Below are 141,821 nucleotides of genomic sequence, written 5' to 3'. Positions count from 1 at the left end.
CCTTCATATTTTATTACTTTATTCAATTTCTTTAAAACACCGCGCGAGAAGAAATGAAGCAAGTATTTAAAAACGGAGGGAGTATTATGCACAATATTAAGCATGAGAGAATATTTTCAAGAAAGAACAATAATAACTTTATAAATCATTTGTGAATTTTGGGCAAGATTTATATTATGAACACTGTTATCCACGTGTTTTGAGGAATTTTTTAAAGGTGAAAAGTCTTGAGATTCAAGGTGATACATCTTAGGGTCATATAATGCCGATTAGAACTATAATGACCATTATATAATTTCATAATTGTCCGTGGTAGGCTTGAGCTCACGAAATCGATACAAGTTGTGAACGGGTAAATTGACCGATTTATGGAAAATTGGATGGTTCCACCCACCCAATTGGACTCCCGGAGGGTGTTAGAGACCATGGTAAACATCTAGTCAATTTTTATTTATAAGCGAAAAAAAAGTCAAAAAATTCCAAAATTGAAGCCTATTATCCACGTTTTTTTAGGAATTTTTAAGGTTCCGGGGCCCGGTGGCGAAAAGTCTTGAGACCCTAGAGGATACATCTTTGGGTCATATAATTCCGTTTGGAACCATATATGACCATTATATAATTGCATAAATGTCCGTGGTAGGCTTGAGCTAGCTCACGAACCGGTGCAAGTTGTGAGCGGGTAAATTGATCATTTAAGGCGAATTGGATGGTTCCACCCACCCAATTGGACTCCCGGAGGGTGTTAGGGACTATAGTAAACATCTGGGCAATTTTTATTTTCGGGCAAAAAAAGGTCAAAAAATTTCAAAATTGAAGGCTATTATCCACGCTTTTTGAGGAATTTTTGACATTACAGGGCCCGGTGGCGAAAAGTCTTGAGACCCTAGGGGATACATCTTAGGGTAATATAATGCTGTTTGGAACCATATATGACCATTATATAATGTCATAAATGTCCGTGGTAGGCTTGAGCTCACGAATCGCGGTGCAAGTTGTGAACGGATAAATTGATCATTTAAGACAAATTGGATGGTTCCACCCACCCAATTAGACCCCGGGAGGGTGTTAGGGACCATAGTAAACATCTGAGCAATTTTTATTTTCGGGCGAAAAAAGGTCAAAAATATTCCAAAATTGAAGGCTATTATCCACTCTTTTTGAGGAATTTTTGAGGTTACGGAGCCCGATGGCGAAAAGTCTTGAGATCCTAAGTGATACATCTTATGCATATAATGCCGTTTAGAACTATATACGACCATTATATAATGTTATAAATGTCCGTGATAGGCTTGAGCTCACGAAATCGGTGCAAGTTGTGAACGGGTTAATTGACCGTTTTAAAGCAAATTGGATGGTTCCACCCACCCAATTGGACTCCCGGAGGGTGTTAAGGACCATGGTAAGCATTTGGGCAATTTTGATTTCCGGGCGAAAAAAGTCAAAAATTTTCAAAATTGAAGGCTATTATTCACGTTTTATAAGGAATTTTTGAGGTTACGGGGCCCGGTGGCGAAAAGTCTTGAGACCCTAGGGGATACATCTTAGGGTCATATAATGTTGTTTGAAACCATATATGAACATTATATAATGTCATAAATGTCCGTGCTAGGGTTGAGCTAGCTCACGAATCGGTGTAAGTTGTGAACGGGTAAATTGATCATTTAAGGTAAATTAGATGGTTCCACGCACCCGATTGGTCTCTCGGAAGGTGTTAGGGACCAAGTAAACATCTGGGTAATTTTTATTTCCGGGCGAAAAAAGGTCAAAAAATTCCAAAATTGAAGGCTTTTATCCACTCTTTTTGAGGAATTTTTTAGGTTACAGGACACGGTGGCGAAAAGTATTGAGACCCTAAGTGATACATCTTAGGGTCATATAATGCCGTTTAGAATTATATACGACCATTATATAATGTTATAAATGACCGTGGTAGGCTTGAGCTCACGAAATCGGTGCTAGGTGTGAACGGGTAAACTGACTATTTTGAGGCAAATTGGATGGTTCCACCCACCCAATTGGACTCCCGGATGGTGTTAGGGACCATGGTAAACATTTGGGAAATTTTCATTTCAGGGCGAAAAAAGTCAAAAAATTCCAAAATTGAAGGCTATTATCCACGCTTTTTAAGAATTTTCGAGGTTAAGGGCTCGGTGGCGAAAAGTCATGAGACCCTAGGGAATACATCTTAGGGTAATACAATGCTGTTTGGAACTATATATGACCATTATATAATGTCATATATGTCAGTGGTAGGCTTGAGCTCACGAATCGGTGTAAGTTGTGAACGGGTAAATTGACCGTTTTAAGACAAATTGGATGGTTCCACCCACCCAATTGGACTCCTGGAGGGTGTTAAGGATCATGGTAAGCATTTGGGCAATTTTGATTTCCAGGCAAAAAAAGTCAAAAATTTTCAAAATTGAAGGCTATTATCCACGCATTTTTAGGAATTTTTGAGGTTACGAGGCCCGGTGGCGAAAAGTTTTGAGACCTTAGGAGATACATCTTAGGGTCATATAATGTTGTTTGGAACCATATATGAACATTATATAATGTCATAAATGTCCGTGCTAGGGTTGAGCTAGCTCACGAATCGGTGCAAGTTGTGAACGGGTAAATTGATCATTTAAGGAAAATTGGATGGTTCCACTCACCTAATTGGACTCCCGGAGAGTGTTAGGGACCATAGTAAACATTTGGGCAATTTTTATTTTCGGGCGAAAAAAAAGTCAAAAAATTCCAAAATTGAAGGCTATTATCCACTCAAAATCTTTTGAGGAATTTTTGAGGTTACGGGACCTGGTGGCGAAAATTCTTGAGACCCTAAGTGATACATCTTAGGGTCATATAATGCCGTTTAGAACTATATATGACCATTATATAATGTCATTAATGTCCGTGGTAGGCTTGAGCTCACGAAATCGGTGCAAGTTGTGAACGGGCAAATTGACCGTTTTATGGCAAATTGGATGGTTCCACCCACCCAATTAGACCCCCGAAGGGTGTTAGGGACCATGGCAAACATCTAGGCAATTTTTATTTCAGGGCGAAAAAAGTCAAAAAAATTCCAAAATTGAAGGCATTATTATCCACGCTTTTTGAGGTTTCGGGGTCTGGTGGCAAAAAGTCCTGAGACCCTACGGGATACATCTTAGGGTCATATATGCCGTTTGGAACCATATATGACCATTATATAATGTCATAAATGTCTGTGGTAGGCTTGAGCTCATGAAATCGGTACAAGTTGTGAACGAGTAAATTGACCGTTTTAAGGCAAATTGAATGGTTCCACCCACCCAATTGGACTCCCGGAGGATGTTAGACACCATGATAAACATATGGGCAATTTTTTATTTCCGGGCGAAAAAAGTCAAAAAATTCCAAAATTGAAGGATGTTATCCACGCTTTTTGAGGAATTTTTGAGGTTATAGGGCCCGGTGGAGAAAAGTCATGAGACCCTAGGGGATACATCTTGGGGTCATATAATGCCGTTTGGAACCATATATGACCATTATATAATATCATAAATGTACATGGTAGGCTTGAGCTTACAAAATCGGTGCAAGTTGTGAATGGGTAAATTAACTGTTTTAAGGCAAATTGGATGGTTCTACCCACCCAATTGGACTCCTGGAGGGTGTTAGGGACCATGGTAAACATCTGGGCAATTTTTATTTCCTAGCGAAAAAAGGTCAAAAAAAATTCCAAAATTGAATAATCCACGCTTTTTGAAGAATTTTTGAGGTTTTAGGGCCCGGTGGCGAAAAGTCTTGAGACCTTATGGGATACATCTTAGGGTCATATAATGCCGTTTGGAACCATATATGACCATTATATAATGTCATAATGTCCGTGTTTGGCTTGAGCTCACGAAATCGATACAAGTTGTGAACGGGTAAATTGGTCGTTTTAAGGCAAAGTGGATGGTTCTACCCACCCGATTGGACTCCCGGAGGGTGTTGGGGACCATGGTAAAGATCTGGCAATTTTTATTTCCGGGCTAAAAATAGTCCAAAAATTCCTAAATTAAAGGCTATTATGACTAAACATATTATTAGTGTAGTCCTTTATGTTCCAATTCAAGATTATACATGATTCAAAATCTTTTAATTACTATTATTCACAACTTTTTTATATCGTTAGAGACATTCTTTTGCGTTCTAACATTAAATTATAACCATATATCCATCATCACTTTTATTTTTAAAATACTTTTGTTACACACCTTAATTTTACTTGTCATGTTAGTTCATTTAAATTATACTTGCAAATTTTGGACGAATTAAATACTTTTAGAGTTGATCTTCATATAAGCAACCTCAGCTCATGAGCCAACTTGATATATATTCTATCATGTGTGCAATGAAATAATCTTCTTGTTTCTAGTATACAATGTCAAATACAAAGATGATCAACAAAAATATTAAACAGTATGAAATAAAATACAAGATATTCATCAGATTGGTTACTGGTGAAGTAAAAAAGTTCCCAATGTCCCAATTATTGGGAAAAAAAAAAAAGCTACTATCTTTGTAACTATTGATAAAGAATAAGATCGAACATAAACTACATACAAGCAAATTCTGAAGTTAGTATAAACCGCTGCTACCAAATGAACTGGCCAAGCTCGAAAGAGGGGAGATGGAAAGCTTGATCGTGTGGCTGCCCGACGATTTATGTATGTCTATACACTCCTCTAGATCAGCATCACATGTTAAAAGAACCCATTCTTTATCATCATCCAAGTACTTGATTCCCATCTTACTCAAGTCTTCTAAGTTAAATCTTTTCACGATTTCTTGTTGCAAGTCTAGGAATCCCATGTTTGGTAAGATTGAGAATCGGACTTTCTCATCCCCAAAAGTAGCTTTGGCCTTGAAAATACCTGCCTCCCTCGAAAGCAAACTTTTTGTTATAGGCAGAGGAGGCAGAGTTTCAAAAGAAGGATGCTCAGCAAGTGTTTTATTGCTCTGAGATCTTTCCAATATCTGGCTAGCTTCTTTTTTACTACTTATAAGCACTTGTAATTCTGCTTCACTTCGGGCTCTCTTGAGGGAACTGCTAGGATCTTCTGCTGTCGATGCATCCTTACTCCCCGAGGCAATGGTTGTAACAGGAGATGACATCTTTGCTCCACTTGAAAAGCAGTAACTAGAAGTCGAGGTTTGGCTGGATGAGGTGGAGGCTGGGGAGTTAGAATTTGTGCCTCCTGTAGGGTGTATGGTCCCTTCGGGTTGAGTTGTTGGTTGTTGCTTTGGTTGATTGTTTAAGTTTATCGACGATACTTGACTTTGTTTTGGCTGTGTAGTTGGGCTATTAAGTTCAGGGAATTTTGAATAGAAGGAAGATAGTTGTATGGAGCCTTCAGCCCCTTGCACTGAGTCGATGACCAGTTGAAGTTTCCTTAGAGAATGATCCACCTTCTTGATCTTTCTAGAAGGCCATCTTGCAATTCCATGTTGCCTACATATCCTTTTCAAAGTTGTGGGACAAACTGCAAAAATATAATTATAGAGGGAAAGGATTACTCATAGGTTTGAGAGTAAGACAGCATGAAGCGAAAACATAATGTATACCTTCCTGTAAAGTTAGATTATGCAAACAATGTGCACCATCGAATTCCTGCCATTTGAAACCTAGGCTTAGCTATATCTTTGGAAATTTAATGGAATACATATTTTCGGACAAGATGTTTGTGTAACAGGATCTGTCAGCTTGTTGCCAAGAATATTACAAAAATTTTCTGTTTATCAAGTTCTGCACTAGCTAACAGTAAGTATGATATTCAATCAGAATACAAAAGTATTTTCAGTTGATAGGTTTAAGTCATCTGGTTTCTTAGATATTACACCGCGATTAAGAGAGTACATCATTTCATAACATAGGAATATTTTATGAATGCAATTATAAATGGGGTCACATCATATAGTATAAGGATGTTACCTCCAATACTTCTAGCTGCATCTTTTAGACTACCAGCAAAATACTGCCTGAGTACATCCAAACTGATTGTTTTCTGAGTCTTGGTCCTCCTCTTTTCACTTCTAGCACTTAGAGGAAGTCTGCCTCCAGACGATGTACCACTTATTCCTTTAGACCCTGAATCTTGGTTGATGTTTTCACTATCAGAAAGTGCCTGTCCAAGTTGTAAACTTGGCTCGTTATCACTCCAATTCATCACCTTAAATCCTTTGCTAGGCTCATCCTCTCCAAATTCTAGCGAAACCACAACCTCCTTACCCTTTCTCTGAGGTTCCATCATCTGTGAAAACCAGGAAGTCTCTTTTGTCTCATTTTCTGCAGCCGGCTTTCCAGGGAACAAGACCTTCTGCTCAAAGTCCTTGTCTGTAATAAAATTCAGATACCGGCAATGCTGCTGTATGACCATTGATACAGACTGCCATATTCTAGAATGAAAAGCTAGACCATTTTCTTGAACATTTGATGGTAAATAAAATTCTATAACATAATCGTTCATCTCATGATAGATGCTACGGAGCCTTACTGCTACTGCACCGCGCAGCCCAATCATCCTTGCGTGGTGAGACAGAGGATATTCAACCTTACTGAACTCTGTGATATCAGTAGCATAACAAGGCTGGTTAGTGTCAAATGCTTTGCCAACTATACCCCCTTGGCTTCTTAATAAGTGCTGGTCCGAGCAAGCCTTGTGAAAATCCATAACTCGTTGATCACGCACATAGCAAGCAGAATCAATAATTGAAACACAATTAAAATTGTTATCAGAATGCCAACATCCGCCTTTTCCTTGTTGTGAACACGGAGCCCATGTTTGACCTAAAGGCAAATCGAGTGTATCACATACAGCTCTCACCACAGTTAATATCTCGGATTGTACAGCATCATCAATTCTTTTACCGGACTGAAAAAAAATAAATCAGACTAATTTAGGAAGATATTCATGTCAGAAATACAGAAGAGTAAGTTTCTTCTTCTAGTTCAGGATAAAGGCTATTTACTGAGTATTAATGTTTGTAATAGTTAGCATCAAATTACCTGTTCCGGGGGAGTGTCAAGAATTTCTGAACTCCTAAGATGAACAGTCTGCATAAAATTAAAACACAAATGAGCAAATGTTACTACTTAGAATAGCTAATTAGGACTTTAAAGACAGCACTGAACGAGACAGCTGCAACAACATTTGTTAACAGACGCGATTACCCCATTTCAAAGATGCGCAAAATCATCCAATCTATTTTAAGAATACCCCCCACATTTAGTCAACAAAACTCCCCCTTATTACCCATCCTCACCATAAGTTATGTAAAACGAAAAAACAAAAATTAACAATTATATAACAACTTTTTAAATGTTCTCAGGAAATTCAAATGCTAGTTTATAGTCAGATGAATAAATCAATATAATGTAAAGTAGCAAAGCAAGGAAAGAGAAACAGACCTCAAGTGCTTTACAAACGCTTTCAATTTCAGGACGATAGTCGAATTTATCAGTAGTCATGATAATCTCAACAACACCCAAGGAATCACCACTGCCCTTTTCGAAAACAGGAAGTGCAATCGAGCCACGAACATCAAACTGTCGTGCATAAACTCGACGTGGGTACTCCTCCGCCCTAAAATATCGAACATCAGGCGTCCATTCGGGCGCCTTGCCAAGGAAGACTCGCCCAGGCAATCCAAGTGCCTGTTTAGTATCTTCATCTGCTAGAAACTCATACTTCTCTGATACATCTCTGTAGTGGAGCAACCGCATACTCGAAGGCTGATGAAAATACGGTTGCTCCACTGTTGTTAGGAAACTCTTTAGTCCTTTTTTTATAGGCACCCATATTTGAATCAGAACATCTCTATTTCTATTCAAGTCTCTTAAACTAGTAACTGCTCTCATCAACCTTTCTCTGACAGAAGTTAAATGCCCCGAATTCGCCTTGGGTTCTATCCACAATATTCTGTTAAGCTCATTGCCTTCCCAGGAGAAACTGCGCGATTGGTTCAGCACTGCAGCTGTTGCTGCTGCTGAAGATGCTGGTGTAATCGCGCTGTCATCCTGATTTTCTGAATCCACTGCCTGTTCTGCCTTAGGACTCCACTTTTCGCGGTAGCTACTAAGCTGATGACCAGGTGAGGTCAAACTGCTGGAGACAGGCTCCAAACATGGGAAGGAAAATGAAGATGGATAACTCAAGCCGCGAGATGTGGATGGACTTATTGGACCCTGACCCTGAACCTGAACCTGACCCGGACTCGTACCTGACTGCAGAAGGTTTGATCCATCAGCTGTCTGTAACCAGCATCCATCATCTAAGAGCTGTTCCATTAAATCATAGTCAATGTTTCCAAAAACTGGTGGATTATTTGTAGGATTAAAGGAACCATCATCCATATTCAGAGAATTCTATTGTATAAAATCAACTATTTCTTTTTTCTTAGACTAATTTACAAAAAATTTATAAATACAAATTTTATTTTTATTTTTGTTATAGAAGAACCTTTGTTTGAAGTTTTAAATATTAGGAAATTTTGTTTTTTACCACCTCACAAAAACACGAAAATCTCTTTTACCACCTCCCAAAAAAAGTATTTTACTTTACCACCTCATAAAAAACACGAATATAGGTTTTACCACCACTTAACGGTTTCCATCCAAAAATTCCGTTAAGTGTGGCCCACAGTAACACGTGTCAGCATTTTATTTGTTAAAAAAAAAAGAGAAATTAAAAAAAAAAACAAAAAAAAACCTAAAACTACTCCGGCCACCACCGCGGCACCACCCCCGCGCCACCGCCGCCTTCCCCCCCAACTCACCACAGCACTCCCCGAAACCACCACCTGCGTCGCACCACCAGCCCCAACCCACCTAAACCCTCCCCCTCCCTTTCCCGCAACCGTAACACCCCCAAAAACCACCAAACCCAAAACCCTCCTTCCCTAATACGGTCACGATTTCGGCCACAAATGGCCGAAATCGGCCGGTTTTAAGGCTGAGTGGCCTTAACCGGCCGATTTCGGCCATTTGTGGCCGAAATCGTGGCTATTTTGGGGGGATTCGTGGTCATTGAGGGTTGTGGGTTGGTGGTTTTTGGGTCGATTGCGGTTGCGGGAGATGGAAGGGGGCGTTCAGGTGGGTTGGAAGAGGGAGGGGGTGGAGTTGCGCCGCCAGTGGTAGGTTCGGGGGGTAGTTGTGGGTTAGGTGGTGGCGTGGTGGTGGCGCTGTGGCGGTGGCTGGGTAGCTTTAGAGTTTTTTAATTTTTTTTTCTTTTTTTTTTATTTTTTTCTTTTTTTGGCCAATAATAGCACGACACGTGGCTTTATGGGCCCACTTAACGAATTCTTAAACGGAATCAGTTAAGTGGTGGTAAAACCTATATTCGTGTTTTTTATGAGGTGGTAAAGTAAAATACTTTTTTTGGGAGGTGGTAAAAGAGATTTTCGTGTTTTTGTGAGGTGGTAAAAAACAAAATAGCCTAAATATTATGACCCAAAACTCCAAAGTAGTCTAAATATGTAGAACAAATAACAAAACTCCCAAGAAGGATCTCTATCTTCTATCTTGAAGAACTCAATCTGTTTGAGGTGTTGAAACAGCATCTTCAATTCAAAAGTCCTCTCTCAACTGCAATTCACAACAATTCCAAATAAGTGAGAATTTGTTTGATTTTGCATTTTGTAAATTTCGAAATAAAAAGAAAAAAATCAACATTGAGTAAGGTCATATATAACTCATGACAGAATTTAAAACAACTAAATCAGTAAACAAAATCTTAATTAGATGCTTGGAATTTATCAAAGTTAACTATAAATTATGATGTCAAATTTTGCATATTCAAAAACAAAGAAAAACACTTGTCTTAAAAATAATTAAATCATACAAAATGATAGTCAAAATCAAAAACAAAACAAAACCCATTTCTCAGAACAAAAAACCCATTAAGTACAAAAATTATAAGCTACAAAAACTAACCATGAAAAGAAAGAGAGGAGAGAGAAAATTTAGAGAGAGAAAAAAAAGAAAGAGGGCACTAACTTTGTGGAGAATCCTAGGAGATTTCGAAGTGATTTGCATCTCCAAATAAAATGAGAGAAAGAAGAAGAGATATTTGTGTAATTAAGTCAGATAATGATGATCATGATTATGATTATGATTATGATGATGATATTATAGTTGTAATTTTAGTTAGTAAGATGAGGAAGGTTGCATACAATCATACATACTGGGTTTTTGTGGGTTGGTACCTTCTTCTTTGTCCATGCCAATTATACTTACATCAGCAAACAAGCAGAGCTTTTTTTAATTAAAATAAAAATTAAAAAAAATTATGTTTTTTTTTAATTTGTTTAATTAATTTTGATTAATAATATACTTAAGACTGTCCATAACATGGCAATTTTTAATTATTTTTTTAATCCTGGACTCTCCTGCTTCTTGGATCTTTTATTGGAGAATCTACTCATCTGTGGGACCCTTGCTTACCTCATGTTTTTTTAATTTTTAAAAAAAAAATAAAGTCCATTTTTTTAAGAACTCTGTTTTTTGTTTTTTTACCTTCTTTTTCTTCTTATTATACCAATACATTGCATCTTTAATTAGAAACACATATGTGTATTATACATTCGGGTGGATATGTAGTTGGTTGATAAGAGCTAATTATATTAGTTGATTTAGCTAGTTAATTGTATAACATGCTTTGACTAGTTGATTGTGTTAGTTGTTTGTATAAAAGTGTCTAATAAAATTACTTGATCACTTATAAAAGATAGAACATAACCAACTCGTTGAATTAATAAGGAGACATAGGCCATCAACCTTCACAATAGGCTCACAGTTTATCAAAATTCCCTTTATCATACAAAGTCATATTAGCTTAAGTGACAATATATACATATTGTTAAATATACTTAATACTCCGTATTTCATTTTAGATACATCCAAGATTATAGGAGGGATAGTATGCTAGTTATACATGTAATGTGATGTAAAGGCAAATTGATTTGTTGAAGGTGATGCCCAATTTAAAAAGATTGGGTTGAAAGGAACATTTTGGTTTTGGACCACTGTTTAGTGAACATCAGTTTTGGTGTATATAATTTATGTAATATTTGTTGTAAATTAGAAATTTTAATGAAGAATTGGATGAAACAAGCTAAGAATTGGTAAACTGTTAAATTTGTTAAATAATGTAACAAGTATTTTATACAGTTCTTTGTGTCACAAAGTATGTTGGTATTTTGACTCTTTATGTACACCTTTGCTTGAAAAATAACAGACAAAGCTCGGTAGATGTTGTTGCTTTGACATTTCACCTAATTAGTCAATTGCATACCATGTTCATTCTTCTTAAAATATATATTAGTCTCAAATTATTGCAGAAATCAAATTTTATTTTTGTAAAATTTACTCACAAGTTATGATTTAAAATATTTCTAGTCATCTTCAAAAGTCAATAAGTCAAAATTATTTTTACATTTTAGAGTTTAACGAGATTGAGGTTAATTGATTCAACAATTTAGAGTACATTTTCCTTCTAAATTAAGTACAACTTGTGCATAAAAGAAAGTTATTGTACCAATAATTAATAAAGCTTTCAAAAATCACTAGCTTAGGTCACACAGTGTATAATGTTGAAATTATTTAGCACAATAATAATTATAGTTATGGCCTTCAAATAATACTCCACATTTGACATAATACTCCTTTTACTAATTTTGTTATTTTTATAATATGGTTGACAAAATATTTATGGAATTTGTAACCCGGTTGATTCACCTTAGAAGTAAGTGAAGAAGATCGTATGGATTACACCCACTTAAAGCCCCACTTGGAAATATACTATATGCTCACCACTTCCTTAGAACAAGGCCACCTTTTTTGGTCTAAAAGGAGTAACACGCTTTAATTTATTCCAAACGAACTACGACTACATAAAACAAGATGAGGGTATAGGGTCCAAAATTGAAGGTGATAAGATAAATTAATAGTGTTATTTAGATATTGAAAACAGTAAATTCGCTCATTGACATACACTTCGAATTAAAGTCTTGTGATAGGGGTGTTGGGCCTTGTTCTTTTAAGTTGAATTGAAATAAACTACAGTAAAATAATGAATTGAACTTCCTTGAACAGAACTGAATAAGTTCAAAAAATTAGATCAACTTTAATGAGCCAATCTGGATCTATCTAATGGTTTGTGAAATATTCGAACTCAACTATCAATTTTATACACACTTCATATTATCTTACCACTTGAATCTAAATTTAATTTATTGCATATACAAGTAACATTATTTTATTACGCTATAATTCTATAATTGTGAATTTAAAATTGCAAACCATAATTTATATTATCAGTTATAAATATGGAGTGTTAATTTATCAACTAAAGATTTTTTTTTTTTTTTTTTTTTTTTTTGTCATTTTACTACAAGTAGTTAATATAGTTTTCTCCTATGATATGCCCTGTCCTAGTATTTGATTGGTACCATATTCCATTGGGAGGGGAGATAAAGAGAAAGAGACAGAAAGGGAAGTGTGCACCGTGAGTTTGGAAGTACAAATTCAGAAATGTACACACTACGCACACATGTGATTAGGTCATTATAAGAGGAAAAAAAAATTAAGATTCCGAATTTCCAAGGCAGCCTCAAATTATATAGACAAATCAACCAAACTATGGCATGTATTTTAGGTGGGAAGTCCAATGAATATTAAGTATACATTTTATAACAACTGCATGTCCAATTGTCCATATAATGATATAATATATATTAAGGGTCTGTTCACATTTATTGAATTGAGTTGAACTGAACTGAACTGAACTGATTGGAGCTGAACTGAACTGAGTTGATTGGAGTTAAACTGAATTGAACTGAACTGAAATTAAGCTAAAGTGAACAGGCCCTAAGTACAACTGTGAACAATTCTACTCCATATCTGTTTTAGTTGACACATTTTTTATACGGAGTATCCGAGTATATAACTTCAATAAATAACATAAGTAAATATCAATAAGTAAAAATTATTGTAGTTTAAAAACTTTACACAAACTAAAAAGGAGTGTAAATATTTAATACATTATAATTCATTAAATTTCAAAACAATTTCAATTTGAGCTTATTATAAAAATCCGACATACATTATCCTTTATAGGAAAATATAGTTAATTGTATACTATGAATGCATTGCAATAGCTTTATTAAGAAATAAAAGACATGTAAGTAGGAAAATATGAATACATATATATAACTCTTAACATGGATGGTATACATAAAATAAAGGATTTAAAACAAAACGCCTTTTAAGAAATTATCCATAGATTACATATGTTGTACACGAAAAAACTTTAATAAGAAATATTTTATGAGCATCTACATCTATCTTTCATAGATATGATCTAAACATGCTGATAGAATATTGACAGCCTGTCTAATCACTATCGATATATCTGATTATGATAAAGATATTATATAAATATAATACTACGCTTCAATCTAAATATTACACGTTATGTTCCCTCTTAATCACTACCCTTAAAAATTTATGTTTTTCTAGAAAGGGTCGCAAATTAAAGCATAAATATACACCCTCTATGCTAGTCTCTTTTTTACCCCACTTAGCATTTTGTCCTTATAATTTTCAGAAGGCTACTCACAAATCGCCGCATCTCAAACTTTACATGACGTTTGCAACTGACTTTTTCTTATTTTTGTAAACATTCTCAGCTGTTTTTCTTTCATTATTTTCCAATTTCATATAATAATCAAGATATTAAGATTAAGTACTAATTATATACTTAATTAATTGTGATATAATTTAAAAATATAAATATAATGTTAACATTACAAATAAGGAATCCTCAAAATGATGACATATGCTTCCACTTGCACATAAAACATTAGGAGTTTTGACGAATCATAATGGTGATTAATTTGTGTGGGTCCCAATTAATGTTGCTTGTGGGGAAACACTAAACAAAATAGTGCCAATACTATATAATCAAGAAAAAATATTACAAGTAATTAATTATTAATGAGAATATTCAATTATGTGGTGGGTCCCACATATTGTACATGTATACTTGGAAGCAAGTCTACATCATCCTCATCAGTTTTATGTTGGATCTTCGAATTAATATTGCACTTGAAGACTTGTAGTTGAGTCACCATTAATTAATTGCTAATTGTAGTTAATTAAAAACCAATGGTTTCATTTCCACTTTCTTTTCTTTTACTAGTTTTAGGTTATTTGTTTTTTTAGTGAGTTGATTTTTCTTCTGGGTAAAGATACTGAGTTACAGAATCATGCATATTTTATTTCAAACATTATCATCTTATATACTCCATATTAATTGCAGAAATATATGTAAAAGTGCTATTTTTAATGGTTGTTGTATATCATATATATTTTCACTAACCAATGTTCTTATTTATAGTTTAAATTTCTCTTTGACGAGAGTTTGGTCTCTACTACACACCATCATATGTAAAAATGTTTTTTCTATCATTCTTTCGTTCTCTCTCGATTTTTTATATTCATGTCATGTGCATCGATCTTTAATATAAATTTGGGAAAGAAGGGAAGTTATGAAAGTTATAGTCAATAGAATCTTTATGGTGGTCCATTGAGAGCTTGACTAGCTATAGTGAAGTGATTAGAGAACAAATGGAAGAATGAGACAAGTACGTAGCAAGGGTAATTGTTGAAACATATTTTAATTTGATGTCATTTTATTGATAAAGACTTTTTTGTTTCAAAGTGATGAAAAACTCCATAAAAATAAAAAACAATTAAATTAAATATCACAACAAAAATATCCAAACCATGAGACCACGCAATTGTTAAAATCTTGTCTCTTAGCTAGTCAATGTAAGCATAATTAGTGACACTAATCTACTTTAGTTATCTAATCAATGGACTTCAAAATATATGCTTAATCAAGGATTTGCTTACGTGCAATCCACTTAAAAAAAGGCCATATAAAACCAAATTATCTACATTAAAACATTGCATTTATGAATGATACGTTCACACGATCACAAAACATTTAGTGTACTAAATCTTATATATTTTCGTATGACTAGAAAGATTTCGAATCTGAATTAGAATCTAGCTTGCTGATACATTCTTTTCTATAGTATTTTTAATAACAAAATTACATATACATAGCCTTATTAGTCATTAATTTTGCCTCTTCGAAGTTTAAGAGACGGTGTTTAAAATAACAATGTTTAGATTATTTTTTTACAATTGAAGTAAATTGACTTATTAGTTTATGTGTGTGATGGAGTGATAACCAAAATATGGGATTAAACTTAATCTACATCACTGTCTTCTGTGTCTCTTACTACGTCAAAAAAGTGAGAGAAAGTTTGTAAATAAAAGTTGGTGCGACAATACAAGGGTAAATTACATCCTCCAAAATCTTCCCCCTATAATGAAACACATGACGATCATAAGACTATGCTAATATACATTACTACTACATTCAATTTGACTCGGGAACTGTTTAATTAGTAGTACTTGTTCAGTTCACACACCCCAAATCTACATATGGCCCTACGGCCCTTGTCTGTTAACTTCATGTTAAGACATTGTGTGTTTCAAAATATCAAAAAAAAAAAAAAAAGACATTGTGATATAGAATGAACGAAGCTTCAAAACCCTACAAGATGATAACGACATCAAAGTACATGTAAATTGGTTTACACTAATAGTGCTTAACAAATGCCAGCATATATACATACAAGGGTACAACTTTCAGAATTGTTTTTGATTTGTAATGTACGTCAAATATTTAAGATTTGTAAAGGTCAACTCTAGATCTTTAATAGCTGAAATTCATATATGATGTTGTTTCTATTTTTGACTTATGTCTAAATACCTTGTCAACTTAAGCCATTTTTCCCTTTTGACTACATCATAATAAGACGACCTAAAACATAATTTTATTACTATTAAATATATTATATTATGTTTAAATTGAATTTATCAATAAATTTAGGATTTTTTGACATTTGCTACCACTAAAAGTGGCTGTCTTCAGATTCACTACCAGTTTTAAAATTTTTTTTACTTTACTACCAGACAAAACAGAGTTTGTTAAAAATAACTACCTTATGCCTTACACCGTTATAATTTTCGTTACTAAGGCTGTACCACCGTCTAGCCACCTTGCCACCCTCTAGCCTCCCTGCTACCACCAACAACGATCCTTGTCTCACCACCGCACACAACACCTCCCTCCACCGTCACCACCGCAACATCTTGCAGCAGCACCCACCTTCATCGTCCCACCTTCATCGTCGAGGCAACACCACACACCGCACCTCCTCCATTAGCACCAGCACCGCAAAACACCACCACGCACAGCGGCATATCCCCCCCTTCAGCAGCAACACCAACACCGTCACCAAATTGCGACCAACCACGAAGCCAACCCCACCCCCTCCCCTTGAAAACCCGATCCAAGCCCCGATCCCAGCCCCTCCCCTTGAATTAGGGTTTGAGATTTGCTCAATTGGGGTTTTTGGCTGGGATCGAGGCGGGTTTTCGAGGGGAGGGGTTGTCAGTGGTGGTGGTGGTCTGGGTTTGGGGGTTAGGGTGGTGTCGTGGTGGTGGTGAGGTCTGGGTTCGTGGGTTTTGGGTATAGGGTTGTCGGTGGTGGTGGTGGTGGTCTGGGTTTGGGGGTTTGGGTGGTGTCGTGGTGGCTCGTGGGTGAGGAATAGAGAGGGGGGTGAGGTCGCCGGCGCCGACCGACTCTTTTGGCGCCGGCCGCCGGCGGGGGGGAGGGGGAGAGGTGGGTGGCAGTTTAGGGAGGGGGTGGCAGTGGGTGGCAGTTTAGGGAAGGGGTGGCAGTGGGTGGCTGGGTTATTTCTTTTCTTTTTTTAATTTTTTTTTTTTTTTAAATTAACTTAACGGAAATCCTAACGGATTCCGTTAAGTGGTAGTTATTTTTAACAAACTCTGTTTTGTCTGGTAGTAAAGTAAATTTTTTTTTAAAACTGGTAGTAAATCTGAAGACAGCCACTTTTAGCGGTAGTAAATGTCAAAAAATCCATAAATTTATTACACTACATTCATATCGATCATTTTAGCCAATTGATTGAAAAATAAATACGGAGTAATTTTTTTAAGATAAATAACACAATATATGAACTATGACACATAATTTGCAAGCAACAGTAGCATGCATTAATTTTGAATAAATCTCATTACTCAATCTAATTATTGCATGTCATGATGTCAATGACATTAACCCACGAAGATTCAAGATACACCACATACATATAATATGGCTATTTTGTAAGACAAAAACTACATTTATTTACAATTATTCATGTATAATGCAGTAGTATACGAAGTATATATTTAGGCAAGAAATGACAAAAAAGACAAATTCTACAAAAACCCAAGTCTACGTTGACTTGGCACTACTTTCCAAAAATAGTTTAAAGTCAATCAAACATCTATATTTGTCAAGTTAACCACACGTAACCTTTCTTTTAAGGAGTTAAAAAAAAATCTTGGAAAATAAACAAAGTAACAACTTAAGTACTTGAAAAGCTACATGATACATGCTTAATTTGGCTCCCTTAGCTAGCTAGCATGCATAATGAATAAACTTACTTAAATTATTACATACGTGTAAACTGCTAAATAAATTTCAAACGAAAAGTATATAGGATTCCAAGTATATATAGTTAAAGAGGTGAGAAATAAATGAAATAAAGTGTTCTATATTAAGTACTATTGATTTATGAATATTGAGGATACAACTCTCGCTCATACACTTTCAATTCTCTACTAAATGACAATTGAAACCGTAAAAATGATCTTTGTTTGTAATTGTGATTTGATTTTAAAAAAAATAATAAGATAGAAACATATAATGAACACGTTTATTTAAATATTTTTCAACCACAACAACCCAAAAAAAAATTGCAATTTTAGCATATAACAAGGCTAACTATTAAGAAAACATAGAATAAAAGAGCTACTTCTTTAGTTCTATTGATATGAATATTAAGGTTATAAATTAATTACAATTGTATGTTACATTTTACTAATTACAAACGAATTATGTGAGATAACAAAATAAATTAAACTAAAAAAAAAAAGGAAATTAAAGTTGGTGTACAAGCATTTCTTTTCGGAAAACGCATGCTTGAGTTACTTAGCTTGGCATTATTCAAATGTATAGTGTGTCAAATTACGATGAACTACGCCACCTGCCATCCCTAGTTTACCTAAGGTTGCTTTCTTGATGTAACTAAAACAATTAATTATCAAGTCAAAGCTCAATTATTTAGCTAAATAATAATTAAAAATGTTAAGATAAACTAATAAACTATTTACCAACCAATCATAGAGCTAGACGAATATACCAATTTGGAATTTTTAATTTATCATAAAAGATTCCAAATGTAATAAAATAATATTATAAAGATACCATTGCTTTGATTTCTACCAGCTAGCTAGTACAATGCTACAGCTCTTAAAGCAAATTCCAAAGGAAAAAACTACAGTGACAAAGTGTACATTAGAATGGCATATATACCACAATTAAGCTAATGGGGTGGCGATGATTGTAATTAAAGTACTAATGTCGGAGTTAACAGTTCAACAACTTTAATGGTTTAGTAATAAAATACGGTGGATTATTGACTGTTACCATGTGATTAGGGTATCACTTTTTCTTTCTCTTTTTCATAATAAACCAATCGTGACAAAAAACTGTTTAAAAAACGCACATATATTGATTCCACTAAATAAACTATATACCAACAAGTGTATTTAAGAGAGCATTTTACAAAATATTCATAAAACAGTATCTTTTTAATTTGACAAGTAAAATACAATCTACAATTTTGTATCTTTATTATGTTCCCTATCCTAGTATTTGATATTAAGTTATCAACAAGTTGTAGCTGGAATACAATGGCAATAGAGATCTACTTTGTACTTTGATTGTTAGAGTTATTATATTAGTTAAATATATAGGTTTTTATATTCGTTCAACCAATGCTATAATACATTATGCACGTAACCAAGAACTTGGCTTAACACTTAAATTAATTATAAGCAATCTTAATTAAGCCATAGATTAATCTCTTTAATTACAATATTAAATATAATCCCAAATGGTGGCTTATTTTTAATAATATTGGACAAATCAATGTCTTATTAAGTGATCAACTCCACCACAAGCACAAGCAAGCCAATGCAATAATGAGTCTTAAATTTTGAATAGTTACATCAATCCCTCATCCATTATTTATTATAATATATTTTGATATTTTTATTAAGAAAAAACGCAGTCTACGCAGCTAATACAGGTGTCGTATTATCTCTGAACTTTTATGATAGGAATATATTTTTAGATTTAGATCTCATCAAATCAGACAAAATACTGCAATTAGATGTTGAATTATAACTAGATAAACACATCATCACTTACGACATCTGAAATATTAAAAGGGTAGATTATGTACTAGTTTTGAATGTTCATCTCAATTATTATGAGAAAATTCATGAATAATTCTATGATTAAATAACAACTTAATTTAATTTAATTTTAAGAAATACATATAAATTTAAACTCCTCACAATACCTCCTTTTATTTTATTTTTTATTTTTTATTTTTTTGGAATTTTCCACCCATATTGAAGACCTCAAAAGCATGCTAGATGCTAGTCCCCCATTGGATAAAACTACACAAATTACAAGAGAAAAAGGGTGGGAAAATTAAATGGAATCCCAGAAAGATTCAGATTCATGTTACATCATTATTTCAGGTGTAGTAAGTAATTTATTTAATGCAAAATGGAAAGTAGTGGCCACACGGAACTTGGTGATTGGCTCACAAGTAATGTTGACAATAATGATTAAATTAAACAACTTAAATTATACAAATATTAATATTTTTAGTAATTTTTATATTTAATTATGCAAATTAGTAAGCACTATATATTTTTAATGACAATGAAACTGGTTAATTAAAGTTAAACCTGACATTTGGGCTGTCTACTTAATGACTACTATAACATTGGTAAGAGTAACATAAAAATGTCACTTCTTTTGACAACCAGGGGTAATAATCCGAGGTTTCAAGCTTCAAAATATTAATTAATTAATTACAAAGTGATAAAATTATTACAAGTATATGTTTAATAATTGATTAAAGTACAATCTGGTTTATGATGGTGGGAGAGGAGCAAAACATTTTAATAAACAAATTGGAATCTTTTGGAATCCCATTTTTGGTATTGACCATTTCAATTGCAAGAACATGCCGGAATGTAAGCATGTAGCTAACATCTCATTTTGTAAGACATTATATTATGTCAATTTTTAAAGTTTTCATAGTACAAGTACTTTTCAAAAAGTTGAGTTTAATTGTGTACTTGTATATATTAGGGAGTTGTTGGATTTATTTGCTTAATCTGAACTATATATATACATTGAACATAAACAGATGATAAACTTAACAGACAGAATCGGTTTAACTTTTATGATTGAACAACATTTTTATAATTATTATCAGTCTGTAATGGATTAATTTATACCTTTATTAGTGTTTAGTGGATGGTAACATGTTGAAGTCTAATTCAAGTGAAGATATAATATAGTCTTAATTTTGAAATTTGTATCACTATTGGTTTCTTTAATTCATTTGTAAAGTAGAAAAAGGGATATAGATAAGTTTTAGTAAAGTGATGGATTATTACATCTTAACAAGAGTAAGAAATTTATTAGCTTCACAGCCAAGTAAGCCAACTTCAATGACAAACATAACTATAACATTAATTACATGAGATACTAAAGAAACAACACTACCTTAATTGAAGTACTCAAGTATTAGGTGATTACTTTATACCGCGCAAATGACATTATAGCATGTACATGGAAAATATTACTTAGGTCCTGTTCTCTTACGTTGAAATTCAGTTCAGTTCAGTTCAGTTCAACTTAGTTTAGTTCAGTTCAGTTCAGCTCAACTCCTAATTTCCTTCGATCTCTTATAAAATATTCATTTCAGTTCAGTTCAGTTCAGCTCAACTCCTAATTTCCTTCTCTTATAAAATATTCAGTTCAATTCAGTTCAGTTCAGTTCAGTTCAGTCAATGAGAACATGCCCTTAGTAAAAAAATTTCATACTCAAATGGCACAATGATTATAATTTATAAAGTCCTTCTTTTTAATATATGTTTGCCCTAATGTTTGATATTTGGTGCCCGATTCATAATTATATCTAGCTTGGACTTTAACCCATCTTTTTTGGAGTGATGTTTCTAAAGTAAAGATAAAAGCTAGCCATAAATTCCACTTTGTTTGATCTCCATTTTTCTACATGGGATTAGATCATGCTAATGAGGAATTAAGGATGAAACATAACAGGGAACCATACAGAATCATTGCTTGCAACTCTTTAATATGACTACAATATATTTCCAAAATAGTTAAATAATTGAATCAAATTCAATTCATTTTACGAGACTTCAAAGACGTCGTATTAGTATGCCTATATATACACTCTAATTTTGAAAAAAGAAGAATTTAAAATTGGTCCGAAAGTGTGGATTATAATCTTCCGCTTCAAACAATTGACTTTTTTGGGTCTAGCTAGAAAGGAAAGAGGACAAAGTGTTTCCCAGTTTTCAAAAACCCTACAAAACCCTTGGTAACTATTTGGATGGTTAAAAACATCTAATTTGCCTTTTAACTATCAGAAGCCAATTACATATACGTCTTCTTTTGTTTGATCAAGGCCACCATTTGCATAACTGACTATACTACTATATATAATTCCAACTTTCCAAGCAACATTATTTGACCTTGGGGGTGCGTCCCCTACCACATAATTGCAATTTCAAGAGAAGCAAATACACCACAATTCTTACAAAAAAAGAAGAAATTCCACTAACAAAATTATACCATTGACTGAAAAATGCACCCATATTGTATGGCCAATACAGATTTACGTCCCACATGTTTACACCAACTGCTTAACGAATCTTTACAAATTACATGCATGATGCATGAATAGAGTAGAACCTTCATCCTCATTTGGTTAGTTTTTTTCATGATAAGATTTCTCATTTGAGTTATAGAAGCACAAATGCGCTATACCAGCATCTTCTCTATCTCTGAATAATTCCTTATCTAGCTAGCAAGTACAACTTTTACGAATGCTCTGATAGGTCTACGTCGGGCCTTAGGTTGGACCATCTATCTTAACTACTAGCTTAATTTATTCTGAGATAATCTAACATTAACCTTGAGGATGACAGATAAGCTAACTCATTACTTCTATACACCAGCCTAATTATTAATTATATTTGATAAAGATAATTATAAGTTTATAACTATGTAAAAATCAAGAGTGTTAAGATGTTATTAATTACATACTCGTCTGAAATATGCTAACTAATTAACCATCATACGGGGTATTATTTAATATACAAAATAAGATGCGAACTAACCATTTCATTTAAAATACAAGGGGATTTTCAACCAAAATTAAGGGAGGAAGGAGATGCATAAGTTTCCAATTTTAATTAAATTGATATCATCAAATAAATCCATGGAATGATGGGATATTGTCCATATTGAGTCCACAAAAGAGGCCAAAGAGAAAGATTAGGTTTACCAAAAGATTCCATCTAAATTGAATTAGTAGTTATTTTTACACTAAGTATTTATTAATTTAATTACTTCAAGAAGAAAGAACTTGGACCACTACTAGCTACTATAAATCAACAAAAACACAATCCATATATTTATGTAAATTATAAATTTATTATTGGATGATGTCATGTAAATTTAAAACTATTTAATAATATGTTACGATTCCTTTTGCATGTGGGTACAAGGATATGAAGTTAGATCAGATCATGTCCTATTGGAAAAGTGTTTTACTTTTAATTAGGCAAAAATATTGATATTATACATATATATTAAAGAAGGATCCAAATTACATACTTAGCTTAATCCTTATCCATACATAATTAAGTGTGTAGATCAGAAACGGTTAATGAAAACAAAAAAGTAAGGGCTTGTTTAACATCATTTTAGATTTTTTGTTTCTTATTTTTTTGAAAACTAAAAATCAAGAACAAGAACAAGAAAAAGGTGTTTCCACTTTTCTGTTGTCAGTTTTCAAAATTATCATGATTTTAATAAGTCTAAATATTTTTTAATTCATCATATGACATATATAATATACTTTTAAAAAACTAAAAAAACAGAAAACCACAGCGATGCCATACGAACCCTAATAAAATTATTCTATATAATTTGCATCTTCATCTATCTTATTTATGCATTATATTCAATGTACTAGTATATATTAAGGAGTAGTCATTGTAGTACTTATATATTCACTGTTCTAAGCTTTTGTTACTAATTTTATACTTGGAAAAGAATAATACTAAAACATAGGTCTCCTGCAATTAAGTAGCAAAATATTGATTTCTATCTTTTAATTATATGTTTGTTTCTATATTTACATGTTTTTGGCCATTATTTAGCTAGCACGGCCACATCGGTGCTATGCTAATGTAATAAGCTCGATGAAATTCGACCCCATATCTCACACTTAAAGGTTAAGAGGGAATTGGACCAAATAATCTAACACCTTTCTAATAGATGTACTATTCATATCAAAAAGTAAATTTGGTATTAATGTGGTATAAATCCTACAAGTGGTGGGATTTGAGAAGGTCAAAACGTAGTATCCAACCTTTTTATAATGCATGGTAGATTGAAAGAATTTGAGCCTCAAAAAAATGATAGAGAAATAAAGAGGAGTTGAATTATTGTTATTCTTAAAAATGATGACCTTTTATTTATTTTGAGTGGAGAATAATAATAAAAGAAGAATGGAAGTTGTAGACCTTGTAGTAAATAACAATATAAATATATAGTCACATCACAATGTAGTGTAGTACTTCCTCTGTTCTTTTTTACTTGACCCGTTTTGACTTTTACACTATTTACCATCCTTCCTTTGACCGTCTTTTGTGAATGATATTTAAGGAAAAATATATTCATGTGGGATCTTTTTGAATTTGTCACAATAAGTACTATCATAATATACAACTTTTATAATTTTTACTTATGGAGAACTAAAATTATTGATCGCTTAAGTGTTGCATTGGCAAGCGTGATAAAAGAAACAGAGGAAGCAGTATAAATCGAATATATAATTATATATGATACTTTCGTTGTTTTCTTTAATGAATCTTTATGCTTTTTGTTGAAAGATCTGATAGATATTATAGGATTACGATAATATTTGTCGCAGAGCTAGGATATATTGTATCAAAGACATATAAAAATGCTCTTAGTGACCCTACTGGAATGCGGCTATGCAAGATGAATATAATGCTCTTATTAAAACAGGGACTTGAAATTTGGTGCCTAGGCCTACGGGGGTGAACGTTGTTAATTGTATGTGGTTATTTAAACACAAATACAAGTCTAATGGTGACCTTGAAAGGCACAAAGCTCGTCTCATTTGTGATGACAGGTCGCAGGAAGTTGGTGTGGATTGTGATGAGACTTTTAGTCCAGTACGTAGTAAAACTGGCCACTATTCGTACTGTTCTTAGCCTAGCTATGACTAAAAAGTGGTCGATTCATCAATTAGATGTCAAAAATGCCTTTTTACATGGTGATTTACAGGAAACTGTTTATATGCATCAATCCCCGGGTTTTATTGATCGGAGAGCTCCATCTCATGTTTGTCGGCTCCGAAAGGCTCTATATGGTTTGAAACAAGCTCCCAGAGCTTGGTACCAGCGCTTTGCAAATTTTCTGGTAAAATTGGGTTTTGTCATTGCTAAGAGTGACAACTCTCTTTTCACTTTTCGCCGGGGTGATGATATGGCATATTTACTTTTTTATGTTGATGATATTATTTTAACTACCTCATCTGTCAGGTTGCGTGAGGGGATCATCTCTCAGTTGCAAACTGAGTTTCCTATGTCTGACTTGGGGCCTCTGAGTTATTTCTTAGGGATTGCGGTGATCCGTACTCCTTCTTATTTGCTACTTTCACAGGAAAAGTATGCACATGAGATTTTAGAGCGTGTAGGTATGGCCTCTTGTAAACCTGCAGCCACTCCAGTCAACACTAAGTCCAAACTTAGTGCAGATTCAGGACCACTTTTTCGGGATCCTACTTTGTATCGCAGTTTAGCAGCTGCTCTTCAGTGTCTCACTTTCACCAGGTCAGATATTGCCTATGCGGTACAACAGGTGTGTCTTTTTATGCATGATCCCCGGGAACTTCATCATGAGGCATTGAAACGCATTATGTTCAGGGTACCATTGATCACGACTTACATTTATATCCAACTGTTTCTCATCGATTGATTACTTATACTAACGCTGACTGGGGAGGTTGTCCCGATACCTGACGATCCACATCGGGCTATTGTTGTTTCCTTGGGGACAACCTCGTGTCTTGGTCATCTAAGCGTCAACATACTTTGTCTAAGTCGAGTGCAGAAGCAGAATATCGAGGCGTCGCAAATGTTGTCTCTGAGGCGTGTTGGCTTCGTAATCTTTTACTTGAGTTACATTGTCCTCTAAGGCAGGCTACTATTGTTTATTGTGATAATGTCAGTGCTATCTACCTTTCTGGCAACCCGGTACAACACCAACGCACCAAACATGTGGAGATGGATATTCATTTTGTTCGAGAAAAGCTTGCTTTGGGACAAGTTCGGGTTCTTCATGTTCCTTCTAGATATCAATTTGCGGACATTTTCACTAAAGGCCTACCACGAGAATTATTTCTGGATTTTAGGTCCAATCTTAGCGTACGACCTCCTCCCGCTACGATTGCGGGGGTGTGATAGATATTATAGGATTACGATAATATTTGTCGCAGAGCTAGGATATATTGTATATTTTTTATATAGTTTGTATTCTTATCATACTAGGTTTCCTAACAAGATTAGGACTAGTATTGTAACACTATATATATTGATCAATGGTACACACTCCAATCGGAGGAGTTTTTCCAAAATCTAACAAGATCGATATCGTAAACCTGGTTATAAACGAGCGATCGTGGACGGCAGGATTCGAACTTGCGCGGGCAAAGCCCACATGAAATCTAGTCATGCCCGATAATCACTCCGGTACGTCCATTTCGATGGTACAATTGCTTAAATTTATTACTCCCTCGTGATTTTTTAAGTGTTACAGTTTGACCGACACATGTTTTAGACATTTAACTGACTTAAATAAAATAACGGGGCGTTTGGCAAATGGGATTGGGAATTTGGGGAATATAGGGTGGGAATGGGATTGGGAATTAATAGGTGGGAATTAATCCCTTGTTTGGCATATTTTGGAAATAAGATTGAGAAATTTTAAATCCTATGTTTGGTATGTGGAAATAATAGAGGGACTAAAAGCAAAATTTACAAGATTGCCCTTATTATCATATTGCATATTAAAACAGGAGTAGGTATATATATGCCACAAAACAAGGGTAATATTGTCTTTTAACAATTTAGTGAATTCCCCCCAAAATATTACCTCCTCCCCTTAAGTAATAAAATGTAGGGAATACAACCTAAATATTCCCAAGCCCATTCCCATGTTTTTTTTAATTCCCACCAACCAAACATGGGTTTACAAAGATTAGGGATTATTATTCCCATTCCCACCCTATTCCCATTTACCAAACACCCCCTAAGAGATAAGTGGGGTAGTTTGAGTATTAAAAAATTTTAAAAGAAAGATAGTGGAGTTAATAGTTTATTGAAAAGTAATAAATGTGAGAGGAAAGATACAATTAAAAAAAAAAAAAAAAAAAAAACGTAGTAGTGGGTTTGGGTGGGAACCATGATAGGAGAGATATATAATATTTTAATATAGCTTTTTGCCAAAAAAGGAAGTGTAACACTTATTAAAACATGGAGGGAGTACAAGAACATACTTACTAACCGTCGGTTGGATTTCTTTAATCTTTTTTGTTTTGTTTTGTTTGGTTTTTGATAGGAAAGGAAAAAAAAAAAAAAAAAAAAAAGTGGAGAGCTTAACATAAGGAAAGAAGGAGTTACGAGTAAGCATTATTAGTGTGATTTGTAATAAAGCTGTGTAAAAGAATAGTCACTATGAAACATTGCTAGAGTCGATCCGATACATATTTTCTTACAGTGCCTTTTTAGTGCAGCAGGCCACACCGTGTGGCCTGTTGCCAAGTCAGTAAAAATAACATATGCTGACGCGCGCATAATGGGGTTACTGCACTAGGCGAAAAAACAAGTTGGCCACCGGTTCAAAACCCCCCTATGCCACCGATTTTGAACCGGTGGTCATTTGGGGGGTGGCAATACCCAGAAGAAAGGTCACCGGTTCAAAACCGGTGGCAAAACAGCTAATTGCCACCGGTTAACCGGTGGCAATAATCAATTCCCACTTTTTTTTTGATATTAAATTTAATGCCACCGGTTAACCGGTGGCAATTCTCCCATATAATTTTTTTTTAATTCACTTGAAATTCCGAACAATTAAACCAAAAAAAAAAAAAAATTCCAACATCAAAATATAAATCGAATATCATATTATCATTCAATATATAGTCTCGCAAACTTACAACATATAATCAAAAAAGAAAATTACAATATAAATCGATATAATTGAAGTATCGAACAATTACAACATATAAATAAATAAAATACAATATAAACCAAAACAAAAAAAAATTACAACATCAAAATAAAAATAAATAAAAAAAAACATACAACATCTAAATCAATATTCCTAAATCTTGATTCTTCGATTTAAGATCTAAATCAATATACCTGCATCAATTAAAACAAAAAAAAAATAAAATGATTAAAATATATAAGCTGCGAGGAAAAAAAAAACCTCAGAAACATGTACTGAAATATTTAAAAAACCCAGAAGATCGAAAAAAAAATCAGAACATGTACTAAAATATATAAAAAAAAAAACCCAGAAGATCGAATTATACCCAGAAAAAACCCAGAAAAAAAGAATGTACCCATAATTAAAATCGAACTAAACCCATAAGATCAAATTAAAATCAAATAAAAATCGGATTAAAATCGATTTTAAAACTCAGAAAATTCGATTTAAAAAACCCAGAAAAATTCGATTGAAAAATCAAAAAAATTCGATTTAAAAACCAAGAAAAACCCAAAAGAACTCAAATAAAATCGATTTAAATCAAGTAAAAATCGAATTAAAATTGATTTTAAAACTCAGAAAATTTGATTTAAAAAACTCAGAAAATTCTATTTAAAAACCCAGATAAATTCGATTTAAAAACCCAGAACAACCAACAAGAATCGAATAAAATCGATTAAAATCAAATAAATATCGAAAAATCGAATTAAAATCAAATAAAAAATCGATTAAAATCAAACCTTAACCTCGATTAAAGTCGGTGTTGCTCATGCATGTGTTCGTGGTGTTATTGTAGAGGTGGTGGTGTTATTGTTGCGGTGGTGGTCTTGGTGGTGGTGGTGGAGATCGAAGGAGATGAGAAAGAGAAGGAGGAGAGGGAAGAGATGAGAGAGAAAGAGAAGGAGGAGAGGATGAAGGAGAAGAGGGGAGAGGGGATCGGAGCTGAGGAGAGAGAAAGAGAAGGAGGAGAGGTGGGTGATGAACTGGTCGAGGAAAGAGGAGAGAGGAGAGAGAAGAGATGAAACGGTTGGTGGGTGAGTGAAATGGTAGGGTTTGGGGTATATAGAGGGCCGGGTTTTGTTTTTTTTAATATTAGAAAGCCACCGGTTTGAACCGGTGGGAATAATATTTTCCCCACCGGTTCAGTTTGAACCGGTGGCAATAATATCCCCGCCTATTTTTCCCCTGTTTTGGCCACCGGTTCTTAAAAACTGGTGGCAATTGAGCGGTGCCTTTTTGCTTTTTTCTACTAGTGCTGGTTTTGTCGGGGTTACTTGTATTTTCAGGGATTACTTGTATTTTTTTTTCAGGGGTTACTTGTATTTTTATTTTTCAGGGGTTACTTATTTATTTATTTTTTTTCCAGGAGTTACTTGTATTTTTTTTTCAGGAGTTACTTGTATTTTTCAGGGGTTACTTGTATGGATTACTTATTCAGGGGTTACTTGTATTTTTTTTTCATGTGTTACTTGTACTTTTCAGGGGTTACTTGTATTTTTTTTCCATGTGTTACTTGTACTTTTCAGAGGTTACTTGTATTTTTTTCCATGTGTTACTTGTACTTTTCAGGGGTTACTTATAATTTTCAGGGGTTATTTGTATTTTCAGGTATTATTTCTATTCCGGTGTTACTTGTATGAGTTATTTGTATGAATTACTTGTATTTCGGGGTTACTTGTATTCTGAGGTTACCATTATGAGTTACTTGTAGGTGTTACTTGTATTCTGAGTAACCCCTATAAGAAACTCGAGACTAAAACCCCATACCAAAAAACTCATATCAAACCAGTAACACCCATACAAATAACCCACGACCAAAACCCCTAACACCCTTACCTATCAAAGTATCAAACCATTATATTTCTTCAACTCCTTCCTGTAATCTCTAATACTCGTACTTTGTATTAGTGAAAACAAAAGGTTTTCATTTCCCAAAAATGACTTCAAAAGTTTCTTCATTATTATGCGACAAATAAGACAAATACAAAGACGATGGCTAAGGTCGTCAGCGATCTGGGTTGGTTTGGCTCCCAAATTATGCGACATAGAAGGTGAAGACGAAGATAACATCGGAGGTCAGCGAATTCAGGTTGGTTTGGCGGAGGTGATGGAGGTTAGGATTGGAAGGAGGAGTAAAAAAATGTGGTTGGCCACACCGTGTGGCCAGCCACGTACAAAAATTTGTGATTTTCTTAATATTAATTTTTTTCGTAATTTAATTTGTGCAAAATTAGAGAATATTATTAGTGTTTTGAGGAAATGGATAAATTTGTAGTTGATAAATTCGTAGACAGTTTTTGTAGTAAGCAACCCACGGGACCATAATAATCAAAGTTAAAAAATATCACGAAAATAATATAACTTAAGAAATTAGTACTTCGTAATATTGTAAAACATATGGATGGATGACTATTATGAAATGTAAAAATGACAATGACAAGTAGTTTGGCACCAATATTCAAATTAAGAAAATAATTTATAAAAAAAATAATCATATTTGAGATTAGGTAGTATAAAATATAAATGACAAAAGGAGATAGGAAAGAAGGGGGCAAGGTTTGTCATGCAAAAAGAAACAATATAGTTACTTGGTTAGGGCCCTAGGGGTTGTCCTCCCTTCTTTTCCCCTCTTGCTGTGAAAACATGAAATGTAGCAAATTCTTTTGCTTTACATCTTTCAAAGTTTTATTCATCTTCAAGACTTCATACACAATGCACACTTCAGAATAAATTAGTCCTGAAATTAATACCCCTAGTGCGGCACATACTACAATCCTTTGAAATTTCAAAATTTTCATCTCAAAAAATTCCTTCAGAAGTTCAGATTTTTACAATAGAATACTTCTTTCAGGTGTCAACCTTAGACTGACTGAAATGCCAAGAATGAATTCCGCTTCCACTTCATTGTGTATATTAGGCCAATCATAACTGGGGTTAGTGCTACTCTGTCTTTGCTACTACTTACAGTACAAAACAATCGTCCTCTGAGCTGACATAATCTAATTCAATCATCTAATTATTTGTAATCTCCTTGGGCTTCTGAGATTAGACCTTCCTTGGCTCTGGTCTCACTCTTTTTGAATCTGGAAGCGAGTTTTTTTTGAGTGGCAGATGAGCCTGAAATTGATGTGGGCAGTGACCTGAAAAGTGGGAAAGTCTCTTAGATCCATACGAAATGAGGCAAGAGCTGGAAGAAAACTGTACAAAGCACATTTAGTTAGACAGTTCCTTCAGTACCTTTTCATTGAGCCACCCTTCACTTGGTTTTTCTGAGCATTTTCACTTTTTGCTGTTTTTACACTCATACTGAGTGCAAGTGCAAGGAAAAAGTTAAGCAAGTTAGAGAAACTATAAGCATGTATGTGGACTTCCAAGCACGCAAAAATTGAGGAAGATTACAAAACTGTTATGTGATGAGGCAGAGTGAATTGAGTTCAAAAAATGATTACTATGTATTACAGTATACGTTTATACTACGATGATGCAAAAGAATATAATAGTAGGACAGATGCAATTAGGCCAACTTTTTGTACCTCAAGGCTTTCTTTAATCCATCAACAAACAACACCTTTGGTGATAAAGACTTTGTTCTCTTGCTTTGTCTGTCATTGGATCGATCATATACTCGTTCTGGTTGACGTGGATTTCTGAGGTTCTTAGATTCCTATATGAAAAGAAGAAAAAACTTATTAGTGTAAACGATAAGCAAGGACATACCATTAGGCTTTCCCAATCCCTTCAATAACAAAAAACAAAAGGGTTACAGAGACGCACAAAGCAGGCAACTGAGCTAGATTCAACCGTCAAACAATATATGGCATAATTAAATTTGGGCTAGCAAGTTGGTTTTCTAATACTGAAGATGGATATAGCTGCTATCTCTTATACACAGAATTGTGATCATTAAGTCAGATGAAAGGAGTAAAGTGCAAATTTGAAAATGTTACAGGAAATTCATCTTCTCAAATGAAGACAGAACTCAGCTCTAGCTAGTTCGGTAATTGCAAAAACTCCTCATATGGCAAAGAGCAAAAGAAAACTCCTCATATGGCAAAGAGCAAAAGATAATTATATGCAAGAACCCAGCTTACCCTCCTTTGAGCTCACCACGTTGAACAGTATATTTCTCTGATGTTTCTGCCTGAAGAGTTCCATAAAACCAAAAATCAATTACTCATTAATATGAAAAAAAAATAATAATAAAAAAAATAAATCAGAGTCCATATTTACAGCCCAAACTTACCACTACATGGAAGCTGCAGTATATTCCAAGGCTTCACACTTTGTATACTAACTAAAAGTATAATTCAATAGCAAATCGAAGGGGCTTAAGCCATTGTTCAATAAAGAAGATTTAGCAAATCAGGTAAATAGAAAGACAGAGGGGATTTCAAAAGGTTTATGAGTTTTGTATAAGAGATGCAAAAGAAGGCAACCACATAACATACAATAAGATTGAACTTCTTTCTTATCATGAGCAATGACATATATACTGGCAGTTTAAAATCTAAGCCTATCAGAGGAGGAGAATCGATTCCATAATGGTGATTGGAGATAAGCACAGGGCCTATACTCTCATTTAAAAAGCATGAAGTAAGAGTACAACCCTTACGTTTTAGTAACTCGATTACATGAGAACTCATTGCATAGATCAATCAATCTGTTACCCTTTTAGGTCAGTGTGTGATTAATGCATATAATGAAGCCAAGGACTAAAACAATCTAGGAATTTCTCTAGGTGAAACCATAACAGGGAAGTCATTATAAATTTAGGCTGAAGCAAGGGGAATAATTATATCCTTTAAATCTGACCTTGACGCTCTAGACCAGAATGTGGAAAAAAAAAAATCAATAAACTTAAAAAATTGCAGCATTCAAAATTATTCTACTCTGTATAAACCATACTCGTATTAATTATTCCAGCTCCAACATGCAACATTAACTTAAAATTATAAACCAAAATCATTTATCAAGTATCCCAGCCGTACTTTAGCGGTTTAGCCCATAGACTACAGGCCATTCATATTAAACATAACACAAAACAGCCAAGAAACAACATGCTTGGGCATTGCTGTCACACGCAACATACTTATTACTACAATTGAACAAGGCACTACGCCATCTTTCCTACGTCCTTTGCAAACTCCATAATCAATAGAAGTGGCAATCTTCAAGATTTGATTTGCATTAGAAATGCTAAATTGGAAACCTAGACCCTGCAAGCACACGGGAATTAAGACAAACTGATCATTAACTACTAAATTTAACAATGACAGAAGCTACTCCAATTGCAAATGACAGTTTCATACAGGAGAATCTTTGCGAACTCCAGCATTGAATTGAAGAAGGCAAAAACTGATAAAGCTGTATCTTTGCTGTGCTGCTTGTGAGCATCACCAAACAAGAAAACAGTTGTGAGCTGCCCATCCAAACAGCCAATCTTCCATATGCTATAGCTCTTCCCAGTAGAGCTTGTCTTCGGACTTCCCTTTTCGGTTAAAAAGCCAACAGTTGCCCTACTACCAGATAGAGTGTCCCACTGTACTGTCCCCTTTTAAGGCTTTAATCACATTCTTATTAATACCAAGGTCACCAACACATTAAAAGCAGCTTCTCCAAACACAGTGTTGCCTAATATCAATCATTTTCTAGTTAAAGGGATTACTTTACGGTAGACAATCAGACAAATCGAATATCCGAAAACTGGTTGCTCAGCTCTGCTGACGAAATCATTTGATTACTGTGTCAACCCCCCACCCAAAAAAAAAAAATCAATTTTTTTCCCAAAATTAATCCAAATGACAAAAAATTATCCAAAAAAAAAAAACTAGTTAGGGGCATTCTAGAATAAGCATACCAAATTCGAAGACCAGAAAATTTTTCAAGATCAGTTGGCTTCTTTGAATTGACTTAATTTGCGAGCCTTCATAGCTGTTTCAACATCTTAATCCATACAATCTTCAACTGCAGTCTTGAAGTCAGACACATTTCCACTTGGACGTCGCACTTCATCGTCTGATTGATACCCTGCAAAATTAAACCAATTTAAGCAATGCCCAGAAAAAGATGAATGAAAAACCCTAAAATTAAACCAACTTTGATTGCAGGAATTGAAAAACCATGCACAATGATATGTAGAACTCCACATTGGAATGTATCACAGTCCATACCTTGGGCAAACATGTATTTGACCCGTTTTTCTGAACTCTTGATTCATAAGCCTGGCCAAAGCTTTCTACTCAACTTCATAGCCTCATTATTTTCTCCTTTGGTACTTTTTTCAACATTTTGAACGACTTTATTTATAAAATGCTTGAACAATGTAACAACTAATTAATTCAAATTGTAGCGAGTACTAATTATTTGAATGTAACTTATATTTGTACGTACAAACAGAGATGGGGAATCAGCAAATTCGTGGAGAATGATATAAAGAAAAGGCAACCCATCAAAAAATATGACATGGTACCCGATCACAGCTTCTTACAAGCGATGAATTCGTGTTCAGTTGTTACAACCCCAGAAGGATTTTATGACAATGTTGAGAAAGGAAGCATCATTTTGAAAAGATCTCCAACTTTTACCTTTCACAAAGGTGTTTTACTTTACGATGATAGTATTGAACCTACCAAATCTATTAAGAGTGACTTGGTTATTTTTGCTACCGGATTTAAGGGGGATCAAAAGCTTAGAGATATCTTTGCATCTATCAAATTTCAGAAATACCTAACCAACCCTATTAATGAGACAGTCCCATTATATTGGTTAGTAATTACTTTACTAGTTCCTTTAAATTTATTTATAATGAGTCATACTTCTTCCATTTCTTTTTAAAATATAGATGTGACATATTGGTTTATGTTTTCATGTGTTGTAGCGAATGCATCCATCCCCAGATTCCACAACTTGCGGTGCTAGGCTTTTCGGAGAGCTTTGCAAACTTGTACACTTCAGAAATAAGTTGTCGTTGGTTATTTGAACTACTTGATAAAAAATAAATTGCCAAAAATTCAAGAAATGGAGAAAGAAGTTTTAAGATGGAACAAGTCCATGAAATTGTACTCTTCCAAGTACTACGGAAGGCCATGCATAGGAGCGTTGCATATTTGATACAACAATAGGTCTACTGTAGACCCTGGTCCATATAGAATAGGTGGACCATCAGCCCAAATACAATCCACAGCATAAATACAATACAAATTACGCGGCCCAAACTCTCGTTTCTTTTTTTCCACTCCAACAAAACTGACTTAAGATTAACTATGAACATTTACTTTTTTCAAATGCTAAAAAACTCTCATTTCTCTCTCCTCTACAAATTTGAGAATAGCTATGAATGAAAAGCAAGAAACAAATGCAAAAAGGCACACCCTAAATTGATTTTGGCACACCCCTATGTGAGAGCACGGTTTTCTATGCTCTTCTCACATAGGGGTGTGCTTAAATCAATTTAGGGTGTGCCTAAATCAATTTCCCAAGTTTAGGCATCTCAAACAAAATCAAAGCAAAGATGTCACAATACTAATTCAGTTATTTGTACACTTTACAGTTTTAGGCCTTATTTAGCAATTAGATAGTTGACGAGATTTTGGTTTGGAAAATAGATTTATAATGCAAAAATGTCATTGGAGTTAGTCTATACAGCTCTTTGTAAGAGTAAATTTTGAGAAATTGTTACAATTAGCTATTTTAGGATAATAAAGCATCTGGTTCTCAAAAAAAAAAAAAAAGGATAATAAAGCATCTGATGCAACATGCAACTAACTAATCAAAACTATTAATGCGGTTAAAAAAAAAAAAATGTACTGTTCTTTATCTTTGCCATCATGCAAAATTGCAACTACTCATACTTTAAAAATGTCACCACCCTTGGATAAGCGTATACACAATTCTAGTTCTCATTGAGGTTATTTATTTATTTTTCCTTTTTCAACCTAGCAGGGTGTTAGTGTAAATATTGTTGTATGAAAATCATCCATTTTCTAAGAATGAGGCATTTTATGGGGGCGATTGTGAAAATTTTACGAAGATGAGTAATTGCGCAATAATGCAATATCTTTTAACTTACAAACTTTAATCGTAAAATTTCCCGAATAATGGTATATGATAATAAGAAAAAATATGTCAAGTGAAATACTTCTAAAACTTCTTAATCATTATGCACGTAAATTATAATTGAACTTTTATACTTTTTTATTTTTAAAAGAGTTTTTAAGCCTTTTACATTATTACATACACTAAACTTTTTACACTATGTAATATTTCAAAACGTACATCTATCAAACATATTTTTTGATCAAAATAGTATATTAAAGATGAAAATAAAATAAAATAAAATAAAATAAAATAATCAACTACCCCGCGATAACAACACGATTAAAAAAAATTAAAAATAAAATCATTTCACCCATTAGTGTGAACAAGTTAAACTTTGACAATATCTCATGGGAATAATTTTATACAACTCCACAAGTCTCCCTCCACTCTTTAACCACTATCGTATCTAGTTAGTAGGCACATCTAAATTTGAATAAAATTATACTTTTATGTTTTTGAACGAAGTAATTTTTTATTATCCATTAATAACTTATGAAACTACCATCGTATTTGCAAAAATCGTCATAATAGTCAACCTATGAAACTACTCATATCATCCAGTGGTAATTCCAATTTTTTATTAAGGCCTCACACGTTATAATTTAAACAAATTATAGATTTGACCTTTAGAAGTTCTCATTTCTAACACAAGTAAATAAACATACTACGAATTTAAATTTCTACTCTACTCGTAGCAATTAAAGTTAGTGGATCATAAATAAACGTTGACATAAAATTGTAGCCAATCTCATGATATGATGTTGAAAAAATTAAATCAAACTCTGTATGGGATGATATCTGGGCATGGCCGATATCTTGTAAAAGCACGTGACCAGGTTTCAATAATTATAAGAAGATGCTGATATGTTTCAGAAAGAAGACATGTCGGCCTGCCGTAATTCAACACGTGGCAACAGAAGCTCGACACTTGGCACAAAAGGCTCTGCATGGATGAGAGCCACCTGTCAAGGTAAACTATTATAAATAGTAGGTAAGACCTCATTAATGAGGGCATTAATTACACTCTCTTACTCTTTCTCTCTCTATCTTCTCTCTTACTTATCTTCTCTTCTAAAACACTTTCTGACTTTATCATCGGAGTGGTTATCCCCGGATCACCCCGGGGTTAGCTAACTTCTTCTCATTGTGTAGGTTCTCAGCTTGCCGATAGAAGTATCAGGATCTCAGGTCCGGATTCTTGGGGAAGTCAGGATCAGACGGAAACAAACTCTATCAATCAGGATCATACTTGGTAAAAAATTACACTATTAACGTGACAATTAATTTTCGAAAACTTACATTGGTGTTAAGCTGGCGAACGAAACTAGAGAAATTGTTGTGCTTGAAGCATTTGGGCAACAAATCCATAGCAAACTCAGCAGTTTTCCAAACAACAAAAGTTGACCCATTCTCTTCCCATGAATTTACATCATCTGAACTTTTATCATCTACCATCTCGTATGTCTTCGTCAAAAATGGCGCAGGAATTGACCTCTGTCCCATTTTTATTCAACTACTACTCTAAAAACTATATGATTTATATATTTTATTAAAAAATCCCCTGTTTTTTTACCTAGAATTTACTCAAGAAAAATAGCTAATTTAATCTAGAAAAATGAAAGATTAAGAATTTAGGAAGAAGAAGAACAACTAAAAAGCAAAAGGGCAGTTAAAAATTCCCATCCCCGACAATAAAACCCAGAAAGAAATGAACCTGAATACATGATTTAGATTGTGATTTTTCCTTAATTTTTTTTATCCTCTGTTTTCCGGCTAATTAGAAGAAAAGATTCTTGATTTTGCAAGATCATATTTTTCTCATAATATATGAAAGAGAGAGAAGTAAAATGAGAATGTGCAGATGTTTCACGTAGAATGCTTATAAAATTAGAATAGAGACGAAGACAAAACTCAAAAGTAAGAGATTTATAGAAAGTGATTAAACTTATGAAAACACTATTTCAAGCCTTCGAAATCAAACAAACAACGTCATTAACGACTGAAATCTTAACTGGCTTCGACATTACATTGCTCTGTTTTAAACAACTTTAAATGATCAAGAAACTAATGGCAAACAGTAATTTAAGTCTTCAAATCAAACAAACACTATTATTAACGACTAACGACTAAAATCTTTGACTCTCGAACTGAAGAAGATTACCTAATGAAGTTTCAATTAACTTACAAATTGGTGGACTTTACATATCTCTGTTTTTACATTAACTTTGATTCTCCAACTTTAATGAACCAATACTAATTTTTGATTCAGACCTGTTATAGGCTCCAATTTCTTTAATGTACACCTTGTTAGAATCTTGAATTTCATGCGTAAGCTGCTCTGTTATGCTTTGTTTTGGTATTTCTCTCTCTCGTTCGATTTTGCTGTGTTCACATAAAAAGCATATGAAGTCGTATAATTCTCCAACGTTTCTCCTCTTGAAGAACTCCTTCACACGATCCTTGATTCCCATAGTTAGAACTTGAAATGAACGAACAAGAATGAAGAAAATATTAAGGGTTGAATTTAGAAAATCTTGAGAGTGTCGAAGAAACTGTAAGATGTAACTATGTAAGAGATGTTTGGTACAAAAATTTAGTAGCAAACATATTTATATATTTGGGGGATACTATATGCAGGTAAAATAGCTTAATGATTTTAAAAGTTTTTATTTCCAATTGTGCCCTTGTTTTAATCTAAATCCTTTCTAATGTTAACTACTTCGTATATGACATTATAACCCGCTAGCATTCATCTTCCAAGCACATTATAACGTATTTCCTGATGTTTAATTTTTTTTTTTCAAGTATGTATACTCTATGCAATATTTAATTCCGCAAATAATTGATGTATGTACAATGTACAAACAAATGAAACAATCATACAAATCAAAATTTTTAAATATACTGAACATGATAAATTTTATGACCTTACATTGGACTTGACACAAATCGACAAAAGAAGTATTTTATTATCTAGGGTTGACTGGTTAATTTTTCAGAAATCTAATTTTCCAAAGTGCTTCTTGGGGCTTAATTGATATTGCTTGTGTTATTATAAGGTTCTTGATAACACTAAGCAAGTAAGCAATACTACCATCTGTATCCCGAGGCTAGTGGTCAACTGCCGAATATAATTACGGAACATAAGGAGAACTTCCACATAACTATCTCGGGGAATGATATCGTGTTGAATTTTCAAGCCGTGATGAAAGGAACCAGATTGAATTCCGAGCTTCCGGGGGATGGTGATGGGTACCGTACTGAATTTTCGGGGGTTGGTAAAGAGTACCGGATTGAATTTCCGGGGGATGATGATGGGTACCGTATTAAATTTTCGGGGGTTTGTCAAAAGTACCGGATTGAATTTCCGGGGGTGATGAAGATTGAAGAGTACCGAATTGAAAATCCAGGGAGTGATTGTACTAAGTTTCAAATGTCAAATAATAAAATTAGAAAAATGGCATAAGTGTAACAAAATTAATCAAATTAGGCTTACTTTTTATCAAGTGTTCGATTTTCAACCAATGGGAAAAATGGTAGAAGCTACTTTCATTATCAACAAAAAGAAGCCTTCTTCTGTATAGAGAAAAGGGAGAATGTGTTTATTTACTAAGGAGTACTTTATTACAATGTGAATCAAATTAGGGTGAAAATTATAAAAAGGGTAATATGGTCTTTAGCCATTTAATTAGATTCTGCATTTAGGTTATTTTGTATAGCATTTAGAACTTGTGATATATTTAAACAAGATTTTTTTTTTTAGATTTGAGAATACTTCCTTCCCGCATTTTTTTTTCTTTCTTTCTTTCTTTTTTTTTTTTTTTGGGTCGAAATCAGGGTTGGGGGCTAAATCGTGTAATAGGAGGTCTTAGTTAGTGCTTTGCTGACTCAGCAAATTGGTTATTACTTGTAATTAGTGGGATAGTTAGTTAGAAGATATTTTTAGATTCTTCTAGGCTAATTACAGAGTATAAATGCCTGTAACAATTGTAATAAACTCATTCATTGTTTTGCGTGAAATAAAATACCAGAAATTTCTCTCTCTCTTCTTCCTGATAAAACCTCTGTATTCTTCTTAGCTCATCAATGGCGTTTCTCCATTGATTTCACTTGATTCTTAGTGAAGTTAGCTTAAGATCCCAGTACATATTTGTGTACTGTTACATTGGTATCAGAGCAAACCCATTTCAAGAATTTCGAATTCTTGAAAATACCAAGTTCAATCGAAAATACCCAGATTGATTTCTTTCGATTTTCTTCGATTTTTCGCTACAATTCTTGTTCCTTGGATATTCTTTGGTGTAATCCTAGCACCAATTTCAGTAAAGAGGATGGTGTCTGTTGAGCAGCAAGTTAAGGATCTTGAATTGCGATTGGGTGAGCAGCAGAAGGTCAGCTCAATTTTTCAAGAACGTGTGCTGAAGATGATGGAGGATTTGAGCGCGAAATTGGATGAAGTTGGGACCAAATCTCCAGTATCTACTCCAATTTCTACTCCGAAATCTTGTGATGGAGGGTCCAATCCAACTAGGACTCTTGGGTATGTTCCTAAACTCGAATTTCCTAGGTTTGATGGTACGAATTGTAGAATGTGGATAAAGAAGTGCAACAAATACTTTAAGCTGTGTAAGATTTGTGATGAACAGAAAGTAGACCTTGCTAGCTTGAATATGATTGATAAGGCTGAAGTGTGGGTAGCTAGTTATTTGGCTGGAAAAAGTAGTGTTGATTGGACTGAATTTGTTGTTGATTTAACTGCTAGATTTAAAGATTCTAAATTTGACAATGCAGTAGAAAATTTCAATAAGTTGCAACAATTGGGTTCGATAGAGTCTTATGTTGATGATTTTGAGGAGTTGAAATCTTTAATGTTGCAGCAGAATCATGGGTTGCCTGATTCTTATTTCCTTGCTAGTTTCATTGGGGGTCTTAACCTGCTGTTAAGTCCTTTGTAAAGGCTTTCAAGCCACAAACTCTAGCAGCAGCAGTTGAGTTTGCTAAACTGCAGGAAGAGAGTTTAGAAGCTTCTAAGAATGTTCCTAAATCTTACAGCTCTTATAATTCTAAACCTTCTTTCCCTTCTACTTCTACTGCAAAGCCTAGTACTGTTAATTCTGGTGCTATAGTCCCTTTTCAACCCAGCAAAACTCCTCAAAGAACCCATACTACCTTGACTGCAACTGAGAGAAGAGAAAAGCAGCTTAAGGGGTTATGTTATTTTTGTGATCAGCCATATGAGAGGAATCACAAGTGTCCTCTTAAACAAACTCAGTTGTTCTTAGTTGAGATACCAAGGGAGGATGACAGTGATGGAGAAGACACTATAGAGGGGGATCTTTCCTTTTAAGAGGAATTGAATAATATGGATCCTCATATTTCTATGCATGCTTTGAGTGGCAGCCAGAATTTCCAGACTATGAGAGTTACTGGGTTTGTGGGCAAGAAGCCTATACACATTCTGGTAGATTCAGGAAGTACACACAATTTCCTTGATTTGGATGTAGCAAAAAGATTGGGATTTCAGACTGAGAGTATCTCACCTCAAGCTGTCACTGTTGCAGATGGTAACCATTTGGCATGTCAGCATGTCTGTAAGGATTTTAAGTGGTCCCTTCAGCATAAAGAATTTAAATCTGATATGCTACTTATACCATTAGGAAGTTGTGATATGGTGCTTGGAGTTCAATGGTTAAGTACCCTAGGGACTGTAACTTGGAATTTTAAGAAGTTGATTATGGAGTTTGATTACCTTGGTGCACATTATGTCTTACAAGGTGAAAAACCTAGGAAACCAGTTGTTTCAGTAAGTCAGAATGCTGAAAAGTTGTTTAGTCAGCCTGCTCAGTTGTACTTTTTACAGTTAAGCTCAGTTCAAGACTATTCTGGGGTGCATTGTTGCCAGACTGAAGTTTCTACCATTCCTACGGCTGTGACTGAACTTTTACAGGAATATTTTGATATTTTTGCTGAACCAAAGTGTTTGCCATCTAGCAGAGCTGTTTTTGATCATAGAATTCCTTTGGAATTTGGGTCAAATCCAGTGAGCATCAGGCCTTACAGATATCCTTTAGCTCAAAGGGATATCATTAAAAAGCTGGTTCAAGAGATGCTGGAACAGGGCATTATACAGGATAGCTGCAGTCCTTTTGCATCTCATGTGGTTTTGGTAGGGAAAAAACATGGGACATGGAGATTATGTGTAGATTACAAGGAGCTTAACAAGAAGACAGTGAAAGACAAATTTCCTATTCCTGTGGTTGATGAACTCATTGATGAATTGGATGGGTCATGGGTGTTTAGTAAAATTGATCTAAGGGCTAGTTATCATCAGTTGAGGGTTCATGAGAGTGATGTGTTCAAAACAGCATTTAAAACTCATAATGGTCACTATGAGTTTTTGGTAATGCCTTTTGGGCTTACAAATGCTCCTGCATCTTTTCAGAGTTGGATGAATCATATCTTTAGACCTTTACTCAGGAAGTGTGTTTTGGTTTTCTTTGATGATATATTGATATATAGTGGCTCATTGCAAGAACATTTGATTCATCTTAAAGCTGTTTTTGAGTTGATGAGGGCTCATACTTTGTATGCTAAGATGAGTAAATGCAGTTTTGCTATTGATAAGATGGAGTACTTAGGTCATTTCATTTCTGGAATGGGTGTGGAAACTGACCCCAGGAAGATTGAAGCTGTTAAAAATTGGCCTATTCCAAGGAATGTTAAGGAGTTAAGGAGTTTTTTAGGGTTAGCTAGTTATTACAGAAAATTTGTTAAGGGTTATGGTTATATCTGTAAACCTTTAACTCAATTGCTAAAGAAAGGGGAGTTTAAATGGACTGATGTGCAGCAACAAGCTTTTGAAGAGTTAAAATCAGCTTTGAGTTCTGCTCCTGTATTGGCTCTACCTGATTTTTCTAAGCCTTTTGAAGTTGAAACAGATGCTTCTAATAAAGGCATTGGTGCAGTTTTGATGCAAGCCGAGCACCCATTGGCATTTTTGAGCAAGGCATTGGGCCCTAGATGGCAGAAATTATCTGTCTATGAGAAAGAACTCCTTGCTGTAGTTACAGCTGTGCAAAAATGGGAGCAGTATTTGATGGGACAACATTTTGTCATCAAAATTGATCAGAAGAGCCTTAAGTGGCTTTTGCAGCAGAAAATCTCTACTCCTTTCCAACAACTTTGGTTATCTAAGCTTATGGGATTCAGTTATGAGATTGTTTATAAGAAAGGGTGTGATAATTTGGTAGGAGATGCCTTATCAAGGGTCTCTGGTGCTGAAATCTTGTGCATGGCTTTGACTGTCCTTGATTCTAATTTAGCACAAAAATTGAAAGATAGTTATGCTCTGGACTTGAATACTACTGCTTTCTTTCATACTTTTTCTCAAGGTACTGCTGTTCCAAATTATGCTATCCAAGATGGGTTGTTGAGAAGGAAAGGCAAGTTGGTTGTGGGGCCAGATGATGAATTAAAAGTAGCTATTCTTCAATGGTTACACAGCTTTGGGCAAGGTGGTCACTCTGGTAGGGATGCTACCTTGAAGAAAGTTAAGGGACTGTTTTATTGGAAAGGGATGACTACTTTTGTTACTCATTTTGTGAGGAATTGTTTGGTTTGTCAAGCAAATAAAACTGAGAATGCTGCTAGCCCTGGTCTCTTACAACCTCTTCCAATTCCTTCCTCAAGAAGTTTGGGTGGACATTTCAATGGATTTTATTGGTGGATTGCCTGTTTCTTTTAGTAAAACTGTCATTTTTGGTTGTGGTAGACAGATTTAGCAAGTATGCACATTTCATGGCTTTATCTCATCCTTACACAGCCTTGGAAGTGGCTCAATCTTACTTGGATTGTGTTTTCAAGCTCCATGGATGGCCTAGGTCAATTGTCAGTGACAGGGATGGTGTTTTCCTGAGCAATTTTTGGAGAGCTTTGTTTGAATTACAGGGCACAGACTTATTGTTATCTTCAGCTTATCATCCACAAACAGATGGCCAAACGAAAGGGTGAATAGGTGTTTAGAAACCTATTTGAGATGCATGATTAGTGAATGTCCTAAAAATTGGAGCAAGTGGTTGCCTCTAGCTGAATGGTGGTATAATACCAATTTTCACACTTCTTCTCAAATGACTCCATATGAGATAGTGTAAAGTCAACCCCCTCCTCTGCATTTGCCTTACTTGCCTGGAGAGTCTAAGGTTACTGCAGTTGATAGATCTTTACAGAAAAGGGAAGAAATGTTGTAGAAGGTGAAATTCCACTTGAGAAGAGCTCAAGACAGAATGAAGATGCAAGCTGATAGAAAGAGAAGTGATAGAGAATTTGTTGTAGGAAGCTGGGTTTGGTTGAAGTTGCAGGCCTACAAACAGAAAACTATAAGGCTAGGGGCACATGATAAATTGTCATCAAAATTCTATGGTCCTTTTCAGGTTGCTGAGGTTATTGGAAAGGTGGCCTACAAACTGAAATTACCTCAAGATGCTCAAATACACCCAGTCTTTCATGTCTAGCTAAAGAAGTTCAAAGGAGTGCTTCCAGCAGTTACTCATATTCCTTCTTGGTTACATGGAAGAGATGAGGAGGAAGAATGGGAACCTGAGTCTATTTTGGAGAGAAGAACTGTCAGACACCAAAATAGAGCTGCTGTCCAAAACTTGGTTCAATGGAAACACTGTCCTGCTACTGAAGCTACATGGGAGTTTGCTGAAGTTTTTGAAGAGAAGTTTCCTGGTTTTGTAATCCAAACTTGAGGACAAGTTTGTTTTCAACGGGGGAGCATTGTAATAGGAGGTCTTAGTTAGTGCTTTGCTGATTCAGCAAATTGGTTATTACTTGTAATTAGTGGGATAGTTAGTTACAAGATATTTTTAGATTCTTCTAGGCTAATTACAGAGTATAAATGCCTGTAACAATTGTAATAAACTCATTCATTGTTTTGCGTGAAATAAAATACCAGAGCTTTCTCTCTCTTCTTCCTGATAAAACCTCTGTATTCTTCTTAGCTCATCAATGGCGTTTCTCCATTGATTTCACTTGATTCTTAGTGAAGTTAGCTTAAGATCCCAGTGCATATTTGTGTACAGTTACAAATCGTGGGTGGGGCTAGGTCAAATTCGTGGTTTTGGGTCGAAATCGGGGGCGGTGGTGGGTCGAAATTGTGGTTGTGGGCGCAATTAGGGATGGTGCTGGGTCGAAATCGTGGTTCTGGGTTCGAATGTGGTGCTGCTAGGTGATGGTGGTGGTGGTGGTGGTGCTAGGTGGTGTGCTGCTAGGTGGTGGTGGTGCTGTTGTTAGGTGCTAAGTGGTTGTGTTCTATTTTTTTTTTTTTTTTTTTTTTTTTTTGGGGGGGGGGGGGGTGTTGGATTAATACTAAATACATGCCCTTATTTTTTGCTAATTACACTTACCATCTTTTGCCTAGGAGTCCGCAAACTCCCTCTTTGTTGCAAGTAAATCGTAACAGAGGGAGTATTTAATTGTCACCTCAAAGCTTGGTTCGTGGAGGCGGATGCGCTACCCGCATGGTGCATCCGCTCCAAAATACAAAAATGCGGAATGAACATTCAAGTATATATTAATGAACATGATCATATTAAAGAACATAGTTGTCATTTATAATGTACATCAGTTTTTTATGCAACAATTTTGTATATATATTTTTTTTAAAAGAAATTTTGTATAATGAAATAGATAAATAGTACTATAATTATTTTTATTTTTTTTACCATACATTAATTACAAATCATTTCAATTTTTTTTTTTTTTTTTACCAAAAGTTCACTTTCTCTCTCCAAACAAAACTTCAAAGCCATTTAAATTTCTCAAACCTCAAACAAAATTTTAAGGAATTTGAAATTTTGAGCCCAAAATTGTTCAAGATGACAAATAAAAACGAAAGGTCAGACCAAATTCGACATTTATACTTGTTTATTTGACATTCATACTTGTTTATTTTGAGTTTGAGTGTTTGTTTTTTATAAATTTGATTGAAAATTGTAATATTTGATTTTATTGGGAATTAATTGCGATTTTGATATACTTTTGTTGTTGAAATGAGAAATAAAATGAATTTCTTGAAGAAAATCAACCGATTAATATATTTTGGAAGAAGAAAGCAAGCAAATCGACAAATTTAGAAAAAGTTGTAGATCCAAATAATACAATGTACATTAAAATACAGTAAAATGTTCTTTTTTCATATACTTACATGATGCAAATAATACAATGTACATAAAACATGTAAACAACATTATAACATATATGTTCATTAGAATGTAATACAATGTACATTATAATACAGTAAAATATACATTTTCATATACATACATGATCATTTATACCAAATGTACATTTACTATATGAATAATGTTATTTTAATATTATCATGTCCTTTACTAATATTACAAATGTTCTGTATATTTACAAAAAAAAAACATATAAAACTCGATGTTCTTTATAAAATAGTTATATGTTCTTTACAAAACAACTATATGTTCTTTACTAAATAGCTAAATGTTCATTCTGCCTTTTTTTAAAGAACACCGGATGCACCATGGCGCCTCCACAAAAAAAAAAATCATTGTCACCTTACTAGTTCAAATTTAATCTTATAACTAAAAATGTGACTGATGATTCTAGACATGGGATTAGTATAGTATTCGTCATCGGAAACATCAACATTATAACAGAGAAAGTTTACAATTATAATAATAAGAGTAAGTAATAATATTATGATGAATAAAGTGTTGTGTTAAATGAGATATTACATGAACCCACACCTAAAACAATGAGCATACATATGTTTTCATGAAACCCAAATCACACACTATAATTAGTTAGTCTTTCACACTTAAAAATGTGATAAATCATTAATTAATTAGTATTACAACAATTTTAATTAACCTAATCAATAGTATACCTTATATTCCTAACTTCAGCTCTAATTGCATGTTATTAGAAGAATCAATAGTAGTAGAAGAAGAAGAACCATCCTCTAAAAGTTGGGCCGGTAGGTTGAGATCAACACCACATTGGGGTGGAAGCCCGAACAATGACCGCGACGCCTGCTCCTCACTCTTTTCCCAGTGGGACCTCATATGCCCACCCAAGGCCTGTCCAGTAGGAAAAACCTTCAAACAAACACCACACTTGTGGCCCACTCCAAGGCCCAGTCCCAAAGAAAGGCCCAGCCCAATTGCTTCCTCATGATTTGAACCACTTTGCATGATCATACATTGATCATACTCAACGTCAGTTGCACTCTTGGTGATGGCAAAGCATCCCTTGACATTCTTATGGCTAGCACGGTGACCCCCGAGCGCTTGGTGAGACCCGAATGTCTTCTTACAACTCGAGCACTCGAACCTGGCCGGAGAGGCTAATGCCAAGTCAGGGGAGACAGGACCAGCAGCGAGTAAGAGAAGGCTAGCCGCAACCTCATGGTCATCAGTGGTAGTAGTAGGGGTAGGAGGAGGCGTTGGAGGAAGAGAACGACGACGAAGATGAGGAGGAGGGTTAATGCCACGCCACTCACGTTCCGGGTGGCATCGCATATGACCGAAAAGAGCCTTCCATGACCAAAAGGTTTTCCCACACTCCGTGCATGGTGGTGTGATCTCATTGGCAGATGAGACAGGTTTTTTGTTGGCCGGTGTTGTGGTGGTGGTGGAAGTGTCAATGCGGAGGAGTTTAGAGCGGCGCTTCTTACGTAAGGAGGCGGTCGGGGAGGAGGAAGTTGGTGTGGTGGGAGGAGAAAAAGGTAAGAGTAAATCTTTGTAATTGTGGACGTAGGAAATTGGAGTAGGAGGAGACACTGAAAGAGGTATCGGTACCGGTGTCGGTTGTGGTGGCGGAGGCGGTAGCAGTAGTGGCAAGGGTGGTGGAGGAGGAAGAGGAGTGTTCTCCATGGAAGTGAAATAGGGAGTGAAAAATTGTCGGAAAAAAAAACTGAAAAAAAGGAAGAATTGATGGGAAAAAATGAGAGGGGGTGTTTGAAAGGAAGAAGAGTGGAAAAAGGTTGAAAGTGGGGGGAAGAGTGGGTTTTGTAGGGGAAGGGAGTGGGATATGACGGTTATTTGCCTCTATCCATTTTACAGTTACTTCAGTTTTTTTCGAAGAGTTAGGTGCTTTCTGTTTATTTTTTACCGTTCTTTATTTTTTAAAAAATAAATTTTTGGATATTTTTCTTTATTTTTTTTAAAAAAATAAAAATAAAAATGTTTTCCATTCTTTTTTTAAAAAATATATACGTAGATATTGTATTATATATTAACAAGTTTTTTGAATTACAAACTTTAAAAAAATGAAAAGAATTTCTTATGATTTCATTTGTTAATCGACTTGTAAAGTTGATTAATTGCTTAAAATATATTCTAAACTATTAGCAATTATTTTTACGTAAATCTAATTTCAAAGGTACCATAATTATTTTTAAATTTGGTATGTCTAGAAAAAATTCGAGAGAATTGGTGAGCAAGAGGAGACAAAGGTGAGGGAATAGGAGGATTTAAGATTTATTTTGCCCTAGTAAATTGAAATTTTTTTTATTTCACCCGTTACAGATCAAACAGAGGAAAATGAGAAAGCCGACTTTTTGGAAAATGATTTTTCTCCATTGATTTGAAACACAGATTTAAGCCAAGAAACATAAAAAGGGAAAGCAAACAAGTAAATGAGACAAAAATGGAAGTAAAGCTAGACATGAAAACGAAGGACCATTGCATTAGATAATACTGGGTGCAGTATATGGGTCTTTCATTCAAGCTCTAGAACAATTTCTAACTTAGAGGACTAATTAAAGAAATGATAATGAAGATTATTACACTACATATTAGTAGTTAGACGATACAACTTACAGGTGATAATGAGACAACAACACCTTTAGTAACACATTCTCGTAGTGGAACTCGGGAGCCTGAAACAATAATTGATGAATAATTGCAGTACATATATACTGTCAACTCTGTGTTCCATTGGAAGTCTTCAACGATTTTCCCAGCACGTTCAGAGCCTTAACGCGCTGCAGCTCTTTCCCTGTGATGCAAAACCAAAAAGCGGGATGAGCAAAATATTCTTTGTTTCTGCAATCAATATATACCTATATTCATAAATAAATCATACTGTACACAGCTAGCTAAAATACTTGTATCATATTTACTGCTCATTTTCATGAAACAAAGTTAACCCAATGGACACCACGTAAAATGTATAATCATTTATCTAGCCAACAGGATAGGGGGTAGGGAGGGGGAACTGCAGGAGTGCAGGTGCATTTGACAAGGAATAGTATACGGTTCTAAGGGACACTCTTGCAGGGTATAGAAAAGAGTATAACGAAAGAACAATGTATGCTGGTGAGTAGTGATTAGCACTCTTGAAGCATATGAGGGGATGCGTATTGTTATAATGGGATAGAAACGAATTTAAAGATCCAGCAAAAGCAACAAATGTATACCTAGAACACAATTTATGTGCAAATTCACAGGTTTCATACATGAAACCTTTGAAGTGTCAACAGCTCTTCCAAACTAGATCAATTTTTATGTTAGATGAATCTACCCTACTTTCAAAAGTTACCATAAGCAATGTAACAGTAAATCTTTATTCAATCATAAATTTAAAGCACACCAAGAAATAATGAACTACAATGAAAATTTGACAAACCCCACTACTCGAATCCCGAACACTACAACCTATTCAAGAAGCTCCTTTCACTTTGCATACTAAGGGACTGTTCTCTTACGTTGAAGTTCAGTTCAGTTCAGTTCAGCTCCTAATTTCCTTCTCTTATAAAATATTCATTTCAGCTGAGCTAAACTGTATTCATTTTAGCTCAGCTCAACTCAGCTCAGTAGTAAGCAAAGATTTAGGGATGGAAAATTTCTTAGATATGAGGACAAGGTGTGGTTCACAATTTCAGATGACTTTGATTACATTAGAACCATAAATGAAGAGTTTATCAGAGTTTAGTTCTAACTCGGTGCTTATAAGACTTGATCACATGAATGAAACTGTGTCAACACAAAAGCAATACATACAGAGAAATTGAACCTTAAAAATTACTACATTATAGAGTACTAATTATATCTGCCCTAGTCCCTAGTACACCATGATACCACAGTTATGCTCCTATTGAATAAATGAAATTTGGTAGGTCCACATCCAAACTATACATGTGGTGCTTGCTATTTTCTTCAATAAATTGAGAAGCTGAAGCAATGTGGATGACAAGGTAAAACATTTGTGAAATCTGCCTTAAAACATTGCACCAAGGAAGTACAAGGGAATAAATTATCTGTTTACCTTGTTCCAAAGAAAGCTGGATTGCTTGCTTTTCCAGTTCAACGGCATGTCTGCTGAGTTCGGAAGCTGAAAGGGAACGAAGCACTGACAAGAACAACAAAAAGGTTAAACCAGGAGACAGATAAGTTTATGTCAGCAAGAACAAAACTGGTCCTGTTGTAAGAAAAAGATGGTAACTTTATAATTTTAATTTCTTGTTCTATTCCTTTTTCTATGTAGTTTATACATAGATCAGAGATTCAACTACACGGTCCTGATAGAATTCATTAAATTGTTTTCAAAATCATCATAATATTCTATAATTTTTTTTTTTTTTTTTTTTTTTTGGACAACTAGAAACAAAATATTCCCCTTTAAATGTTTTTGGAAATGTTTGGTAAGCAAATTATATCATTAAACCAGTAAGCAAATGACCTGTTTAGATATATAAACACAGATGAATCAATATAATGAATGAGCATACATTGAAGATGATCTTCTTGACTTGATTGATCTAACTTCTTCAGGTACATCTGCAATTGAATATATCTCTCCTCCCAATTCTGCTTTTTGATTCTTGCTTGTGCTGGGGAAGTGATACCTGATGTAACTGCCTGAGGCGTAGGTTTTTCCAGAACCACTTTGGTATTGGAATTCCCGAAAGTAAGGGGAACGGAAGGTTTCCCTGAAGGAATACTCATTACAGAACCACCAATTGGTGCATATGCAGGTAAAGGTTGTATCTGGGATTCATTAATTAAGGACTTAGGTCGGATCCCATCTTCTTGATGCCCAAGCTGACTTAGCTCAGGAGAATTAGCATTGTCAGCGATAACCTCAATGTTACTAATTTTACCAGTTTCAGCTTCAGACTTCCGGCGAACATACACAAGATGACCATTTGCACCATTATTACCAGAAGATTGCTGTTGAGGACTCATTGGGGACTCAGGAGAAGATCTTTTGACACCTGTCACCTTCGCAGCCTCTGTGGTAACTACTTCCTTCAAAACAACAGGACTACTAGGGTCCTTTTGTGGTACAATATTATTTACACTCGGGAGGTCTCTGAGTGGTGTCTTCTTTACGGGCAAAGGGACTTGTTTATCCTGTCCACACGGCCCTGCTTCACTAATACTCGACGCCAATTCACCAACTTTGGAATCTATTTGTTGCTGTGCCATTCCAAGTAATTCAGCTCATGGACATGGGATTTAAAACCAACACAGTACCCAAATATACAAGCCTGCAGAAAGCAAGTTAATTGTAATTTCATATCCACTCTAATTTCTTTCAATATATTTCTACTCGGCTGTCTCTCATCTCTCATCTCTCATCTCAATTGGTTAGCACATCCACAGTAAAAATAAATTGGCTCGGCTTCACTTGAATATATTGATTCTCTCACAACCAGCAGAGCCCCATTTCTCTTACAAACGAAAAGAAAATAGCAAGCCATAGATTGACCAAAGAAACCTAAGAGGACAGGGGTATGAAAATTGGATGAGGGATATAGATTTTACAGCCCAGCTGTTCAAGTCTCCCAGCCAAAAAGAAATGAACCTGGCTTATAATAAATGCATAAACCTATAGTAATTGGCAAAGTGAAGTTATATTCTTAACTCTTCGTTGATTTATTTCTTCCAGAAAATTCTAGAACAAAGTCAACAAACTTACAACGAAATAACTTGAAGAGAGCTAAAAGGTATATGGATTTTGTCTTGAGATTCCAATTTCAGTTTACTTGAGATTTGAGATATGGTCTTTCACCCACATTAAATCTCATGATGGTACAGAAAATCGACACAGCTTAGAGGAGCCGAAAAATCATATATTGAAGGCTTTTTAGGACAAGAAACCTATTATTTCCACAAATAATCACCAAAATTACATGTTCCTAGCACCAAAAAATACCAATCTTCAACAATGAACATACTACTCCTTAGATTCTCTATCAAATTGTCGCTTACAACACTTTCAAAGGCAATTCTTTCAGGCAGTTTCTTAGATTCAAATATCCTTTCTAACATTCTTTTGTGAGCCAAATGAAATACATAAGTCATAACACAGTAAGTAACACATAACAGAAAAATTGAGCTTGATTTTAACTTCTATACAACAAAAGGACAAACCTTACAAAACTCCATCTTCTTCCAAATCAATTCCAATTATAGAAAGATATATTCATTAATTTTGAACAATTTATTAAACACCCACATACCCATCTCAACATTTTGCCAGATTAAGAATGAAAATCAGCTAAAACTTCATCAAATCCACCAAAAATTGCCTACCCAGATAGCAAAATCCAAGCTACTTTAGAAAAATCACCCGTACAAAGAAAATGAGATAAAATTAAGAAAAATGAGGGTGCTTGAGTTCGTCAATGGTGATAAAATATACAAAATATGAAGAACAAATTACCAAAATAAAAGTATAGAGGAGAGAGAAATATACCTTAGCATTCAAGGGTTGAGCGTTGCATACACTGAGGAGATTTAGCGAGAGAGAGGGAAGAACATAAAAATTGGGGTTTTCGGCTATTTAGGAACTTGATGGTTTATTAAATGCAAAACATGGCAAATATTGCAAACAAATTTTATTTAAATTCTCGATTATTGGTGGGAAAAAAAAATTAAGGAAAAGTTGGCTCTACTGATTTTGTAAAATGTCTTAGCTATCGATTAATTTAGGATGGTTCTAAGATTCTAACTTTTGAGGGTTTCTCAAATAGGTTCATAACATATTTTTAACTGGTTTGATCGGTTAATAATGTCATGTGTCTTGTTTTCGTTAGGCGTAGCTAAAAAAATAAATGTTCCACCACTCTAAACACTATCCCCTTCCTTTAGAACCTATTCTCTTCACCTAGTCATAATAAGCTAGTGAGTGTTTAAAGAGATATGCCTAAAATTGGGATTACCATGGATTAATCTATAATTGGGACCTTTTGAATATGTAAGTCAATTTCAAACTTCCCAAGTTGCATATTCATAGTAAAATCTAATTCTCATTGTCAAGAACACAAAAAATGGTGGAGGATGCATCTTAGATTTTCAAAATCATAAAACATAATTTGGAACCTACATATTCTTATCAGTTGATCTCACAAAGGTATAAGTGACCTTGAGTCGATGACAGGAGGCATATTTGTAACAGAGTAGATTAATATTCAAAGACAAATTAGATGGTTTTAACTTTTAACCACTTAAGTAGTCTCATGAGATCATAAGAAAAATCTTGTTTGCTATTGTTTTTAGGCACAGAAAATTCTGAAAGAAATTGATATTGAATCAAATGTGAATGTTTTTCTGAAATTATAGTTTGCAAAAGTTAGTTTAAAACCATAACAAAACTAAAAAAAAAAAAATATCAAGAAAAAACAAAGAAGTTAATTTCCATTTCTATCACAAGTTTGGTTTATTGTCTTTGGGCCTCGTCCCAATCCATAAAACATACGACATACTAATCTGTTTTCAACTGAATCCTGAGTTGTAAATTTAACATACACATAAAGTATACTAGATTTTTTTTTTATATATATATAAATTATTTGTTTTCACAAAAACAAGACTATTAATCAGTACAGATTATTTAAAATGCTTTCAAGATCTCAGATCGATCAATAGAGCAAATATCAAACATACGAATAGAGAATGAGAAGCAATTCAATCTATTAAGTCACAAATTATTGAATTTTGGACATGCCATTAACTAGCTGTAAAGAATACCCAGCCAACTAACAGGAAAGCTGGTCTGGTAAAATTTTGTAATTCGCAGGGTAGAAAACAATCTGGCAGAAGTCGTCAAATATCCCCAAATAGCCCTCTGATCTACTAAGGGTACTAACTCTTATCTACTACACTATCAAACACATCCGCAAAAGAACAAACAATTTCATGAGTTCTTTGCCCATAACACACGACGTTGAAAACACTAATAATTCTCCAAAGGCTGAAGCTGTTTCTCATCAGCAAATAAGAAGTCCCTGATTAACCAGAGGTATCTGAAAACTGCATCCTGGTTATGAATTGAAAGGGACAATACATAGACAAAAATCAAATCAAACATTCCACAGATAACAATTAAAATTGTGTATGTACATAAGTTTCAAGGATGGTTGCGAGAAGGAGGCAGAAGAGTGAAGATTCTAATGTTGAGCTGAGATACGAGCCTATATCCAGAAATCATAACTCTTATCACATTGCGTACTTTCTTTTGTTTATTCACATGCCCGAAATGTAATCTCAGAATTCGAGCTTGTGTTTTTCCATCTTTAGTGAGACACTAATCTGGGCATACTGATCTTAGGAATTCCACAAAAGACTGTACTGGATGATAAACTGTGTTCCAAAAGGAAATCCTCCAAAACATCACTGACCCATATTTCCCAAAAGTCGCTCCACAGCAGCATTAACATTACCACGAGTAGCTTGCAAAGCCCTAATATTCTCTTGTGCATCAAAAAAACCCATCTCTTGAAGCTGTGTCAACTGAGTTGCATAAAGCTCTTCAGGTGGTACTGCCAAAAAAGAGAGAGAAATCAGTAGGAAGCTAATAATACTTATGAGAAAAGCTTAGTCAATATCTGATTTCAGAGGAGAAAAAACCCGAACCATTTGAATTCTCTGGCGTGGTTAAACCGCCAGCACCAAGACCACCAAACATGCTCATCAGCATCTCCAGACCCATATCTCTATTTGCATTTCCTGAAAATTGCATGAAGGTTTTTAGATTAAACTAAAAAAAACAAGACAAGATCAAAATGAACAAGACTTGGAGCCACAATTTACCTGCAGCGCCAGCATTTGGTGATTGATCTCTGTATGAAAAAACAAGACAAAGAAAAATGTAGTTACAAATTGGAATATCTACATACATAAACTTTATGCATAGCACAGTGGACACCCAATTCCCCTCCTTAAGTCCCTCAAGGGCACATCCAATTACAGAGATAGGACCTGATTTCTCTCCTGCTATCTGTGGGATTACCCACTCTATAAAAACGCACAGGAACAACCACAACATTAGGAAGCAGATCAACCAATGTTACAATAATTGCTAAACAAATTAATCCAGATCAATAAGCAGCAATTCTTATTGCAGATCTCACTAGCATTGATTAGTATCTATCTTAAGTATAACTTGCTGAAAAGCGATCACTAATCGCAGTTATCACAAATACGTTTACATTTAAAGGGAAGCAATAGGGAGGGAGTGAAATTGAGAAAAATTTCAAAATTTTAGGACCAAGAAACAAAATTGGACAACATTTGTGGCATCAGGCAGAGTACATACCACAATAATATATATATATATATATATACTTTATCAATTAGCTATACAGGAATTGTCATAGATGGACAGCAAAAGCTAAAATGAGGAAAGAAATGATTAAGAGCCCTAGTAAGTAAAAAATAGACAACTTCAGTTTCAGCATCCCCAAAAGGAGGCATAAACCAACTTACTGGTTCGCTTGAGGACGATTCATTCCCGATAGAAGTGACTGCTGCATAGCTAGCATTTGCTGCATAAAAAGCAAGACTCAGTCCGCAGATATCAAACCATTGAGAATAATAACAAAGCAACATCCAATAAGTAAAATGACAGAACTCAAACTTTACGACAGATGCACAGATCTAGTCCGGAAAATCTCACAATACGAGAGAGAGAGAGAGAGAGAGATAGAGAGAGAGAGGGGGGGGGGGTTGTATAGAGACTAGAGTCTTTTTTCTTTATTATTTTAATGCATTGGAGAAAGAAGTGTTCAATCTTCATTAGGTGGGACAGCATTAATAGAGAGGAACCAAAAAAAGAAATTTAAAAGGAAAAAAAAAAATGAAAGCAGCTTATATGTTTGGCCAAGGAATAGAATTTTCAATCAAATGTAAAGTTGGCTGAATATCATTTCATTACAATTGCCTTCTACATAAAGAAAAAAACCAATAAAGGAGTTTATAATCCCCTCCCTCTCCCCCACAAATCTCCATGTAAATAGGCCAACATCTCTCCGTCCCCTACCTCGACTCAAGCACCAACACCCATCACATTCAGCAGTGCCATAATTATCCTGCCACTAGCAGCATCATTCTATTACTGCCAGCCATGCCTACACCACCCCAAAGCATTGGGACTTTCTAGCATCACTGCTATCTCACTTCACCAACCAATTTTGTGGAACCAACTATCGCATATTCAAAACTGCCTAGAGGATCCAGATCAGAAACTCCGGCCAATCCAACCATTACAAATTGGCCATCAACTCTACTGCTTGTACTAACAACTTTTAAGAGAGTTTATATAAGAGTGGTATAGGGATATTAAAAAAAAAGAGGATAAATATGCAAGTAAAAACGCTCAGGTTTGAGAAAACCTTAAAAAAAGAAATAAGTAGAGTTTGCAAAACACAATGAGTCAAGGTTAAATAAATAAAATAACATAAAATTTAGGATAAACAATAGAACAAGGAGTAAACCATTACCTGCATCATCTCAGGATTAGCCATCTGACGAAGAACATCAGAATTTTGCATCATTTCTCGCAGCTGAGGGTTCGAATCAGTCATAGCACGCAGCTGTGGACTCATATTAAGAATCTACAATCAACAGATGATAGTTAGAAAATAGATTAAAAGTTCATATTAAGAATCTACAATACACAGATGATAAGGCAAATAATTACCTGATTCATCATCTGTGGGTTGGATAGCATGCTTTGCATCATCTGTGAGATTGCTGGATTTTGCATCATCTGATTCATCATTGATGCATCTGGAAGTCCACCACCACCAAGCATACGATCCAAATCTGGAAGGCTACCTAATCCACCAACAGGAGGTGACCTTGTATCTCCAGAAGGGTTTGTTCTAGGAGTACTGTTTGTCTGGGTGCCTCCTAGAAAATACAAAAAGGACATCGTCAGAATGATAATGCAAATCACAGTGAAGGCATGAATAACACGGTAACAGAGAGGTGAACAATAAAACTTGAGAATAAATACCCTCTTATCCTGAAAATTAATATAAATAGTAGCCTTCCTGCAATAGTGTATGATGTAACCTTTCCCAACTTATAATGACTGATACGTAAATTGTTCAACTAATAGAAAAAGTCTATCCAAATAATCATGTCATTCACTAATATACAAAGGACAGGACAGTGCAAAATTCAGTCAGGACAAGGAGAAATTTTTTAATGCATCCAACAACATCCCTTAGTAGAATTAAAAGTACCTCATGGGTTAATGTGGAGGTGCAATAACCAATAAATACAAGGAAACAAGTCAGAGGAAAAGAACACTTGGATAAACTCACCAGCAGCACTGTTCCAGGGGTTTGGAAGTGGATTTGTATTCGGAGCTCCAGTTTCAGATCCAGTTGTTGATGGGTTGTTAGAACCATCTCTCTGTTGTCCACCACCAGCAGCCTGATTTCCCAAAAGAGCAGCGAATGGGTTAGCGCTCGGATTAGTTCCTGTATCCCCAGCCATAGTGGTGGCATTCAGAAATGGTTCCTGGACATTCTCATACATGCGTCTGAGCATGTTAAAACCTTCAGGAGAGGATTCAATGTTGCTCATAGCTCGATCAGTGTTCCGCATCATCTCACGCATGAGCTCAGGATTCCTTGCAGTTTCTAAGGTCTGCCTGAGAATACTAGGGTCGTTCAATATATGAGCCAGCTCTGGATTCCGATCAATGATGTCGCGCATCTGAGGATTGCTCATGATCAGGTTTCGCATAAGATCTGGATTATTCATCAGACCCTGAATGGCAGGCATGTTCATTATTTCTCTCATCATATTTGGGTTCTGGGTCAGTTGTTGCTGCATTTGTTCAAAATCTGGAAGTCCAGCTCCTAGTAAACCAGGAGGAGGCGCACCAGCTCCACCCAGGCCAAGTCCAGAAAATAAGGATGCCCCAAGACCAGCACCCCCTAAACCTCCACTTTCTGCTGGACCAGCAGCAGGAGCAGAAACCGGGGTAGTGTCAGAAGCAGCAGAATTCGTAGTTCCAGAAGGAGCAGTCGATGCAGATGCAGCAAAACCACGAACCATGTGGATGGTATGATCTGCTTGCAAACCTTCAAGGAAAACGTAAAAGGAAGATCATTTTCAAGTACATAAACAAATAAAAGGCTGCAGAAATAACTCTTGATAACTTATAAGGTACAAACTGTATCACAGATTTTGATGTACAAGAGGGAAAAGGCAATTATAATTTATAAATCTAATAAAATCGCAGCAAAATCATAATACAGCACAAATCAAAAAAGTTACCACAAAAATCATACAGCTGAAGCAGTATGCATAATCTTGACCTACCACTTTAAATTCCTTACCAAGTTCTCCTCTTCAAACATCACAGGTTTAATACAGAAAAATACTTCTTGAAAAAGTAATGCTAGACTTCAGAATTTCAAAATGGGGAAAAAAAAAAAAGCATTGAGCTGAAGATCAAATAATAATAAACATCTTCAAAACTACTGAAGACAAAAATCTAGCTTGTGGGATAGAGTTCTCGAATCCCAATGACCATAACATACAAATCTTTGGCTTCTGATGCTTATCACAAATGGTAAATCTCCACAACAAAAACATAAAGAAGCAAAAGCAAGTCAACATTATCGAAACCATTTCGTTTGTGGTGTTCACATAACCATCATAACTGTGAGGCTGCATTCCAGAAGAAAAGAATAAATTCCTCTCCTTAGAAAGCTTGGAATAATACATTAACATGTCTCTAATAACATCAAGAAAAAAGAGCCATCCATCAGCTCCGACCCTTCCTCTATTCCTATTGTTGAGTTGGTAGTTTGACGTAAATCACAAAATTGGCAACCAAATAAAAAAAGTATCACTGTAACATTCAGGCTCCAATGATTCAAAATTCTGAACGAATCATATCTATAGCTACAAGCCTACAACCATGTCTCAGTCATATTCTACAAAAGAACCGATATAGATAAAAGGAAAAGCTGTGAACTTCTTTAAAATAAAATCAACAAGTGGTGAGCTCAATGAACAATCCGTAAAGATAGGTCTCCTAAACGGAAGAGTATCACACTATCAAGTGAAGAGGTCATTCAATAGGAGGCTGGATAGGAACCATGTTTAGACATCAGAGAAACATCCAATAGGAACCAGTGAAACACTAAAAGATGTGTTTTCCTCCTTAAAACCATCATAGATGTAGAAAGGGTAGGAGCTATCATTTCAAAGCTGAGAGGAGCAATAGTTAAGCAAACAGATTTAATAGAGCAAAAATACAGTGTAAAAATTTTTTTAAGTTTGTAATTCCACTACTTCACAACTGAGAAACTCAAGATCAATCCATTTTGGACCTAGAAATTTTGTTGAGTTACAATAGAATTCAGATTCAGTCAAAATTTTAGAAAAATTAAAGCGATGCATAGAAATTATATATCATAAAGTGACGAGTGAACACTGAAATTTTACACATTAGGGGGTGTTTGGTTAGAGCAAAGGAAACGAAGTGGAAAGGAAACAAATAAGAGGAGGGAAAGGAATCATGTAACTATTACCTTTTTATTTGTTTGGTTTTAAGTATGGAAAGGAATCCTTTTGTGTTTGAGGAGGGTAAGGTATTTGTTACCTCAGGTTTTAAAGTGGTAACAAATGGGTGGAATCCCTTACCCTTAGATAGAGGTAATTGTTACCAAATCTCTTAACCAAACATTTGATAACAGTAATGATTTAACCGAATCCGTTTCCAACCTAAAAAAATACATTAACCAAATATGCTCTAAGTCATTAACTATCCATAATTGACAAAGCTAGCATCTTGATTTTTGTTGAGCACATTAACAGTAATATGCTACCTCCAAAGTATGAAATAGAACATACACTCATACAGGACAGCTAGTAGTCTTTTTCTTCCTGACTACAATGAGCTTTCTCAAATCCCACGATCAATTGGCTTAGCTGCCAGCTCGTGAATTGCAAGTAAAAACCAAAGAAAACTTTAAGTTTTCTTGTTTACATATTCAATCATCAAAAGCATTAAGCCACAAAACGCTCGCTAAAACAATTACAAACATTGCATGAATCATTACTAAAACAAAATACATAACCTTCGATATAAGGCACATAGTAGAGTCTAAATCACACAACCTAGCCACCTAAATATGAACAATCCTTACGACACAAAATCAAGAAGTTAAACCGAAGCTCACAATGGATGCGGGGAAACACAATGCCACTCCAACAATGACATATAAACCCATATAAATGCCGAAGTTGATAAATTCGCATAATGCAGCCACGAATCAACTACGATATCAACACATCCCCCAAAACTTCTTATAACAAACAATAATCAGATCCGATTCATCCAAACAAATATATCCAATAAAAACTCGAAATCCGCACCAAAATCAATTCCAATCACAATCCAAATTATTTCTCAAACAAAATCAGCTCCAGCTAACATCAAACAGATCTCTCATCACAAATTCCAGAAATTACCAAATAAATCAACATCAACCCAAAAACCATCTAATTCAACAAAAATCACAAATAAAAAGATAAAAATCGGCGAAAAAATCAACATACCATAGCTTTCTAGGGTTTGGTCATCTTTGAGAATCCGACCTTTGTAGATCAACCTCTGCTGCTCGGCAGGAACATCACAGTTTTGCGCAACAAGCGATTTGAAAGCACCGACGTTGGAATCAAGCGTAGTTTTGACGGAAAATTTGGAGCCGTTGGAACATCGAATGTTGACGGAAACTTCACCGACGGTAACAGGAACGGCGTCGCTGGAATCTCCTTCAGCTCCCATGGTTATGGAAAAGGGGGAAAATCGATTGATCGATCGATCGAAGAGAAGAAGAAAACCCTAACCCTAAAATATGAAGAAATAGGGGGAATTTTGCGAAGACGAAGTTTTTATGCGAAGGAGAAAGAAATGGTATTGGTAATAATAATAATAATAATAATAACGATGATTTTATTTTTATTTTAATTTATTTTATTGGTGTTTTAATTGATTTATTTAATAATAGTGTGTGATAAAATAAATGAATCTTTAATTTAATAATTAATTAAAATTAGAATAGTAGTAGGAGTAGTTTTCTATGGAAGTGTAGAAGAAAAGAGAAAAAGATGAGAGAGAAAGAGGGAGAATAAATATGGAGAGAGAAAAGGGAAAAAGAGGATATGTTTTGGGATTGATTTTGGGTTTCGAATGTTTTGAGGTGAGCTAGAATTGTGTTTCACCACCAATGAAAGCTTGCCACGTGTAAATTTGGACATGAAAATCACTTATTCCTATTTTCTTGAAAGATATAATCTCTTTTAAAAAAAAATAGATAACTGAGTACATAAAGGATCTTATTTACGAATGCTTTTAAGGCGTTGTGTAACATTTGGATATGAAAATCACTTATTCCTATTTTCTTGAAAGATATAATCTCTTTTAAAAAAAATAGATAACTGAGTACATAAAGGATCTTATTTACGAATGCTTTTAAGGCGTTGTGTAACCCTCTAAAAAAATTTGTACTAATATAGAATTAGATTTTGGAAATGCATGCAAAAATCATAGATCGATCGGTGTGATTGATGTTTATTTCAAGTTAATATTTCAACTTTTAATTATCTTATTTGTTAGCTTTTTCAAGGTATAAATAATTGAGAAAATTTGTCAATAATTTTGAAAAAAATCACAAATTTCACATTTTTTTTTTTTTTTGTAATAACAGTTTGTGTTAGATTATGATTAACTTTCGGACAAATGAATACACGATATCTTACTATCTTTATCTATTTACTACATACCTTCGATGAGTCAAATGTTACCACCTCATTCTCTCCATTCCTTGCCCCAACCCCCAACTCCCAACCAATTGCCCTTTATTGATGGCCAAATAATATGACATGTACAATGTAGAGTCTTGATTGATGAGAACTAAAATTATGCATTACTTTATTTTTAGAGGATTATACGAAAATAGTCGACTCAAAGTTGACAAAATTTAATCAAGTAGTGAATTTGCTAAATATCATAACTCCTAAATCCAAATCCAAGTGAATACTTTTTCTATAGCCACTAATTAAAATAAGTTAGATTTTGTATAAAAAGAATAGATTTAATAAATACTTGTAATTAAGAAAATAATGGAAGTTCCCAAAACAGTTAACCTATGTTCTATGAACTTTCTTTAAGCCTAGGCGTATATTTATCAATAAAAATTGGACTTAATATTTCATAAATTAAATAGTACACATGATAGACAATTGTTCAATAATTCATTGAATTCGATCGACATAAACAAAAGTTAAGCAACTCATTGTAATAATCGAATTGACAAAAAACCACAATAGAAAACAAAGTTGTATAAATAATATACCAGTATTATACTAGTAAAAGTTTTTCATATGTATCAAGAATCCAATTTTACAATATAAAATTCTAGATATCCATCCGATATCCAAAATGTTAAGCCAAAGGAAGTTCGATACATGATTTTCCAACCTTACATGGCCTTTCCCTACCCTCGACCAACGATATGAATAGATCATATCATCATCATTAATAATTAGCCATCGTCGCCACCACCAACCTTTTCCCCATTTAAACCATCACGTATCCTTGTTTCAAGCAACACTACATACACATCACCACAATTTCGTATAATGAATGGTAATAAGTGTTTTTTTTAACAGAAAAGGAGCACCTCATATTAAACGAAAATTATCCAATACATGAGTTCGTACAAACCAACAGTCCTATAAGGGACATAAAGCAAAAGAAAAGTTTATTCCAAACAAAACACATCCAAGTTCAAGCCTACGCACAACAAAGCATAAAAAATCCAACAATGCACCCAACTATTAGCAGCAAACCTCTTGATAACAGAATCATGTCGTCTAAGGGCTACTTATCGCAATGTCATCCTCATAAGCATCTTTTGTACGTTAAGGTGGCTCATCATAAATCTTGCTTCCTCCTGCTGCCATCTTCATAGCAATTTTTGCTAGGCAGTGAACTACAAGATTGGTTTCTCTTGGGATATAATTGAACGAGAAGCTACAACCCTTGTTCAGTATGTAGGCACTCCATATCTTTGAGTATAATTGCATGTTTATGAGTACTGTAATTTGCAGCCTCTTTAATTGTATTCTTAAGGCCAGCCGCGTCAATCTCTATAGTCACCTCTTTTAGCCTAGCATCCACTGCCATCGATCTGCATTATTCCTCCAAGCATAGCTTTGAGCTGAGACATGTTGTAGCTAGTGCTTCTTTATATTCAAATGCATGTTATGTCATTTATTTGCTGAGAATGTTTACCATGATGAGTTAGCAAGAGGTTCAGTGAAAAAGAAACCCTATCAAGAAGTTAACGTTGAATGCTTTGCATTTGATGATTTGTTTAATTAATTGCATGTTTTTTTAAAATTTTTAAAATTAACTCTGAGGAAAGTGATAGATTTTAAAGGATAACTTTTAGCTCAATTTAATCTAGGGCTTTTTATATTCTTGTTGATCAATCATGGAGTACTTCAAGCATAAGATTTTGAAAAATAAAAAGACACTGTGTCTAGCTTGATCGAATCACATTATATGATAATGTTGTCTATTGCTCGCATAAATTGCACAATATTAAATTAAAGCATTAGCTAGGTGAAGACTGATGTATAATACACTCATGTCCTTTTGTGTTAGCTTAGCTTATATATGATATCTGAGATAATTGAAGTGGGTAAAATTAGCAATAATATACGCTTGCACATACATGTAAATGTATAACCAAGCAAGATTTTTCACATTAAAGTGATCTGATATACGTACAAGTAGGTTTTTATAAAAGTTTGTTTTATTGAAATACCAAATGATGATATCATTAGATAGTAACAATGTACCATACATATATCCTACAATATGCAAATATAATGCATATATCTCCAGTAGGACGTATACATCAAGTCAAATAATGAACCAAAATTACATGCATGCACAACTATTTAACCTTAAAATACAACAAATTAAAAGTATGATATAGATCAATAATGGAAGGCTAGTTACACGTTGACATTATTGCATGTTTACGGTGAGTGATATCCACCATCGTAGCCACCCCCATATCCGGAGCCATAACCAGAGCCATAACCGGAACCAGAGCCATAACCTGAGCCACCATCATTGCCACCTCCTCCTCCTCCACCGCCACCTCCACCCCCTCCTCCACCTCCACCACCTCCCATACCTCCACTGCCACTTCCATAACCGGAGCCACTACCACTACCATAGCCTGAGCCATAGCCAGAGCCACCATGACCACCTCCCCCTCCACCACCACCTCCTCTACCTCCACCACCACCACCACCTAAACCTCCACCAAACCCATATCCGGATCCATATCCAGACCCAGACCCATATCCAGACCCTGAACCCCCTCTACCTCCTCCTCCCCCTCCACCACCGCCTCCACCTCTACCACCTCCTCCACCACCTGCACTCCCATATCCCTCACCATAGCCTGACCCTGATCCAGACCCATATCCAGATCCCTCATTGCCACTACCACCTCCTCCTCCTCTACCTCCTCCACCACCACCTCCTCCTCCTCCTCCACTTACTCTAACCCCTCTCGGTACCCTAATTGCAACACATATCTCCACAAGAAGTAGAGCCACCAACATGGCCCCAATGACCTTAGAGTTGGCCATTTCTTAAGATTGTATCAACTAGCTAGTGAATTAACAATGAGATAATGTATTATTTCTCTCTTCTTAGGTGTTAATTATTATCTCTAGACTCTTTTAGTGATCAAAGATGTTTGTATTAAGAGATGATCAACAATCACAAATGCTTGTGTACCAACATGTAAAAATGGAAGGTCTATATATAGGGTAAGGAAAAGATCTAGTACGTTCTAAAGATAGGTGGGGGTTTAATCATACAAGGACGTGTGTATGGGTCACGGTCATATAACTTAGTGGTTTTGGTGGCATTGTTGTGGCGGTGGGTGATTGTTCATTGGCAACTATAGTGGCCTGCATTCTGTCTTCTTCTTCTTTAATCATAATCATATACTTGTATATTGTAATGTTTTATAAAAGATATATTCTTGTCAATAAAGTTTCTTCCCACTATATTTTGACTTGCTTATCATACGGAAAAGAAACGCATGCATTCACATTTTTTTTCTATCTTGTTATTGGTTGCAAACTTGCATTCACATTTTTAACGCAATCATTAGCTTACAAATTCATACAATTGCTAAATCATTATCATACTCATACCTACAAACCATATATTATAACTAAGGATTTACGGGAGGGGATTTAGATAACACTACCTAGTTAAACGCATCATCTAGTAATGCAAATGCTCTCTAGTTCGTTAAAATCAAGGGTGCGTGTTTACATTTCACTTTAAAAAATTCAATAAGTTTAGGTAGCATATACTTGGATCCAATATCTTCAAATAAGTTTCAAAGATGTAAATGTTTATTCGATCTGTTGCAATTAGGTAAATTTCAATCATGATTAATAATCAGGTTCAAGAGGTTTCAATGTGAAGATAAATTAGATAATTTACCTGATACATGTGTTTTGATATCATACACACTTATTGTTATGAAAAACATAAAGTTAAGGTGTAATATATGAATAGTACTATTAAAGTTAAATAAATGCAATAAAAGAAGAAAATGCCATACTTGTTTAAAATAATAGAGAGATTGAAAGAGGTAGGTAATTTACTTGTCTACGATGTAGCTTATACTAAGTACTTATTATTCAGAAATTATAATAATGTATGAAGTAAATTAAAATTTTATTTCCAACTCAGTAACTTGATAAGTTTTAACAAATTTTGGTTTTCAAGAGGACTTGCAAATTATTAGTTTACATAAGGTGAAGACGATGATAATTATAGACAACCATGAGACAGTGGTGCAAGTTAGGTTCTAGAGATTTCATTCATTTGGTGCTATCAATTCAAGCACGACTTTGGTAAGAGTACTAGAGTAGTCCTCTATCACCCATATTACATGCAATTTGAACATCATGTCAAAGCACCTTCAAAAATGAATTTGCATTGGTTTTATGCTTTTATAGACCTCACACAGAGTTTCATACATTATACCACCTTTTTTTTTTTTTTTCTTTTTTTTGACAAATACATTGTACCACCTTACATAAGGTATACGTATAAAAATTTGCTTATACAAAAATTAATATAAGTTACAATAACCATTTGTTTGGTAAACAAATATGAATATACAACGATATCTGATATCTGTTACGGAGTATGAATTTGCAATCAATATCACAAAGAATAATATATTGTATACCTTTCGCCACATATACTGTCATTCGGTTATTCTTACGTACTTATGCAATTTTATGTTAAAACTGTATTATAAAACGAAGAGAGTAACAATTTCGACACGTTTACGGACCACATAGAAAAGAAAAACCACTAAAACTAGTATAGCTCTACTCTACGTCTCTACCAACCCATGATATTCTCTATCAAACAAACGTTCCCATTTAACTTTGGATAGTGGAGATAAAATGTTTGGACTCATTTCTTTTGCATGAAAGCATAGCACGACAAGTGGCATTCATTTTTACTCGTTGATTTATTATTTCTTGGGTTAATTTTTTTTAATGTGGGTTGACCTTACCATATATTGATAGCACGCTTGCTATCCAAAAAACGATCATATCATTGGGACTTCTATCACTTCATGGACACACTACCTAGCTACCATACACACATACATTCACTATCAAAATTAAATTAATTATTTTATTTCTTTATATATAAACAATGCCTCCAATAAAACACATGCGCAACATCTCAACATCTTAATTAATTTTTTGATCATAATGCTTTTCTTTTTCTCCTTAATGAGGGGATTGACCATCTATCACAATTACTATGCACTATAATTTTCCTAGCTACTTACACGTCGTCTAATACGTGTACTAATTTATACGCGTAATACTGTATGATGGATTAATCTATGTTCGATTGTCTGATTTAAATTATTATTTAAATGTTTGACATTGTACCAATGTAAATGTAAACCTATAATTATGGATTAGAATGATTAACGCGTTGTACAGTACATATTGACAGATTTGAAATATGCTGCAAGTGTAATATTTGATAGATTTGAACTATGCTGCGAGTGTATGAACATTAAGGTCATAAAATTTAACCGTGGCTTGCGTGTAACATTGTAGGTGTGTAGCTATCAGTTGGGTATATCTTGAGATGCCCTTTGTTAACATAAAAACTGTTGGGACCTCCTTATGGCCTTGGCAAATTAGAAGAATTTACATACAGAGTAGAACATGTGTTGAGCTTGGCCTGTTTTAGTACTAACAGTTAGAATTTAACAGCGCCAAAAGTGTCAGAGGATTAAACTCTCAGACGTGCAGAGAGATAACAAAGCTTAAAAAAGCAGCCCTGTTTCAATAAATCTGTAAATATAAAATACATACAAATTGTTGATTTTTGGAATTTACACTAGGAAAAGAGAATCAGGGTTTAAAAAAAAAAAAAAAAACGGGCCAAAGTCATATACATAAGGAGAAGATGATAACAATATTAATACAAGAACCAAAATCCGCTGTCACACTCTTGTATCACATTCTGTATTACACTAGTGTAGCATCACATTCAACTGCCACTAGTTTGAAATACAATACGAGTGTCAGTATAAATTTACAGCTTCACAACGACCTTCTGGGGCAAAGAATTAGCTAGGTACCAGATTGAAACCTCATATTCTACAATTCGCAGCTGTCACAGGGTTGAAAAATGAGATGACATATTTTTAACAGATTCTTACTTGCTATAAAGTATAACATGTATCCATCAGATGTTCTTCTAGCTTGCACTCTTCATTACTCCATATATATTACTTGCTAATTTGCTAGGAAATCTAGAGGAAGGGGAGAAGCAGATCGATGATAGGGAGGTAATAAAGCATGCAATGGAATTTACGGCAAAATATTAGCCATACTCAGTCTAGAAGAATTCTCTCGTGAAAAACCAGACACAAACAAAGAGAAGCTTGAGTGGCATAGTTTTTCAGTATGACCTTAGATGCAATGGAAAGCATGTTTGTTTGAGGAGTTCAAGAGAACAAAAGAAAATTCCACAATTCCATAAAAGAAAATAAGAACGCGATATTATCATGAAGAAATACTAATTCCGTGAATTGTTGATAGTTGTAATTTGAATATGATTGGGGGGGAAAAAAAAGGAAAAAAATGTGAGCATATTTTCTCTGCCTCATATCATAAGTTTTCAGTTCATACCAAACCCCATGACTTGGGATAGTATTTATTTTGATTTCATCATTTTCCACATCACATCTCTCTCTCCCTCAAGAGTTGACTGAGGCAGGAGATGAGACTCTCATGATCCAATATTCCAGTCGTTTTTAGTCCCAGTTTTATGCTTAATCTCACAGCATGCAATAGGTTGATACAAAAGCAAATGGAGCAACTTAGAACCAAACTATATATAAGGCAAAAGGATATAAAGAAAGAATACTCACTGCAGTAAATAAATTGGTTCATATCAAGAGTCACTCTGCCTTGCTTATTTGTATCAATCAATCAATCAATCAATCAATCAATCAAAGCCTTAATCCCAAAAGTGGGGTCGGCTAACATGAACCAAATTTGATTATTCCGTGTAGTCATCAACATAAATCTTTCTCCTCCATCCCTTACGATCCAAAACTTCATCCTCACGTAAATCCATGCACTTCATATCCTTCCTCACTCCTTCCAACCAAGTCATCTTTGGTCTCCCTCTTCCTCGTTTAATCCCTCCATGGTCCCACTCTTCCACTCTTCGCACCGGTGCACCCTCGGGTCTCCGTCTTACATGTCCAAACCAACGCAGACGATTTTCCCTTAATTTATCTACAATGCCCGCCACACCTACTTTCTTGCGAATAACCTCATTTCTGATTCTATCTCTTAAAGTGTTTCCACACATCCACCTTAACATGCGCATTTCCGTAACCTCCATCTTTTTAATATGCTCTTTCTTAGAAGCCCAACATTCTGTACCATAGAGCAACACTGGTCTTATGGCAGTCCTGTAGAATTTTCCCTTCAACTTTAAGGGAATGCTGCGGTCGCATAACACTCCCGTGGCCGCTCTCCATTTAAGCCACCCTGACTTAATCCTGTGGGTCACGTCTTGATCAATGTCACCATTCTTCTGGATGATCGACCCTAGGTACTTAAAACATTCACTCATGGTCAAATCCTTTCCATCCAAACTCACCACTTCATTGCTTGTCCCCCTCTGAGTGCCAAAACGACATACCAAATATTCAGTCTTACTCCGACTTAGCTTAAACCCTCTAGATTCCAACCTTTGCCTCCATTGCTCCAACTTGGCATTAACCCCATCCTTAGTCTCATCCACCAAAACGATATCATCTGCGAACAGCATACACCATGGAACCTCATCTTGAATTGGTCTAGTTAATTCATCTAGAACCGTTGCAAAAAGAAAAGGGCTTAATGCAGACCCTTGATGCAATCCGATTGTAATAGGGAAATCTTTTGTCAACCCTCCGCATGTCCTCACATTTGTTGACACATCCCGATACATATCCTTAACTAGGTCTACATACCTTCGTGGGATACCTTTCTTCAACATTGCCCACCAAAGTATCTCTCTTGGCACCTTGTCATATGCCTTCTCTAAATCAATAAAGACCATATGAAGATCTTTCTTCTTTACCCTATAAAACTCCATCATTTGTCTTATCAAATGGATTGCCTCCATAGTAGATCTCCCAGGCATAAAACCAAATTGGTTATCTGAAATGCTTGTGCATGCCCTCAACCTTTGTTCAATCACCCTTTCCCACAACTTCATAGTATGGCTCATAAGCTTAATTCCTCGATAGTTAGAACAATCTTGAGCGTCTCCTTTGTTTTTATAAACCGGGACCAAGGTGCTCTTCCTCCAATCTTGTGGGATCCTTGTAGCCGTCCATATCAAGAGTCACTCTGCCTTGCTTATTTGTATCAAAGGAGTTAAAAAGATTGCTGAAATACCAAAATAGCAGCAGTTACTATATTGTTATAAGGAAAAAACAATTGTAATTCAATGAGCCACATGCCAATGCCTAGACAGCCACAAGTAAAAAAGCCTTGGTGGTCAGCCTAGTTGAATCAGAGAGGTTTGCATGCAATATCACTTACCGAGCGGATTGTAGAAATATGCACAAAGATATAAAAGCATCCAACCGGAACGTCCCATTTTTCTTTTGATCAAAGCTCTGGAAAAGTTGGCAGAGAAACAGAACGTCAACAGCAAAGACACAAATATCTATTTATCAATCTATTTAAACAGTTATAAAGATCACATTTTTAAATTCAACAAGAAAATTGCATGAAAAATTGCTCAGCTGATTATGCAAGTCTGATAATGAAATCTACAGGTACTTAGTGTCCTTAGGTCAGTGATTTAAGTGCTAGTTAAGGAAGACTAAGGGCACTTAGTGAGTATTATATCATTTGCATTTGAATCTATCTGAAAAAGAGTGAAGTAAACATGATTCATGTTTACTCACATACAGAAAAGGATAAAGAGAAGGAAGCATGATACAGGTAAAAGGCAATGAATTAGAAAAATTACCTCACATGCAGTGTAAAAGGCAGGAGAATCAAGTGAGAACCCAAGCTTCACTAGTGCCTGAAATAAAATAAAATCAAGCACCAAGGAACATAGTTACAAAACTTAATCCTCATTAGGACCAACAACCATTTGAAGTGATTGGAAGGCTACCTCATGAACTTCGTCATGGAGAAGAAATCCACGGCCCCTGTGATATATAATTTCATCAGAAGAAGGTTGCTAAGATAATAATAGATAGAAGACAGATATATGATAAGCAAGCAATGGTCATAGCAGGATATCATCCTAGTTCTTCCACACATTGATCAAAAACTACACAATACTGGTTCACTTACAATTCCAGCAGACAAGAAAAAGAAATGGGAGCAGATAACTGCTAAAAGTTCTTTACAGAAGGTTTGTTCTTACAAATATCCTTATATCCATGCTACGCCTTTCAAGCTGATATTCGAGATCCTATCCCAAATGAAAATGGGTAATCCTTAACATTTAGCAAAAGAAAGAAGATAACCGATTCTGAGAAGGTGAATGCTTAATTTGACAAGACAAGATGCCAGTTAACAAGAGCTACGAACTCTTGAATGGTCCACATTTATTGTCAAAAAAAAGAAAAGGAGAGGTAGGGTGTAGCCAAGTAGAAATGCGTTGCTTGACAAAACATGAGAAATCTTTTAAAGCTTGCCAAGAATCTATTCAATATTCTTAAAAGTAGTGAAATATCATGGAAAACCATGGGAGGATTCAAGGAACATACAAGGCAAACATCGAGTCAAATCTAAAGATGAGAATGCTAATTTATCTCAATTGTTCTAATCCCAGTTCGTTTTTGACAAAAGTTCACAGCATTAATAGCGCAAAAAGACCAAACAAGCCAAACTACTGCATGCCGTTTGAAAATTATACCCCTAACATGGCCCTTGCAAGTTTCTAAATGCAGCAATAAACACTCATAGACACGGCCGACTAGACACAAATACAATCAGAAAAGTATAACTGACTGACAGCTACGCCAGCAATCAGATCATTTAGAATTTCACTTAAAGCAGTGACTATCAAGTATCAAAATACAATCACAGAGAACAACAATGTAAGAATTCAACTACCTTTCCAAGTCTGAGAAAGCCTGTTGAACCTGCAGAGATTAAATTAAAAGCAAGAACAAAATCAATTAATCCCAATTCATAAGGCAAACATCAACAATCGTGATTCAAAAGACTCGAAACTCATATTATAATCCCAATGAGAACTAAAAATGCCTTCTTTATTGCATTTTTAATGGGCTAGAAGATCAATTTTGCACCAAAGTGAATACATAACATCAACAATCATGAATTAGTTGTCCTTGATACTTAGTTGTCCTTGTTTATACATATTATCTTTGGCAAGGAGAAGGACCCTACTAGACCGAAAGTGAATACATAACTAATGTACTAACACCGGAGGGGTTTATACATACTATCGTTGGTAAGGAGAAGGACCCTACTGAACCGAAACAGCGGAACCCGGAACAATTATCCATAATTGAAGTCATCACATACAAAATTATATGCTAGAAACTTGAAATCTGTACAGTACGGAATATATACTAACCTTTAAAAGATATTGGTTAAGGGCAACAAATTCTGCAATTAGACAAATATAATCAAATATAAAAAATACAATTATATGCAAATAAAATAAATTTAAACTAAAGAATTAACATCAAAATACCTTCAAAACTCATTGTTCCATTCTTATCAAAATCATACATCCTGAAAGAAATGAATTCAACAGAGTATAATTCAAGTAATTCAAATTAGGTAGTTAAGATTAATAATTGGGCAAATTCTGGGGAAAAAAAAAAAAAAACCTGATCATTTGTTGAACAACAGAAAGTGGGAGATCGAGATTTCCGACAGCAAGTGCATTCTAAAGATGAATTCAATCAAAAGTAGAAAGATATTAATTTAGGGTTTAAAAAATGAAGAATTGAAGGTTGAATAAGAGGAAATGAAGAACCTTGAGTTGAGATGCTGAAATGTTGCCGGTTTGAGACGAGTCAACTCGGTCGAACCACTCTCTGAGAATCGCTAAATCCATTATTCCCTAATTTGAACAAGGAAATAAAAAGCAAGAAAGCTTGGAATTTGGAAAGAATAGAAGGGAGTTTTGTCAACTTGGTACACTACCAGGGAAGAAAAATATGACATTAAACAATTACCTGTAGTCCCGTTTATTGTCATATCGAGTTCATGCTAACCAAGTTTATTTGGGTTAAAATAGATTTAATAAACTTTGAATCGGGTTATTTCAGATTCGGTTACAAATCTCCTTTTTTTTTTTTTTTTTGGTGCAAAAGTTAGAAATCTCCTTTTGACTCCACTATAATTATAAGTTAATAACTAATAACAATGTGTTCGGATAAAGAAGGGGGAAGGAAAAGAAGGGTGAAATTTGGGTTAGGTTTAATCGGCCATGGGTACTGGTTAGTTTAAGGTTGGGTAAAATAAGGTGCTTTTGAGGTATAATTGGTTTTGGTTAGATTTCATTTCGAGTTGGATTGAAATCAGATCTTGAACTAAGTTAATTTCGAGTTAACTTCAAGTTGATTTTAGATCGGATTTGAATAGAAAAAATCTCGGGTCCAACCAATTCAAAAGTTCAGTTTCAGGTAATTTTTTTTTTCAGATCGAATAAGTTTTTAACACCCTTGATTGTAAGTTTCAAAATGCTATAAACCAAATGAATTAGTGGTCCAGTGGTCCTGCATTGTGTGAGATCGGGTATTATGTTTTCATGCCCCTTCAATCTTTTATCTAGTATACTAGTATTATAAAGTATTTTCACAAGTATTATTGTGGGTTGAGAATTAATTTTATTTGGATACTAATTTTATTGTAATGTATATTTTGAACCATTATAATATTGGAGGTAAAATTTTGAAATAAATAATTTGATTGTGTTTCACGATTTTGGATTATTAGTGTCATGTCAAAGTAGGTACATGTTTTCGTTTTGTAATAATCGCAACACTTTAACTTTTGCACTATTTATATGTTTATATCCTAATTTTAATCAATTTATAAAAATTATATATAGTCATGTAATACATTTTTAGATTAGTCTTTATATATTTTTTTTCATCTGATCAAACTTCTATACTTCTTAGTAATATATAATTACACAGAGCTTTTTCAGTGCGGCAGGGTTACTTGTATTCTGGGTTACTTGTTTCTGGAGTTACTTGTATTCTGAGGTTACTTATATGAGTTACTTGTATTCTGGGGTTATTTGTGTGGATTACTTGTAGGTGTTACTCAACCCATTCAAGTAACCCCAGACCAAAACCTCGTACCAAACTAATAACACCCTACAAAGTAACCACTGAACAAAACCAGTAACACTCGTACAAGTAACCCCATAGTACAAGTAACCCCTGACAAAACCAGTAACACTCATATAAGTAACCCCAAAATATACAAGTAACACCTACAAGTAACCCCTAACAAAACCAGTAACACCGATACAAGTAACCCCAAAAAAAAGTAACACTTACAATAACACCATACAAGTAACCCCTGCCGCACCATGTGACCAGCCACATACAAAAATTTGTAATAATTACAAATATAAATGGTTAAAGTTGTAAGTCAACAGGTGTGTCGATTAAAGTATTATGATTATTATGAAATGGAGGAAGTACTAATAAACAACTTAAGAAGCAAACCACAAAGTCCAATGTATAAATTGTATAACAAATTCTTAGTTTCAAAATAATTAATTAATTAACTAAAGTAATATCATACATCATTTGTTTCCAACCACAAAATGGAGGGGGTCAATGGTGGGTTTGGAGAAGAAGAGGGTATAAGTATGCTTAATTCTTCAAAATTATGGTAAAATAAGTTTTATGAGAAATGTAACATTCAAAAAATAGAAGAATGATCCTAATGAGATAGGATTCTACTTATGTCAAGTTGTCAACCCTATCTATCGAGTTAGAAACATTAAGGAAAAGAGGATGGGGAAAGAGTACGAGAATCTCACACTCAAATTTCTCTTAAGGATTTCCAAGATTGAAAGGTACAATCTTGATATTCAAGATTGAAAAGGTACAATCCTTATTACTTGACCAAACTTAGTTTGATACCTACCATATAAAAGGCGTGAAACTTATAAATTAACTTGCACACAAGATAGGACTGTTGTATGCCTATATTGTTTGAATTAGTTTTCCAAGTTACCATTTTGTACCTTTATTGGAAAAAAATGAAATTGTTCCAGCTTACAAGACCAAAACATAAAATTATAGGAGGTTCTCCATCTTTGGTGTAAAACAATTATTTAGGGCAAACATATAAACAAAAATAAATGATAAGAAAAATATGGCAAAAACTGCATAAAATGGGCATTTAATCATGAAATGTGTATCTTAGTATAATGTTTAATGTCAAATACATATAAGAAATTTTGGCAATATTACATACTCCAAAAAACTTACTAAAACATTCAAATAAGCGTATTGCATAGTATAAGTTACCTACGTCTTTCCATGCAGGGCTTTACGCCAGATTGCATATGCAATATTCACCCCTTTTGTTTTTGGTTCTTCAAAGGAAGGGTAAGGAAGGGGGAATGTTTTGCCTAAGAAAAAAGTCCATGATCAGTAACAGGCACAAATCAACATATCCACCCTATGCATCGGCCTGCCGGATTCGAACCGGCAACCAAAGGGATTTAAGCAAGCCTATGGCCAAGCTGCTTAAACCTCTCACTCTTCCATTTGAGTTAAGGCCGGTTGATGAAGCAAAAGCATAGATTTGTTGATTTAGTGTTTCTTTAGCACAACATATTTTTCATAGCAGCGAGTCATCAACCTAATTGTGTACCAAGAATCATTAGACTTGTTGCCTTTACGTTATAGTCACCCCATGTTTTAAGAACCTCTAATTGTGGAATATATAGCCTGTAGCCAAGTGTTACAAGACTTTTCTTTTTTCTTTTTTTTTTTTACAGATTAAGACTTCGAATTTCAAGATAGGTTCAAACAATTTATTATATTAACCGATCACTAAACCAAATAATCTTCGGAAAATTTCTATACAACCGGTTGAACCTTGTGATACAACCAACATGTGCTTGTACCTTGTAAGCACAGGGGTATAAATAGCCTTGAATCCCTTAATACCTGAGTGCATGGTAAAATATCCTGACTCCTTTTATTCTAAATAATTCTTCGTCTAAGATGTCCCTGCACTATTACTAGTCATTATGAATTTATAAGGTATCAATAGTGTTACCTCACTAGTAATTTCTAGAATATTGTACATTTCTTAGTAGTCGATGATAAAAAGATGTCTAATGGTAATATTGTACGAGCAGGCAGTAATTGCCCACAACAGCTTACAATTTCTAAATAATTAGGACAAGTTCACCCAATATATTACTTCATCCCACAATTTATTTTTTGTTGAATACCTCTAAATTACTTCAACCCACTATTTTTTTTTTTTTTTGTTGAAAACCTCTAAATGCACCTAGAGTTCAACAAAAAAGAACACCATACCATGCACAATGACTGCTGCAGTGCACAAAGCATGCTTGGGCATTGCAGCTTACACGATCCAATTAAACCAATATTGGTCATACAGCACAAAACCTCATCGGCGCAATCAAGATCTTGCACCACCTAAAAAATTAGCTAGCGATTTACATGTTGGATTTCCCCAGGGACAACTAAACTAGAGCTGTGCATTCATCTCACGGGTACGACGCCAAACTAAACACTAAATCAGAGATCGGATCTAATCTGCACTTTAACCTTGCTTTTCAAACCATTCACTCCCCGAGATTGATTGAGAGTCTTATTTTTGTTTTATGATAAAAGATTGGTAGATAAGTCTTGATACCTTCTTATAAATATACATATCGTGTTATATTTGTAGAGATAATTTGAGTTTTTGAACTCCTTAGCTTTGTGTTAAGACAAGCCACTTGTTAAGAGATAAAACTACTGAAAGCTAAACCCCATTGATAAGAAATCTTGGACCAATTGTAGACCATTTCGATAGTTTTTCGTAGCTTTTAAAATTAATAAGTTACTAAAAAAAACCGACCAGGAGGAAGAGAATGGATAGCAAGACGGCAGAAGCTTTGCAATATAAAGGTCCGTGCCACTTTCTCCCACTGCGCAGATGACTTTGCTGCATCTTATTGATGGAGGCACACTAAAAGATTAAATTGGCAACGTAACTATGATTAAATTTAGAAGGCTAAGAGATCACATACCACAAAGATATAACTGGCCCCCGGCAATAGTAAGGTCCAGTGGAGATTCAAGTGCTCCTGCACAAGATATATTATATACCAATTATGAGAGAAACCTTGGGGGCCAAATACGTGCATATACAAATATGAGAGAAACCAAAACATTAACTAGTGAAATTAGTACAGCTACTTTGTGCCAAAATTTTGGCAAACAGAATATCAAACAAATACTACAATTGTTATTTCTACCATAACGTTTCTACATGATTTTTGTTTGACTGGGCCATTAATGAGTTTATGACTATAGACAAAGCATGTTGTCTTGGCCAACACGAATATCATAAAATTAAAGCTATGAAAACCACCCCTGTTCTAAAAAATAAAAAACAAAAATAAGCAATTGAGAAATTTCAAGATTAGTCTCTACCCAAGGATTAAGCTAATTAAAATAGTCTCGAGTGACATTAGTCATTCACACCACCTTATTTCCAGTGACAATCAATCAATAAAATCAAAAGTCTCTCAGCACTTTCAATACATAATGACATAGAATATCGTCCTGATAACCTTTAAATGCAAGGGAAGACAACAATACAGCCCGAACAGCAGACTTACAAACATTATTTTCTAGGAAGCATGTAGAAGTAGATATTGTCAAGGGACAGGAAGATCCAACACGTCATAAGGGTGTTAGACAAAAGGCATTACAAAGCTATTGAACATCACAAAAGACCCCACCCGCAACACAAAAGGATCATTTCCTTAAAATACAACCCAAAATAGAGAAATATTGCATCCATACATTTCAAATAAGTACATTTTTGGCTACCCCTACAATGGAAAATGATTGAAAAACAATTTGCTAAAATCTGCCAAAATTATGTACTCCGTAGGTACCTAACACACAACACCTGGCCCTTTCGCTTTAACATCTGAACAAAGGTTTAATTGCCCGGCCACCCTGTGAATATTATCAAAACGAAATTCCTAAAATATTACTACACCCACAACAATATAAGCATAGCTAATTCCGTATGGAAGTTTCCCCAGTAAAGGCCAAATCTAGTACAAACTCCATCTTCCAAACAACACCAACTACTGAATGTTACAAAACACTACCAGCTTTAGCATGGTCTACCAACATATTACAAGAACGCAGCAGAACCCATTGTCCAGAATCCAGATTAAATTTTAAATTTCCCAAAAACATAATGTTAGGCTTTGAAAATAATATATTGGTTAAGTCATTGGTACACATGGGCACCACCTACATTATATATGCGGCGGTAGTTGCATGACCACCTCCCCCCCACCCCCCACAAAAAAAAAAAAAAAAAAAAAAAAAAAAAAAAAAAAAAAGTATCATGCATTTCTACAGACTATGCAACATATTCAAGCCATGTCCTTCCCCCCCCCCCCCCCCTCCCGCCCCTCTCTCCCCTAAAGTATCGTATAGTTGTACAGACTAGGCGACATATTAAGCCACATATTAGAAATGAGAAAGACCAAAAATGCTATAAAGAAAAATTGGAACAAAATTGGGAGATTGATATGAATTAGTGTTTTTATTATTATCATTTACCGTTTGATATAGAAAGAATTAGGAAGGTATGTACTCTATACAAAAATGATTATAATTTTCCTGAGAATGTCATGTAACTATACGTGAAGAAAACAATAAAGTGTATAAACTCATTACAGTTTCCAAGGGTAGAAACATATCTGCAGTTGAGAGACTATCTACAAGAGTGCACATGACTTAGCTCTTCATGTTGGATAAAAATGATACAAGTCATATGGCTCTCAATAGGCATTGCAATTCAAATCCTGAAAGAAATATGATATACAAGTTAACGTGAAATTGTTATACAAGGAAGTCACCATATGTTAAATCACATCTCAAAAAAAGCACAATATCACAAGGGGACAGGAAACAGAAATCAATCACCTCTGGTAACCCAACAGCCCATAATCCAAAATCCCCCAAACTTATTTTACATCTAAAATAATCAACGAAATTTCCAGAATTTTATTACTATCTTCAGCTCTGTCAGCTTTGAGCAACTGATCTACAAAAATTTATATAATGTATAAGTATTCATATATGTCAGGAGAAAGACACAAACAAACTGCAGCATGTAACTTACTAGCCTATTATTATCAGATTTACATAAGAATTTAAAAAGGAATCAATTAAGAAAAATCTAGTTCTTGGTTCTATTTGATGCATACAGAACCCAATCCTTTCTACATAGCCATCTACCGGGTTAAGGAGGCACATGCTCCCATATCAATTGTAGTGGACCAATGATTTTGCCAATTATGCAGAAGCTAATGGCCCAAACCCATCAAGACTCAAGAAAAAAAAAAGAGCAAATATAGAAAGAAAGAAAGAAAAAAAGCCTTAAGATTCCAAAACCATTTACGTTTGCCAGATCCTTGAGCAGAATATGACACAAATCCTACTATAGAGTAAAATAAAAGATCTGCTAACAAAAATAATGAAGAAATATGATCTACTGTCTACATTCTACACACAAATCATGACAGATCCTAATTTCGTTACTGATCCACGAAGATCATTCAACACTAGAAGTATCTACACAATCCTTTTGCACAGCCTAATAAGAGTGAACAAAACATTACCCAATTACCTTTTTTTTTAATACATATGAGTATATGACAAACCACTATCAGGAACAACTTGAACCATGTGCAACAAACTCGGCATAATTGAATTACAAAAACCATACAGAGAAGAGAGAATCTACACAGTTCCAGAATCAAATTAGCTTAAATATACAACAAAAAATTTCAGCAAAGTTGAAAGTTTGGCCTGAGTCTGACACCCAAATCAACTCAAATGCTTTGCAAGTGTTCACTGAATAACCAACTGTAAAACTATAAGCACAGTATACAATGAGCCAGAAAGCAGAATGCAGAAGAATATTGCAGAAGACATTTTCTATCGGTAACTTGAACATCTTTTACTGAATTAGCGACACAAGCAAGTGAATTAATAAAGTTTAACACATGCCTAGGACATGGGGTCACAGGACAGATGTGCAAGTAACTTCTATCTAGGCAATATCTTCAAACGCTGCTCTATTTAAGTTTTAATATTAGAGTACTGTTTGAAATCATGTTCAGCCTTTAAGAGATATAGGGTGCTTTTCTTTAGATTGTAGTTGCTGCATTCCTCCATTATATTCCCTAATGTGCTCTTAATTCATTTCCTTCATGCTAAGATTACAAATCCCTAATTCATGTCTAACTTTGTCAATTCGTTTCTCAAATATTCATGGTGAATTATGCAAAAGCAAAAAGGAAACAAAATGCTTATTAATAAATAAGAAATTTAAAAATAACAACCGACCCCAGGTCAGATTGGTCTTAAAACAGCAAACAACAATAACACGGGCAAAGTATTTTACTGAGAATCATAAAAAATAATTGACAGAAATAGAAGCTTCAAATAAGATAACACAAGAGGATGATTATGACAACATAAGAGCACTCATAAACTCAAGACTTTGCAAACACAAACAAGTTGCAATTTACAGTACCTGCAACGCAACATGAGCCTCCAATCCCTTTCTAGTTCATTGAACCACGACACCTGAAAATGGGAGGGAAAAAGGATCCAGAAATTAGTGTGAGAACCAATAAAAAAGTCATATCTTAAATGTTCTGAATATCTTAAAAATGAGAGAGGATTTAATTGCTCTCATATTGTTGGATATAGAATATTTCAACAAATTAACATGTAATGCCTAATCTGAAAAAATATAGATTTCTCAAATATCAGGTAGGAAAGGTATACACACACCCAAAGGAATATGGAAAATGAACACGATTTCAAAAAGACTAAAAAAAATGCCAGATTACCAGCACCAGACAGATTCCCAATATAGAAGATACAATGCAAAAAGTAGGGGCTAAGAATCTCTACTCACACTCAATAACTAAAAACTTAATACCAACAAAGTAGCAACTAGCAACTACCCAATGCAATGTCATGCATTATAAGTAGAATTCACAAACTCAAAAGATAAAAGATGATACATGTTCAAAAACTCAAAAGCCCAAATGTCAAAATTTAGCATAGATTAATTTACACCAATTTATGTCCACAACTCACCTTTTAGAACCGCAATTACAGGGGATTTTTTTGTCCTCGAGAGGAAATTTGTAATTATACGTAATCTCTTCACCAGCAGATATACGTCGTTTTGCATATATAAATATCCTTTTTTGGCTCTCGACACTTATAATTTTGGTGTAACAATTAGGCTGTAGAAATGAGGAGGTTTCACAATCAGTTAATAAAAATATTAAAATTAAATATAACTTTGGAAAATTATTCAGTGGAGTTCAACGCTTCAATGTCTACCTCACATGAATGGTTTATGAATCTAGCAACACCGCCACGTTTAGTAGCATCAACCTGCACATATTTCAGAGACAACGGATCAATAGAAGTGCCTTTGCTTTCCGCCACCCAACAGAAAAATATGTTTAGTGCACATAACATTCTGTCAAAATATCTTTCAAACTTCAAAGTGGAACACCAGACACACAGCCAAAGAGCAAGAAAAGGTAATCAGTTGATCATTTGAATTACAGTGCTGAATCCAACACTATGTCAAGAACGAACCATAGACATCATAGTTCTAGAACCTCGTTAGAACAACTCTTAATGCCTCATGTCAGAAAGAACTAAGGTAAACAAAATCAAGAACGTCTACACCATAAGTTGTATGTACATACCATTCCAATCTCATTAGTTTATTATATTTCATTTCAAAACACGCATCATAAGCATAGTTCAGCACTCAAGGGTTTAAGAGAAGATGAAGTGGAGAGTGAAGACGTCAAGCTAGGTTTTTTTTTAAAGAAAGAAGAAAAACTTGTATTTAAACACCAAGCAGAAGGTAATACAGAGAACACGTCCAGAAAGTAACAAATAAAGAGCACAAATTAGCCCAGTTCTGTTCAATTTCTAAACAAACTAAAAACAGTCCTGCTGTCGTAGTCCTCAAAGATATATATAAATAGTGCTATCCCACAGCTAATCACTAGTTAAAACAGTGCTTGGATTTCCTAAGATATAACACTTCTTTCAGCAGTATGCAAACATGAGCAAAATTAAGCACCACAATTTTCTGAAATGAGCTTCAGTATTAATGGCAAACTAGGCTAGCAAAAGATAAAATATTACAAAGATACGCATGGCAAGGGATTTAAAGATCCATCAACAAGATTCATGATGATTGTAGTATTTCATTCTTGTATGAATGGCAAAGCATTGCATTCAAAACCTCAATCAAATTTGAGTAATTTGATACTTCATACAAATCATATCAGATTGGCTACAAAATGTAAGCACATAATGGAAGAAAAAATCACAAAACTGTAACTCTAAATTATCAACTCAAGCGTGAAAGATAGCAAGTTTGAATGCCAACTGCGATAATAAAAAGATCTAGAATAAATGCATTAAAGAAGCCTCCAACTGAGCCCATACTGCATCAGTCATAAACCAGAACAAGATAAAATTCAGGGAGTCCAATGAAAAGGCATTCTATATACACATACATGTGCATTCTGCATTTATTCTGTAACATCAGCAATTGAGGTCCATTTTTTGAAGTTGATGATAGTAAGCCTGCTTACCATTTAACTATAACTAATGTCTAAAATGCAGCAAAAAGCTTCATCCCATCACTTTTAAAAGCTTATGAAGTAACAGAATCATTCAACTTCATTTACAAAAGAAGAAGTCATCAAAATTTACTCACCACATAGCCATCATCCAATCTGAAAAGATAACTGCTGCCAATACCCATCTTCTCATATTGGCGTTCTCGAATATCAGATATCTGTACAAACAAAACACTATTTAAACGCCTTCAACGCTCAGAAAGGAAAATGACAACCCCGAAAATCAGAGAAGAAACTGCTTCCTACTCTTTCTGGCCAAGATTCTTATCAGCAGCGGACAAAATAGAATGAAAAATACAATATCTAAAAGTGAAACACAACAGTAAATTAAGTCTGTGAGTCAAAGGGAGCAGAGCAGAGCAGAGATGGCATATACCCGAGGACGAATTAGTTCCCCAACATATTCAATGACAAAATCATCCGCTTCAATTGGTTCTAGAGCAACTAGACCCCAGTCGTGAATCTTACTCCGCTGGAAACGTAGACGCTTTTTCCTGGCCTGCAATTGGACCTTGCTTTAATGACAAAAGCTAGTAGAAAGCTAGTAGAAGCAAAACACGGTGAAAATAAAATGTTTTGATGTTACCTTCAATTGAGAAGCCTTTAATAGCTCAGCACCCTCAACTGCTGCAAGTAGGTTCCGCATTTTTACTCTGTTGGTCCTAGCAGAGATCCCCTTTACGCGTGAAGGCTGTGAACCACTAATATCAGAAGTACAACGTTGCATGGTAGTTATTTGAATTCCTCTGACACGAGCTCTTTCCGAAGGCCTTGCATGTAAGGACCATTTATGCCAATCCCAGCCATCAATTGAAGATCGAGCACATCCAATAGACACAGGACAGGAGCTCAGCACCTTGGACTTGCTCAGCTTGGTCTTTTTAGCCGTTTTGACAGCAGCTTGCTTTGTGTCAGCAATCTCAGCATCCTGAAGCTTCAGAGCTTTTGATGATAATGATGGTGATTCATCAACCACAATCTTTCTCTTCATCTTAGACGATGTTGAAGCTGCACCCAAAGAACATTTGAAAATGAATAAACATCAATTTCATAGTAAAGGGAAGAAGTGATAACAAGATCACAACTTCACAAGACACCATTACACAGGAATATTGTAGCTTTTGCACAAATAAATCAAAGAGAAGGCAGTGGTATAATAAAGCTAACTTTTCTATCATCCATTTTGCTAAAAAGGAGTTCATTAACTATGCGTAGAGCAGCTGCTGTGACCAGAACTACCTTACACCATGAGCAAAAAAAAATGACCTATCAAGGTGCGCTTTACAAAAATGAACAGGATTGGGGTAGATATCAATTATCAATGAATATGAAATGGCATCAAATACTATGAACCAGCTACCTGCTTAACCATCATTTATCACTCCGGCATGAAATGCCAAGAATTTTACTTTCAAGTCTGACATTACCACTCATCCCACAAACCTTTGCAACACTTAATGTTAACCATCCAAATCCTCAGCCCACACTCCAACTCTGAGATCTACCTCCAATGAAATTAATGGTGAAATTATGCTGCAAAATGCTAGGTCTAAGCACCCCCGCCCCCCAATAAATAAATAAACCTTTCTAAAATGTTACAAAATTACCCTGTCCTTCACATATTTGGCACCAAACTATCATATTCAGATGTCCCATAATGAACTCTATAATTAAACCCTTGGTAAGTTTATCCCTACTACTACTTTAATGGGCCTCCACACTAAACCACCACTTTGAACCAAAACCCAGCTTATATGTTAACATGTGACAGAATATTTAACAAGAAAATTGCACAATTATCCAGCTGCAATATTTAACAAGGTAATTTTAATAAAGAAACCAAAAACTCTGCTTATAACAATACAAAAAGCATTCAACAACATTTCACTCACAATTTTTTATCCTTTGGGAATGATCGGCAGATATATCTTTTTTGGCACTGTCACTGATGCTGCTGCAGCCACTAAGCTCTTCATCAACATCAAAATCTGCTTCAATGCTTGGAGCCCTTTGAACTCTGCATTTCAGATCATCCACAGCAACAGTGCCTAATGAGGGAATTGGTTAATAATATACCAGCTGTGTGTGAGCATGTAACATAATATTATTCATAAGAACTGAAAACATACTCAGAGAAGGATCAGAAACACATTGCAAAATTTGACCATTTGAAGACCAGGTTGATTGACTGTCCCTGGCCAAATCTGTTTTAACAGTTCCCACTTTAGAAGTTACAGTAGATAATCCTGTTTTTCTCCAGCCCACTCCTTCAGCCTTCTGCTTCACATTTCCAGTGCCTAAAGCTCCTGAGCCAGAAACATTCTTAGAACTTATTGGTTTTCCAGACTTCCTTGGTGATCGATGATGGAGCTTAAAATCCCGTAAAGGTGGAGAGTTTGGCTCAGCTACTGATTTCATCACTTTCTTTCTCCGTGAATAAGTAAACTCTTCAACAACTGAAACTTCAGATGGGCCTGAGCTGTAACAACTCTTTGATCTTTCCATAAGAAGGTCAAGATCAGGCTCTATGGAAGCAGGTTCGATAATGACTTCCTCCTGCAGCAAATGCAAAATGAAAAATCCAGGCAATAAACCAAATCAAGTCATTGAAATATTAAACACATGGCCTACAGCAAAAATCATATAAAAGAAACCTATCTTCCCAGCTCAGGGACCCAGGGATAGCTCACTTCACCTGTGAGTACCTGGAAACTACAAAAAAAAATTTACCTGAACTATATCACGTTGCTTCAACAGAAGATGCATATCATTGTGAAGAGAGGACATCCATCCTCTTAGCACTTCATCATGAAGCATTTGCTGGCATAATGCCAAGGCCATGAACTTTTTCTGCTTAAGAGTGCCCTCACCTAAACCTAATGGTTGGGAGTCGGAGATGCTTGATGAAGCCACATCTTTAATTTCACACTCTGATCCAGGTAGCAGGGGCATAGTAGTTCTGTTATCATCAATCGTACTGCACATAGACATACCCAATCTCTCGCAAACATTTCCTATAAATTCAGATGGACAAGATCTCAATGCCTCAATAGGAATCTCGGAATTATCGAACAAGGATTCTTGCAAGTCCTGAACCCCTGACTCAATTTTCAAACCAGATATTCCAGGGGCCAGCAGTTCTTCAGTTGTACAATCATCGATTGCAATGCTAGCAAGTGCACATACACTACTGCAGCCAATTCCAAGAAAATCCGATGAAGAATCCATGTGTGGACACAAAGCAGGCTGATCTAATGAACCAGCCCCTTGTGAAAGGAACATAGATTCATCACGGCAAATGTGTCTAGATTCCAGCCCTTGGAACATCTTTGAAGCAGCATCTCCAGTATCAGTGTCTTTGCACAATTCTCCTGAATCTTCAACAGGAACCTAAAGCACAACAAATTTAAGTCCTCAAAAAAAAAAAAAAAAAAAAAAAAAAAAAAAAAAGTAAAGAAAAGAAAACATTATGAAACAGGGGTTTTTCCGAGAGGAGGGGTGGGAATAGCATGAACGGACATTTTCCATCCAGTTCAACATTGTCAGTACCTCGTATGTGCCGTTAACCTTCAAATACTTATTAACTTTGAACACTTCCTTTTCAACAGTAATCTTCACGAAATCATTGATGGATGTCTTGGCAAACATAAAAAGTTCCTCTTCTACCCTTGCAATTGTCCTTTCTCTGTCTTCATCCTTATGCTGGATGCTGGGATTGGATAACTTATCTTCTCTTAAACAAGATTGGGAGATGTAATTAGAATCACGCAAACTGGAATTTTGCACAATAGGATGGAATCCAGGCGGACAATCAAGCTCATCTGTAGGTATATCCAAATCTCTCTGCACAGTACAGGTAGCAACAAAATCAATGCTTCACCTAAATTTTGAACGCAGGAATTTGAACATCTCCGTTCATCAAACTCAAACAAACTTACTATTTCAGTTTCTATTTCTGAAGTCTTCTGTAAACCAGTCAGTTCTTTGTCAACAGCAGCTGCTCCTTCAGTGCTGTTATGTGACCAGCGTTTGTTTTTTCTCCAAATGTGTGCATAATTTCCTACAGGTTCATAGAAAACAGCATTCCACAAAACCTGCATACAATAGTCAAAAAGCGCTTGGCTAATGGCTTTATTGGCTCCTTTAAAATTTTCAATATTGCCAACAGATTTCATGCATTGAGCGCTGCAAGGCTCCTCAGGAATTTCCTTAGCTGAATTTAATGAAGTTGAAGAATCGCCATGACAAAAAGCTGATGGAGCATGTAAAGCAGTTTTGTTCCTTTCCTCAACATTAGTTTCATTCTGTCAAGGCGAAGTCCCACAACAAAACTTATTAGCAAAAATAAATAAATAAATAAAGAGATTAGAAAAAACACAACCAAGACACATAAATTTCAAAGGAAACTAATGAAGCATAACCATACCCTTGTAAAATCAAGCGAGCCAATTCCCAAATCTTCTCTATTGTTCTCATCCTTAAACTGTTTATGAGCCTTCTTGGTAGCAACGTAATCCACAATGACATTGCCAATGATCTCATCCAAAACATATCGACGAGCTGCCTTCATGATTCCATCATGCAATTTTGACCCGATTTTTTCGGATATTCCTGATATATGTTTTAGCGAACTGATGGTTTCATTTTCAGATGCAGTCACAGTAGAACTCTTAATTCCCCATGTATTGATCAATGACAAAAGAGTGAAAGGACTACATTTATTATATGTATGATGTATCTGTACAAATGGGAAATGCACAAATTCAGAAGATATGTAATGTTGGCAAACTACAAAAAAAATATACAGCGTTAAGCAAACAAGTTTGCGATGATAGTCCTCTTACCATGACAGAGCTGTGTAGATAGCCATATTGATGCCAATAGTAGATTTCTGAAAGAGAATGTGGTCCAGAGCCTCTCCCAAAACCATCCAGGAGTAGCCAGCATTTTTCTTCCCAAGAAAGAGACTTTAAAATAGAAATTAAAGAAATCATTAGACAATCATGCGATAAATTGTTCAGAGAAAGAAGTTAAAAAAAAAAATACTTAAAGGTCATCAGTAGGATGCCTACTGAATCACCATCCTCAAACTAAATTTTGATAGTGAAGTTCTCCGTCGAACAAACTTACAAATTTATTATCCACTTCTGCAGTCATCTGGGAACCAGTCAATTCTCTGTCCAAAGCAGCAGCTCCTTCAGCGCTGTCATGTGACCAGCGTTTGTTTTTTCTCCAAGTATGTACATAATTTGCTACAGGTTCATAGAAAACAGCATTCCACAGAACCTGCATACAATAGTCTAAAAGCGCTTGTCTAATAGCTTTAGCGGCTCCTTGAAAATTTTCAATACTGCCAACAGATTTCACGCATTGGATGCTGCAAGGCTCCTCAATAATTTCCTTAGCTGAATTTAATGAAGTTGAAGCATCACCATCACAAGAAGTTGATGCAGCATGTGAAGCAGAATTATTCCCCCCAACATTAGTTTCAACCTATCAAAGCAAAGTCCCACAACAAAATTTATTAGCCAAAAAAAAAAAAAAAAAAAAAAAAAAAAAAAAAAAAACGACTTACACAAACAAGACATGTAAATCTCAAAGGAAACTAATGCAGCATGACTTTACCTTATTAAAATCAGGCAAGCGAATTCTCAAATCCTCTCTACTATTCCCATTTTTAAACTGTTTCTGAGCCTTCTTAGTAGCAACATAATCCACAATGACACTGCCAATGATCTCATCCAAAACAATTCGACGAGCTGCCTTCATAATTCCATCATGCAGTTGTGACCCAATTTCTTCTGATATTCCTGATATAAGCTCCAACGAACTAGTATCATTTTCAGATGCAGTCACGGTAGAGCTATCTTTTCCCCATGCATTGATCAATGACAGAAGACTGAAAGGACTACAGTTATTGTCCACATGACGTATCTGTACAAGAAGAGAAATGTACAAATTCAGAAGATCCATCTTGGCAGACTAAAAAAAATTTTAAAAAATCTCAGAAGTTTGCGATAGTAGTCTTCTTACCATAACTGAGCTATGTAGATAACCATATTGATGCCAATAGTAAAGTTCTGAAAGAGAATGCGGCCCCACACCTCTCCCATAACTATCCAGGAATAGCCAAGCTTTTTCTTCCCACGAAAGAGACTTCAAAACAACAAATTAAAATAAATAAAAAAATTCATTAGACAATAAAAAAAGATTACAGATTAAAGGACAATGATAAAACGCCTACTAAATCACCATCCTTAAACTACGACCCAAGGCCAGAATGTATATACCTGCTGCTGAACCAGCGCAATCCCTGGGTCTAATTTTGAGTCTGGAACTGTGACGTTAGAGTTGTAACAGGTCTGTTGGACATGACTCTGGTGATCATAATTAAGCAAAGCTGAACCAGTACTTGTAGGGATACCTTGTCCAGTAGCAGCATGGCAATTTGTGCTCATGGACGCATTGGGAGTAGCTTTGCCAAGAAATGTAAATCCTGTGGCGACATGATCAGGATACTGCTTGAAGAATTTCAATTGCACAGGATTTAGTAATGCACCATTCAGAACAGGGTAAACAGGAAGCTCATCAGGCAAGTAACCCGTTGTCAAGCCCTCAAACAATTGCTGCTGTATATAAGGCCCACACATCTGACCCTGCTCATTAAGATACATCCATCCAGATACAAAACTCCCACATCTGTCATCGTTCTTGGCAGGGTACAAAATATCAGCAGCACCAGATGCAGGAGGGGCGGCATCCTGCTGAACCAATGCAACCCCTGCAGCTAATTTTGAGTCTGAAACTGTCACATCAAAGTCATTCTGCTGGACACGGCTCAGTTGATCATCAGCCGAAAGAGCACCTTTAGGAGCATCTTGCCCAACAGCAACATGGCAATCTGTTGTCATGGACACATTAGACGTAGCTCTGCCAAGATATTTAAATCCTGTGGCAACATGATCAGGATACTGTTTAAAGAGCTTCAATTGCACAGGATTCAGTAATGTGCCATTCTGAACAGGGTAAACCGAAAGCTCATCCGGCAAAAAACCCGTTGTCAAGCCCTCAAACAATTGCTGCTGAATATAAGGTCCACACATCTGACCCTGCTCATTAAGATACATCCAACCAGTCACAAATTCTGACAAGCCACACATATCATCGTTCTTGCCGGGATACGAAACTCCCGCAGCACCTGATGCAGGAATAGCAGCATCTGTATTGCCACTCACTTGGCAACTCCTCTCTAAGTTCGAGCTTGACGATATTTGACAATCTAAATCACAAGAAGATGACAAACTGCAAAACAATTGATAAATTGATTCAATTATACAAAACAACAATAACATAATGATTTTAACTGACTAAAAATCATTAGCTTTCGGTCCGAAACCACAATGACATGAACATCATTAACAAGACAACGAAAACAACAAATTACACCTAATTCATACCGATCAGGTGATGCTGAAATTCCACAATTGATACATTCGTCGTCATAATTATCCGTCTCAAAACATGATAAAGAATCCACGAAATCAGAAGCTGAAACTTTTAGCCTCTTCGCAGATAACAAATCAAATTCTGGTTTACAACGATACTTTACTGGATCGAACAAATGCGTAGAAGATACCATTATCTCACCAAAAAATTCCTCTGATAAAAAAAAAAAAATTAAAAAAAAAAAGATAAAATTAGGTTAAATCGAGCTGAAAGATTCATCGCCTGGAGTTGAATCAACAAAAAAATTGCATAATAATCAAATCGACAATGAAGATAATGACCTAACTAGCATAAAGTAAGAATTTTGAAGAATCGCGAAAATCAGATTGAATTGAATGAAAAGGAAACCCTAATTTAAGGAGAGAGGAAAAGAGGTTACCTTGTTGAAGATGAAAGAAGGAACGTGTACCAGGTTGACGGTGTTCGCAGAAGAAGAGAATCCCTAGTTTTCTGCGGGTTAATGGTCTGAGAATAAGACGACAAAAAAATAAGGAAGAAATTTCAGATAGAATGGAATTACGGAAATCATATCGATTTTCAGCCGTTGATTTTTGTACAGCTGGTGAAATGGATGGTTGGATTTGCTTATCAATCATTTGATGGTGGGAGATTGATTTTTTTTTAATGATATTTGTGTGTGTGTGTGTGTTTTTTTTTTTTTTTTTTTTTTGTTTTTGGTAATTATGTTATGATTATGGGAAAGCAGTGCATAAATTTAGTCTGAAAAATAATTGTCTAAGGGTCTGTTCTTATTGACTGAACTAAACTGAAGTGAACTGAAATGAATATTTTATAAGAGAAGGAAATTAGGAGCTGAACTGAACTCAGCTGAACTGAACTGAACTGAACTGAACTGAATTTCAACATAAGAGAACAGGCCCTTAAGTTGTTTTTTTTCCATATGTGAATGAATTAAAATAGACATTTTTACAAAATTTACCTTTAGAAATGTACTAAAATTCAGATCAAGCGTTATATAATATTAATTGCTGTCAATTATAACATTTAATTGTATTTTATGTTTAGCGAATTATAGCTAATTGGATTTGTATAATTAATGTATATTGAGGGAATCATTTGTTATTTACCCATAATAAAATAAAAAATAAAATATTGATGAATCATACTAAACCGACATTTCTTACAATTACTCAACTTAACTATAATATCAATGTTGATGATAAAAACTATCAAAAAAAAAAAATTATAGTAGTATATATATGCTTGTCTGCTTGATGATAAAGGGGGCATGCAATTGTCTTACTCCAAGCACGTATTGCATTCAAACTTCTTTTTCATTTTAGGATGTATATATTGTTAAATGATCCTTTATATAGTTTGCCAAAGAATTAAAGCTAACAAGACTTGAACTTTGCAAAAATCTCATCATTTATTTAGCTGTATAAGGGCTATGAAGTGAGCACTTTCATGATTTATATTATTTCCCATCTATGCCAATTGTGTGCATAATTTTACTACAATGTAAAGAATTTCCTAGGGTTTGGTTTGGAGTTTATTGAGTTTGATACTGGGGTTTTCAACATTTTGTGAATAATATGTCATGAAAACTAATATTGCGGTGTAAAAAGATAAAGTATAAAATAATATTAAATAATTGCAGCATGAATAAGATATGTCGAGGTACTTATTTGGACACATCATGCATCATCCAACACAACAATTCAATCTAACAACAATCAATATGCTAGTAACTAACAAGATCATCGCAATAAATTTCAATTATTGTCATTCATATATAAATAAAAAAAAAATAGTCTTAATTGCAGATAAAGGACAAATACTCCATAGTCCGTACATACTTCACCGAAAAAAGTTGATATTTAAGCTGAATTGAAATTTAGAACACAAATTCTTATATGTGTAATGTGGCTGGCCACACCGTGTGGCTAGTCATCACAGAAGTTACTTTGTTAGTGTTATAGGAGTTACCAGGTCAGTGTTAAGGGATTACTTCGTCGATGTTATAGGGTTACTCAGTCAGTTTTACAGGAGTTACTCGGTCAATATTACAAATTTACAATGGTTACTTGGTCAATGTTATAGAATTTACTTTGTTTTTTTCTTTTTATAAATGGTCATATGGTGTGAATTCCGAAAAACATGTGAAAATTAAAAGCAATAATCTAAGGACATATATTTCACATTAGCCTTGTTCTACATTTTTTATAGAAAACTTATTTCACCACATTTCTTGTTGACAATCTTGACATAGATAGTCTTGTTCCACACTATTCAAGAAAGATTTTTGCAATTATTTCAATTATTCTATTTTTTTTTTTGCAATTATTTTAATTTTTGTAAAGAGGACATTTTTTTTGGGTGAAATGGAATATTTTGTAAAAATTAGATTAAGGTACAATTAGCAAAAAGTTTTCACAAACTCTCTAAAAATATGGTTCCAACCTCTTTTCTCACCAACCAGTTGCTGCAATAGCATATTCAGCACATCCTTGAACTGGGTTTATAGGAGATAAACTTCAAAGCTATAAAACTAATTAAACCCCTTAATTTATTTGTTTTGAGCATTTTTTATTTATTCGCGCCATCATTATCTTTGAAGGACACTCTATCATCGATCCGGTCAACCGCAATCCTCGATTTTCACTGTTGTTTTCTATCATCTAAATTTCAATTTTCTTCGATTTGGGTAAGTTTATGTCTTCCCCTTTTGCTGTTTTTTAAGCTTAAATTGCATTGAATTTTTAATTTTTGATTATTTATTGGTATGTCTTAGTTCTTTCTGTTCATAATTTACCCTTAAATGTTGTATTTGATTGAGTTGATATGGGATGATTTTTTGGTGGTGGGATTGAAGAGGTTGGAATTTGGTTACTGGGTTGAGAAGATTATGCACTTTATTTATAAAGATTGGTTCTTTATGTTAAAATCTTTCTATACAAGGTTTATTTTGTTTCCTTCTTTTTCTGGGGTTGTTTGACAAATTCAGGGTTTATGGTTTTCAATTGATCGTTTGACTGAAATATGCTAGGGAATCTTCTGTGAAATTGTTGACTAGGGGGTTTGGAAAATTGGAATTATGCTGTTAGTTGACTGAGTTGTGGGATTTTTTTTTTTGGTGCTGAAAGTTTTGATTAGGGTTTGGTAATATGCTTGGGCAGGGGCGAATCCGTATGGAGTTACATTGATTCTGTCACCAAATTTGGTGTTGATCATTATGCTGGTTTTGTCTGAAATTGCTGGAGTTCTAGCTGCAAGTAAACTATACTGATGAGGACGAATTTTCATATGATTCTACAATTCGATCCAGCATATACTGCTCCTCCATGGGCTGTTCTTATTGCGGGCGCCTTTGTGATTTTGACCCTATGTCTTTCATTATACCTTGTCTTCGAGCACCTTTCTACGTATAAGAATCCAGAGGTTGCGATCTCAATCCCTTCAATTTGCATCTTCTTACAATATTTTACTTTTACGTGTTGAGACTAATCCTTTTCTATGGTATTGCATTTAGGAGCAAAAGTTTCTGATTGGAGTCATCTTAATGGTACCATGCTATTCTATTGAATCGGTAAGGTCCAACAATGGGTGAAATTTTGTGTTATACAACTGTCAATGTCTTGATTAATGCTTATTAAAAAAAAAAAAAAAAAAAAAAGGGTGAACTTGTGAAATCCCTTAGGCTGATCATGAAACAAAACAGAACTAATAATTTGAGCTCCAACAGGACAAATACCGATGAGCTCTTTAGTTTTCTGCATAGGCAGATTGATAGAACTTTTAGCAGCCATTTGCCTCATTTTTTTTTTATCCTATTGTGCTTGCCTTAACCTTTTTGGCCATTGATTAATATATCTGGGTCCTTAGACTCCTTACAGCTGCTTAACTTCAAAATCTTAATCAACCATTAATCTACTGGAGTTGGTTATTTGTTAAGCATAGTATTCATTCGGTACCCCAGCCCCCAAATGAATGTGTGACATTTGGGGGCTAGGGTACCGAATGATGCGGGGTTTCTGGTTTACAGGTTTTAACTTTGAAATTACTTTTTGCTGAAATTTATTATTGAAATATATAACCTCTTTGAGCATCTATTTCCATAGTGCTTCTGACTCACTCTACATATATTCATGCAGTTTGTTTCATTGATGAAGCCATCAATAAGTGTTGACATTGAAATATTACGTGATTGTTATGAATCTTTCGCGATGTATTGCTTTGGAAGGTACCTTGTGGCCTGTTTGGGTAAGTTTATTTAAAAGGATGTTGTATGTGTTAAGTTCTTAAGTAAGTCTGCTGTCTTCTTTGACCATTATATTACTACTGCTTTTTCCTTTTGTGTGCTTAACCTTGGAGTTTTGTATAACTGGAGGTTGTAGCCAACATCCCCTGAGTCCATCTGTTGCTTATGTTGGCTACTTGGCTTATATGTACTGCTTATTCATTTTCAAAACTCATTCTATTTTTGAATGCTGATATCCAGCCTATTTTAATATGCTTTTCCTAATATACTTGTGTGTGATTTCCCTTTGTGCGTATCAGTTAATCTAGTCTAGTGCTAAGTTGGAGACCAGAAAATATGAACGTCTCTAGTTAGTGTTGTTTTCCCAAATTCTTGCTAAGCTGGTGTCAACATCTCTCATTTGCATATAATTTACTTGTCTGAGTATGTAAGAAGTAAGATGTGCTTGAAATTTTGAAATACATTAGTTACTGCTCTCTAGCTCACTAAAGCACTATAATTTTCTCCAGGTGGTGAAGAGAGGACAATTGAATTCTTGGAAAGAGAAGGACGTGGAGCTTCGAAAGTGCCCTTGTTGGAGCATGGTTCGGAAAGGGGAATTGTTAAGCATCATTTTCCTATGAATCTTTTCTTTAAACCATGGAGACTTGGTCAATGGTTGTACCAAGTGGTTAAGATCGGAATTGTTCAGTATGTATGTTTGAAAACCTCTATTTTCTGCTTGTAATCTGCTTGCTCTGTGTCATTAGGAGAGTGCTAATCTCCTCTCTCTCTCTTTTTTTTTTTTCCTATGCAGATGATTATTAAATCATTGACTGCTATAATAGCCGTAATTCTTGAAGCGTACGGTGTATATTGTGATGGGGACTTCAAGTTGACTTGTGGGTAAGGAAGATATTAACATGTGTTAGAATGAAATGTGTGTGTGTGTGTGTGTGTGTGTGTGTGTGTTGTTTTTACATGTCTTCTAAGTTTCTATGTCCATTAGGCTTTCGGTTGAAAGATGTTATTATATTCTTTGCTTTACATGATTTTGTAAACCTAAATTGTTGCAATAAACTGTATCACCAATTCACCATAATACTCTCAAACCTTTTCAGGTTGATTCATTTCTTTTTTAACTCTTAAATTTTATGTCATTGCTTTTCACTTTTCTTCTGCAGCTAATTTGACTGGCTTTCGCCTTTAGAAAAGTGTGTAAAGTCTAGTGTGAAAAGAAACATGCTGGTAACTGCAGCTTTTTTTTAGCTTTAGATGAGGGCAGTTGATTCAGTTGTACTGAGGCTAATATTTACAAATATAAAGTTTGCAGCTGCTAATTTGTGTTTCCTCTCATAAGGGAACCATGTTTTATTACCAAAGTAAGCCATAAATTTTGCTGATCTAAAGACAAATTTATTTTTGTTGTTCTATTCCCCGACCACCTCTCTGCATGATACTTTGGGCCATATAGCATTAGCTCTGGATTGTAGATGACTCTTTTCACTGAACTAAGCCAACTTTTTCTTAAGACAGCTTATATGATGATTTGTGGTTTAGGACACTATAACAATGAGGTTCTCTCTCAAGTGGTGTTAGATACTAGAATTGCTTACAAGGCTGACAATCTGCTCCACAAATCAATAACTAGTTTCCACACTCACACACACTCTTAAGTAACTTCTCACGTGGTCATTTGTTATTAGAATACCCATTAATATGCTTGCTTAACTGTTGAATTTATTAGCACATTTTCTTTGTTCTGGTTTTTATAAAACCATGAAAAGCAGGATGAAATGGAGTTTGCTCTTATTTGTTACTTTGTCTCTATTCTGTATGCAATACTATGCATGCTCTTTTTTGTTATTTTGGAGCTGCTTTACATTTCTCCCAATTTTTTGTTATTTTGGAATCATAAGCTGAGACGATTTTTAGGGATCAAGGGTGATATAGCTTGTCAGGAATATTTTCTTAGTTCTATTTTCTTATATTTGTTTGCAAACTAATTCCTGAACCTTTTTAATCCTATGTTATTGTGGAGGTGAGCGTGTACACTGTACACTTTCATTTATTTACTTATGTTTTTAGTTTTAATACATTGCCATAAGCCATTCTATTCCTTCAGATTCTGCATTATATTGCTGAACTTTTCTTTCACATGCTTTACATTACAGTTTAGGCAATCTTCTGTTTTGTAGGTATCCTTACATGGCAGTAGTGCTGAATTTCAGTCAGACATGGGCCTTGTATTGCTTGGTACAATTCTATACAGTTGCGAAGGATGAATTGGCACAAATACAACCACTGGCCAAATTTCTGACATTTAAGTCCATTGTATTTCTGACATGGTGGCAAGGGATTGCCATTGCTATTCTCTATGATCTTGGCCTGTTTAAAAGCCCCATAGCTCAAGCATTGCAGTTTAAATCAAGCGTCCAGGACTTCATTATTTGCATTGAGGTACTTGTTGTATTTATTGGAAATTTGGAAGTAGCTATTTTGGTTGTTGCATCATGTGATTCATCCCTATTACAAGCACAATAACCATCAGCTCCTGACCATGTTATCACTTTAGTTTATGATTCAAAATTTTACATGGTTGGAGTTGATTAAAGAAAATATGGTATCATACCAAATCATTTCTCAAATTTGCTCTAGCTGGGATCCTTGCCTTAGGCAGGGCAAAGGAGTGTGTACTGTGTAAATGTATGTATTAATGTATAAAATTGCAAAGGGGTGTTTTCATTAGACTTTTGATTCTAAAGGGAAAAAGTTCATGACCAGCCTTGGAATTCACTGCTGGTGACTAGTGTTAAGGATTCTTCTGTGCCATTTTTATGTAATACAAAGTTAAAGTATTGTCTATCATAGACTCCTTCAACATCATTAAAAGACTTTAAAGTCCATCTTGCATGATCATGCATTTATTGTGCTTTTAAAGTTTAAACTTCAGGTTGTGGGTTTTTGTTTATAAAGTTTATGCAGAAAAGTATTTCTTCATATTCTTAAGTGTAATAATTTTATATGTTCAACCAGTGCAGATGGGTATTGCCTCTGTGGTTCATCTATATGTGTTTCCAGCAAAACCATATGAATTAATGGGAGACATTTTTTCTGGGAATGTTGCTGTTCTTGGAGACTATGTCTCAGCTGACTGTCCTGTAGATCCTGATGAGGTTCGAGACAGCGAACGACCCACAAAAGTGCGTCTTCCACAACCTGACCATTCTAATAAGAGTGGGATGACCCTTGGGCAAAGTGTCCGGGATGTCTTTCTTGGTGGTGGTGGATATGTAAGCATCCCTCATCATATCTTGTGGGATTCTTAGTTTATTACCGGCAAATCCTTTGAATCTCTGTTTTATACTTTTTACCTTGCGCACACCAGCATCTAACTTAATTGTTTACTTTTTTAGATTGTTAAAGATTTGAAGTTTACTGTTAATCATACCGTGGAACCTATGGAGAAGGGAATCACAAAGTTCAATGAGAAAATACATAAGATCTCTCAGAATATTAAAAAGCGTGACAAAGATAAGAGAAAAACAAAGGATGACAGCTGCATCACATCGTCACCCCCAAGGAGTGTGATTCGCGGTATTGATGATCCACTTCTAAATGGTAGCATCAGTGACAGTGGAGCCTCAAGGGGAAGAAAGCAGAAGCAGCGTAAAAAATCAGGTTATGCAAGTGAAAGTGGTGGTGAGAGCAGTAGTGATCAGAGCTACGGGGGATACATGATCCATGGTCGTAGATGGGTCGTCAAAGAGTAGATAAGAAAAACTTTAGAACTCTGAAGAATGCACAAGAGGATGTTGAGCATCATCACAAATGTGCACTGTGCTTGCTGTCCATGATTTATGCTCCATTTTGAAGCCTCATTATTTCCATCTTGTTAACTTAGTCAGGGACGGAAACTCAACGTTGGAGATAAGTCTACATAATGGTTTATTCACTACATTCTTGTGTCGGAGCCCCTGGCTAATGTATTGCAGTGATATTACAATACTGCATTTTATACTGGCTTCTCTTTTTGTTCCCTTCCTTTTGCTGTGTTATGGAGGGGTGTGAAAAGTATGATGTATAGAGCTTCCATAAACCTTTTGGGTACAGAATCTGGCACTTCTTAATCACAGTGTCTCAGATACCTGACATTTGACTGTGTATATGATAAATATATTGCCCAATTGTTTGAACTATCTTAACGCAACTTACAGCAACATCCATGAACTTTTGCCTGTATATAAACTAACCTTGCTGGGTAACGAACTATTCAGCTTCTAGGAAACTCACCCATGCTGGATTGCTGGGCACTAACTACTGGTTTCTAAATTATTCAAAGAGGTAATATTGTAGGGTCATTTAGATTGGGTTGATTGGAATCTATTGCTAATCAACTTATGATTTACTGGCTTTTAGGATGGTTCAAATCAGGCAAAATCAGGCTACTTCGTTATTTTGTGAACAATTCAGATTTTAGGTCAGGTAATACAGATCAATTGATTGGGAGTCAATTTATCACAAGTCTATGCATGTTCCTGCAATATCATAATTTCCTACGGAAGCTCTTTTAACAGAAGTGAAAATCCTTCAACGTGAATCTATAGAAATGGGTTGCACAAAATGAGGTACACAAAAGTGGACAGATGTATCAAATTCCTTTAAACTGCCCAAAAACCTTCATCTATGAACATTCAACTATTCAAGACAACATGAAAACACTTTCAGAATGTTGAGAACAAATAAGCTAGACACTGCCATTCTGAAATCAGATCATTTTCTTACATCTCAGGTACAGGTGTATGTATACTCAGATACTAAACAGAAATTGCAGCCTCAACACCAAAATCCTCATATAATAACACTGGGATGCAGCAAGACTCTGAAAGCTGACTAATTGGACCTGCTATCCGACAGATTTTTACCTCCGCACTGGTGGCACAACTCCCCTGCCAGCGGTACCACGGCCTGTAGCCTGAGTCTACAAAAGAAAATATGATCAGACATGTTAGCCTACAGAAACATAACCGTGATAAAAAAACTGAACTAAGCTTCAACTTGAGCATACAACACACAGAATTGGGAAATGGAAAGTAACATCAGCATCTTACCTTTGCCCGCATTGCTACAGCACGACCACGGCCAACACCAAGTGACGTGCTCTTTCCCTGAGAAAACATTAAGGGAAAATCAATTATGTGATACAGTCTTGAAGATATTACTACGAAAAAACATGAGTGATAGATTAGAGTTGGCTAAAAACCTTAATTTTGGCATCTAGACGTTTAAACATTGGAGCATTCTTCAGCATATCTGGTATTATCATAAACCTGAAAGAATTTCCAGATAACGATTAGCCTCACAATACAAATACACAACCTCCAGGGAAATAATTGCAAAGGTTATTCACCTGACTCTACTGCCTCGAATGAATACATGCTCAAGTTGGGAGACCTTTCCATCCTGCAGATCATATGAAAAATTTCAGCAACAGAAGGAAGAAATCCCATATATAGCCTTTAGATCCATCACATGAAAGTATGTTAACAATCCCAAACAGGACTAATCATACTAAAACAAGTGGCATTAGAATGATGAATTTCAGCACCGTTTTTAGCTAAATTAGGCAACCACAACTCATAACTAGAATAATGTGTACCCTATTTCATCAAAATCTATGGAAGTAATTACTGTATACTAAAGCTAATTCCCATCCTTCTGCTATCAAAGATTTACAAAAACTCCTATTCATACCAAGTCACATCTATAATTACCCACCCAATGACCAAGTCATAAAAGTCCTAATCACAAGTCTCTCCCCCTTGATAATTTTTAAAGACACTTCAGAAACCTCCTCCTTGCTTCTCTAAGTAAGCATCATTCTCCTTTTATCTTTTTCAAATTTACAAGTGCTCTCTAGCTCTAGCCTACAAAATACATTACTTACAGGACTGCTTACAAGCCTCTGAAAAAGCAATCCTTCTGACCCTCCTCACTACCCCAAGAACTAGACTTGGAAATTGAACGACCAGAAGGGATCCAGACTGAACAGCCTGAATGCAACCTTTACCACTCTTTTTTGTCGATCGAGCCACTCCCCCATAACTACCTACAGCTTCAAATGCCGCTTTTTGATCCTCTGCATATTTTGCTATTTGATCAAGTAAACATGTTACCTTTTATTACTAACCATTACCATTGGCATTTTAACAAAGCAACTTTCATTCTAAACCTCTAATTCTAGAGATATTGACAAACAAAGGAATAATCAATAAAAGTAGGAAACATCAAACATACACAACTCAGATCCCTAGTAGGTAATTTCATCAGCAGCATCGAAATATCCAAGGTTTTGAATATGCCACATATCAACACAACCTTTTATGCCATAGTTGTAATCTAAAATATAAATTCATAATAATCTAAGCCACAATAGGCCTTGGTCTACAAAATCACAAGAAAGTCCATAATCATTTCCATTGCCAATCTTTTCCAAAATCCTTTAACGTACTGGCTACAGCCTACTGCTCAATGTCCTTTAACTCATCTATGCACCTAACAAGGATAAACTCTCTATCCCAATCACAAATAAGCTATGCATGACTGTTATGATCCGCGCATCAGTTACAAAGGCCTATCAACCAGATCATGACATATTTTCTTAAACCTACACATTAAAAGTCCTCATCGATGAGAGAGATAAGAGGAGAATTCCTAAAACAATTCTTTAATGACCCAGTAACCCATTACAATTAGCAAGTTGTCAAACCTTAGGATCATATTAGTACACACATTACGCCCTCTTTTTTTTGTTTTAAACACTTCCAAGTTTCCTCTTACGTATTGAATATTGACCTTAAAATGGAGACATAGACCACCGGAAGGATTGATCCATTAGCAAGCTCTTGTTCTACGCAGAGATTACCAGTGTAAAATAACAGCCACAGTAGACCTCATTCATCGGAACAACTAACACAGTCATGATTAAGTCTCCAAATCTTTTTCTTACCTTTGCATCTGATTAACACCCATAATATTGAAAATTCTAAGGCCAATGCTGATAACTAGCATACATTGCACAAATTTATCAATCAAATCACATTAAAACCATAATGTAAGCACAAAATTAAACCTATTTCAACTTAATTCTCTGAATTATAAACTCCCAACTCTCATGAAAATCAACCAAACTCGAATCATTATCATCAGGTATAAAACTATAATCAAATTCTAAAACCATAAAAACATACCAAATTAAAACATCAAGGAACCCTAATTTGAAAGACAAACAAATTGATACAAACCCCATATTGCAAAAAGGTCTTAGGAGAGAGAAAATGAAGTACCTTGGCAGTGAAAGTAATGGTATCAAGTTGACAGTTCCAGTTATCTTCACACTCAATCATGGTACCTCGATAAAGCTCACCGCTTTTTAGCTCAACAGTAACAACATGACCTGTGGCTTCGTGCATCAACTTCACCGGAATTCCCAAGCTTCTACTCATCTTTCTTCTTCGTCTTCTTCCTCTTTAATCTGCAAATAATTTCTGGGTTTTCTGGAAGCGAAAACCCTAAACCCTCTTTTTTCTCGGTCTAACTTCTATGGAACAAATCAACAAATTACAAAACCCAGGAAATTATTACTTGTATTTCAAATTGGGTAATTGGTACGGAGTAGTAATAGTAAATTAGTAATGCAAATAAAGCGGGTGAATTGAGATGTGTAAGCCCCGGCCCAAACTAATTTTGTTGAGTAGTCGTGGTTATCGACTTATCGTGAGTGTCAACTTGTTTAGTTATTCGAGGTCGGATTGTTATACCAGTAATTTAAATTATATCATATAATTTCTTAAAATTTGACTATGAAGTCTCACTTACGGAGTTACGGAGTATAAGAAAATAGTGAAGGTATTGTGTGAGTTCGGATTTACGGGGAGATGAATACAATATATAGTATAGGTAGATGAACTTCTAATACTAGTATAAGTATTTGAAAGTGTCATATAAGATTATTTTAGATGTATCAAATTTTGGAATATTAAGTTGTTTTTTTTTTGGAACATTTCACATAATATATACGTAGTAATATAAATTTAATGTACTCCTTTGTTCTTGAACATCTGATACGCTTTGACTTTTAACACAACTTTCAAATATACTCCTTCCGTTTCGAAATATGGTGTCATAATGGAAGGAGAAGAAGGTGGTTGATGGAGGAAGAAAAGCCACCAGCATGTTGATTTTGTGCTTTTGAAAATGTATGTGTATTTCCGTCTAGGGCATATATAGGCCAACTCATAGATATATATGAGTATGATTCACCCAATGCTTTAAGTTTGATATTGTGTATGCCATGTTTGCATATAATTCCTACAATTACAATTTATGCCTTATGCGCTTAAGATTTTCTTAGAGTTTAATGGATCTTTTATTGTGTCTGTAAATTTTAAGTGAATTTTTAATTGGGAAAAAGTTTCAAGTTACTTTAAAAGAACTTTTGATGTATGAATAGCCAATTCTTTCATAATAATAATGAACATAAATATTAAAGTGTTAGTGATTAAAGATTTGGATTAGGAACCATTAAAATTCGATCAAACTTGTTTTTATAAATAGAGACGGTAGCTAGAAAAGATGAAACCTAAATTAATTGATCTTAAATTATAAAAATGACACGACAAATATATAATAAAATTAATTCTCAAAGGCCATACATCAAGCATTGTACAAAAGGAAATAAAAGAAAACGTACATAGAGTATATATTTATAAGCAGCCATAACTATCTGGCCTACAACACAAACAATCATAAAAAAATTAGGTTTAATTTGTATCATAAACTATGATTAAGGAAAACAATAAAGTATACAAATCTTCATCCAATGCTAATTATAAGCAAAGATTTTGTTTAGGGAACAAATTAAGGCATTGTGGGCTTCTCTTGCTCTTTTGGGACTTCCGACTTAGGTAGTTCTGGTACTGTAAGTTTGGGAGGCTCCGGTATTGTGGGCTTTGGTATTTCGGGTATCTTTGGCACCTCTGGTTTTGGCACTTCAGGCACTACAGGTTTAGGCAACTCGGGTTTTGGCACTTCAGGCACAATGGGTTTAGGTAACTCAGGTTTTGGTACTTCGGGCACTATAGGTTTAGGCAACTCGGGTTTTGGTACTTCAGGAACTATGGGCTTAGGGAGTTCTGGTATTGTGGGTTTTGGTAATTCAGGTTGTTTTGGTACTTCAGGCTTTGGAATTTCAGGCTTAGGTAACTCATTCTTTTTTGGTACTTCGGGTTTTGGTTCTTCATGTACTGGAGGCTTAGGGATTTCTGGTATGGTAGGTTTAGGCAATTCAGGATGCTTTGGTACCTCAGGTTTTGGTACTTCAGGCTTTGGATGTTCTGGTACTGTTGGTTTAGGGAGTTCTGGCTCTACCGGCTTTGGTAATTCTGGCTCTTTTGGTACCTCAGGTACCTCAGGTTTTGGCACTTCGGGTACAATGGGTTTTGGATGTTCTGGTATTATGGGCTTAGGTATCTCAGGTGTTGTAAGTTTAGGCATTTCGGGTTTTTTAGGTACCTCGGGTTTTGGCACTTCAGGCACCGGAGGTTTTGGAATTTCTGGTATTGCGGGCTTGGGAAGTTCAGGTATTGTGGGTTTAGGCAATTCAGGAATTTTTGGCACTTGAGGAATTTTTGGCACTTCAGGCACCGTGGGTTTTGGAAGTTCCGGTACCACGGGTTTTGGGAGTTCTGGAACAACTGGTTTAGGTAATTCAGGCACTTTTGGCACCTCATGCTCCTTTGGAAGCTCTGCAGGAGATGTTTCCAATAGTCGACGACAAGCAACCAAGTTTGCATTGCTACTCAATAAGATGCAAGTAGCAAGCAATAACATTGAATTTATGAAAAAAGAGTGGTGCCGAACCATGGTGTAATATCTATCTAGTACACAACAAATTTTGTATGAATAAAATTATGTAGTGCAAAAGGCAATACTATGAGAAAATGATAATCTTACAAGAGGATTATTATGGACATGAAGCTTTTAGAGCATCTGATCTATATTTATATAGATGGCAAATTTGTGGAGAATTGTAAAATTCATACGAGTACAACTAATACAAGTATAGGTTGGTGAGATAGGTCGTGGATAGTTTAACACCTTCATCTACATTATTAGAAAAATATGACATAGACCATATAACTAAGCGTTGTAAATTAATCAAACTAAAATACTATTATGTACGGCCTATATGTTTTCCACCTGTCCTATTAGGCACAAACTAAGAATAGTTATATTAAATTATATGTTATCATTAATATTTGGAAGGGAAAAATAAAGCTAAACTTTTATTTGCAACCACTACAATATTATTCAAGTATATATTTGACCAAAAAAAAAAAAAAAAAAAATCTCGTAAATGAAATAAATGAAATGTATGTATATCTTTCATTCTATTACGCCAACTCCCTTTTAAAAAACTTACTCGTAAAATTTATGAAATATTGAAAAAATAAATTGCTACACGTTAGTTTGAGGATGAAGTAGTTGTGAAAATATAGTAACAAGTTAAATGTACTTTTAAAGTACACTTATGTAATGAACAACGTTTTAAATGATGACCTCATTGCTAGCTGTTGAATGAGCATGCATGCTAATTTGAGTGATTTTGTTCATGGAAAGTTTTTCTGTGGTTGCTCAACTACTAGTTAAAGGAAAACTATAACACACTATTAACTATGAAGTAATCCGTATTATCATATTATATAGTCCCACCGTCTCAAAATATTTGACACATGTTTTTAATATAAGTGCCTTTAACGTATTCAAATTCCTAGTATAACATAATTTTCTTAAAATTTCCTTTACCAAATTGGTGAAATAGCACCAAATTTCATACTCTCACAGCTATTTCATCTGTTTTTTTTGAATGGAATATTTTGACTGATATTCTTTTGTCGATACACAATCTTGATCATTAATAAAATAAATTGCAGTAAAATAGAGGGAGTATTTAATTCAGGCAAGGTTGTAATAGTTAAATCAATCACAGATTCACAGCTAATACTCATTTCGATTGTTATATGTTTGTCCCTTATAGAATCTTTCATTTAAATTGGGAAACTTTGACAATGATTATTCATTGATATATATATAAATATATAATAAATAACAATACTATATATATTCATGTTGAATTTTTTTAGATTCATGAAGTTTCGTGTATGTATGATCTGATTCCATGAAAATCTAGGATCAAAAGTATTGATCGAACACGTATATAACACGAGTTGATCCAGAGGATTAGTCGTTCACAAAGCAACGCTTTATGTCTTATTACTTTGCAAGGTGTGATTCTTTGTACTGTAAAGCAGCTTTATGCTAAGTGACTAAGTCTACTCTTCGCACATCAACTAATTATCACTTTTAAGCTAGATTTAACTCATCAACGAACTAAGATTGTTTATTCGTATTTGTTTTATTGCTTGAAAATATGAATAAGTTGTTAATCCGTATTAAAGTGTTACTAGGGCACGTGTATTGGATGTGAGCATAGAAAAAACTAGAGAAGAAAAAAAAACATAGTATTACGAAGTATTATTACATACGTACTCGAAAGAGAGCATAAAATGTAGAGTACAAAATATCATACCAAGCCAAATATATAGAAAAACAATGCTTAGTCAAAGTTGATTAAAAGAAAAAATGAAAATTACACACATAATGCTACAATAGTACACATGATAAATATGACTCACAAGAAAAAATATGTAATGCATCAAAATACACCTATATCTTAATAATCATTTAAATGTAACACATGGATTTTATCCGAGGAAATGGAGCTTGGACTTCAAGGATGGCCTGGGACAGTAGGCATGTGGACCTCTGGAATTGTTGGCTTAGGCAGTTCGGGGAACGTGGGCTTTGGAAGTTCGGGCATCTTAGGGATGGGAAGCTCGGGCAAGGTTGGCTTAGGTAGTTCAGGTATCTCTGGTTTTGGGAGTTCGGGGATAGTAGGTTTAGGAATTTCATGAACTTCTGGCTTTGGTACCTCGGGTATAGTGGGTTTTGGAATTTCATGCACTTCTGGCTTTGGTTGCTCGGGTACAACAGGTTTTGGGATTTCATGTACTTCTGGCTTTGGTTGCTCGGGTATGGTAGGTTTTGGGATTTCATGCAATTTTGGCTTTGGTAGCTCAGGAATGGTTGGTTTTGGAATTTCATGAACTTCTGGCTTTGGTACTTCAGGAATGGTTGGTTTTGGGATTTCATGAACTTCTGGCTTTGGTACTTCAGGAATGGTTGGTTTTGGGATTTCATGAACTTCTGGCTTTGGTAGTTCGGGTATGTTGGGTTTAGGGATTTCATGCACTATTGGCTTTGGTAGCTCAGGTACGGTTGGTTTTGGGATTTCATCATGAACTTCTGGCTTTGGCTGCTCTGGAATGGTTGGTTTTGGAATTTCGTGCACTTCTGGCTTTGGTTCCTCGGGTATGGTGGGTTTTGGAATTTCATGCAATTTTGGCTTTGGTAGCTCAGGAATGGTGGGTTTAGGAATTTCATGCACTTCTGGCTTTGGTAGTCCGGGTATGGTAGGTTTTGGAATTTCATGAACTTCTGGCTTTGGTAGTTCGGGTATGGTGGGTTTAGGAATTTCATGCACTTCTGGCTTTGGTAGCTCTGGTAAGGTGGGTTTTGGAATTTCATGCAGTTTTGGCTTTGGTAGCTCGGGAATGGTGGGTTTTGGAATTTCATGTACTTCAGGCTTTGGTAGCTCAGGCAATGTGGGTTTTGGAATGTCATACTTTGGTAGCTCGGGGATTGTGGGTTTTGGAAGTTCATGCACTTCTGGCTTTGGTAGTTCGGGCAAGGTGGGTTTTGGAAGTTCGGGAACCTCCAATTTTGGCACCTCTGGTTTAGGAACCTCAGGCACGGATGCTTCAAGAAGGCGACGTGCTATCACCGGCTTTGTGCTTGTGCACATCATGCAAGCAACAACCATCATAACCAAAACTAACGAACGAGTACCCATGGTTAAAGCCTAGTCGAAAGAAGCGATGGATTAAACAAGTATAGGAATAAAAGGGAAAGGACTTGTACTTGAAAAGGAATATTTTTGTTTTGCTTAAGACTAGATATGGTGTATTGATTCTTGCTTAGGGATATTTATAGGTAAGGTGAGGGGTAGAGAACGGTCCAACAACAAGGGTTAGGTACTTAGGTGTTAGAGGTTGAGCATATATTGTTCAACTTCTCAACTGTTATTACACCAATTTATCAAGAAAAATATGACTTAGCTGTCTTTTAATGGGATAGCTAGATAATCAGCAATTATTATTGGATAATATGAGATATATGGACTCAAGTACTTTTCTAGCTACACTAATAACAAGAAGAAAAAAAATGGTGGAACTAAATTATAATTTAACAACCACCAAATCTAGTGAAAAATGGACATTAATTAGTAGAAGTCAAATAACAATATAACTTTTTAATTACAGATTTACAGAAAGAATTATAAACAGTTTGTATCTACAATTTACTTTAAATTTGTAACTTGGCACTTGCTGTCATATACGAAGGTGTAAATTAATCATAATTATGTTAGTTTCCTTTAAAAATAAAATCAATAAAATGTTTATGGAGAGATATAACTGTGCTTTATGATAGTCACTATGCTTTTCGGGAAAAGGAACAAGAAATCACTACTCCCTCCGTCCCTATAACACTCTAACAGGAATGTAATTTAGGGACGGAGGGAGTAACAAAGATTTAGTAACACTCGTTGCCTCTACAATATAAATGAAAAGGAAAATATCTAAATTTAACAGAAATTATAATCGGACATGTCTATTGTGAATTGAAGCATATGGGTACTTCATTTGATCGTCGTACCTAATGCTAATTTGGAGTACGACATGTTGACTTCGTATTTTATGAGCTCTAGATAACCTTGTTTTTTTTTTTTTTTTTTTTAAGCATCAATTTCATAATTACCGTGCTAGTGCAACCTTGTCTATTTGTGAACTTGTGATCATAGTAGAGAAGGGGCTTTAACTTGATGTGCATGCATGAGACAAATGGGATAAAAATAATCTGCATTATTTATGCAAAATCACAAGTTGAGATAACAAAAGTACAAGGTTCAAATTGATAAATTGCGCAGAAGAATTACATTCTTTGAAACCAACAATTAAAAAATAAAGCAACAAATAGATATTAGAGTCCAAATAATATTATACTATTAGGATACATCATTACGTTGAATACATTCTAAACAGTTTGTATCCTTCAACGTTTTCTTGATATGATGCCGGCATTGGCAACCTTATTTATGGGATCTGAGGAATTGTGGGATTAGGAAGTTCTGTGGGCAAAGGAAGCTTGGGTACCGAGGGGAGTGTAGGCACGAGCGTCGTGGGATTTGGAAGATTGGGCACCGTGGGATTACCAACATTGGGTAAGGGGAGTGTAGGCACAAGAGTTGTGGGGTTTGGAAGATTGGGCAATGTAGGATTACCAACATTAGGCAAGGGGACTGTAGGCACTCCCAACTTAGGAAGATCTAAGAGTCCGCGACCTGGTACAACTGTTGTGGGAATTGGAAGTTTGGGCACGGTGGGATTACCAAGATTTGGCAAGGTAACTGTAGGCACTTCCAATTTGGGAAGATCTAGGAGGCCGCGGCCTGGTAGGAGAGTTGTAGGATTTGGAAGTTTGGGCACAGTGGGATTACCAACATCGGGCAAGGTAACTATAGGCACTTCCAACTTGGGAAGATCTAGGGGGCCGCGACCTAGCACTGAAGGGATTGGAACTTTGGGCACGGTGGGGTTTGAAAGATCGGGCAAGCCAACTTTAGGTACCTCCAACTTAGGAAGATCTAGGAGGGCACGAGCTGATGCCACTATAACAACATTCATCAACATGCAACTAATGAGCACGAGACATAACGGAATCAAGCGAGAACCCATGGTTTAATCTTTAAAGTGTGAACAAAATAGTATAGAAACGAGCAAGCTTAGGAATATAATGATCCTAACTTGTAAAGATAAAGTTACAATAGAAAATAATGAACAAGTAAATTTTTACTTGTTTATTTTCTATTATCGGCTTAGGATATGCTGTATACTTCCATGTTTGTAGGTGGTTATATATAGCATTTAAAGGTAAGAATAAGAACAACATTCGAGAAATGGATTTATTAGGTGGTGGAAGTTGTCCATATAATATAATTCATCTGTATCATCACTGTCATTAAGAATAATGTGGGTAATATCTTCACATGGTTATATTTGTATTTTTCCTGATATGATGCAATTGGGATATGATCAATTACCGAGAGAGACATAACTAGTACAATAATTTAGGAAGTTGTATAATTATTGATCTTTGTACACTAAATGATATTGGATTCATGCAGACACAGCATATGAAAGAAAATCCGAAACAACAGACCCTTATATGATTTGATTCTAGATAATGTAACCTAGACAAACGGACACGTAACATCTTGCCTATACCCGGGTATGTATCACTAACCGGATATTTAACCGCTTAGATATGAACTAGAGTAAATTAAGTTGAAATTCTTTAATCCGTAGAACAAATTTTGGGTAATGATATTCTTGGATGTCAACTAATTTGGTTAAAGTTTCAAGGGTGCTTTTTGAAATCTATCGAATCTTGTCTACATTATTATCCTTACGGCACGGCAAGGTTCCTTGTACGGCAAGGTTCCTTGTACATGGGTTTATTAAAAGTATCACTTCAAATGCTGCCACTAGACATACATGCTTGAATCGATTCATTAGATTCAACATCGATCATATACAAGTAATACAACTACAGTTTTCCTTCTATGCTTAGTCAATACATTTAAAAGTCTTAACCAAACTGATCAATGTGCTGCTATACCTTGAATCTCAATGTTCAAATGTTTTTCTCATGGTGCTATCTTAATTTTCAAAAGCCTGTAGGCATCAACTTGTTGCAAATGTGAAAGAAAAATTGTATAGTTCATCATGATCACGACGTAAAGATTACAAATTACAAAGAACCAAGTACCAGAGACAAAATATCATTAAGTACAGAATCAAAAAGGATGAAATATATATTTCGTAATTTTGAACTGAAAAGACGGATAAATTACATTAACATAGTAAATTCGATAAACCCCTCCACACCACAACACAACACAACACATACACTGATGATACACACACCACAACAAAAAAAAATGAAAGTATACATACATCTACTTGTATATCATTATTATATGCATTCAAGCAGTCCCAAGAAACGCAAACTGTTGTATCATTCAAGGTTTGCCAGGGATGGCAGGCTTAGGGATCTCGGGTAATGTCGGCTTGGGCAGTTCAGGCACAACAGGCTTGGGCAGTTCAGGGATAGTTGGCTTGGGTATCTCGGGCATTGTGAGTTTGGGCATTTCAGGCATCTTGGGTTTTGGCAACTCAGGTACAACAGGCTTGGGTAGTTCAGGCATTGTCGGCTTGGGTATCTCGGGCACTTCATGTTCGGTAGGCTTGGGCACTTCATGTTCAATGGGCTTGGGAGCTTCATGTTCAGTAGGCTTGGGCACTTCAACTGATTTGTGTTTTGGTTGTTCGGGTAGTGTTGGCTTGGGTACGTCGTGTTCAGTGGGTTTAGGGAGCTCTGGCAAGGTAGGTTTTGGCATTTCAGGCAATGTGGGCTTAGGCATTTCAGGTACAACAGGTTTAGGCATCTCTGGCAATGTAGGCTTGGGCAATTCATGTTCAATGGGCTTGGGCATCTCAGACTTTTTGGGCTTTGGTATTTCAGGCACAATGGGCTTAGGCTCCTCGGGCACAGTGGGCTTAGGAAGCTCTGGCAAAGTGGGCTTTGGAAGCTCTGGCAATGTGGGCTTAGGCAACTCGGGCACCTTTGGGAGTTCAGGCACTGTGGGCTTAGGAAGCTCAGGCACTTCCTCCTTAGGATGTTCCGGCAAGGAAGCTTCTAGGAGACGGCGAGCTGAAACTTGCATTGTGCCGGTACTCATTACACAAGCAACGAGCACCATCCCAGCTAAAAACAACCGGCAATTCATGATTTGATGACAGGGGAGCAAACAACTGATTCAAAAACAGAACGAAAGGTGAGAAGTTGTACAAAAGAGGCTTTTGTGTTTGTGTTTGTGTATGTTTAGGATATGATATACTTTGTGGGATCATGGGTATTTATATGTTTAATGAATCGTTAAGCTGGATGGATTTAGGTAGAAAAGGTTGTGCATAGTTCAACTTCTCAGCTATATTATCACCTGCACTTAGAAAAATATGATAGGAGATGCATGGGAAATCTATCTGATGTAATACAGTTATATAATGATCTAATATGAATATGCTGGCACTATAAAACATTATAATTTTGATTAAACATCCTAGATAATCCAACAATATTAGTGTTAGGATATCATATTTAGGGCCCACAATTACCAAATAAACTAAACAGCATAAATCAAGAGGTCTGAAAGATGCAACATTAATGGTCAGAAACTAGTTTTTCAGGTACCTACCTCAGAACAACTACATTGACCTATTGAAAGAAATTTTTTATATTTTTTTCCCCTTTCATTTTCGTTCTTCTTATTCATTTTTCCTGTACTTTTGTTCCCAAATTGAACATGATCACCTTATGAATGGACAAAACTTGTACTTCATATCTCGTTTTATGAAATTCAATATGTACTCAGTTTTAACCAGAAAGAACAAATGTTTCAGCCTTACTCGAGGAAACCAGTTTTTGTTTGGTCACAGACTATATTATACCTAGGCCATACACCCATACCATATCATTAACTCATTCATATTTCATGTGAAAGGTAAAATGAATGAATGAATGAATGAATGGTAGCCCGTCATTGAAAATTCTGGCTCATACTATGTTGCAACGAGATTCTCCTTGATGCCTCTAGTAGTATACAGAGTAATATTAGCAAAAAAAAAAGTCTCAGTTATGTTCAATAGTCAATTTAGCTTTCATTTTCATGATAACAAGTATCAGTTAGTAGGCTTACTCCTTTGTAGAAATTAGATTGAAGAGCAACAAGTAAAAACATGCTTAGACAAGCACAACACTAATTAAAAAATATGCATTAAGTAAATTATTCTAGATACATGAGATGATGAAATTTACGGATTTACCTACATTAAATATAATACTCCGCCCATGTTTAACCACGTTCAGCTCTACGTTTAGATCATGCTCCAACAATGTTTCTCCTGCTGCTACTTGTAACCTGAATAACTCAAGTTTTCAGTTTTTTCAGATTTATTGATAATTTTTTAGATGACTGCAGTACTTCAAAATAACAGTAATTCATTTTTAAAAATGGCTTATATATTTCATTAAACAATTGGCAGAGACAATTTATAACATTTCAACTGACTGAAGTACAAAGTAATGAGTAACAAAATAGTACAACTTCTGAAGCCAAGACATGAGAGAAAATGATATTCCAAAAGAAACAATAAATATAACAAAATCAATGTACTCCCAAGAAATGGAAACAGATGTATACTTCGACTATTTGGGGATAATGATGGACTCAATGTCTTGTTGTTTGCAGGTCATCTAAATAACTAATGACATCTTCATAGTCGATGCTGAATAGGGTCTGCGACTCTAATGTATCATCAGCATCCGCATCTGCCACTGGGTACTTCTACCAAGATTGTGGCACTACTCATCATGCAAGCGATTAGCATCATAGTGATTAGAAATACTCAAGTTTGGTAACCCATGGTATACAGTGTGGGAGCAAATAACTTGCAAGACTGAAATGACGTGGGATATAATGATGTTTTGATTACAGATTAGAGGGCTTTTTTTTTTTTTTTTTTTTTTTTTTTTTTTTTTTTTTTTTTTTGCTAATTATTTGTGCAATCAGAGAATGGTACATTTTTTTTTTTTGGGGGGGAGTACTTATTATTTATTATAGTAAACTTGTTGGATGCATGGATGAATTAGATGGAAGAGATTGTCCGATAATCCAATCCAACACTATAACAACAGTCAGACTGTGCTGTACATACAGATTTTGCATTTGTATGTGCTACATGGAATTCACGAGAAAGGATGGAAGTAAAGTTAATCCAAATGAAAACATATAAATTACGAACGAAGTACAATATTTCGGACCAAAGAGATGAAATGTTACAAAGTACAATGTTCAAAAAGAACGAAAATCACATACATGTATAGGAAAACAAAGGAATCAAACCTCCTTCGCCCCCTAAAAAGAGGAAAAAACAAAATAAAAAAACTATCAATACACAAACATTTATTTATCATTATCCAATAAATTCACTTAGTCCAAAGAAATGCAAGCTACTATATTCTTCAAGGGTTGCCTGAGATGGCAGACTTAGGGTGTTCAGGCACAGTGGGTTTGGGCAGCTCAGGCACTACAGGCTTGGGTAGCTCAGGCATTGTAGGTTTAGGCAGCTCGGGCATGGTGGGTTTTGGCATTTCCGGCATCTTGGGTTCTGGCAGCTCATCCAAATGGGGCTTAGGCATTTCAGGTACAACAGGTTTAGGTTGTTGTGGCAATGTAGGCTTGGGTGATTCATGCTCGGTGGGTTTGGGCACCTCAACTGACTTGGGTTTTGGTAGTTCTGGTACTGATGGTTTGGGTACTTCATGCTCAATGGGTTTAGGGAGCTCAGGTAAGGAGGGTTTTGGCATTTCAGGAACAGAAGGTTTAGGCAACTCTGGCAATGTAGGCTTGGGCAATTCGTGCTCGATAGGCTTTGGTGCCTCATCCAATTTGGGCTTTGGAATTTCTGGTTGTTTTGGCTTGGATGCTTCGTGCACATTGGGTTTAGGGAGCTCTGGTAAGGTGGGTTTTGGAAGTTCAGGCAGAGTAGGCTTGGGAAGCTCGGGCAAGACAGGTTTTGGGAGTTCAGGTACCGTGGGTTTAGGAAGCTCAGGCAAGGTAGGCTCTGGAAGTTGAGGCACTTCTGGCTTTGGAACTTCCGGCTTTGGCACTTCTGCCTTAGGATGCTCTGGCAAGGAATCTTCAAGAAGGCGACGTGCTACAACAGGCATTGTTCCAGTACTCATCACACAAGCAACGAGCAGCATACCAAATATAAACAAGCGAGAACCCATGGTTTCAAGAAGCAAGTGCAAACAAGTGTAGAAATCACTAAATCAGGAGTGAAATAACTTGTTCAAGAGGGACTTTTGTGTTTGTTTAGGATATGATATTAATTTGTGGATTCATGGGTATTTATACGTTATATGAATTGTGTAGCTGGACGATTTAGGTAGAAAAGGTTGTTCCTAGTTCAACTCCTCAGCTAAATTATCACCTAATTTTAATAAAAAAAAAAAAAAAAAATGCGGCTTTCTTTCTGACATACATCGTAATACAGTTTAATTATGATCTAATACGAAAGTTGATACTGTTATATACTTGTATAATCTTACTAACCTTTCTAACTAATCTATATGTATCTTTTAACTCAATCAAAAAAAAAAAAAAAATTAAATACTCCGTAGTACGGAGTAGAATTAAATTATCAAGGGTTCATGTAGCAAAAAATTTCAGGCACTTCAGACCAGCTATAGTGCTATATTGACCTATTGAAAGCTGATGTACTTCTATTTTATTAATTTAGTTCATAGAATATGCTAATTTTATTCTAAATTAGTCGGCATTAATAACTATAGCCTCTTATAACTTGTTTTCTAGAATTTAATTTCTTACTCTAAGAAAACAGTTAAGGCTGGTTCAAGGACAGAGTTTAGCTATGTAATAATTCCACACTTTTAAGTGAAAGATTTAGACATCAGTGAATGGTAGCAATTATCGGAATATTTGGATCATCCGATCATACTACGTTGCAACAAGAACCTACCCATGATTTCACTGTGTATCACAAAAAATATCCGAGTTGGTCTCTGACTCTTAAAGTAATACTCGCAAGTAATAAGAGCAAATTGTGTAAAAAAATTCTATTCATGTTCAAAACTTAGTTTGACTTCATATATTATGGTACAGAAATCATACAGAAAGCTGACTTCCATACAAAAACTGGATAAACAGCTAACAAAGAGCACATATCGAGTCACCATGTACAACTTATTAGAAGACTGACTAAATCATGCTGTTTCCCTTTACTAATAGGGTATTCAAAGGCAAAATGACAGCCAGATAAATATTGCAAGAAAAACCCCAAGAGGTTCTGCAGCAAGAATACGAATGGTCCAATGTATATCAACATACCCCTACATAATTGAGGAGATGTAGTTTCAAACCATGGATCGCAGCTCACCGGTTTCCAGGGCAAATTTCCGATGCTGTGACAAGACAGATGGAACTTTAACAGCTTCTAATCTTGCCAAATAACTACTGCAGCTGGATTCTTTATTTTCCTTAGCAGCATTGAATATTGTCTGAAACATTTGGAGGGGATCACCATGACTGACTATCAATATTGCACATCTGTGAAATTTCTGAGACTATAAGTTTCGTATATTTGTATAACCCTGAAGTATAAACAGTGACTTATTATATCATATACAAAGTATAAGAAATTGAATTCAGCACTCTAAGACACTATATTCAAGCAAATAATACTCAGTTAGATGAAGACAAGAGATTAATTTCAGTAATAAAGAACATTAAATAAAAAATAATATAGTAAATAAGTACTCAAACAAAGAGAAGATAACAGGGATGATTTGGTGACATTACCCTTCAAACATAGCCTCTATTTCTCCAATGGCCTTCAATAGACGTGAAACTACATCAGCAGCACTTTCTCCACCTTCTGGACGCTGGAATGGATCTTTCTCATCAAGTGCCCATATCTCTGGATACTAGTAGGAATATATATTTAAGAATCAGGAATCCAGAAATTTTATAAAAAAAGATGACCTAGAATATATTAAATCATTATTATGAACTGAAACCAGCACTTGTTCACTGATTAATGTATACCACACCTAACCCCATTTGGTGCATGTGATAGAAATTGTAAAGGCGGAACCCTATCAGCTACACAATCGAGGGTAGCCATACCAGATTCCTAAAGCCCCAATGATTTAATTCTACATAAGTCTAAATAAAACTTTGTATATTCATGATGTAAACATTAGAAAGGTTTTACATAAGCAAATTTTTTATCATCCCTGGTAATCTAAAGGATATTTATGGTGTGAGATTCTCAGTGGCAACAAAAATCTCTTTCTCATATATAGTCTATGTATAGAATTCCCATATAAGTTACTTTGTCTTAGACAAAATAAGTTGATAGAAGTTTTTTATAAAAATGACATGGGAGTTTATATCCAACCATACACCATAGTAGTGTGCAACAAAACAAAAACTGTATGGCTGTACGAAGAACCAAGAGCTGCAAAACTTACCCGGTCATGTGATGAAAGCTCATATGAAGGGCCAAAGTAACGTTCCCGAAGATCTTCAAACACCTATTAAAAAATTGTAAAGTTAACAGCTAGAAAAAGGAAGGGCAGCAGAAGTGCAAGGTTAAAACAGAGATCTGCAACTCAATCAAACAGTGAATTTAACCAGTAAAAATATATAATCAGTCTCAGATATTTGTGCACCGTATCAGTTATTATAGCACTCATCCATAAACCGGTTACTGGTACATCAGGTACTTTTTGTTTGGATAAATTATTTTACACAGCAGCATACAGAATTCACAAATTTACTTGTTTGCCAAATTTTAAAATCCTTTGAAGTAAATAAAAGTCAAATTAAACGCCCACAATCTTGCATGATGCGGTATTTTATTTGTTAAAGTTACAAAGGGTTTACCTTGCATTGACTACCTTCAAATGGAAGATTCAAGACAGATGCAACCACTTTAGCAGTATGAGCTGTTCTAGCAAACGGAGAGTAACAAATGCGAACATTTTCCAATGGAATATTAGCATCCTTCAAGTCCTGCACTTATGGACCAGTTTATTTGAGATTAATGCATGGTGGTGAAGGAAGTACATAGAGTCCATAAAATATCAAAGCAAAAAAAATTCACCTTAAGGAATCATGTTCCCAAACCATAAACAATTAAAGTGAAGGCTCCCAGACAGAAAATTTGCATAGCATGAGATTCGATTTGCAGATATCTTAATTAATTACATGATTATGGGTGGGACACGAATCAGCAATCTCGAGTCAATAATCTTGTAACTAAACCTAAAAATACATCACAAACAGAAACGACTAGGAATCTAGGATATATTATGGTTATAGTGGTGGAATTGCAATGTTACTGTGTATGATATTAATAATCCACCAATAAAACAGAGAAAAAAAGTAGTTGAGTTCCAACTTAAATATCCACTGATGTTGATCAGAATGTCTTACTCTATAGTCTCTACTCTCTAGACCTTTTCATCAGCCTCTAAAGAGTCTAATCTAACACAAATGCAGAGCAATCATGCTCATTTTGGACAGAAAGTTGCAATCAAAATTCCCTAAAAACTAAATCATGAATCCCATAAGTGAATTAATAGCAGCTCTTCGAGTCTTCGGTACATGTGAAGCATTTGCTATCCTGCTGGATAAGTTGGTGAATTTTTTATCTATCTGTTTGGATTAAGAGTTGGAATATGATACAACAATGATTGACGAGATGATTGAATTTGGAGTAAAATTACCTTTTGGAATTGCTTCCCAGCCAATTGGGCTTGATTAACACCCAACTCTGCTAACTGATATTCTGGAAGTACCCCATTTTCCTTCAGTTATCAGTCAAATCATAAAAAAAGCATAAGCAATTCAAATGTTACCATAACAATTAACAAATCAGAAGTTAAGTAGAGCTCAAGAATTTATTTATTTTTTTTTTTTTTTTCCAGAATTCCTGAAATTGATGATAGATAAACTGTATAACCCTAATAACTGAAAAATTGATTAGCCGATCAACAATCAAATTAAAGAAATTGAGCAGAACCCATCTACAATTACATCTCAATGTATAAGTTAAATAAAATGCGGGATAAATCTGAAGTGCATCAAATTTAGCAACATATATGATAGACAAACAATTAGAATGTGGGTATTGGAGAAGGAAGAAGGAAGGTACCAACGAGGAAACAATGAGGCCTTTCTGATTAGGGATGCTTTTGCCATGTCTAAGAATCCAGTATTTGTTCTTCAACGATGAACAACAAGTTGCCATGTTCCCAGTTCCCTTCGTATTGTTTGCTATCGTTGTCTCTGTTCACAAATATGATCGGGTTATAGGTGCCCATGGGCCGGGGCGGATGTTTGGGGGATAGGGATTCAATTACTCTATAACTTTTTAAACTTACTACTCGTAGAGCTGTCAAAAGCTTACTCGATCTGAAATACCGACCCAAACCCGATTATTAATCGATCCGGCTGAATCCGGAAAATGGTGACCAGAACTAATCAGCCAATTTCCCTTTTATGTTATTTGTAATGCCCGCAACACCCACTTTCTTGCGAATATTTTCATTTCTGGTTCTATCTCTACAATGTTATCGCACATCCATCTAAACATGTGCATTTCGTAATCTTCGTATTTCAATGTAATTTTTATTTGTAAAAGCATGGTTTCATATTTTGGTTATATAGGTGGATCCAGATAAGGTCAATCCGATAATCAAAATTTTTTGAAAAAAATCAATTAGATTTGTTCCGATTTAAAATTTGAATCCGATCACTAAATTTCGTTTTCACTCTGTATAATGGACGCCCCTACTTAGGCTTTGTGCCAAAAGTAATGTCTATGCAGTGTTGTATAATAAAAAAAGAAAAGAAAAAGTTAAAGTTTTAACAAAATTAATAGAGTAATAAACTATTGCAATCCACGATCATTTTACTACTCGTAATACTAATAATAAATTACTCCCTAATAATTACATATCATTTTTTGTATAAGATTATTACTTAACCCAATTACAATGGATAATGACTATATCAATTCTATTTATTGACTTGCAATAATGTAATGTTTTTTTTGATAAGTCGTTACTCGTTAGTGACCATATCAATTAAATATATTGACTTGCAAAATAATGTAATGTTTTTTTGATAAGTCGTCTAATCGACTATACTATATAACTATATTTTTTTTTTTTTTTTTTTTAAGTAGATACTATATAACTATATAAGTATATACTCTGTAGGCCTTCACCAAATACGTACGCAAAATACCCCTTTTATGTTTTAATGTCTATCACAAATTAAATTTAATGTTTTAAATTAAAAGAGCCAAATACCCCTTTTGTGTAAGTCTATAAAATACCCGCATACTCCGTTTATTGTCCATCAACAAAAAATATCACATTAATTAGCTATCTTCAACGGAGCATAATAATCAAGTTCTATAGTCTTTGTGTTGTCAAGGTAATTTTTTATACGAGTATAATAACTTTTTCATTTTGTTTCATCCTTTAATTTCTTTTTTTCGAACTAAGGCGTTATTGTTGTACTATTATTTCATCCATTCTTTTCCTAAGGAAAAATGTCGAAATCAAGTGATAAGAGTGAGAATTCAAATGAGATGAACGAGGAGTCGATATCGATTTTAAACGAGATGAAGGAGCTAGGAGAGAAGTGGTGTGTATCTGAGGATATCGTGAATCAATCCAATGCCAAAGATAATGATGGCCTTGTTGAGTTTTTTTTAGTAGGTACCTTGAAGAATCTGACAAAAGAACCCTTGCAATTATTTGATGGAAAATTATGGGAAGGAGTAGGACACATTATAAGATTCTATCCAGATCCTCTTACTCCTGGTATTGTTGGTCATTTTATACACAAAAATGTCACGTTAAAGGGAATCGAAGCAGCAGTGGTGTATACGGGCAAGAATTGCCAAGGTGATCTTTGCGGCTGGCTCCTTGCTTGGTCAGATTGCAACGGTAAATTGAAGGTATGTTGTATGTAGGCTATCTAACTACTAGTACAACGATTATAGTATATCTAATAGCCATTTTAATTTATAACCTAATACGGAGTACTTCATTTCTTTTTTGCCTTGTTGTAATGCTTTGACTTTTAGATGATTTACTATTTGGTAAGTAGAGGCTATATATGTTTATTATTAGTTTACCTTATTTTTTTTCTTTTTTGATCTAATTTGATAATCTAAACTTACTAATTTGTTCTGATTTAATATAAAAAGAATACATTAATAAGGTATTGAAATAACTGAACTAAGTATAAATTATAGTAACAATTGTAAAATTAAAGAAAAAAAAGTTATATGTTGCTATGGAAAAAAATACATGGAAATAAAGGAAAAAAAAAAAGTATTTTTTTCTTGCTTCATCTAATTAAATCCATTCTTACAAGTGTAGCACGAAGTACTTCGTATATGATTTTTTTTTTTTGGGGGTGTGTGTAACAAACTAACAACCTACGTTTGGGGCAGGTTTATGCGGATTGTGGTCGTGAAACCAAATTCAAGAACATCGACTGGGAACAAATTAGAGTCAAGTTGCATGATAGCAAGTCGAAGACAGCCAATATCCATGATAAGGAGACTGGAACCACACTGGTTGCTAAATTAGTTGGCGGCGGTGGCATAGATCACCTTGCTGCGGCTTTCTTTTTCTCTAATTAAACTTGCATACTCATCGGCTCTATGTACACGGTACTAAATGACTACATATCGAGAGTGAGTAATAAATGGAGTTCTGCTCGTCAAGAGGGTTACTCAATGTCATTTTTTTTTTAATCTTTTAAAATTGTCTTGTATCACTATGTGAGTATACTGTATACTTGATGTTTCTATTTTTTATTTGAGGGTTACTCAATGGTATTATTGTGATTTTTTTTTTTTTTTCATTTCAAAATATTCAAATGAACAACATTGTCAAATGAATAAAAAGTTTACCTTTGGGTGCATGTACTTACCTTTGGTGCACTTGGATGCATATAAAAATCTTCACAAACTTTTAAATAAAACAGATGTTCAGTAAATTACTGAACATCCGTTATAAAGTAACAATAAAATGCGCAAAAGTTACACTAAAACGCACAAAAGTTACTCTGACATATATAAGAGTTATTTCTGCTTTATTGATAAATTTGACAAAAGTGACACTAAATTTGACAAAAGTGACACTAAATTCGACAAAAGTGACACCCGATGTACAGTAAATTACTGAAAACCGGGTGTATACAAAAGTAATTGAAAATTCTTTATACTAGTATTTCCTCCTTATTTTTTTAAATAGTTTGATTTTTACACTATTTAAATATTCGTACTAAACTTTGATTAGCTCTAATTACTAATATAATGGTAGACCGGTAGGATTTTATTAAATTCGTTTTGATTTATTTTTTATTAATATCAGGTTTAATAATTTTTACCTATTGATAGTTAAAGACATCTATACTAATCTAAACGCGTTCCTAAAAAGGTCTATATGTCACGTGGCCCCCTTCATTTCGCCACATCAATTACTCTACATTTTATTATGCCATGTCATCCACTCAACGCCTCAATATGCCACATCATCCACACAACCACGTTCGAACACTTGACCTCTTAGAAAAAAGGTTATTGTTTAACCATCTAGTCTAATTGTCAATTATGCTCTAACCTTGCACAATAGATAAGATTATACTCACTACAAAGTATTGAAGACTTATACTACATACAAAGTATTAGATGCTTTTAAAAATTAGCATTTGCAGAACTATAGAAGTAGTAACTCGGGGCAACGCCCGGACTACTCACTAGTTAGTGATTAAATTACACATTGACAAGTGTGAAATTATTATTAATATTATCAAAGCTCTCCATCTTATATGCCCCAACTAATGCAACCGATTTTCCCTTATGTTATTTGTAATGCCTGCAACACCCATTTCTTGCGAATAACTTTATTTCTGATTCCATCCCTTACAGTGTTATCGCACATCCTTATAAACATGCGCATTTCGTAACCTCCGTCTTTTTAATGTGCTGTTTAGAATCCCAATATTCTATAATGCAGGTATTGAAGACGTGGTTTTACAATATATTTTTACATGACTAATACAAACGATCTTTATTTGTAAAATCACGGTTTATATTTTGGTTATATTGGTGGATCCAAACAAGGTCAATCCGATAATCAAAATTCAATTATGATATTACATATTTACTTTTTTTTTTTTTTTTTTTTTTTTTTTGAGGGGATACTCGTATTACATATTTACTTGCATAAATTACATGTATAACTTTGATAGGATAAAATTCGGGCCAGATGGCTTTAAACAAAATGGGCCAACAAAACAACACAATATTGAGCCCATTAAATCTGAACCCTACAATTACTACACTCATTTAAACCCTACCTCCATTCCAAACCCTAGAAATTTCCCTTGCTTCTTTTCACTCTCTCTCTTCACAACTTCTGCCGCACACTCTCTCTCTCTTCGCCGAACCTCTGCAACCATGGTACTACAATCTTCATCTTCTTCCTCTCTCCTTTTTCACATTCAATCTTCTGTAAATCATTTTCTGTAAATCTGTTTTCCATTGATTGATTGATTGATTGATTTCAGGCGGATGTTGAAGATGTCGCAGCAGCAGGAGCAGCAGTAGCCGCACCAAAGAAGAGAACATTCAGGAAGTTCAGTTACCGTGGAATCGACCTTGATGCTTTGCTTGACCTTTCTACTGATGAACTCGTCAAGCATTTCCCTGCTCGTATTCGCAGAAGGTTTTTTTCTTCATTTTTTTTAATAATTTGAGATTTTGGAAATCAAATTAGGTTTTGTTTGATTGTGATGAAATTGAATTGATTTTCAGACTTGGAAGAGGTTTGAAGCGCAAGCCTATGGCTCTCATCAAGAAGCTCAGAAAAGCGGTATACCTTCTTTTTTCTATATATCTTATGATTTCTGCTTTTTTTCATAATAATTATTAGAATTACATTATTATTTATGTAGAAAATTGATTGCTACAAAGTTTGTTTGGCTGATTTATATTTCAATTAGGCTGTTGTAATTCCGATTAATTCGAGGTGTTATACGATTTTACAATGTTACAAGTATAGATGTTAATTTATTTAGGCTTGTCTGTTATATTGGATCTATGTAGTTGCGAACTGTGTTATTGGGATTTGCGGTAATTGGATTGTGTAATTTTGATTTTTGATTTGAATGCTAGACATTTTTGTAACTTGGAATGAAAATTTTGATTTGAAAGTTCTTTGTGAACTATACCATACTATAAGGAGGAACTGTATGATGTAATGTAAGGTTTTACTTATTGGTAATGTATTGTGATCATTGGAACTCAATTTTGAGTGTAAATGATGTATGTTTATGATGATTGATAATGGAATGAAAAATTGTTCTCTCTTTTACAAGAGAAGTGTGTTTGTTTGATGTTTTAGTTAGTTGGTTTGTAATTCTGATATGCTGTTACGGTTATATGAGAAATTGACCTCTTAATGCTTAATGTGTTGTTTATAAGCAATGCCACTGTTATTATTATTGACAATACAGTGTTTGAATGATTTGAAGCTCACCTTTTTTTTATAATTATATTTTTATTATCGTCTTTGTTGTTTCAATTTAGGAATGTGATTGACAACGGTTTTTTGATTTCTAGATATGATGCTGCTATTGTATGTTCTGTTTGACGTTATTCTTGAACAATTTTTGTTGTTGGTGCCAAGTGTGTTGTTCTATAATTCTACTTATACCATGGGTTGTGATCAGCTACTGAACCATTGAATGTATTTTGCGATTATGTGTGTTCATATTTTTATTGTATAAATAATGCATTTCCCAGCTCTTCTTGTTTTGTTTGTGTACTATTGTTAGAAATCAGTATGATCCTGAGATCTTTTGCTTTGTTGCCTCATTTGCGGAAGTATCATTTTATTCTTGTCATAGCTGTATGTTTTATGTAGATAAGATTAACTTATTTTGTGTTTTATGCAACAGAAACGTGAGGCACCACCTGGTGAGAAGCCCGAACCAGTGAGGACTCACCTCCGCAACATGATCATTGTTCCTGAGATGATAGGCAGCATCATTGGTGTGTACAACGGAAAGACCTTCAACCAGGTTGAAATCAAGCCTGAAATGATTGCCCACTACTTGGCAGAATTCTCCATCTCATACAAGCCTGTGAAGCACGGTAGACCTGGTATTGGTGCTACCCACTCTTCAAGGTTCATTCCTCTCAAGTGAAGACATCATGCTATTATATTTTCTCAGTATTTAGAACTAAATCTTGCTAGGTTTTTTGTTCGACATTTCATCTGTCTTGGCTCGCTGAGTACTATGAATTTTGTGAGATTTTAAATCTGTTTTTATCATACTATTTTCATGCCAATGAATTAAGTTTTGTTGAATTTCAATGGTTTGTTATTGCTGCTGTTTGTTGCACATTATGATATCCGTCTCTTATTGAGTACAAGTTATCCCCAAAGGTTGAGTTAATGTGCCCATGAATGTAAATTATGCACTTCCTATTATTAAACAGCACTGAAATTGGAGTAAAAAACTACCTTTTGGAACTGCCCCCCTGCCAATTTGGCTTGGTTAACACCCAACTCTGCTAACTGGTATTCAGAAACACCCCATTTTTCCTCTGTGTTAATACAATTATCATTTAAATCATAAATTAGCCATAGACAATTCAAATGTTGCCATAACAAACAGAAACTAAAATTAATGAACCAATAAACAATCGAATTCAACAAATTGAGCAGAACCGATCTACAATTACATCTCAATTTATAAAACGGTGAATATCATAAAAATAAATTAAAGATGGATCGAATGAGCTTGCCCCAGTTTCTCAATTGAGAAATAATCATGTTTCTCAAAATGGCAAATAATGTAAATAATGGCAAATTTTACAATATTTTATTACTTTTCTTACTGACTCATCCTCTTCCTCCTTTTAATTTTCATCATTCTTTCTTCAACCTTTTGAATCATCATCAATGGCAGAAGAATTCCATCACCATAACCAACATCATCCCCAACACCACCAACACTACAACAAGCCCCAATCTTAACACCATCATATCCGGCGGCTTCACCGTCGAATTTAACGAAAAACCCTAAGAATAATATATAAATTAAGGGCATGGTTAACCCCTAATGGTAGGTTACTGTCATTGTTTGAAAGATTTCCCTCCATTGTTGAAGAACCATGCAATTTTCATGGCTGAAAACTGCTCAAAGTCCATTGTTGAGGAGAGAGAAGCTGAGAGCAGTGGGTATTTTTTATCAAAAGACCAAAATACCCTTTTGAGAAACATGTTGAGAAACTTGTATTTTCTCGGATCGAATTGAGCAACATATATATGATGGAGAAATTATTAAAATGTGGATATTGAAGAAGGAAGAATGAAGGCAACAAAGAGGAAACAATGAGGTACTTCTGATTACGGATGATCTTGCCAATGTCTAAGGATCCAGTATTTCCTCATCAACAATGAATAAGAAGTTGCCATGTCCCAAATCCCAATACTCCAGTTCCCTTTTGTTATGTTTTGCTGCTTTGCTTGCTATCGCTTTATTGGTTGGAATATCAACGGGCTAGCAGTGGCCAACTGGCCACTAACCATTAACTAGTGGGCCGGCTAAGTGTTCAAAGCCGACCTATGATATACTTAAGGTCGGTTCAATTTAATTGATTTTTATTTATTTAAAAAATTATTTGAACAAAATTAATTTTATTAAAAATTAAGTTTTTATTTGAACAAGGATAACTTTTGTCAAAACAAATTTTTATATTATGCTTAATTTCAGTTCAATTCAGTTCAGCTTCAATCAGTTCAGGTCAGCTCAGCTTCTAATTTTTTTTTTCTCTCATAAAATATTCATTTCAGCTTAGTTCAGTTCAGCTCCAATCACTTCAGTTCAGCTCCAATCAGTTCATTTCAGCTTAGTTCAGTAAATATGAACATGCCCTAAGTTTAAATAAGATACAGAGTAAATGCATTAATCCACTTCAAGTTTGTAATAAATTTTGATAAAATGAAAGGATTATTTTAAAACCTTTAGATTAGAGTATTAGACTCGATTAAAGTTGGTGTAGCCAGTATTTGAGCAAGTTTTTTGGCCTAAATTTTGAAATTTTAAATGCTTATAAAATCAATTTGTCTGCAACCTTTTTTTTTTTTTTTTATAATTTTTTTTTTAAATTTATTTTATTATAATTTATTTTATTTATTATTATTTTCTTTTTTAGTTGACAAATTACTTGAAAACATTTATCTTTTGTCCATCTATTTCCTTAGACCGGTTTATTAGTCTCATTTACAAGTAATATTTATTGACATTGAACTTAAAGTCATCTTATAAAACATTCAACAACAATGACATGAAAATATGAAATGCAGGTATCGCAGCAAATATTTGAATCATTAATTTGTTTAGAATTGAAAATGTTGAAGTCGTTTTAAATTACTACGTACAATTTTCATTTTCATTAGCCTAGTGGGACCGTTTGTATCGCACTAAACACGTAGTGAGTAATATTTTTCTTTCTTTAAAATCAAATGGCAATAATACAATATACTATAAATTTTTTCAAAAATAACGGTTGAATAAAATAAGCCAACTCTTCCCAATCCTCTTATAAAATTTTTTAAATGAATTCGTTAGCTAACCTTTTCCAATTTCCAGTTATACTGAATTGGCAATTATAATAACAAATTAACAATTACTTTAAGGCTTCAAAATTATTATTATTATATTAGCTGCAATGTGTACGTTATAATAAAAAATTATGTACGACTATACGTATGCAAATTTTGATAAAATTATGTACGTATGCAAATTTTTATTTTTTATTTTCATGTTACGAAGTCTACAATTATAAATACCCACATGTTGTAAGTGTGCATCAACATCATCTTATTACTTTAGTTTGCAAATCCTTGAGGAGCATACACTTTATCAAGGTACTTTCTTCCTTTTGTCTTTCTATTGTTTGTTCAATATTTCCTGTTTAGTTATCTTATACACGAATCGAAGTAATTATAATGGCACAAAAACCAAGCTTAATCTAGTAGAAAAAATTGTACTTTTCAATCTCGAGGTTAAAGGTTCAATGTCTGTTAGAGACATTTTGAGGGTGGGAATCCCTTCCCTTTTCCCCCCTTCACAAAGTAATTATATACTCCTTACAATGGTATTATCATTTCGATAAAAAAATATTTGGCAAAGATTTATTGAAATTAAGATTACAATCACTACATATTTAACTCAGCTCATATAGCTAGGATTCTACATACATTGATTACAATTGTTGTCCTAATAGTTATTGAATGTATTTCATCGAAAAATGTATCTCAATTATAATAACTTCCTTGCTTTCGTTGAACAATATGTTACCTCCAAAACTAACTTGGTAAATATGAATGTATGCAAATAGATCGAAGATACATACATAAGAAAAAATGGCATCAACAACAACCCAACAACCCGAGGAGGAAGTGAGTGTCGAATTGAGCAGCCAAGAGAAAGCGATTTTAGACGACCTGGCCAAGGACGTGAAGAACTCGTGTCTCTTCGAGGAGATAGTAAACAATTGTCGTACCATGATTGCTGAAAATGAAGAACAAAACACGACCGAGGTTGGTGGCATATCTCCATTGATCGCATTAGGAGGCACCTTAAAGAATCAGACAAAAGGAACCTTAACTGTTCTTGATTCGAAGCTATGGGCAGGGTTCACTGTCAAAAAATATCCAGATCCTCTAGGTAAAATTGGTCTCTTTGCGCAAGGTTGCGTATTGTATAAGGGCATTAAGGCGGCAGTTGTGTATACCGGCGAAAACAGTGCTGGTGTTGAATGTGGATGGCTTCTTGCTTGGGCTGACTCTAAGAGCAAGGGAAGGAAGGTAAGTTCACAATAATTATTACAAAATACATGATCAATTCTTGTTTTATTAATGTATGTATGACTGAAACCAAAACCGGCCTTGATATTCTAAAGTTACTTATAATAACCAATCTTTGAAGCTTCAAACATCAGCTTAATCTTTTGATTGAGATGGTCGTCATTTAAAAATTACCATGTGCAGTGTTTTAATTTTTTCGTCAAGATTAGTGTACTGTACAAATTAAATAAAGTCAAAGTTTAGTCAAATCAATAAATCAGATTGATGACCTGATTACGAAAATTTAAATCAAAATTGATGAGGTGAATTGAACACAACCTAACATGTACGTTTATAATATTGGGACAGATTTACGCCAAGTGTGGCCGTAAAAGCGATTTCGAGTGCATCGATTGGGGACATATTAAAGAAAAATTGAAGAAAGCTTTGCCAGTAGTTAGGGCTCATGACAGCTCCACTGGAACCAAAGTGTATGCTACAATACTTGGCGTGAAGTCAGCAGCATCAACTGAAGATGCAGTTGTTGGAGTTTTCACTGGTTAAATTGACAAGCTCTTTGCTATGAACAACATAATACTTGTTACCCTGTTATTTCACTCTTTATGTTTTTATTTATTTTATGTGTCAAGTTATGAGGGGTATTATTATGTTACGTTCTTGTTGTAAGAAAATGTAAGCGTTTTCTATCATATCTACCTTGTATTTGTTGGTTTCTATACTCTTAATCAAATAAAAAAATGCCCCCCTTGAGTTTTTCCTACATGATGCTCTTTGTAGTGTTTATTCATAATTATGAGTTGCTCCAATCCGTATTATGTTCCTCAAATCGAATGTCGCTAAATAAGGTTATAAATAGATAAACTTTGATTTGATCTGAATTTCAAAATTGACCAAAATTTAACCTAGATTGTACATTAATCTGTAAGATTGATAAAATTATTAGCAAAGACTTTTCAATGCTACATAAAATATATGTAGCCATTGTAATTAACTACTTTTAATCCCAACCGTTCGATTATTGATGATTAATCTTGTCCATTCATATCTTTGACCCTTTATTTTTTTTTTTTCACAATAACTCTAAGTATTTTTAATGATCTAAAAATACATTTACATCAAATAGACAATTTTACATATATTCTTCTATAGGAGATCAGAGGATACCAAGTACGAGTGTTATATTAGTCCCAAAATAATTGCAAATTTTAACCTTTCAAAGTCAACCTTTGTGTATTTTTGACCTTATTGCTGGAAGGACATGTGAGAGGTTTCAACCCGATAGAGCCTTTTTTTATTACTAATCCAAAAAATTTAAAAGAAAAAAAAAACAATATAATATTTATCTGTGACTATTTCAAACTATTTATTAGCACAATTTGATGAAACTAGCTTAGTTTTGAAAGATGGCAATGTATCAACTATCCAATATATTGAAGACTCAGAATATGATCAGCTATTTCCTCCATGATATGTTAGTCAGCCACGTCAGCAGTTAGTTATAACAAACTAATTGTTCCATATTCTTCTCCTAACAAACTATTATGAGTTTGTTATTTTGCTGCTTATTTGTAATAGCTAGTATAAGTACTGTGCTTAGCTCACACTTATGAAATGATCATAATTCTGTTTTTCCTATTTTCTCATTAATGGAATTCTCTCTCTATTTTCTCTGTCTAAAGCTCTTGTTCAAGAGTTTTCTGCAATTATCAACACAATATGTGGGAAATATTCGCATCTACATAATTTAAGATGCTGTTTGACAGCGTTGGCAAATACGGATGAAAAGTATAAATAAATCTAATTTGTCATATATGAAGTAGAATAAATAGTTTATTTCATGGGTATATTAATCATATAAGACTCAGCAAAATGGCCAATCTAGGTCCTATTCATATTTGGTCGGTCATTTTTTCAAGTCGTTTCCGTCCAATTAAATCTATTTCGATTATAAGCTAATAACTATTAAAATCATCCTAATGTATATAAATTATGTTAACCAAACCATATGTTCATACGATAAATAAATAGTATGTTTTTTTTCACTATAGCGGTATGTTCTTTACATTTGTATAATACTTCCTCCATTTCCTTATACTTGCAACACTTTCCTAAAATGAAAATGTCACAATACTTGCAACACACTAAATTAAAATTAGAAAGTTATTTTGTTAAAAGCTGTACAATTTCTCTTATTTGAATTACATGGCCAACTAAAAAATACTCCTAACCATCTCTGACCCTCATTTTAATTTAATTGTATTAAATTACATGAGCCTTACTTTTCTTAAATACCGTGAAAAAGTGTGTGTTGCATGTATATAAAACGGGGGAAGTACGAAGTATGTCCTTTTCCGCGAAATATCCGTACGTTATAAGGTACCCACACCTGTAAGAATTGAACCACACACTGATAAAGACCATACGTGATAATTACTACACTAAGATAAATCAAGATTATTCAATTTGATTGACAAGATAGTATATTAGGGTAAAAAACTTAAATTTGTTGGAGTAATATTGAACACAAATTCTTATATACATATGCTATAATTGGACAATTTACCACAAACTCTATACTACTACTTAAAAGGACCTTTTAACAAATTATTTATTTATTATTTTTTTTTTTTTTTTGACAAAAGGATAAAAAAGGGGTAAAAAACTAATAGTACATATTACTACTAAAGCATATGAAATGGATAGCAGCCTCTCCTGCAATTTTGTGTGCCCTTTGAACACACTCCTATCTGCCTTGTAAATACTACACCGTTGAAAAGAGGACCCTAAAAGTTGAATATGTTGTACTAGCCATAAATACCTGATATAGGACAAATTCTCTTTTTAATACACCTTGATATTTACCCTATGTCTGATGTCTCCCACAAATTATTTTTTAGACCTGAATGATATTATATACGAGTAATTTTTATTGACATTAAGGTCATCTTATTTTATAAAACATTGCATCATTATCTAACTAAGATTTATATATAATTGCTTCAGCACTCCTCATTCATTTTTAATATTACTTGCAAGTTGTTTTTTGTTTTTTTTTTTTTTTTGTTGGAGTAGTACTTGTAGTGTATTTTTTTTTTTTTTATAATTATTTTATTTATTATTATTTTTTTTAAAAAACGTTGTCTCTATGGCAAAGCCTTCACCAAATACTTACGCAAAATAAACTTGATGTAACAATAATTATATTATATCTAGCTATACGAATTATTCAAAAACTGACTATTAGTAATTCGTCTAATTTATTACTCTGTATTCGTTGGGTCAAAATTTTAATTTTGAAAAATTGTTTTATGAAGTGAGATGATTAAGGCCTATAAATACCCACATAATAGGGTCTTGTAATTGTGCATCAACATCTTACTTGTTTGCAAGCTTCTAAGGAGTAGTACCAATACACTCTTGAGGTAATTTCTTCCTTTTGTCTTTCTGTAATTTCATCTTATATACTTCCTCCGTTTTTATTTAGTTGTAACACACCCTTTTGGCACGCATGTTAAGTAAGATATTAGACTAGGTAAAGGGATACATTAATTTACAAAATATTAACACCTATAAGAAGAAAGGGATAAGTTTTCATAGCTTAATTCATTCGTTTATCTACTTTAATCACCTCATCGATAAGCATGATTAAAGGTGTGTTGCAAGTATAAAAAATCAAAGAAGTATGAAATACTCCGTACATTCTACTGACAAAGAGTCTTTTATTTAATGAGATTATAAAAACTTAACAATGAAACTCATCAGATTTTGTATTGATTGCTCAATATTGTAATTGTTTGCTTACAAGTTGTTTTTTCTGTTAGGAAATATATTCATAGATTATAAATCTTTTAAGTCTCATATTTATACATAATTTCATGCATCTTCCACCCTCAACATATCTCCCATTCTCCAAATTGCTTGCTTTGGATGATATATTATTAGACTAACATGATAAATTTAAATTCATGCAATATGCAAATTGAAGATATACAAATAAAAAAATAAAAAAATGGCATCAAGCACCGAGGAAGTAGCTCATGTCGAGTTGAGCAGCCAAGAGAAAGCGGAGTTGGATGAGATGGCCAAGGACGCCAAGAACTTGTGTTTCTCCGTGGAAATAGTGAATAAGTCCCGTGCATTAATTGGTAAGTATAAAGATCATAACACAACCGAGGTTAAGGGCATGATAACTCCTTATATCATGCTAGGAGGCGTGCTAAAGAGTCAAACGAAAGGACCCTTGACCCTTTTTGATTCCAAGCTATGGGCAGGGAACAATGTCGGAAACTATCCCAATCCTCTTAATAGTATTGGTGGCTTTGCACAAGTTTGCTCGACGTATGACGGTATTAAGGCTGCAGTGTTTTATACCGGAAAGAATAGTGATGGTGTTGAATGTGGTTGGCTTCTTGCTTGGGCCGACTCTAATGATACAGGACGGAAGGTTATAAACTAATAATCAATTTTGAGATACAAAAATATATACTTTCTTTGTTTTCTATTTTTTTAATATTTTGGCATTGGTCCATGAATGGGGCAGGTTTACGCGGAGTGTGGCCGTAGAAGCAAATTCAATTACATCGACTGGGGACGGATTTATAACCAACTGAAAAATTCAGGGATAGTGCCAGTTACAAGGGCCTCTGACAGCGAAACTGGAACCTCAATATATGCTATGCTGTATGGCGTGGATTATCTGTTTGAGACTTCAGATACTCTTACTGCAGTTTTCTGTGGCTAAACAAGCTCCCTCCTATGATCAACACAATATGCAGTTGATCCGGACTGTGGATCACTCTGCTTTTTACTCTGTTATATCTATTATATGGTTTTATCTATTATTTCATGTCAAGTTATGAGGGGCATTATTATGGTCCTGTTGTAAGAAATTGCAAGCGTATATCATCTACATACCTTGTATATTCCTTGGTTTCTATAACCTTAATTAAATAAAAAAGCCCCCTCTCTTTGTTTTCATGTATGATGCTCTATCTTTTCTTTTGGTTGCATTGATTAGTTATGAGCTATTACAAAATTACAATTCACTGAAATTATGTTGCTCACATGGATTACCAATAATGTGCCTCTCATGCCTTATCGGACTTGTGGTGAATTGAGCCATTTTCATATCATGCCCAATCAACGTTTGTGTTATATCGGCCCATGCCTAGATCTAGTTTAAATTATTTTAAAATAATTTCAATTTAGCATAAATAATTTTTTTCAAAAATAGAGTCTTAATAGACCAAGACAATATTGATTTGAGAGTTTATCTTTGTGAAGTATATTGGGTTGGGTGAGCGTAGAGCCGTAGTCGCATAAATTTTTTATGTAGTGGTAATATTGGTAATATAAATGACAATATTAACCTGCATGTAAATAAATAAATAAATTAATAATAAATAAATAACTCATAGGTAAATAAGAGTTAAGTGTAACAAAGCGCCTGTTTGGTAATTTACTACTCGTATTAGTAAATGATTTATAGCTAGTTCTATTAGCTCATTAAATTAATTGGTTCTATTAATTAGTTTTGCTAGCAGGTTGTATAAAAGTATTTGGTAAATGAGAAGGTATTGTGTCAATTAGGACTGACAAAATATTTCGTCAGTCCAGACTAACAAAATGCGGATTTTTGATATCCTCAATTAGCGGGATGATATCCTCTATTGACTGGATAATATCTTTATTGGTTATATGATATCTTTTATTGACAGGATGATATTTCTACTGACTGGATGATATCCTCTATTAGGTAGATGATGACCTCTACTAACTGGGTGATATCCTTTATTGGCTATATGATATCCTTTATTGGCTGAATGATATCCTCTATTAGGATATATATCATCCAGCTATATAATCTAGGCAATGGATGATATCATCTAGGCAATGAATGATATCATAGAACTAATAGAGGATATCATCCAAACTATAAAAACCTATATAATTGAAATCATTGAACAAATAGAGGATATTATAGAACAAATACAGAATATCATCTGAACAATGAATGATATCATCCAACTTATTATAGATGATATCATCAAGAAAATAAAATTTATTTTACAAAAATAATTAAAAGGTCAACAATGGTGGAATCACCATTGAAGGTTCCGTACTAAGCTCATTGGTATAACATAATATGCTCATTTCTTAACCAAAATACATGTATTGGTTATCAAAACGCTCTCAATTCAATATACAATCATATAGAAGCACCTATATCAATAATTATACATCACACAAAAAAGCCCAAATCGATTTTTTTTGGCTATTTTTGAAAAATCCAAGAATCTCAATCAATTATCAAGCCATTTCAAGCATAAATCATGGACAAATAAAATCAACAATATTTATTTTCACTATCCTTACCATCATCTTCAATTCATTCAGGCATGAATTATGAATAAATAATATAGAGTAATTTAGCAGAAAGTTGAGGAGAGAGAAAATAGGGGTGGGTTAAAGGTGAGAGAGGATAGAGAAAGTGAATTAAGATTGAGTGGGAGTATTGTGGTGGTGGTGAGTGAAAATAAAGGTGTGAAAAGTTTGTAATAATGTTGTAGAAAAAAACAATTGCTGGACTGACAAATTATTTGGTTAGGCTGGACTACACAATAGTTTATGTTGGTGAATTAACACTTGTAGTTTTTAAGAAATTTTTTGGATATTTTTACGGTCAATTTAAAGCAACGGTCTTAATTACGTGATAATAATTAAGGATGTAGATTTCGTTTTTATAATTGTTACTCCCTCCGTCCCTGAAAGAACGACCCATTTGGATTGATTACGCGGGTATTAAGGAAGTTAAGTAAAAAGAAGTAAAGGTATATTGGAAAGATAAATTTACATGGGGTTTGTAAAAAAATAGAGAGAGAAAGTAATAAAATAACATGGAAAATCAAATTTTTATATGGGGAAGCTAATTTTGCACAAATGTTGTTGCAAATTGGTGGGTGTTTTAATGCAAATGAGTCATTTTTTTTGGGACAAAGTTTTGGCCAAATGGGTCGTTCTTTTTGGGATGGAGGAAGTACAATTTTATTGTAGCAATTGCAAAATTATCCTAGATAATATATGGAGTATTTGATATTTTTTGACTTTGAAAGTTTGAAGTCAACTTATTTTGTGGAACATTTCATCATATGGAACGATTCCTTCACGCTGTGTGACGTTACAAGATAATGGGTGGCTGACACAATCGTGCAACGTTATGCTCCATAGTAAGCTTCTAAAATACACCTACACCATTAAAAAGTACGTCTAGTCGTCTACGAGTATAATCTATGAACAAGTTGATGAATAAAGTGTTATTACACATTATAAGAGAGTTATCCTTGATTTTTTTTTTTTTTTTTTTTTTTTTTTTTTTTTTTTTTTTCAAATCTTGGAAATTGTTTCTTTATTTTGACAGCATCTATTTGAATGATTTGTTAAGGTTGAAGTCTTTTAAAATTAATTTTTCTTGATCTAGAAATATGAATAGTCTAATGGATCCGGCTGGCACAAATACAATCGTGAACGTACGTAGTGACTTTAGTGATCGTATTGATCTAAAAATACATATATTCTTCTGTGGGAGATCAGAGGATACCAAGTACGAGTGTTATATTAGTCCCAAAATAATTGCAAATTTTAACCTTTCAAAGTTAACCTTTGAAGTCAACCTTTGTTTATTTTTGACCTTATTGCTGGAAGGATATGTAAGAGGTTTCAACTCGATAGAGCCCTTTTTATTACCAACCCAAAAAAGTTAAAAGAAAAAAAAACAATATACAAGTATAAACATTGTCAAATAATATCATTTTATATATCTGTGATATATAGGAGATTAGAGCAGACTATTTCAAACTATATTTTTATTTAAGATTTTTATTAGCACAATTTGATGAAACTAGCTTAGTTTTGAAAGATGGTAATGTATCAACTATCCAATATGTGGGAAATATTCGCATCTACATAATTTAAAATGTTGTTTGACAGCGTTGGCAAATACGGATGAATAGTATAAATAAATCTAATTTGTCATATATGAAATAAAATAAATACATAGTCTATTTCATGGGTATATTAATCATATAAGACTCAGCAAAATGGCCAATCTAGGTCCTATTCATATTTGGTCGGTAATTTTTCAAGTCATTTCCGTCCAATTAAATCTATTTTGATTAAAAATCATCCTAATGTATATAATTTATGTTAACCAAACCATATGTTCATATGATATAAATCAAATCGAAAAGTTGAATCTGTTCTGTGTAAGTTTAGGATTTGTGTAAGTGGAGTAAAATTTAAATCATGAATTCCCTAACAATTGATTCAAATTATCTCTTTTTTCTTTTCCTATTAATATTTTCATGTAGGTTCCACATGTATTTAAATAACACTGTTGATGTAACAATTAAAGCCTTCACCAATTCAAATATTTATGAAAATTCAATGTATAATCCTTCAAAAAAAATAAGAATAAAAATTGATGTGTAATTCGTATTAGACAGCAACTTGTTTTATTTTTTATTTCGTATTTGTTTGTCAACTTTTTTTAATGTTTTATGAGGCCTATAAATATCATAAGTTAGGGTCTTGTAATGTGCATCAACAACAATTACAACATCTTGTTAGTTTCCAATCTTTTACGCATTATAAATACTCTTTTGAGGTAACTTCTTCCTTCAATTTTTTTTATTGTGTTCTTTTATACAAAGTATATTGGTTTGTAGTCTAGCCAGTAGATCGAATTCATTCGAATGATTGCCATATCAAAAGGGTGTATTAAACCCGTAAGTGCTTGTCTGACATTGTTTTTTGTTTTCAGTTTTCTGTTTTTTTGAAAACCAAAAACCAAAAACAGGAAACAAGAAAAAGGTGTTTTTACTTTTCTAGTTGTCAGTTTTCAAAGTTATCATGATTTTGATAAGTTTGACTAATTTTTGTGTTATACGACATATATTATATGATTTTGAAAAACAAAAACCAAAAACAGAAAACCACAGCGATGCCAAACGAACCCTTAGCTTTTACCATAACTTCAACAAATTATTTTATCTCCAGATTCTCCCTAATCCCTCTTTTTTTCTTTTTCTTTTTTTTTTTTTTTTTTTAGCATTTCGCCGATAAGTTTTTGACAAAGTTTTTTATGATTAAATACGATACAAATTAAACACTAGAATGAAGATTGATCCACAATCCACATGACCAAGTGTCTTAATATTCTCGATTGTATTTCAATGTTCGTTTTAGGGGTCGTTACTCATTATATTTGCATATTGATCATAGTTATAAGTCTTTATTATTTCAAAGTCTAGCTTAAAATGTTAGTGTGAGTCTAGCTTAAAATGTTAGCTTATTATATACATATTGAAGGTACATAAGAAAAAATGGCATCAAGCACCGATAATGTCGAGTTGAGCAGCCAACAGAAAGCGGAGTTGGATGAGATGATCAAGGAAGCCGAGCCCATGGTAGCTGAGTATAAAAATGAAAATGTGACCGAGGCTGGTGGCGCAGTTATGCCTCTGATCGTGTTAGAAGGCTACTTAAGGGCCATAACACTAAGACCCTTGACCCTTGTTGATTCCAAATGGGCTGGAAAATTTGTCAAAAACTATCCAAATCCTCTTGATGGTTTAATTAGTACCTTTTCACAAATTTCCGTAAAGGATGATGGGATTATGTCAGCGGTTGTTTATACCGGCAAAAACATTGCTGGGGTTGAATGTGGATGGCTTCTAGCTTGGGCTGACTCTAAAGCTCATGGAAAGAGGGTAAGTACACAAACATTCAGTTTTAATTTAAACTATATATTAATTTCACTTTAGTCCATGACGGGAAATTCCCTGTTTCTCATGGTGAGAAACGAAATTTGTTTGTCATGGGGGCATTTTCGTGAATAAATCAACAACTTTTTCAATATTGTGGGCTCCACAGTTGAATAAAGTTGAAAAAATTGTTGATTTATTCACAAAAATGCCAGCATGAGAAACGAATTTGTTTCTCACCGTGAGAAACTGGGACATCCTCGTCCATAACCTGGCCTTATAACTTATTTAAAATCAGATCACATCGTATATATAAAAAAACTAAATGAAGATAAATCAAATGATTTTTTTTTTTTGGTATGTAAATGGGCAGCTTTACGCGGAGTGTGGTGCCATAAGCAAATTCAATTGCATCGACTGGGAACGTATTGAAGAAAACCTGAATAACTCATTGCTGTTGGAGATTTTGGTTATTGACGGCGAAACTGGAACTTCGGTGCATGCTAGACTGACCGGCGTGGACTTTCCGATGCAGACTCAAGACCAGCTTGCTGCAATCTTCAGTGGCTAAACAAGTTCCCTACAATGTTCATCATAATATGCAGTTGATGCGGACTGTGGATCACTCTACTTGTTATTCTGTTACATTCTAATATATACATTCGTATGATTTTATATATTCACTAATGTGCTACTGTCTAGTTATGAGGGGCATTATTATTGTTATTATCTCATGTCTTGTAAGAAAATGCAAGCGTCTATCTACATTGTGTTATTTCTTGGTTTCTATAACCTTGCTAAATAAAAAAGCCCCCTCTCTTTGTTTCTTTGTTTTTTGGTTATGTAGTGTGGTGTGGTGTGGTGTTTTGTTTATCCTTCTCTTTTCTCTTTGTTCTTGGCTTTGCCTCATATTCTCCCCGTTTTATAATATTTGCTTCATTTCTTCATGCGTTGAGTTTTAGGATAAATTGGAGAAACAAATAAAATAGGGAGGTAGTGGGGTAAGCTGTCATTCAGTCGGAGGTATAAAGCTGTTTACTAAAACAGTTCCAGCCTTAACCTAGGAAAGTTAGAAAAGCTAAGGAACATTGATATTTGATATTGTAGCAATTGCAAAACTATCCGAGTAACCCTTAACTATAACACTAGCGAATAAACCCCATAATAATTGGTCACACAGCAGTTTGGCCAGCTAGTCAGCTACATATAAGAATTTGTTATTCAAGATGGTAGTTTTTTTTTTTCCAAAAAAAAAAAACATAAAATAAAAGTTGAGAAAGGGTAATTTGGAAAAGTGATATTTATTACCCAAAATCACTCTTGAATTTATATATAAATAAAAAAAATCTTGGTTATGGTTTTCCTTGAATTTTATTTTATTTTATTTTTATTTTTAGGGCAAATGAATATACATTATTCAAACTCAAAATGTCAACGTTTACATTAGAAATAACACTAGGAGGACAACTCCTCAACCCACACCGGTACCCTAAGGACCTCAAGCCTCTCATAATTCTTGCAAATATGCACTTTTGCTGTTGCAAAACAATATAACCAAGACTAGCATAGATTTAGTCACCCTTTTCAATTACAGCTGCCGGTATATAGTGCAGGATGAATTTTCAATGGCTACATAAAAAATGTAGCTACTGTAAGTACTTTTCCCGATTGTCTCTGCCATTGATGAATTTCATATTACCATAGAAGAACAATAAACATGGATAAGGATTAATGTATAACTAAACAATCAATGAAAACTTCCAAGTGCCAACTAATAACCTTGAAAAAAGGAATACAATTTTACGCATCGGATAGTTAGTTAATATGGAGTACAGTATATGAGAAATTGGATAGGATCAAAATTTATTCTTGCACTTAATGAGTTTCATGTTAATTGGATAGATTGGTTCTTCATACTTTGCAGCAAACATTAACGGAAGCCAATGAAAGCTTTCGTAGTACTCCAGTTATTTTTAATTTTTGGGTACTTTTTTTAGTCAACTTAAATCAATGGCCTTTATTTACATAATGATAATCAAGGGTGTAGATTTCTTTTTATACAGTGGCTACAATTTTATTGTAGTGCAATGTATTTTGATATTAGATTGTTTCGAGTACCCAATGCATCAATTCAACTTCAAAATTTTATTTCACGTGTTCCTTATATGTTGATAATTTATGAAAATTTTGATTTAGAATCTTGAGTTTGAATGAACAAATCATTCAGAACGAATCTGTTGATAATTGGGAGGGAAGTGGAACCTAACCACCCAAAACTGATCCTCGAATCCGGATTAGTCCAAAGGGTAAATCGGGTGGAACACCAAAAAAAAAAAAAAAATAAATAAATAACAAACAATACTCTTTTAGTAATTAAACAAACCGAAATTGAAATATTATTATTGATAAGAATTTATCTGATACACGCTGATAATTCAAAGAAATTGCAACAATTAAAAGAGCAGAGAAAATGAATGCAACAAAGTGATGAGCTTTGCAAACTCTTACAAATCAAATCAAACCAACAATTAAATAAACACTTAAAACTTGGAATATGGATAGATCGAGAATATATATATTTTGCTTATATTCTCCATTAGTATAGGCATGTTTTAACCGTCGAAGAATGCAACAAGCAAATCTTTGCCATTGGAGCTATCAATTTTTCCGGCCACTGTGGTTCCCGTCTCAGGGTCATGAAAATAAACTATGGCCGACTTGTCTTCAAACTTGGGCTTAACGTGGTCGAGTTTCTTGAATTTGTACTCAGGGCCACACTCGGCGTAAATCTGCCCAACAACAAACGTAACCCATAATTTAATTTAAACGTACGTACAAGTTAAAATTGTTAGATTATTGTAAATAATCTAGTGTATATTATTAGTTGTAATTTACTAATGTATCCTTAGCCCTAACCCTAGTATAATCTGTATACTACCTCCGTTGTATATTATTTGCAACGATTAGGCATTTTTCCTCTCTACTTTATGTCAAATCGTTGCAAATAATATGTAACGGAGGTAGTATATACTAATGTTTAATCAATGAGAAAGACACGGCAAATATTCTCATCATATTCTCTCAAAAACATTAACATTGTAGGAAACTAGGAATAGAAATGAAAGTGTAGTTAATTGGATACCTTCAATCCATCGGTTTCGGAGTCTAACCAAGCAAGGAGCCAGTAACATAGTTCACCACCGCGATTCTTGCCCTTATACACAACCAAACCTCCGACTTCCTCTGACTGGTAGGATGCTTGTATGAATGAACCTAAATCGGCGGTAAGAGGATTTGGAAAGTCTTTGACCATGTATCCAGTATGATCGGCTTGATCAAGGTCCAATGGCCCATTTGTAAGATTCTTCAAAAAGCCTACTACAATCTTCATATCTTCTGGGACGACTTCATTGTCTTGCAGGTCTTTTTTAGCAATCACAGCAACGGATTGAGCTACGACATCCTCAGCGACACACCAGCTCTCTCCTGCCACCACCAACTCATCTAATATCGCTCTTTGTGTCTCATTGCCTGATTCCGCCATTTCCTTACTACCAACATTATCACAAGATTATGAAACAAAACAAAATAGTCGCATGGAAATCAATCAATTATTATTAATAAACACAAATAAGAATAGTAAAAGTACACTGAAAAAGTAAATTGACATTGGGTGTGCAAAAAAGTAGAGAAAGAAAGTAATAAAAGTACGTGGAAAAACAAAATTTACATTGAAAATTTAAATTTGCACAAATATTGTCGTACATTGGAGGGAATTTTAATAAAAAACTAATATTAATGGTTGTTGGAAGGGTGAGCATTTTGGGACTA

The 141,821-nt window shown here is 34.6% G+C and overlaps 15 protein-coding genes and 1 long non-coding RNA gene across 21 annotated transcripts; 5 read left to right on the top strand and 11 right to left on the bottom strand.

The window, feature by feature from the left end:
• Positions 1 to 4,286: 4,286 nt before the first annotated feature.
• Positions 4,287 to 8,970, bottom strand: LOC145619378 (protein NLP2-like). Its single transcript, XM_081674059.1, has 4 exons — positions 7,421 to 8,970; positions 7,019 to 7,066; positions 5,945 to 6,884; positions 4,287 to 5,495 (listed from the first exon to the last, which is right to left on the bottom strand). The coding sequence occupies exons 1-4, from the start codon at positions 8,363 to 8,365 to the stop codon at positions 4,591 to 4,593; spliced, it is 2,838 nt and encodes a 945-aa protein (XP_081530185.1). The 5' UTR covers positions 8,366 to 8,970; the 3' UTR covers positions 4,287 to 4,590.
• Positions 8,971 to 30,402: 21,432 nt separating this feature from the next.
• Positions 30,403 to 33,181, bottom strand: LOC145621167 (uncharacterized). 2 transcript variants are annotated; one of them, XR_014108358.1, is made up of 6 exons: positions 32,960 to 33,181; positions 32,740 to 32,866; positions 31,742 to 31,791; positions 31,184 to 31,314; positions 30,888 to 30,956; positions 30,403 to 30,790 (listed from the first exon to the last, which is right to left on the bottom strand). It is a non-coding gene; the product is annotated as an uncharacterized LOC145621167 (long non-coding RNA). The 2 variants fall into 2 exon arrangements; XR_014108359.1 differs by lacking the exons at positions 32,740 to 32,866; positions 32,960 to 33,181 and adding an exon at positions 31,894 to 32,715.
• Positions 33,182 to 44,029: 10,848 nt separating this feature from the next.
• LOC145620156 (uncharacterized) lies at positions 44,030 to 44,497 on the top strand. Its single transcript, XM_081674792.1, has 2 exons — positions 44,030 to 44,185; positions 44,258 to 44,497. Exons 1-2 carry the CDS (start codon positions 44,030 to 44,032, stop codon positions 44,495 to 44,497), a joined length of 396 nt encoding a protein of 131 aa, XP_081530918.1.
• A 2,169-nt stretch (positions 44,498 to 46,666) lies between these two features.
• LOC145620155 (zinc finger protein ZAT2-like) lies at positions 46,667 to 47,653 on the bottom strand. The gene has a single exon (XM_081674791.1). It carries the CDS (start codon positions 47,651 to 47,653, stop codon positions 46,667 to 46,669), a length of 987 nt encoding a protein of 328 aa, XP_081530917.1.
• Positions 47,654 to 48,447: 794 nt separating this feature from the next.
• Positions 48,448 to 52,609, bottom strand: LOC145620764 (uncharacterized). 2 transcript variants are annotated; one of them, XM_081675468.1, is made up of 4 exons: positions 52,485 to 52,609; positions 50,512 to 51,273; positions 50,049 to 50,132; positions 48,448 to 48,779 (listed from the first exon to the last, which is right to left on the bottom strand). In XM_081675468.1, exons 2-4 carry the CDS (start codon positions 51,209 to 51,211, stop codon positions 48,703 to 48,705), a joined length of 861 nt encoding a protein of 286 aa, XP_081531594.1. In that variant the 5' UTR covers positions 51,212 to 51,273; positions 52,485 to 52,609; the 3' UTR covers positions 48,448 to 48,702. The 2 variants fall into 2 exon arrangements, with proteins under 2 accessions (XP_081531594.1, XP_081531595.1); XM_081675469.1 differs by having other exon boundaries at positions 48,726 to 48,779; positions 50,463 to 51,273.
• A 1,313-nt stretch (positions 52,610 to 53,922) lies between these two features.
• On the bottom strand, positions 53,923 to 61,152 carry LOC145619407 (ubiquitin domain-containing protein DSK2b-like). The gene is made up of 8 exons (XM_081674090.1): positions 60,599 to 61,152; positions 57,340 to 58,107; positions 56,709 to 56,920; positions 56,509 to 56,622; positions 55,496 to 55,554; positions 54,821 to 54,849; positions 54,644 to 54,736; positions 53,923 to 54,549 (listed from the first exon to the last, which is right to left on the bottom strand). Exons 1-8 carry the CDS (start codon positions 60,825 to 60,827, stop codon positions 54,401 to 54,403), a joined length of 1,653 nt encoding a protein of 550 aa, XP_081530216.1. The 5' UTR covers positions 60,828 to 61,152; the 3' UTR covers positions 53,923 to 54,400.
• Positions 61,153 to 67,479: 6,327 nt separating this feature from the next.
• LOC145619462 (uncharacterized) lies at positions 67,480 to 72,886 on the bottom strand. Of its 2 annotated transcripts, XM_081674151.1 has the most exons (11): positions 72,684 to 72,884; positions 72,535 to 72,593; positions 72,396 to 72,436; positions 72,276 to 72,307; positions 71,789 to 71,817; positions 70,836 to 70,872; positions 70,686 to 70,742; positions 70,250 to 70,326; positions 70,059 to 70,093; positions 68,575 to 68,613; positions 67,480 to 67,811 (listed from the first exon to the last, which is right to left on the bottom strand). In XM_081674151.1, exons 1-11 carry the CDS (start codon positions 72,762 to 72,764, stop codon positions 67,792 to 67,794), a joined length of 507 nt encoding a protein of 168 aa, XP_081530277.1. In that variant the 5' UTR covers positions 72,765 to 72,884; the 3' UTR covers positions 67,480 to 67,791. The 2 variants fall into 2 exon arrangements, with proteins under 2 accessions (XP_081530277.1, XP_081530276.1); XM_081674150.1 differs by lacking the exons at positions 67,480 to 67,811; positions 68,575 to 68,613 and having other exon boundaries at positions 69,866 to 70,093; positions 72,684 to 72,886.
• A 5,507-nt stretch (positions 72,887 to 78,393) lies between these two features.
• On the bottom strand, positions 78,394 to 90,544 carry LOC145620943 (histone-lysine N-methyltransferase ATXR7-like). Of its 2 annotated transcripts, none has more exons than XM_081675684.1 (19): positions 90,113 to 90,543; positions 88,946 to 89,957; positions 88,689 to 88,811; positions 88,281 to 88,589; positions 87,786 to 88,148; positions 87,500 to 87,622; positions 87,082 to 87,393; positions 86,594 to 86,959; positions 86,205 to 86,498; positions 85,386 to 86,045; positions 84,785 to 85,211; positions 84,548 to 84,703; positions 83,242 to 83,663; positions 83,032 to 83,154; positions 82,733 to 82,813; positions 81,325 to 81,378; positions 81,073 to 81,224; positions 80,498 to 80,550; positions 78,394 to 78,758 (listed from the first exon to the last, which is right to left on the bottom strand). In XM_081675684.1, exons 1-18 carry the CDS (start codon positions 90,292 to 90,294, stop codon positions 80,529 to 80,531), a joined length of 5,181 nt encoding a protein of 1,726 aa, XP_081531810.1. In that variant the 5' UTR covers positions 90,295 to 90,543; the 3' UTR covers positions 78,394 to 78,758; positions 80,498 to 80,528. The 2 variants fall into 2 exon arrangements, with proteins under 2 accessions (XP_081531810.1, XP_081531811.1); XM_081675685.1 differs by lacking the exon at positions 78,394 to 78,758 and adding an exon at positions 78,879 to 79,000 and having other exon boundaries at positions 90,113 to 90,544.
• A 2,009-nt stretch (positions 90,545 to 92,553) lies between these two features.
• Positions 92,554 to 98,559, top strand: LOC145619561 (protein LAZ1-like). Of its 2 annotated transcripts, none has more exons than XM_081674277.1 (9): positions 92,554 to 92,829; positions 93,451 to 93,563; positions 93,655 to 93,711; positions 94,277 to 94,385; positions 94,893 to 95,077; positions 95,180 to 95,268; positions 96,561 to 96,822; positions 97,404 to 97,655; positions 97,779 to 98,559. In XM_081674277.1, exons 3-9 carry the CDS (start codon positions 93,685 to 93,687, stop codon positions 98,133 to 98,135), a joined length of 1,281 nt encoding a protein of 426 aa, XP_081530403.1. In that variant the 5' UTR covers positions 92,554 to 92,829; positions 93,451 to 93,563; positions 93,655 to 93,684; the 3' UTR covers positions 98,136 to 98,559. The 2 variants fall into 2 exon arrangements, with proteins under 2 accessions (XP_081530403.1, XP_081530402.1); XM_081674276.1 differs by having other exon boundaries at positions 93,302 to 93,563.
• A 432-nt stretch (positions 98,560 to 98,991) lies between these two features.
• On the bottom strand, positions 98,992 to 101,977 carry LOC145620763 (small nuclear ribonucleoprotein SmD3b-like). The gene is made up of 5 exons (XM_081675467.1): positions 101,709 to 101,977; positions 99,773 to 99,825; positions 99,626 to 99,692; positions 99,474 to 99,530; positions 98,992 to 99,343 (listed from the first exon to the last, which is right to left on the bottom strand). Exons 1-5 carry the CDS (start codon positions 101,865 to 101,867, stop codon positions 99,284 to 99,286), a joined length of 396 nt encoding a protein of 131 aa, XP_081531593.1. The 5' UTR covers positions 101,868 to 101,977; the 3' UTR covers positions 98,992 to 99,283.
• Positions 101,978 to 103,009: 1,032 nt separating this feature from the next.
• On the bottom strand, positions 103,010 to 104,375 carry LOC145621374 (uncharacterized). Its single transcript, XM_081676105.1, has one exon. It carries the CDS (start codon positions 104,284 to 104,286, stop codon positions 103,282 to 103,284), a length of 1,005 nt encoding a protein of 334 aa, XP_081532231.1. The 5' UTR covers positions 104,287 to 104,375; the 3' UTR covers positions 103,010 to 103,281.
• Positions 104,376 to 113,745: 9,370 nt separating this feature from the next.
• On the bottom strand, positions 113,746 to 114,516 carry LOC145620154 (uncharacterized). The gene has a single exon (XM_081674790.1). The coding sequence runs from the start codon at positions 114,514 to 114,516 to the stop codon at positions 113,746 to 113,748; it is 771 nt and encodes a 256-aa protein (XP_081530916.1).
• An 834-nt stretch (positions 114,517 to 115,350) lies between these two features.
• Positions 115,351 to 118,606, bottom strand: LOC145621014 (fructose-2,6-bisphosphatase-like). Its single transcript, XM_081675752.1, has 6 exons — positions 118,470 to 118,606; positions 118,042 to 118,122; positions 117,197 to 117,325; positions 116,782 to 116,844; positions 116,108 to 116,232; positions 115,351 to 115,855 (listed from the first exon to the last, which is right to left on the bottom strand). The coding sequence occupies exons 1-6, from the start codon at positions 118,563 to 118,565 to the stop codon at positions 115,663 to 115,665; spliced, it is 687 nt and encodes a 228-aa protein (XP_081531878.1). The 5' UTR covers positions 118,566 to 118,606; the 3' UTR covers positions 115,351 to 115,662.
• A 4,100-nt stretch (positions 118,607 to 122,706) lies between these two features.
• Positions 122,707 to 124,725, top strand: LOC145619116 (small ribosomal subunit protein uS19x). Its single transcript, XM_081673720.1, has 4 exons — positions 122,707 to 122,807; positions 122,915 to 123,072; positions 123,162 to 123,219; positions 124,307 to 124,725. Exons 1-4 carry the CDS (start codon positions 122,805 to 122,807, stop codon positions 124,553 to 124,555), a joined length of 468 nt encoding a protein of 155 aa, XP_081529846.1. The 5' UTR covers positions 122,707 to 122,804; the 3' UTR covers positions 124,556 to 124,725.
• A 7,513-nt stretch (positions 124,726 to 132,238) lies between these two features.
• LOC145620152 (jasmonate-induced protein homolog) lies at positions 132,239 to 132,970 on the top strand. The gene is made up of 2 exons (XM_081674789.1): positions 132,239 to 132,673; positions 132,770 to 132,970. Exons 1-2 carry the CDS (start codon positions 132,239 to 132,241, stop codon positions 132,968 to 132,970), a joined length of 636 nt encoding a protein of 211 aa, XP_081530915.1.
• A 4,639-nt stretch (positions 132,971 to 137,609) lies between these two features.
• Positions 137,610 to 138,561, top strand: LOC145620151 (jasmonate-induced protein homolog). The gene is made up of 2 exons (XM_081674788.1): positions 137,610 to 137,996; positions 138,364 to 138,561. Exons 1-2 carry the CDS (start codon positions 137,610 to 137,612, stop codon positions 138,559 to 138,561), a joined length of 585 nt encoding a protein of 194 aa, XP_081530914.1.
• Positions 138,562 to 141,821: the final 3,260 nt, after the last annotated feature.

The sequence above is a fragment of the Chenopodium album genome, chromosome 27 (assembly GCF_948465745.1).
Source record: "Chenopodium album chromosome 27, dcCheAlbu1.1, whole genome shotgun sequence".
NCBI lineage: Eukaryota > Viridiplantae > Streptophyta > Magnoliopsida > Caryophyllales > Amaranthaceae > Chenopodium > Chenopodium album.
Note: the sequence above shows the minus strand (reverse complement) of the source record. Positions and strands in the feature narration are given on the sequence as shown.

Coding starts and splice junctions, on each gene's coding strand:
- LOC145619378 (XM_081674059.1), bottom strand. CDS start 8,365: ATGGATGATGGTTCCTTTAATCCTACAAATAATCCACCAGTTTTTGGA. Junction 7,067..7,420: donor GCGTTTGTAAAGCACTTGAG/GTCTGTTTCTCT, acceptor AATTTTATGCAG/ACTGTTCATCTTAGGAGTTC. Junction 6,885..7,018: donor TTGACACTCCCCCGGAACAG/GTAATTTGATGC, acceptor ATTTTTTTTCAG/TCCGGTAAAAGAATTGATGA.
- LOC145620156 (XM_081674792.1), top strand. CDS start 44,030: ATGAAGATGCAAGCTGATAGAAAGAGAAGTGATAGAGAATTTGTTGTA. Junction 44,186..44,257: donor GTCCTTTTCAGGTTGCTGAG/GTTATTGGAAAG, acceptor TTTCATGTCTAG/CTAAAGAAGTTCAAAGGAGT.
- LOC145620155 (XM_081674791.1), bottom strand. CDS start 47,653: ATGGAGAACACTCCTCTTCCTCCTCCACCACCCTTGCCACTACTGCTA.
- LOC145620764 (XM_081675468.1), bottom strand. CDS start 51,211: ATGGCACAGCAACAAATAGATTCCAAAGTTGGTGAATTGGCGTCGAGT. Junction 50,133..50,511: donor TCAAGAAGATCATCTTCAAT/GTATGCTCATTC, acceptor TGTTCTTGTCAG/TGCTTCGTTCCCTTTCAGCT. Junction 48,780..50,048: donor CCAGCTTTCTTTGGAACAAG/GTAAACAGATAA, acceptor TTTGCATCACAG/GGAAAGAGCTGCAGCGCGTT.
- LOC145619407 (XM_081674090.1), bottom strand. CDS start 60,827: ATGGGAGCTGAAGGAGATTCCAGCGACGCCGTTCCTGTTACCGTCGGT. Junction 55,555..56,508: donor CTAATCCTGAGATGATGCAG/GTAATGGTTTAC, acceptor CTTTTTATGCAG/CAAATGCTAGCTATGCAGCA. Junction 54,550..54,643: donor CACGCCAGAGAATTCAAATG/GTTCGGGTTTTT, acceptor CTTTTTTGGCAG/TACCACCTGAAGAGCTTTAT.
- LOC145619462 (XM_081674150.1), bottom strand. CDS start 72,764: ATGGATTTAGCGATTCTCAGAGAGTGGTTCGACCGAGTTGACTCGTCT. Junction 72,308..72,395: donor TGGAACAATGAGTTTTGAAG/GTATTTTGATGT, acceptor GTCTAATTGCAG/AATTTGTTGCCCTTAACCAA. Junction 71,818..72,275: donor TTAACCAATATCTTTTAAAG/GTTAGTATATAT, acceptor TAATCTCTGCAG/GTTCAACAGGCTTTCTCAGA.
- LOC145620943 (XM_081675685.1), bottom strand. CDS start 90,294: ATGGTATCTTCTACGCATTTGTTCGATCCAGTAAAGTATCGTTGTAAA. Junction 83,664..84,547: donor TTCCCAAAGGATAAAAAATT/GTGAGTGAAATG, acceptor CTTTGGGTGCAG/CTTCAACATCGTCTAAGATG. Junction 82,814..83,031: donor GGGAACTAATTCGTCCTCGG/GTATATGCCATC, acceptor TTGTTTGTACAG/ATATCTGATATTCGAGAACG.
- LOC145619561 (XM_081674276.1), top strand. CDS start 93,411: ATGAGGACGAATTTTCATATGATTCTACAATTCGATCCAGCATATACT. Junction 94,386..94,892: donor GTACCTTGTGGCCTGTTTGG/GTAAGTTTATTT, acceptor AATTTTCTCCAG/GTGGTGAAGAGAGGACAATT. Junction 95,269..96,560: donor GACTTCAAGTTGACTTGTGG/GTAAGGAAGATA, acceptor TCTGTTTTGTAG/GTATCCTTACATGGCAGTAG.
- LOC145620763 (XM_081675467.1), bottom strand. CDS start 101,867: ATGAGTAGAAGCTTGGGAATTCCGGTGAAGTTGATGCACGAAGCCACA. Junction 99,826..101,708: donor CCATTACTTTCACTGCCAAG/GTACTTCATTTT, acceptor TATGATCTGCAG/GATGGAAAGGTCTCCCAACT. Junction 99,531..99,625: donor GTCTAGATGCCAAAATTAAG/GTTTTTAGCCAA, acceptor ATGTTTTCTCAG/GGAAAGAGCACGTCACTTGG.
- LOC145621374 (XM_081676105.1), bottom strand. CDS start 104,286: ATGGTTCGGCACCACTCTTTTTTCATAAATTCAATGTTATTGCTTGCT.
- LOC145620154 (XM_081674790.1), bottom strand. CDS start 114,516: ATGGGTTCTCGCTTGTTTATATTTGGTATGCTGCTCGTTGCTTGTGTG.
- LOC145621014 (XM_081675752.1), bottom strand. CDS start 118,565: ATGGCAACTTGTTGTTCATCGTTGAAGAACAAATACTGGATTCTTAGA. Junction 117,326..118,041: donor CTGGGAAGCAATTCCAAAAG/GTAATTTTACTC, acceptor CCATAAGTGCAG/GACTTGAAGGATGCTAATAT. Junction 116,233..116,781: donor AGCTTTCATCACATGACCGG/GTAAGTTTTGCA, acceptor TATTCCTACTAG/TATCCAGAGATATGGGCACT.
- LOC145619116 (XM_081673720.1), top strand. Junction 123,073..123,161: donor CCTGCTCGTATTCGCAGAAG/GTTTTTTTCTTC, acceptor ATTGATTTTCAG/ACTTGGAAGAGGTTTGAAGC. Junction 123,220..124,306: donor TCAAGAAGCTCAGAAAAGCG/GTATACCTTCTT, acceptor TTTATGCAACAG/AAACGTGAGGCACCACCTGG.
- LOC145620152 (XM_081674789.1), top strand. CDS start 132,239: ATGGCATCAAGCACCGAGGAAGTAGCTCATGTCGAGTTGAGCAGCCAA. Junction 132,674..132,769: donor CTAATGATACAGGACGGAAG/GTTATAAACTAA, acceptor TGAATGGGGCAG/GTTTACGCGGAGTGTGGCCG.
- LOC145620151 (XM_081674788.1), top strand. CDS start 137,610: ATGGCATCAAGCACCGATAATGTCGAGTTGAGCAGCCAACAGAAAGCG. Junction 137,997..138,363: donor CTAAAGCTCATGGAAAGAGG/GTAAGTACACAA, acceptor GTAAATGGGCAG/CTTTACGCGGAGTGTGGTGC.